This window comes from Hoplias malabaricus, chromosome 9, assembly GCF_029633855.1.
Source record: "Hoplias malabaricus isolate fHopMal1 chromosome 9, fHopMal1.hap1, whole genome shotgun sequence".
NCBI classification, from domain to species: domain Eukaryota; kingdom Metazoa; phylum Chordata; class Actinopteri; order Characiformes; family Erythrinidae; genus Hoplias; species Hoplias malabaricus.
In genome coordinates, this window is record NC_089808.1 from 30,131,366 (window position 1) to 30,275,544 (window position 144,179).

A 144,179-nucleotide genomic window follows, 5' to 3' on the forward strand; every position below is an offset into this window, starting at 1 on the left:
AGGCGTGGCGACTGACAGTGTTTCTGGGCTCTGGACTCTGGTGAAGGTCTAGTCCACATGGCACAAGTAGAACACTCTGTTCCTGTACTGCACCTTCCCCAAGTTCATGCTGGGTAATGTGTTTTTCTAACACTCACACCATCTGCCTACTCCAGAAGCAGAGAGACTCTGAGAGCAGCCAGTAAAGACTGCAGCCCATTCTCTAATACAGTTTGTCCTCAGAGTTCACTTCCCGTCTCCAGATATGGACTTGGAACAAAGTCTCCTGCCTCCTTTTTGGTTTGCATTTTTTAGTGTGAAAACGTTTCAGTATGAGAGGACCAATAATGATGATAATAATAGTACCCCCAAATTACTTCTAATTTCTGACTATCCCTTCACTTTAACTTTCATAATAAGATCTGAAGAGGTACACACACAGCCATAATCAATAAAACATCTGTGAGGTTGATCAGTTCTGCAGTGACACTGATGTGGCGGTAGATCAGTAGATCAGACATCAGTGCTACTGGAGTTTGTAAACCCCTGTGTCACTGCTGGACTGAGAATAGTCCACCAACCAAAAATATCCAGTCAAGAGGGTCCTGTGTCCACTGTCCACTGATAAAGGACTAATATATATATATTATTAGGGGAGGGCAATATAGCCATAAAATTATATCACGATTTCGTGATAATGATATTCTTTTAAAACACTGAAAAAAAACTTTTACTAATTTCAAAAACACACTATTGCAACACAATAAACATTATATTACTATTAATTATATTAAATAAAATGTTTTATACAATACCATAGTTTTATGTACCTCTGTTATTTTGTAACCAAACCACCTCCCTATGATTGAGGTCCTTTTTTCCCTCAGACTCTGGCCAATTTCTACCGTACTTCACTGTGTCTAAATCACTCATGTAAAGAGTGTAGGCCATGTTATGGGTAACTGCATAATTCATTCATTCATTCATTATCTGTAACCGCTTATCCAGTTCAGTGTCGTTCAGGTGGGTCCAGAGCCTACCTGGAATCATTGGGCGCAAGGCGGGAATACACCCTGGAGGGGACGCCAGTCCTTCACAGGGCAACACAGACACATTCACACCTACGGACACTTTTGAGTCGCCAATCCACCTACCAACGTGTGTTTTTGGACTGTGGGAGGAAACCAGAGCACCCAAAGGAAACCCACGCGGACACAGGGAGAACACACCAACTCCTCACGGACAGTCACCCGGAGCGGGAATTGAACCTCCAGGTCCCTGGAGCTGTGTGACTGCGACACCTACCTGCTGCGCCACCGTGCTGCCCCTAACTGCATAATGTCATTACGTAAACAAGTCAGAATATTACTATTATCACGATATAGATTTTTTTTATATCACTTTAAAAATTATGACGATATTATCATGGGTGATACAATATGGCACAGCCCTAATATATATATATATATATATATAATTTTTTTTTTTCAAAGGAAAACATTACCTAGTTGAATACCTAGTTCAACAATGTGAAAACCCTTGCCCCAACAATCCCTTTAAAATCCCTAGAGTTGTTAAATGTCGCTATTCATTTCCCCTGTGAATAAAGTTCATCTCTCACCAGGACTCTCAGCATGATTATGCTGAATATGTTGAAATACAAATGAGTCTAATTCAAGGCAGCTGTCTCTAGAAAACCCTGAATAATTGAAACTGGCTTTGGGATATAACCCCACCCACCTGGGTCCATCCATATATTAGATTTAATGTAGCCCTTACTGAACAAAAGAGAGTGTTTAAGGGAATATAATTGTTTTTATTGGACTATTGCTACAGAAACCACGTATGTTGTTCGTAAACATATGCACAGTGTCTTCAACACAGTGAACATTTATCTCTAATAAAAGGCACAAGCAATAAGGCAAAAATTCAACACATTCAGCATCACATTAGAGATTAATAGGATGATATCATTCATTTTTCAGTGTGATATATTTGCAGTAGTATCATTTATACAAAAAAAAATTATAATAATAATGGCAAGATTGTCATTATGTAAATTTGACAAAGGCATATAACACTGACAGAACTGCGGGCCATTCTCTGCGTAACATGAGGCCTTCTATCGTTTCTTTGGTTGAATACACTCAAGATCAGCATCTTGTCCAGCAGAATGAGACATTTCAAGTATTTTGAAACTCAGACCATAAGGCATTCGGACAGTGACATAAGGAACCCACTGATGTGGTCACATTTAAATCAAACAATATCATATGTTATTATGATTAGCACAATCAACTTTTCCATTCGGTTCTCTGTCTAAGAAGGGAAGGCTTTCCCCCTTTACATCAGTGAGGTCTATATAAAGATCAAAGCCCTTCTTTCCACCTTCCCCCTCTCTTTTTTGGGCCAAAATGTACATACTCCAGGAAATCCATGGAGATTGGGTGGGATTATCCTGGCTCTCCTGACCTTTCCTGTTCAGAGGGACACTGTGTGGTGCTGGCTGTCAGATAAACACACCGCTAAGCACCCGGAGCACGCAAAGGTCAGTTTTACGTAATAGATGCGGCACTGCGGAACCCTGAGATCCGTCTGACCCTTCCAGTGCCCTGGCCATGACTCTTGAGCTTCCATTTGACTCTAGAAAGGAGGGAACACTGCACATAATCTAATTAAGTTAACAGAGCAGGCAGTGTGTTTTATCGTGCTGTTTTACCTTTTTTATTAGGCGCTTTGAGATGATTCTGCCCTTCCACCAGATGCTGGCACATAATTTCCCAATTCTGATGACCGCAGCCACACAGGCACACTTTTCCATGCGCACAGAAAACACTCCTCTATCTCAAACTGTGTATCACACTTTAGAACAAACACAAAAGTGAACCAGTACGCTGCTTGGGTCAAACAAAATCTATGTTAACATTAACTGCCGCAGACTTATGATTGACATGCCACTCAACCAACTACAATCATCCGTTAAACAATACTCTCTACAACAAGCAAAGGAATTAGGTTGAAAATACTCCTCAAAACAGACTTCCAGTGAGGACAGCAGTGGCAGTAAATTAAATAGAAACATTAAGCTGAGGAAATGTGGAAAGGCATTAATGAGAAACATATATAGCATGAGCATTAGGCTCATCTGCAGGGGTAGTTTCAGCCACTAACACATTTTTAATATAGATGAAACCCAACTGCATACTGAGAGACTAAAGCACTTCCCTGGATTAGTTACTGTAAACATGAGTTCAAGAATCCTGTTTCGTTCACTTGAAAACAGCTCATATGAACGTTCTGTCAGGGTATGCTTGCCTCAAAAGCTTTGTAAAACCACATTTAATTTTTATTATCATCAATTTACAGCTGGAGTAGGTGATTTGTATTAAACTGTTATTGTTATATATTTTGAAATACTCTTTACATCCCAATAGCAATCAACTCAAATGCTCTGACTACACCCACCCACAAAAAAGTCATTTTCTATATAGGCCACAGGACTATAAAAACTCCATCCAATCATTCAGTTCAGGCAGCTTCTCAGAGACTCCAGGCCGAACAAAAGAGGAGGACAGAGGAGAAGACTTCCACCAAAAAGAGGCTGGATGAAGCCATGGGGCAAACCAGAGTGAGTATCTGTGTTGTTTTGGGGGGTTTTCTTACATGTGAATGAGACATGAGGTAGGTGGATGGTGTTCAAATGCACCACTCTCTGTGTGACTTATCAGGTTGTGTGCATGTTCATGTTTTAGAGTGTCGTCTTCGGAAAAAAGGGCAGAATGAAAGGGGTGGGACTTACCTGGTTAATGGTTTTTACAAAATCGCCTACTCCAGCTTTAAATGTTTCAGATGTGCTCCTGTGTGTGCTGTTAAATTTTCAACTGTACTGTTTTAGAAAGAGTCAGTATACGCTGACTGTTCTTTTTGAATTAAAGAAAAGATGTGGCATAACTGAATTTGGTTCACATGAGACATGCACACACAACAGTGAGGCAATTGCTGACTCTAGGTTCATTTAGTGAGGATTTGTATGGAGCAAAAAAAAAAAAAGAAAACAGGGCTTTGATAGTTATCAGAGAGATGGGGCTTCTGACGGCAGGAGTTCAGCTAATAGCCCAGCTGCATCAGCCCTTACAAGCATACAGGACAAATCCAGGCTTTAACTAAAGCGCCAGGCCATGTTGAAAGCAAAAGGAGGAGGAGGCAACTCCTCTCTGTGTGAAGGCAGAAGAAAGATGCAGCTAGCTGTGAAAAAGGCCAGAGTTTTACAGACGACACGATAAAGGGTTTTAAAGAGTCAGAGAGTCAAAGGAGTAAAAGGGAATACAGAGAAAGTTCAGCACTGGGTCACGAACAGGGCCAAAGTGTGGGACATCCATGTGTGTCAACATTTACAAATAGTGGTGTTTGACGGGTTGATCGAAAAAGTGTATATTTACAAGACATACAGTCGTCTTAGCAACAACACACAGAGCAATTTACTGAAATGGAAAAGGGTCATTCTCTACATTCTTCTTCAATGAAGAATTGACTGAAGTCCACATGTTTAGTTTATGAGGTGATATGTACCAATCATTTCACTATAAATAACCACTTTTCAACCTCTTTGTTTTGTTAGTATGCCTTTAAGATGGTGATATATTGATTGGCTGTCCTCGAAAAACTCTCTGTCTACAGCTAATTGGGTGTTACTAATTGTTTGTGACATACTGCTTGGTCTACAGCTTCACTTCCATAAATAAAGTCTATGGACAGAGTAGTGAGCATTTTCAAATGTTAATAGCGCTTACGGGGAACATCTAATTCACATATATGGACCCTTAACTCATTCAGGCTTCTCTCAGCCCTCGTGTTACAGCTGATGACGGATATAAATAAGAGCAGAGGGTGGATTTCTGCATATAAATACACTATAGCCCAGGCCGTATGACATGATTAGCCCACAGTGTTCCACTAGGAGTGAGCAGTATAAGGTGCTGTATGTATTTGGTACAGTGCTGGAAGGTGCGAGACTAGGCCCTCGTTCTCCTTTTTGTCTTCTTCATTCCTTTTATTCACTCATTGCTCTTCCTCATTTCACTGAAGGGTCCCACCATCTTCATAGCAGCATAGTTCTGCAACACAAATAAAAACAGCTTATTGATATGACCGACTGAAGAAGTGTACCCTTCTGCCTAGAGAACGAGTGAAAGCAGAGCTTTCTAAACAAATCAGTGTGAGGCTTTAATACACTTCCCATCCCTGAACTTTTCTTTCTGTGTGTGAGAAATAAAAAGAGAAATATTTGACCCAGGTGCAAAACTGAGTAATGCTCACCACATTCCTGAAATAGGATCAGAGAGATACAAGCTATTTGCACTTTACGCCTACCCTTTCATCGCAAAAGCTACCACCCAGAATTTCCCCACATATCAACACTGGTAAGGCTTACAGGGAAGGAGTAGAGGAAGACACCCAGGAAGAGCAGGATGAAGAAAAGGAGGATGAGACCCAGGATAAGCCACTTAAATCTCCTCCACACGATGAATTTCAGCGTTTTGAATGGAGAGGAGAACCACAGGAAAGAGGTTTCAGGACGTCTGCATGGAAAACACGAGAACACCTTTATTATCCGTTCATCATTATACAATTCCTTCCAGATCCACTTCTTTAACCCTGATTCTGCTAGGAGTCATAATACTGGGGACCTGCTGATAGAGTCTAATCCCTTGTTTATGGTTTTATTGATATCAACTCTCTTTCAGTTAAAACATTTTGGAGTCTCCAGGCTCCAAAAACCGAACCAAATGAGTTCTATGTTAAAGTCCCTACATTGTAATAAGGTTTAAACAGCCTTACTACAGCCGATACAGATTCTAGAAACGTGCGGCTTACTATTATAAAAGTTCTGATGCCAATACAAAGTCAAAACAGCACCGAATGTCCGGTTTTGCTTGCCATGCTGTAAATTTCTCAGGCTGATGACCGCAGCATTGGTATGAATGGTAACTGTCTCTGAGCTTTGCATCCAGATGAAAGACGTTATGGGAATGAACTCACTGTGGCTCCTCCAGGTGAGGGTTCATGTTGGGCTCGTCTCTCCCCAGCCCTGCAGGCCTCTCATCCTGCTCCTGCTCCGACAGTATCTCCAGAGACATCTCTATCTTACCCTGAGGGGGAGAGAATAACAGAGACGGAAAGACAGGCAGATATTTTGAAATTAAATCAAAGACAGCACTTATAATTAAGGTCACACTGTTTCAGTTTGGGTACACAGCGTACCAAGTGAAACGGATCACAGTTACTTAGTCCTAGTTATATTAAATTTCATGTAAAGAGCTGAATGTTTTCCTTGTCTCCCTCCTGAAAAGTTCGTCTTCTGAAGATACGATGTTTGTGTCGGACAATGACGACATGTAAGATTAAATGCATGTGGTTACCTGATGTGCAACTAAACACTGAGTTACTGCACAACACGTGTCACTCACAGCTAAAATCTTCTCTCCCTGTTGGTCGCACACACAGGGCCACCAGCCCTTGACCGTCTTCTGCTCAAACAGAGACACTAGTCTGTCCTGAGGCTGAGAGAGAAGCTCCAGACCACATTTCTCTGGAGACTTCGCTGGCCTCAACATGTGGTTCAGATCCATTTCCAAACAACCTAAAAGAGAATGAGAACAAGAGAGAGAGTTTGTTTTCATGCTTATTTTCCCTCTTTCTCATCGCTGGGTTTTGATAAAGTTGTGGCAGGAGTAGGCTGTGCTGTAGGTTCCTCTATTTAAAGGAGGGCAATTTGTCACAGCGTGTGGATTTTTATACAGTGCGGCTGGACGATATTTATTTTAAACATGTACATATTCCATATTTCAGTGTGGAGAATTATCTGAGTGCCTTTAGGGAGCCATGTTCCAAAGGCCATAACTTTTATTTCTCTCCAAAGTGCTGATATGCTGGAAATAAGGGCAATAAGTGCAAAAATAACAGAGGTAGTAAAGCTGAATGTTGGTCTGAATGATCTATCTGCATGTGCACGAGACTACCGTGTGTGGTGTAACCTCATAAATGGACGCTAGAAGTTACATAGATTCAAACTGGGGCCCACACACACACACACCAATAATCAGAACACACACATGCATGCACGGTAAGCTTAAACATCAGGATCCTATCAGTGTGGTTCTATTTCACACACTGTTTTTGCTCCTCTTGCTCCTGTCATGTCAAGGCTGAGAAATGGTGCAGTATAATGTTTCTGTGGTTTTCTGAAGGTTAACACTGGCTGAGGTGGAGGTCTGACAAACTTTTTGTGATTTTCTTAATCATGATGCACTGATATTGCTAGATAAATACATGGTAAATACACGTACACTAACCTCATTATGATGTAACCAGGCATCAGCCATTATTGTGGTATGGTACCGCTCTTACAATCATTTTTTCTTTTTTTCCCTTTCTTTAGTGTTTGGTAATGACTCCTGTATCTTGCATCTACTAAATGCCATGAAGGTAAATGTGACAACCAACTTTCAGTGAGTGAATGAATGAGCCATGAGCCATGAGCCCTTTCAGATCCAAAACGATTCCTCTTTCAGAATGCCAGCAGTTGCTGTGGTCATCATTAATAACATAGTACCTTTATAGGTGGAAGCTCTAAGACTGATATTGGGTGCATGCCCACTTCTTACCGAGGTAATCATCAAAGGAGAACTTGTCATTGTCCCAAATCTGAATAATGAGCTTAGGAGGCAGCTTTCTCTCTGCCTTATCCAAACTCCAGAAGTGCTCCTGCACAGAGAGAGACAATACATAAAGGACAGCGGAGATTGAGAAGCTGAGATAAACCAATAGACCTAGAGAGTTACTGAGAAAGACTAAGTGAGAAAATGATAGAGAGAACGTGAGAGAATTAGAGGGCGGGCGAGAGGCAGAAACAGAGCGCAAGCAAGAGAGAGAGAGCGAAGGACTGACGGTGCCACTCTGAGCCCACTTCCACACCTGGCTGCCAGACAGGATGCCATCACCCTGACAGTATAGTCAGCGTACAGTATGAGTGATAGATGTATGCAACAGCACTGCAGAGATAATGAAGTCACGCCTCACGATAGCTTGCTGTTGATCTATAATGGTAAACAGGTCCCATCTGTTCAGCTTGCCTGCCTGACAACCATTCAACAAGCAAACAAAACAAACACTAACACCTAATCTCTCACACTCTGTTTACGTGAATGACTTCTGCAACACAATGTATTGTAAGACTGGGCTAAGATGTCCTACTGCCACTGCCACACAGTTCCAGGGTCCTGCTTTTGGTCACTTTCTTTGAGAAGTTTGTGTGCTCCCCCTGTGTCTGTGTGGGTTCCCTCCAGGTGCTCGGTTTTCCTCACACAGTCCAAAAACACATGCAGTAGCACATGTTCATAGATGTTTGTGTGAGTGTGTGATGCCGATTGTTGAACTGGCACCTTGTCCAGGGTGTGTTCCTGCCTTATGCCCTATCATTCTAGACAGGCTCCGGACCCACCTCAACCCTGAACTGAGTGGTTCCAGAAAATGTATGAATCATACAAAACTCAGGTTTTAAACTGTCACCATTTAGAGTGTTACTATTAGCTATGGATCACAAATGTTGTTAATTTAGACCCATTTAGAAAGAAGAATATTGTTTGGAAAATTGTAGAAATATGCATCTTTCTCCAGGGGAAGTGAACATCATGCAGCTCTTGTTTAAATTGCATAACTAGACCTAAAGCCCACTGTTGTACATTTTGAGTGTTTTATCATAATGGACAAGAAATAAAAATGACAATTCTGAGTAGTATTTCTTAACTCTTAAACCAATAAAGGAGTAAACCAGGTGTAGATGATTGGAATGTTTGGACTGAAGACAATGGAGGGCATAACATGGAGGCTAGTTTGAGTTGTAACTTAGAATTGAACTTAGAATTGAATTAACTTCATCAAATTTATCTCCAGTGATAAAAACAAAACTATTAACTTATCATCTTCATTGTTTTCTTATACAGGCCTCACATATCACCTCAGCTGCAGTGGGGTCCACTCAAAGCAAATCCTGAACCTGTCTTCTGACATTCAGCATAATGGCCCACTCTAGGTGTAATGAGTAGGACCGCTATCTTAAATCTTACCATAACTGATCTTTTGCCTGCCAAAACCACACTCTAAGTGCCTTTGTCCATCATCGCTGTTCTCTCTGAGCCAGGCTTGGCTGGGTGAGGGCAGTCATTCTTTGACAAGCTCTCTCTTATACCTTGTTTTGGAGGGATTTAGCTAGCCAACGGTTGAAGTCTGAGACAATTTGTTGTACTGTACCTGTCTACTTCAAGGATTTTCATCAGGCATAGTCTGCTTGTGGCTGCTTTAAAAATCAGTAAGGGCTTGCGGATTGGCCCAGAAGGCCTGGCTAAAGCGTACGTAGTCTATTCTCGTTTGTTTTGAACTCAGCGATTAGCTTTCAGCCATACATTAAAACTGACAGTTCACACAAGTTAGGATTGTGTTTCTTTTTTGCACACTATAGCCTCTGAAATAAGACTGCAAAAGGTCAAAAGAATCAATAGCTACAAAAATTTATTAACACAATTGTGTCTTATTGTGAGATTGTAAATGACCAACATCCAGAACTGTGAGGCTATGAAGTGTTGAATGAAGAGGAGTTGAGATACATAAAATACATATCTTCTGTTTCTGTGAAACTGACCTATGGACAGTCAGGAAATCACTGAAGAGACAAATGTGTGATGCTAACTCTTAGACAGACGGCGATGCTTGTGAAACAGTGAAAATTTCATTAACGAGGGGTCCCAAACTTTTGCATACGGCCGCTGCAGGAAATATCACTTGATTTGGCCTTGATCTGAAAATAATGATGTTTTAGCTGTGCATGGCCTACATCTTCATCACCACTGCAGTGTTCTATCTGAATCTCACCTTTTTGTCAATGGTACACAGCTGCTCAGCAGGTAAGTAGTGGAACGGAAAGAGGAACCTCCAGTTGAAGTTGCCTTCACCGCCGAGCGAGCGATAGTGCACGTCTGTCTTCTGCTTGTTCCCCTCATGTCCGTGCATCCAGCTGGGAGCGAAAAGTTAAATCCGCAACAAATAATTACACAACACATAATTTCAACCAAGACAATGTCACTGGGTTTGATGTATGTCTCCCGTTGCCCTGCAACCATGTTTGTTGCTGCTGTTCGATGCCTTTAGCATCCTTCTGTTACTATTAGTCACACTGGCAACAGACAAGCAACAAACCTGTGACATGGGAAACAACATCAGCTTCTGCCAAGTAGAGTCAATCTAAACCAGATTAACAGCCTTAATATGACATTCAGACGTACCCCTTCACATAAATGTCACTCATTTTCTCCCCAGTAAGACTGACATCATCCAGTATCACATCACTGGTATTCCATACAATGCAGCGTAGAAAGAACCTATGCAAAAGGAAAGAGAAAAGCTGATTTTCTTGAGGCAAAAAACTATATCTGTGTAAAATCTGGCTATTGTATATGGCCCCTTTAATCTTACTTCTTCGCTTTGCGTGGAGTGATGTTGAATGGTGGCCCTGGGGGGCCCAAAGACTTAGGGAAAATATCCACCCACATCTGTAACCGGCCCTAAAAAAGTACAAACATGCAATACGAATAATCAGTAAATAACAACATATAATATATATAAACCAACCAGAGTGAGAGTTCAGCATAAAAAGGCTTATAGTAAATACTGTATGTTAATAATGAGCCTGATTGCACTGTATTAAGACTGCAGAAATACAGAATGTCATAACCAAGTGGATTTTTGCACTGTAAAGAAAGAAAAACATAAAAAATAAAAATAAAAGCCTGTGTTAAATATACTAGATGTGATTAACCATAATCAAGCTAAAGATAGAGAGCTTCTAAAGTACAGAACATGTCTCACAGATAGTACCTGATGGGAAAGAAAACAAAAATGTTAGCAGAGCTGATAAATACGTTGTAACTGTTAGGTAACCGTTAGTTGCTCTCAGAAGGGTGTTTAATATTGGGATGTTTAAACCTCTTAAGACTCCAAGAAAGCCTATGGTACCTGTTCTATCTCAGGCTGCAGAGGGCTGTATAGCGGCCTGGTCTCCACGTGTTCAGGCACCAGTCCTTGCTTCCTCAGCACCAAAAGTGCCAGCTGCTCCTCCAGTGGGCCAAGGTGAGGGCTGGGCAGCTTTACTTCATCTAAAAAGGTAATGGAGTGACAGAGAGATCCATCAGCACTATTGCAGTATTGTGGGGTATGTAGGCAATAATTACAATCATACATGCACAACGTTTCCAGAATGTGCAGTATGTGCATTCATTCAGCAGGAAAAGGTTTTAGCCAAATTTTGTGAAGCACGAGCATAACAGATTTTATAAGTAGTATTATTAAAGTGATGTGCAGTAGACACAAAGTTCACCATAATATTATTGTATGTAAAAAACAGGTTTGAGCTAGAGTACTTCAGGGACACTGAAACCCAGCTTTATTAAGTCATCACTGAGACTTTGGGAGAGAACAAAAAAGCATTGCTGTAAAGTAAATCCATGAAGCATTCCATTTCTATGGTCTGAAGTGTTTATCTTTCTCAGTTGTCTTGATGATCCATTTATTTCATCGCTGTTGATCTAGGAGGAGATTTTTCCTCTTTCAAGACAGAAAGAGAGAGACAGAAAAAAAAACCCTTTGCTCTGTTGAGTTTATGGTTTCAAACCCTGTGTCTCATCCCTGAGGGAAACATGGTCAGAGTGTGGAGAGGAGAGGAAGACGAGAGGAGTGAAGGAAGACAGTCTCCCGCCGCGAAGTTGGAATCCCAAAATGGCCACCTGACAATCGCTCTGACGCGTGGGTTGCCGCGGATACGTGGGGGAAACAGAGAGGTAGTTTTCCTTAGTGGTGAGACGTGGGAGTTGGAGGCGGAGAAGCCCACCGCAGTGTTGACCTTGGCTGGGTCAGGCTAATACACTAGTGCACTGTAAATCTGGAGCTGACCTTGGAAAGATGGCTGCCGAAGCACTTAGCCTCCCTCAGGAACTGTGTGCTTTAATGCGCATCAAGAAAAAATGGATTTGGTTCTTTTTAGTTTATTTATTTATTTGGGTTCTTTTTTACATCTCAACTGAGATGACTACATAGTGAAGAAGTGATGCTAATCATAAACTATCAAAGGTTACCCTCTCTCACGCATATTTTAGGAAACATGGATAATTAGGTGCACAGAAAGCATAAAATTATGAGAATTAGCTATACTAAATTACCAAGTTAAACAAAGTAGATTGGAAATCACTAGCAAATGAGAGAGGATTGATGAAAGTAGCAAAATTAATTAAAGTCGCATTAACGCATTTGTAGAATGGTTAGCTCTAGTGGCAAGGTATAATCAACCCTGTTTTAAGAACATTTTAAGGATGTGGGGTCACGATGTCATGGGTTGATATATCTGCCATGAATAAATGGCCATGCCAAAGGCGTTGTACATTTATATCGCCCCTTGGTTTCCTCTATACTGAAATGTTTTTCTTTACGCCAAAGAGCAAGCAATTCTTTCCGCCGATAGCGCCCAAGCAGGAACTGCCCCCTAGCCTCCCAATCTCCCCTGTGATCCCACACACACCGATATGATGTATGGTGCAGGCAGAGATGTGTGCCGTTATTCTTTTTCTGTCAGTGTTTTCACAGCACCGCAGCCGAGCTTGAACACTGTTCACTTTTTTTTTTTTAATGACGGAAGATATGATGAGTCGGCTTGATGCTTTGATTAGCTTTTACTCGTGACTAATGCACTCAGCAGCTCCAAAGAAAAGACTTTCACCTTCATTTCTCATTCTTCTGCCAATGCACCCCCAAACAATGTCTATTTCACAAACACACAGGCATATGCACGTGCAGATTCAACATAGTTGAGCTAAAGGTTTGACTAAAACATAGTAAAGGCTGTGAAAGACTGACCCAGGTCTGCAGCTGTGTACTCGTGGCCTCTAAAGTACACTTTGTCTTGCTTGTAGATGGGCATTCTGTAGTTTCTCCTCTGACACAGCCGTTGGAGCAGCTGGGTGGGTTTTTGCTGGTCTCGCCACTGGTTCACTCCAGATCTGAAAAGAGGGAATGCTACATTACACTGACTCTCTGTTTCATTAAAGTAAACCTCCGTGAACAAAAAGTCCTTTTTTGCTGGATCAGCAAAAGTTTACATACATTTTTATTAAATCTGTAAATGTCAGTGAGCAGAAGTAGGTCTGTGTAATGGTAAAACTGTCACTTTAGTTAAAGTGCTTCGGAAAACATGATTTTTATTATCTTTTGCTCAAGGCACATTTTGAAATGGCTTTAATGCAGGGTGAAACTGGAGTGACCGATTCAGTGTTAGTTTTCATACATTTTCAGGATAAAAATATGTAGGAATATGTATGTTTTGTAGGAAAAATGTTATCCTGACTGTGTGAAGTGCTTTATACAAAAGTATACTCCTAAACACAACTTTCATTTTAACTGTTAATGTTACAATCAATCATTCATTCATTCTTTATCTGTAAGCGCTTATCCAGTTCCTACCTGGAATCATTGGGCGCAAGGCAGGAATACACCCTGGAGGGGGCGCCAGTGGTTGACAGGGCAACACAGACACACACACTCACACCTACGGACACTTTGGAGTCGCCAATCCACCTACCAACGTGTGTTTTTGGACTGTGGGAGGAAACCGGAGCCCCCAGAGGAAACCCACGCGGACACGGGGGAACACACCAAACTCCTCACAGACAGTCACCCAGAGCGGGAATCGAACCCACAACCTCCAGGTCCCTGGAGCTGTGTGACTGAGCTGTGTGTCTCAGGTCTCCTTCAGTGCTCGAAACCAGTGTCAGCAAATGGCTAAAAAACTGAATTGTCTCAGTCGGGTTTGCCAGGCTTTCTTCCTCTCTGCTTATGGAAGTGAAAAGCCACCTGGAGTTTTTAGATAATGGAGAGGACACAAAACGTTGAAAAGCATGAACCGAGATGAGGATATCGTTCTATTCCTGCTCCGTATGGTGGAGAATATTGACGTATATTTTCTGTTTCCAATTACTTGAAGTGGAAATATTTCCATATTCGGGAGATGGCTAACTGCATGAAAGTAAACAGACCAGAAGTAACACAAAACTAAACAACTCAACAAGTGAATAAAACTTTTAAACTTCAGCCATTTTGTTTTTTTCCCACAAACACACTGTTGCATCTTAAAACACACAGAGATTCTGAACGTGAACAAACTGCAGTTCCCCACAATCATAGACGTTCCCTTTAAGTGTTGAGGTAATTGCATACATGTTGCATATGAGACACATTATGTGTATTTGGTAGTTGTAGGCAGAGTGTACAGTGTTCCTACAATATTGGGAAATAAATACACATGCAACATACATACGTATGGACACTTATTCTGACATCAAATATAACCTTGGGTGTGTTGTGTGTGTGTGTGTGGGGGGGGGGGGGGGGGGGGTGGTAGGGGGTGTAAATACTGCACTTACATGCAATAGGACTGGGGCAGGCCACAGCGGGAGCCATAACGAGACAGAAATCGGTTCTCCAGGTCAATGATAGTCTCTCCAATCTTCTCATCTTTGGAGAGCATGTCATAGTCATATAGCATGATTTTCAGATCCTTCTCCAGAGGCAGCGAACACGTCAGTTCAAACATCCTAAACAAAGAGAGATTAGATCACTTATCCATTCTCATAGATGTTTATGCAATTCACCCTCTGCCTGACACTCATCAACTCAATGATTCACTTGTTTACATATCATGTGCAACCGAAGAAATATCATGGGTCCATTCATTCTTTTATGTAACTGTTTTGTTTTCTTACTAATAACATCTCCCTGTTGTGCTGTTATCGATTGTGTATCACCTTCATGTTGAACTTACCACACTATGAAATGACTGATGTAGTACTGTAATTGATGTGGTCATTGCTAGGAGTATAGTGACCCCTGCTGGTTCAGTTTTGAGCCAGATATATAATACTATACAGATATAGAGGGTATCTGAACCAAATATACTGCTCATGAATAAATGGTTTAAAGTAACTTGTACGTATGTGAATGAGATGTGAAACTAGCAAAGGGCAAGTGAGAGAGTCACTTACTTTCCAAAAACAGGGTCCAAGGTACAGGGTATGTAGTTGTCATGGTCGTTTATTGACTTTTTCCCTAATGTGATCTTTACATAAGGGTCGCACTATGTGAAGAATGGAAAAAAATATATATATTTATATATATATTCATATTCTACGACACACAGTAACATATCTATCAGTGTTCAGCATATACAGCAGCAAACACACTTTTTTTTTTAAGTCAAACCGACCCCCCTCTCATTAGTACTGTGGAAAAATCATCAAACACCCTTCGATCAGTGTATGGTTCAGTGTAGGCACTAAGTGTGTGTGTGAAATGTTCCATATCATAACTCCAACAGTTCCAGGCCTGAGAATGTAATGACAGAATGTCATCCGAGCGTGTACACAGTTAATGACAGACACGACAGCCTATCTGTAGCCAGGCCAGTGGGCAGAGACTTGTGTGGGAATGAGGCTTTACAGCCTGTTGGTGCTACAAGGTTTTATCCCATGCAAGTAGCTGGGACTCGCTTCATCTACAATCTGAATTCAAATGGGCCGTCATTTTTTACACTGTTTGTCCATGCCTGGTCATATTAAGCATGATTCATTGTATCCATTTCATTTAAAAGGCATCATTGCTATTCCACAGAGTATCAGCTGTCACCTGTTGAGGTAATATGACAGAAACTGACACAGGTAGCCTTTATTAATAACACTTGGTGCAATCAGAATATATAAGTTTAAAGTAGTTGTTTATGAAAGTGTCGTGTAGATTTATAAAAGCATTAAATGTATCACCAGAAAGTCCTATATCTACGAAACTGGAATTTTACCTTGCCATTGGCGTCTTTGGGCTGTAGGTTGTAGGCCTGAATTATATAAATGCGCACCAGGCATTCCTCTATACCATTCGGTGGCAGCTGACGGAACTGGCGAGGTGGGCAAGGCGCAGACGGATCATCAGGTAATGGGTAGATTTTAAACATGCCCTTTGTGACAAAAGATCAATAAAGTTAGACAAACACTTAACACTTCGCACTATTTTGATAACAGTGAATAAGAAGAACGTGTGAGATTTTTAAAGTTTGAGGAACCCCCACAAAATATCAGTCCTATAGCAATTCCTTTTTTTTCCCCAGGACAATAAGTCCAAGCCAGGAAGCCTTTAAAAACATTTAGGAACCTTTATTTTTACGACTCTACTTAAAACAGTCTTTACACACATGCTTTTTTATTTACAATTTGTTTGGTTATTAGATTTAATGAAAGCCTTAAAACCTAATTCTGGGAAGTACTAACCATCCAAATTTAAAATGAACAAAGCACTTTTTACAGAGAGTGGTGCATTGCTCTAATTCAACATTAAAAGCATTAAATAATTGGTCTAAGGCAAAGTTTGAGAAAGACCAGACTCCAAAAGGCTCCAAGAGGCGTTTGTTTGGCCAGCTGAAAAGGAAAGGCCAGTCTCTAATGACTTTCCTCCTCAGTCACTGCATGGGCCCATTAATAAGCATTAGTTTTCTCATCTGGCTTTCTTATGTCATTCTTTTTTTTTTTTTTTTACCAAAAACATTAGATAAAAGCAAACTGACAGAAAATATTAGCAGGTCTTTGCGTGACTAAGCTTCAGGGTCACATAAAGGATTTTAAAGAGCTTACTTTGAACTCTCCAACTACAGAGGGGTCTTCACTCTCATCCTGAGTTCGTCCACGGTAAAGCTTAAATGTCTGGCAGAAATCAGCCAGCTGCTCAAAACCCACAACTTTCTCCAGTTCTCTGTCATATACCTTTGGAGAGGAAAAGAACCATATCAGGGTGAGTGAGCCTGCATACACAGAAGTTATTAGTCACTGAAAACAGTGAGAATATTCTTACATCATGCTTATGGTTCGATAGACATATAAAATACACAACATGTTATTGTGTCTGTTGCCAAAGCAGATGTCTTTTAAGGTCTTGGAGCTTAATTTCTGTTGAGTAGAGAAATGACCTCTAACACTCTATAAACATAAATGGATCGGGAAATTCTCAATTATGAGAATGGTTAAAAATGGCAATAAATTTGCACAGAAATGATGTGATGTATTGGAGGAAAACCGGCATTGCCACAGCACGACAAAATGCCACTCGTTTAAAGGCCACCCAGAAGATTGCTAACTGAATATGTGAGAGAATAGCCATTCTCTCTCTCTCTCTCTCAGCATTATTAGCTGAAAATAACAGCTGAGCTCAGCAGTTTCGAGTGAGAGATTGTTTGAGCTTTATTCCTCCTAAGCCTGGGTCTTGCATTTTCCACACTAGGGCAAGGTAAGCCCTGAGAAACTAAGTGCTGTTTGGAAAGGTTGGAAATATTGTTTTATGGAAAGAAATAAGGGCAGAGAGAAAAAGACAGAGAGAGAGAGAGAGAACAAAAGTGACAAAATTGAGAAAGAAAGACGAACGTTAGAGGAGAAAAAAGAAGAAGAGAGAAACAGAGCAGAGTGAGCAGAGATCACCAGCAGCAGTGAGGGATGAAAAGGAGGTGGAAAGGGGGGGTGAATGAGATGATGATGACGTCAGTACCAGAGCCCCTGTCTGCTCTTGGTTATACCCCTGCGGCATCCCCGACATGAATTCATCGGAAAAGCTGGCAGCTGCGGCCTGCTCTCCAAACGCTCAAGCTCGTGGGAAGTGGAGTGAAGTGGACTGCAGCATGGCCGAGCTTTCCCTTTAAAGAAGGCACGTGCAATCCCACTGGCACAGTAGGCCCTTTGAAATCAAACAGCAAAGCTGATGTTTCTGTGTGTTTTGAAAAGCTCTCATCATGCTTCTTTGTGTTTTATTTAGTTTTGTTTGGAACTGCAGGCAAATCCACAACTATAATAAACTGAAGAGAATTAAGCTTAGTAACCTAGTGCTGTGTTTTTACATCAGTGCAGCTCCTGTTGGATTATCTTTACTGAAAAAGAAATATTTCAGAACATTTTAGATCTGTTTACACACTACAAGTTTGAAGCAGCACAGAATGCTTTTAGAAAATCAGCTGCTTTTAAATAAATGTGTTTTATTTCAAAGTAGACTTAAGCCACCTAGCATTTAAATCAATGTATTTATTTTTATAAATGACTGTCTTTAGCACCAAGCGATTATCAACAGATGTTGGCGTGCACACATGACTTTGTATTGGTTGCATTTGGCGCTGTATATTGTTGAAACATATATTAGCCGACAGGATTTTTACAATCGGAAGGCCTTGGATGATTTGCTGTATATGTAGCTCTTCCTTTAATTGTTTCCTGCAAATGTGGCTCCTTCGGTTAGATCCACCATACATGTCTCGCCATGTGGACTTTGAATGCCCTATTTATGATTCAGTTCTGGCACTGAGCCTAGTATGAGCACATCACTGTGGTCATTATCCAGTGTCAGCAACATGTCAGCAGTGGCTAACAATGTGAGGTACACTCATGCGAATGATAATATGGGTGGACCGTCTTGTGCTGTGCAAGCTGACTATGTAACCATAGGCAGCATTTGTTTCATGTTTGCTCCATCTATAGCTGAGCCCTTATCTTGGTTATAAACATCTGGAGTCAAAGATTCACTTCCACTGACTATCAGCAGAATCGAGAGTTGGGGGAAAACACAAAATATGATCCTGCTCATCGCGTTAAAACAGTGTGAGAAATTATCAGTCCTGTCCAATTCCATTTGCAGTTATGGGTGGTAAAAACCATTTATAAATAAATAAATATTCATAAAAAAATAAAAGGTTTAAACATTTTATAGATTGCTACCATTCAAATGAACTTGGATTCAATTAGTGCTTAACGCTGCTGTGTGAACAACACACAACGCCCTGTATTTGTGTCATGATCCAACATACACGACAACAGTGTTTCTATCAGTTCAATTCCTTTACCTGAAGGATGTCAAAGCCTTTCTCCACATAGCTCCCACACTTTTTCCTCTCACCCGTTGAGGCATAGAACTTGCTCCACCAATCCATGAAGTCATCATCCTAGTGGAAGAAAGTGAGACATTGAAAGAAAGCATGTAAGACATATGAAACTAATAGTCAGTAACAAAAAAATTTAAATGACCACTCATGAACCCTTATTTGACTTATGGATCACTGCTTGACGTTGTAATGAATACTTTTGGAAGGGCTATTTCAACAACCTTCACTTACCCACTGTGTCATCTATGTCCAGCATGGCAAGTAAGACAATGTTAAATTCAAACAGTGAGGGAAGAGAGAGTGATTAAATTATTGGGTCTAAAAGCACTAAATTGTTCATGCACATGCAAGAGAGACCAAGACAACGTTTACACACCAAAGGAGTGCAGAAATGACCAATGGAAAGAACCAAATCCAAAAACTTGCAGTTCTTTCCACAGTAAACTATTAGAGTGAATGGGAAGTCCCTTGCAGGTGATGAGGCTAGACATTTCAGGATAATCTAAAAGTTGCAGGAAGGAAGGCAGTAAAAAGCATCCAGGAAGATTTGCAGTCAAATGAAGACCACTGACACTAAAATGCCTATGCTAATATCTAGAGACCAATATAGCTGTGGACAGCAGGAATACTTATAAGGTTTTGTGTAATATTAATTAATTATTAATTATCTTTAGTTAAGCAAAACTGGTAAAACACCACCACAGTTTAGAAATATATGAGAAATACATAAATATCTGACCTTTTGATTTAGGGCAATATGCAACGTCACAATAGTCTTTATGTGACATTAACAGTACGGACATCGACATCAGTGTCCTGTAATGTTAAATGAATTAACTCCACTTAGTTATTATGATCAATACTGCAATTTGGTCGCATGACATGAAGACCATGGAAAGTATTTGGTGGGAAACATTGAAAGGTGGCAAGGAACAGGCCCTCCTCGCGCAGGCCAACACCACATTTCCCACCAAACAAAAGACAAAGGAGCGTTTTTAGCAAGAGACAACACCCTCTGCCAGTGACGCTGCCACTAAACCAGAAACAAAAGTGCATTTGAACTTCAAACAGAGCCAGGGGAGCCATCGTCCAGAGCTATAGTTAACTCAACACATTATCCAATTGCCTTTGACCTTCAACAGAGACACTGCTGAAATGAATAATGTGGTGTGTGTGTGAAAGAGTAAGAAAAAGGCAGGATGACTCAACATGGCACAGGATGCATGTGTGTGTGTGTGTGTGTGTGTGTCTATATGAGAGGGAGATATTCAATGTGTGTGAGACTTTGTCTCTCACCATGCTCTCATATACACACACACACACACACACACACACTGTCCACCCCCACACACACTCTCTCCAGCTTCCAGAAGCACGACTCTGGCATGTTCTGCAGGGGGACGCTGAATCCAGCATTCTTTTCACTGTTATTTTTCAACTGCAACGAGGGAGGAAAAAACAGTAGTGGGAGAGGAATGTTGGAATCCATTTCTTTCTCCTTCTCTGCGGTTAAGGCTCATGGCAGTGTGGCACGTGTTATGGTGGCCAGACACGGGGCAGATGGCTGTGTGTTTAAGTGTCCAACGTGCCACTGTGGTGCCACTGAGTGTGTGCGTATGGGTGTGTGTGTAGCGTAAAGTGATACATTGTACTGCTGTGTGTGTGTGTTTGTGTGTGTGTGGGTGTGCATTACACCAGAGCACAGTGTGTCACATTAAGCCTTACCTTCTAGCCTGTGGCCAAGACATATAGGTTTATAAACCAGAGAACCTCAGCATCCAGAGCATTTCAGGCCCATACAACTAATATAGGACACAGACAAGCTATTCCTACTATAACTGCCCAGCACATACCAAATTTAGATGAATAATTTGAACTCTTTAAAGCTGTAGTTTATAACAAAGTACTGTAACTTTCAGAAAGAACTCAGAGATGGTCAGTACAACCATCTGAAGACCACCTTCACTGAAGGACAAGTGTTTTTTCATTTATTTGTTTGTCATATATCATGAGGGAAATAAGCTGCTATTTTAAACTGCAGCGTTCCAAAAACAAGCAGCCAGGGTTTCATGCGTCATAAACCCAAGGGAATAGTCCTGTCAATTTGTGGGGTGTGGCTTTTCGAGCTGCAGTTGATGGACAAAACTAAGTTTTTAGGACCAGAAGAGGACTTTAAATGAATGTAAGTAAAACCAGTGGCTGTGGAAATCACAGTTAATCACTTGCCCACAGTCATATAGCAGTAAAAACAAATTAAAGGCCTGAAGGACCTGTCTTGGTCTGGTCATTGGAATTCACAACACAAGCGATATCCAGTTTGTCCTGAAAAGTCCTGGAAAGCCAAAGTTCAGCAGTTCAGTCCTTGGTTGCACATTACTGATCTGAATCTGACACGTTTGAGCAGTAAAATAGCTGACCTGTGCTGGAATCCAAACCTCCTGGACCGGCAAGGAACAACTCATGAGTAGGTCATTGTGTTTGCATTAAGGCCCTGTATATGTCATGGGCGCAAGTCCATGTCAAAACTAGGCCATCATCTCATTTCCCACACATTCTGTCGTATCTCAATATTCTGATTCTCAGTATTCTGTGTGCTAAAAAAAGGCTCTGGCAGAAATCAGGAGACTCCCATTGTAATTAGGTGAGCAAGAGATACAAATAAAGGGAGAAAAAGGAAAATAAAGACGCTAAATAAAGCACACAAAAGAATGAATAAATGAAGGACAGACAATGCTTCAGTGAACATTGTAGAACATCCAGAGACCGCAATCACACAGAGAACACAAGAGAATAAGCAGGGGTTTTTGGGGCAGAGAGGTTTTCAGTGGGGTTCCCCTACCAGGCGGTAAGTCTACCCAGTGGCGACATGGTGGGTAAATGAGACTGGCTGTATGTTGCGGAACTGAAGTTGCTATCAGAGCCAGTTAGGCTGAGAAGGCCAGGCTGTGGCCAGTGGCTGAATGGTGCTTTTCATTATGCTGCTATGAGTCTTCGCTTTTTACCTAACTGTAGGGTAACAGAAGGCTGGGCAGCCATGTTTCCATCAGTGTGAGTATACACGTATGTTTAGATTAAGTACTTTATTATTTCACGGGTGCAGATGTGTATAATGAGGGGGGATGTGGTGTTATTACAAACGTTACTGCTCCAGAGAGGACAGTGCGTAGGTTTGTGTGCACATTCAATAAAAATCTATCAACGAGTTCTTCCACTGAGGACTTAATATGGCAGCTTGCCATTCACACTCTTTCAGGCAGGCAAATAATACTATACCAGACAGGATGGCAGGTCCAGCCTTTATGTGCCAAGTGCATGCTGGCAAAGACATTTCATACGTGGGCATGAAAGAGGGCATGCTGCCTAATGTCAATACATGGTGGCCGGCACAGTCAGTGGGAAAACAGAGCCCCAGGAATTCATTCATGCAAAACTTGTTAAAAGTGGGTGGTACGATTCTCCTTTACTCAATCAAAGGCTACACTTTTTTTTGAGTCCATTAACTTTCAATGGATTGCCCTTTAAAAGGAACACTCTAGTGTTTCTCATCGTACGTTCAAGGGGTTTGGAGGCAGGGTTTCTCAGACAGGGCGTCTCTTTGATTGGTCCATGGGTTTGTTGGACAATTTGGCCCAGTTTTTTTGGACTATTTGACCCCATTATTGCTGGGGGTTGGTCAGCCTAATATCTACCTGCTGCATTTTTTTGGGATTAAATCGCTATGAAACAATTACGGATCAAAAAAGATTTTTTATACCAACCAAAAACCGACTATGCATAATTTGTTGTATAAGCATCTCTCTGATGTGAAATGCGTATATCTTATGTGTAATTGTGTACAGAAATAGTGATAAGTTTCTTTGAGCCAACATTCCATAAATCATTCAGGAACACAGCCAATAAGCAATCATCAATACCTGAAAAGTACAAGCGATACAAACTTCACATTACATGGTGTGTTATACTTCAAAGGGTTATGTACGACTTCTGCTTTAACAGTATTATATTTCCTGAATATAATAGCTACCATTTTTATTTAATAAAACATATATATATAAGTATGCTGTTTTCTATTGTTATTATTATTTTTTTTACAAATTCTGTTCAGACCTTTAAAAGGAAATTTAAAAGTACTCATTATTTGCAACATTTGATATTTGTTTTATATGTTCTGTTACTATTTTGCACCTCTAGAATCTACTAATAAAAAAAAGTTGTGATGTTTCTGTTGCATTATATATGATCTAAAAAAAATTCGTAATCGAGAATTGTTTATAAGTTTGAACTGTCAGAATCCTACAAGTGTTATAGAAAGTCTGAGGAACTAAGTATGGGTCTTCTTCAACATCACTCAAAAAAACTATTTGACCACTTCATTTTTAAGAATGTACAACAAGACATATAACAAGCAAGACTGTGCCTGAGCCAAGGGAAGAGATTTCATGAACTTCAGGCCTGTTGAGAAAAGAAAAAATAACAAAAGAAAGCTGCAAAGAGTTCAACAGTAAATGGACTGAAGTTAAATCTATAGACCTGTAATGAAAAGAATGTTTTGAATATACTGTACTGACATTCCAGACATTTTGACTGACAAGTCACTCAAGAACATAAACAAACAATTTCCAGAAAGGCCTCAGGAATTTGCGACATAGGTCGGTGAAAAATCATTTGGGGCTCTGGTACAGGTTGGATTCCAGGCACAGAACACTTTCTCCCAGTCTCTTCTAACTTAATCTACAAGTTTTTTCCGAAGTATGTAAGAGACAGGGGTTTGGGCTGGGGTTCTTACATAGCTTTTGCAATGTGTAGCTTGCAATCATATATAACACAAGCTACTTTTTTGTTTTGCTTAAGTTTTTAAGTTATTTTTTGGACAGTAAATAACACAGAACAAAAACTGAAGTAAGTAAGTAAGTAAATGTGTGTGTGTGTGTTGCACAACAACTCAACACTAGAAGGATTTTCACTCTAACCAAGGGGGATCCTTTAAATAACCTTTAGCATACTTGCACAGTCGGAAGAAAATTCAGCCATGGACCAACATTCCATTTTATGAGCAACCACAATTCTGGCCATTTCTTTTTTTTTTTTTTTGCCTTTAAACTTCTGAAGTTGTTTTGGATGTCAGCTATAAAGGCGAAAAATGGAAAAATCATTGAAATACTTTTTGCCCTGAGGAATGTCTAGAGGCTTGGCTTGTAAGGGGTCAGTAGTGTTTTACGTTCCGTAATGACTGCATCATGGTAAGATGGGCTTCTGTTTTTGACAGTCATCATAAAGCAATATTAAGTGACTGTGATGCCTTCTGGCTTTGGACTTAAATAATATGAAGTAAGACTAGCCACATCAGATAAAAAAAAATTGTATGAAAATCACAAAATGGCTGATCAGTAGGTTCTTTCAGTCCAATTCAGTATTCAGTGTATTAGTGGTGTACTGTTGGTCTTCACTGGGCACTGATTTCATGGACTGGGTCAGTCTTGTGTGAATGCAATGCATCTGCAATTCATGACCACACAAGGCCCAAGTCTCAAGGATTACATGCAACAGTACAAATCATGCATAAGAAGGCCTTCGCTGTCATTTGAGAGAGGTATACCACAGCCTGTTACGTCATCTTGACAGATTTGACATTGTGATCAAACTTTCAAAGATTGGTTTTGAAGACTGGTGCATAGTTTAGCGCAGTGTTTATAAGCTCTGGAATAGCATAGGCTTTGGTTCCTTGCCTTATTTAACATAACCATTTAAAATTTTATCAGTAAGTTGACTATGGTTGACAACTCAGGTGTGTTGCAGGTCGTGATGGACAGTAACAAAATAAATTTAATTCCTTACTGTACGTAAGTAGTTTTTTTTTCATGTATCTGTACTTTCCTCAATTATTTCCATTTTGGGCGACTTTTTACTTTTACTCCACCACATTTCAAAGTCAAATACTTATTTTTACTTCATTACATTATGAAATTAATTTTGGTTTATGTGTGAATAAAACCGTAACTTGAAAAAAAAGCTCCCTGCTCCGCAAAGCTCTCCGTCCGACACGTAGCGGCACCGTTGTTAGGAGACGAACGAACACAGTCACCACTCTAAAAGAAATCACACAGTATCTGGCTGTATATGAGTCATTAGTAACTACTATTCATTCGTATACACGGTTTAAGGATCTGTAGATGTCACAAATCACTCACCGAGAGTGAGAGTCAGTTGAGTTTTATTAAACACAATACGTAAAGCGAGGTCAAAACCAGAAGAAATATTCCAAAACCCAAAAATCAGTATAGAGAGATAAACAAGTCCAAAAGACAAGAATGAGTATGAGGCAAAAAGTCAGAAAAACAAAACCGTAGCCTGTTTAAGAAACAGGTGCTTCAGAATTGCAGCAATAGCTCAAAATATAATCTGCAACTATGTAGACAAAACATAGAGTGTAAAGGAATACTAAGTTTTCAGCTACAATGTGTAAAGCATGAATTTTGTTACAAAAATGATAATAGGACATTAGAGCCATAATATGTCATGGTACTTTTATTTTCGATACTTAAGCACATTTGAATGTAAATGCTTTAGTACTTTTACTCAAGTGGAATCTACAAGGAGGACATCTGCTTTTACTGGAGTAATATTTTACCGTGAGTATCTGTTCTTTAACTCAAGTACCAGGTAGGTGTTCTTTGTCCACCACTGGTTGCAGGAGAAGAAAGTGTACCAGACAAAGGGCCTCTAGGATCAAACCACACAGGTTAACTGGAACCTTTATCAATGTTACTTTTAAATAACCATAGTGTTGCTTATGGAATAATGTGTGTGTATTATGTTGTTGACTCAAAGCCTACTGTAAACAAAATAATATTTAGAAACTGACTGTTTACAATATTTTACCCTTTAACTGGGGCAAAATTATAGAAATACATGGATTGAGAGACCATTGTTTTAATACAGAAAAATGAAAGCAATATGTAAAGAAAATCATTAATTCATTCATTCATTCATTCATTGTCCATAACTGCTTATCCATTTCAGGGTCGCAGTTGGTCTGGAGCCTACCTGGAATCACTGGGCGCAAGGCTGGGACACACCCTGGAGGGGATGCCAGTTGGGGATCCCAGATGCCTTTGCAGGGCGACACATTCACACATTGATTCACACACTCACACCTATCCAATCCACCTACCAACATGTCAAATTGGAACACCTGGAGGAAACCCACATGGACACGGGGAGAACACACCAAACTTCTCACAGACAGTGAGAACCCACAACCCCAGGACACTGGAGCTGTGTGACTGCAACACTACCTGCTGCGACACCGTGTCGCCTTAGAAAGTCATTCAAGGTGGCTTGAAGGAAATGGCCCATTCTAGAGTAACTTACTTGGACAGAATAGGTGTAACCAGAAGGGCTGAAAAGCAATCTCTCAGAAATAAGTATGCATGAGGCATAAACTATAAGTAGTGTAGTGTAGCGTGATAAGAAAAACAATACACAAAAATATTTTCCCAGATTCACCACCATTCCACCATTATGAGCCTCAGGAATGAAACAAACTCAGACTGTGTCAGTTCAATTACTAATCCTTGAGAACAAAAAATGATGGCATTAATGCTTTAGACATGAGCCCCCTGATTATCTGTACCACTGTACAAAATCCAGGTTGATACATTTCTCTACAACTAAACAACTCTTGGACTTGATTGATTCATAGATTAAAAACAGCTCTTAAAACGTTGTCTGACTGATTACATGTAAACAACATGATTATGCAGAAATGTTGAGAAAGACGAAGAAAAATAAGTAAATAAAATTTTCAAAAAATAAAAAAACCTCTTCATGGCTATATGGAAAGAGCAGGGATTAGGTTATCACAACACAAACTGTAATGTTATGATCTATCTCCTCCCTCTAAGGGCAATGGTTCTGTACAAGAGTGGTGTTTCTGAGCTAACATTAAGCCTTGAAAATTTCATTAGTGGAAATCTGACTGAATGAACCTATCCCACCCCCTCTTCATCTGTTCCTGAAATTTGGCTGTAGGGGATACACACCGGGAATCTTTTAACAGCCCTATTTACTTTGGCTCTAGTCAGAAAGAAAATTTGGGTTTTTGATCATCTGGTTTGAATATTTTCTAATAAAATAAATATCGTTGTTTGCAAAAAGAGAAACCTCCAATTCTTGGCTTGGAGAGACACTGAGTACTGCACTTGGAGTGTGATATAAACATGCATTCATATCAAAGGAGCCTGCGTAGTGTACAGCTAGCCTGGCTCCGAAACAGTCAAAAGGACTATCAGCAAATCCCTGATACTATGGAAATCAAGTCATGTGGCCATATTGCTTAGCAGATCGAACTTTATATACTCCTCTACTCTGCTGGGACAAAACCTCATGCAAGAACAATATATGTTTCAAGCAATTTGAAAATATTCATCCTTCCATGTATCATTATGAGATATTATTACAATACTGATACTGTCTGTTAATTTTAAAGTATATTAAAAAATTAATATAAAAGGCTTTTTCCCAGCAGTAAATATATTCATGGACAAATATCACATTCTGTTTCTCATTACAGCAAAAATAAACACCTACATTCTGTAGCACATATATTTGGGGAATATTTAAAAGCATTTGCTATTACACTGATGAATGACAAATAAGATATTTTAGCATGATTAATACTGCAGTCTCCAATGCTTTCATTCATTCACTCATTCATTCATGACTGCACAATCACATAGCCCCAAAAAGATCTAATTGGATTTTTTTTCTTTTAAATAAAAAAAAGAGCCCAATATTAAAAGCTAGAGTTGAACTGTAAATGACTGTAAGCTGTATGAGTTAGCAAGTTTGGAAGACTGTTTTATAATGATTCTACACACTAAAAATTGTTCTTTATAGAACCATGAAAATGTAAATATTAGTTTAAGTGCATAAAATTCATGATTAATTAGTTAAATGATTCTTCACTATACTGGAACAATTCTTTAATTAAAATAACTTTTTTATAACAGGACCAAAAGGCTATATTAGTCAAATAATCATATTTGAATATTATGTAGACTCAGGTTGCTCATATATTATTCTGTATTCCCTGCACTCTTTTAATGTTTATGTAATCATGTTTATGTAATCTACTACTACTTGATTTTTCAAATGTAACAGTCAACGAATTTAAGAAATGCTGGAAATCTCCTGGATGTGCTGGATGTGTGTATCACACCTGGAAATGCACGCATGCAGGGCTACACAACAGAACAAGCACAAATACTAAACACATATCATCATTGCCCAAACAAAACCATGTATCTGCATTTTTTCCAATTTTTCACGAGACAATGTCAAGGTAGATTGAACAATAGAATGGCTTTTGAATAATTTGTAATAAAATCTCTTTAAAGTGGCTTGCAGTAAAATGTAAGCACATTTGGAGCTTCCTATAAAGTTACCATTTTGGAGATACATGTGTTTTTAGACAGTGACAATATACATATATAACCACAGCTGTTCAACATCCCCATGATTCCACTCCAGACATGACAGTTCTTGCAAAAACCTTACTTTAAATCTCAAAATCTTATCAAGTAATTCCCATAGCAGATATACCTGGCATTAAACATGATAAAATAGCTTATTTGTAAGAAGAAATGTTGAAGAGCAAACAAGGAAATGGCAGGTGGGGTAGGTTGAAAAGGACAGTAAGAAACAGGTGTAATTAAATTGCATCTATACGTACATGTAGGCTGGAGCGAGAAGTTGAGAGGTTAATAATAGCAGAACTGGTACCATCTGCCAGCTATAAACCAGAGGCATTGTGGTTAGTATCTCATTAGTCAAACCCAGAGACATTCTGAAGAACCCACTGGATCATGGGGGATTTGCACATTTGCAATATGGCAATATTTCAGAATCCTAAACATGTTAAAAAAGTCACTAAATATGTTATAAAGACAAAGAATCTATAAGACATATAGCATACTAAACAGGCCGGGCAAGTAGACTAATTACTTCTGTAGAGCTGCCTTGTGAAAATGCCAGTGTTAAAGCACTACATATGAAAATGACATAATGATGTCACAACGCATGAGCACAGCTGAGCATTGTATGACGTTATCCGACAAGAGAATAGAAGCAGAAAATACCTAAGCAGAGTGTGAATAAGGCACAGATGGCATTCTTAAGCATCCCAATTCCAGTCTTTTTGAGCTCAGACAAGGCTGTACTTTCAGCATATGAATAAATCATTATAAACCCTGGACCCTTACAATGTCATTTCTTGATGAAGAATGTTACATTCGTTTTTCCACAATAGGGCTTAAGAGTGTGCCTTTTCCAACAATAACTTTAACAGATGGAGAAGGAGAAGACACTATGTGTGTAGCCAGTGCCACAATGTAAGCACTAAAGCTAATTAGACACAGACACAACACATACATACATAGAGACACTGCACTAGAGTACCCTTTAACAGTAAATCAAACCATTGTTGTCCTTGGGAGTATGTTCACAAAAAAGTGCCAAACCCATCATAAATTAGTAGCCATGAAATCCATCTTCTGGGATAAACAATGGGAAAATAATGAAAGCCTGAAAAAATGTTCTCTCGGGAGCCATGAGAATCTATAGAAAAAAGTACATCTACAGTGCAAATGACAACAGTAGTGTCTCCATTGTGCACTGAATGCAATAAACCATTCAAACAATAAGATTTAAGGTTCTTCATAATTCAGTTTCAAAAGAATTTAACCACTTCATTTTCAAAGCCTCCTCACCAGAGATGGAGATTCAAGCCAGTCACACAGACTTAAGTCACACTGTAATCGCTTGTGAATTGACCTGGATTTAAGATTTAGAGCTAGTGAAATTTAAGCCTGGGGTGAGGGGATGGATAGACATTGAAACAAACACAAAATGTATTAAATTATTGCTTTTAAATGACTGTTTTATGTTTATGACTAGCCTGTCAGTTTTGCTATTAGCATTATTGCAAAGCTGTTTTCTCAGTTTTCTGCTGTGTCAGTTTACACAGCACTTATAATAAGTGTTTTATTACAGAAAAACCTTAAGCCTGATGGACAAAATGGAACTCTACATACAGAAAATGTAGTGTTTATATGCCAGAAGACCAACACTGGCTAATATATATGTTGGCAAGGTGGCTAGCTAGTACAGCAGCTAATTGACATGAACAACATATAACCATTACAGACTGCACATGGAGCTTTAGTTCTAGTTTTAATTCAATACAAAAATCCTTATTTTAAGCCATGTGAAATCTGACAGGTTTGAGTAGGGGTTATTTGTAGTAAAATACAAATGACTCAATATGTATTCATCACCCAAGTCCTGACACAAAGAAAGTTGTGAATATTTCTTCTCCTAACACAACAAACATAAATTAATGTTGATGAATGTGTGATGGAGACAGTTAGCAGGTTGAAACATCAACCTTTTGGCACTTTAACAGTGATAGGTTAAGACTGGAATTAAGCAGGTTATTTAATAGTACATTACATAGGTCACGATACTGAATAAACCCTCAGAGAGGGGTACGGTTGCCATTAAACACAAACCAAACATGACTACTGCCAGACCAATTAGACTGCACGGTATGCCTAGGAGTTTAATCTCCTTGACAGAAATACTTGCTTATACACCAATCCCAGACAATCATCATAATCACTGCTCAATGACATTCAGATGGTGTGGGCAATAAGACCTTATGGAAGAAACGTGCTACAACAGCATCCCTTTCCTCAAAACTGTGTCACATCATTACATTCTAAAGCCATGTGAAAGTTCGCTTTATACCACAAAAGTTAAAATGAGGTTGTGTGTTAGGTGACAGACATGAAGAACTGTCTAAAGAGGCTAATAAACAAAAACGTCTGAATCCACGTCGACATTTGTTTTATCTTTTCTCTAAATGAGAAATGTCTTTCTAGGTCAATTAGGGATGGTTCAGCTCTTATAAACACTGTATAAAGATTCCCAAGCAACAAAATGACACAAAATAATCAGAGAGTCAAGAAAGCCGCAGTCATCCAAATCCAGTCCTTCATGCTTGTTTTAGCGGAGGTTTTCAGAACAGGACCTGGTTGTAGAGGTCTGTCAGCGAGTGCTCCTTTTTCCCCTAAAGTCGACCCCATGTTGCAGGGGGGGTTGGGAGGGTTCCTGTGGCGCCTGTGGTGAGCAGTCAGGAGTGGGGGGACACAGTTGCCCACAACAGCGACTCACCACATCAGAGAGAGGCCCGAACCCTCGCAGCGCCTTCTGCAGCATAGTGCCAGGGCATTATATATACAACAACAGAGACAGTTTTTACGCAGGCACTCAGAGGAACAGTTAATTAGGACCAGGCCTATTTGTTTGCTGTTGTCCTCTAGCACGGGGCAGCTGCATTACGGTGACTTACAGCACACTTGGAATGTGGCAAAAAAGTCAAGGGATCCGGATCACCTCTTCCATGCATGATAGCAAACATACCCTCACCATCTAAGCCCTCCAGGCAAATCCACCAAGAAGCGGTGTGTGGTGAAACCAAACACCCCTAGAATGTCCGGTAGGTCTCCCTCAAGTCCCCTCTCAGAAACCTCCTCAAAGCCCCTCTACACGGGTACCCGCTTTTAGCACCCTGTTTCTGAAGTATGTTCTTTAACTCAGTCAAGACCACGGCAAATCTATAAAGCCACCAAAGGCGTGTTAACTTTCCCCTCAAGATGTTGTTTTTGGCTTCATCAAAACTGGCACTGAGTGACAAACATGACCCTCTTTACCAGAGTGCCTTTTTTAACAGGAATATGAGCTCCCAGTTTGGGGTTCTTAGCTGGAGCCAAAGCTGGAGTCTTTGGGGAGATGATGGGTCTCAAGTTTCATTTAATGCACTAGGGAGTGCAGCCCAGCTCTCTGTACTGCTCTCTGCCCCTAAAGCATAAAACACAAGGAATTCTTAGATGTGGAAATAATTTCGGGTGCTGAGTTTTTTTGGACCTCTGCACTGGGGTTTGCTTGGTATAACACTCTATATCCAAATGTAAGCCCAACACATGACCCTCAGCATATGCTCTTGTGAACTGTCAGTCAAAAACATTAATGCAAGAAAATAAAGAGCATGTTATGGTGTGTGAACGCAGAATCATGGACCTGCATTAAGGGTTTGCCCTAAAAGCAGTAGCATTATAACAGTAACCAAACAAACCGGAGTCTCAGGACTTTATCTGCAGAGGGGGCTCCAAACAGTAGCTTAGTAGGCCAGGATCAGATTTTGCTTTCTGGCTTTTCTATCGTGCTCTTATTTCCTGACAAAGCTCATGTTTGGTCCCAGGATTGCATCTGAATGCCAAGAGTCATGTGAGAATGCAATCCATGGATTTGCCTCAGTTTACTGGAATCTTGAGATAGACCCTGAAACCACGTTAGACATGGATCTGTCTGACCTGACAAAAGCAATGCTGCTGTTAGCAAGAAGCCCTGCTATTGTATGGCAAGATTTTGGCCTAAATCAGGCAACCTCGGAGAGTGTGGCTTGATGAAATGCGGATAAGCAAACACATCCCTCTTCAAAATGCTAAAATCATCTACTTCCACAATGCATCACAAGTAGGACATTCACATTACTCAATTAATCTTCAATTCAAAGCTCAAATAATATTTAAGCTAATATACCTAAAACTGAACAATCTTGGAATTAGTTTTTCTAAAGACAATGCACATTCCTTTATCTCTTTAATAGCATGAAACAAACAACAAAACCCACATTTTTATTATATTTTTTTAAAGATTTAGTAATAGCTACTTTTTAAAATAATTAAATAAATCGCTTAAAACTATTATTGATACTGGCAGCCATAATAAGGATTTCATACTGTGTTCAAAAGCAAGAACACAAGCATGAAACACAAAAAGTATGTCCGATTGAAATAAATCTGTAGAACATGCTGGAGAGAATACCATCAGCACTACTATCACCACTACTCCACCCCCTTGGTTCTTCCTTACTCCCAGAACATCTCTGATGGACAGAGATGAGAACCATGAGGGGATTTTCACATGGATGGCTGTGGTTGTGGTCCCATTTTATTTATTCAGACCCGAACAAGCCATGTGATGGCAGCCCTTTGACAAGGCCAGCCAGAAAAACGAGAAAAATGTTCTTCATACAGATGCAGAGCTCTAACTAAAGCCCATTGTGCTGTGGTCAGGATATTTAATGTGTATTTAGCTAAATGTTTGCTTAGTCAAATGTGCAGTCGTCCTTCTTAGCATTCAACTGACCCTGGTTCACCACAACTGGTGGATCTAATGATGGTGCTAATATTACCAGAACATAAAGTTATCAGATAATACAAATAATTGTAACCATATTGCCTTGGGTGTTTAGAGACTAATCAAAGAGAGTGGCTTTTTGGGTTCTAGATCACAGACTGTTTTGGTTTTCCATTTTCATTAATACACAACATGTACTACATAAGCCTTTTGGCATGAATCATATCAAGATGATAAGTGATTTGTTCTTTTTGCCTGTGAACACTGAGAGACAGTGTTGTCTGAATAGATTACTAGAGGAGGTGAGACATGGACACCAGAAGAACCCCATTAATGTCTCTTAATGAGCATTGAGCATGGGCTTTTAGAACCGAGTAGACAGTATTCCACTTTCCTCTTCACAGACAACAGAACAGATGACATCTATACAGGGTACAGCCAGCCAGGCTGGAGGGTCAATAATGTAAATAAACTCACTCTTTAACTGTGATATTCTGCCAAGGGAACCGAGTTCAATCCCAAATTCATTATACTGTTCTCATTTGTTTATTTCAGTGACTAAACAAATAAAAGGCTGAAAGGTCAAAGCTAAGACATGGAAACAATTTTCCAATTTTTATAATCTCTCTTGATAATTTTTTTTATGATGTTATTTTTTGGAAAGAGGGTATTTTTAGTCTGTAGTCATGGCAGAGAACCGAACACTATAGGAGGCTTCATTAAAAGCTGGGCTCTTTTCCAGACAAAATTGGTCACTGTCTTTTGCTTGAGTCACAAACTTGGAATTGGAAGCTAAACAACATTTCTTCATAAATAGCCATCATTTCATCATGTGCCCCTGAATAATCCCCTTATAATTACTTCACTATATAGAGTGAAATCCCTAGTATCAATCATATTTTCAAAGAAATAGCTTCCTTTCTAAAATCTAGCCCAATTGTACTTAAACATTTAGACCTGTTAACTGACCTGTTTTCTCTGCACAAATATGTTCTTTTTCTAATTACTCTCCACAAGATGAAAAAAATGCAGAAAGTTTAAAAGCAGATGTTGCTGCTCAGTATGCCTCAAGTAAAACTGACAAAGCAATAAACACACTGTAACTTTGCTTTAGAAATCTAATTGTTGAATAGTGGTGTTCCTTGCTTGTTCATTTATTCATTACTTTTCTGTAACTATTTCACCTGCTCAGGGTCGACGTAGATCCAGGGAATTGCTGGGCAGGAAGACAGCCCAGGCAGGGTGGCAGTTCATTACAGGGCATCACTCATTCACCCAGGCAGTCACACACTCACACCTATGGACATGTTATAATAGCCATGCAGCCTTTCGTTTCTTATTGGAACCATGGAAAAAAGATAACTTCTGCCTCACAGTGTATACTTCCAAATAATTTAAGGCAGTGTTTGGCCACGAAGGCAGTCTGTGGTACCTTTGCTATGGATGTTGTTCTGGCATCCTAACTTTTTCTGAAATCAGCAATGGGGGATGACAAGACTAAATGATGACTGAAGGTCATGACTGGCTTATAAAAACACTGACCAACCTATCTCTACTAATAATGAATGATAAAAATAATCTTTCCTCATGTTCCATTTCACTGCTTGCTCTTTGCTACAGATGCAGTGTCTCCTCTCCCATGTAGCCATACAAGGGCAAAGGACTGGCCAGTGATCAGAACCCATATCTTTTAATAGTCAGGGTGCAGTTACGATGACAATGACAGCAGTGAGGGACTGGTTCCACCAATACGATATCAGAAATTCCCCCAAACTCCCCCAGAAAACCAAGAGTCTGAGTGGGGACTTTAACAGTCATAAATAATCAGTTATAACACGTAGATAGAAAGGGCAACAGTGATTTGTGGTTGCCAAATAGTGAACCCACATCCATCTACAGAGATCTTGCCAGATACTGACTTTGTCTTCTCCATTAACCATTTAATGAATTAACCACCAACTGAATCTGTTTTTATACATTAATGTTAATGTAGTATTTACCTTAACATGTGAAATGACTAAATTCACTTTCTCAGATCTGAGTTTATTCTTAACCTTGATATTTTCAAGGTTATCTGACACTTTCAGTATTAGACAAAAAAGAGGTCACTGTCGCACTTCCTATGTCTATGTTACAAAGGAGTATTAATGACTTTTAAGGTGCTTACAACATTATTAATAACCATAGAATAAATGTAGTCTAGTTTTAAAATGGTATCACTTTTATCTTGAAAAAATGTGAGAACCAGTATATAGACTTTTAATGTACGGTAGTGAGAAGCAAAATAAGCTAAAGAAACATTTTAAAATAAAAATACTGACACAAAGCTGAAGCATCAGGACACAGACTGTTGCTAGTATTTTAGATTAAACTGTACAAAAGTCCAAAACACTCTTCTCCTAAACTTGCATCACTGCTACATAGACTCAATGTTCTCCACCAACTGGTTATCCCTTCTTTGCATTGATATAATAGACTAAGGGTCATTCCCCTTGTTCTTATCACATAGCCCTACCCCTCCATTTTGCTTAGGGATAGGGTGTCCAAATTTTTGTTGGGATAGAGGTGTAAGGCAAAATGTTAAGGCTAGATTTTCCAGAAGGACACTACAAACAGATTGTTATGAATGCCTTATTAATCACTGGTTGATGGCTGTTACAAAAATAGGTACATTCTCCTTTAAAATCTAAGATAACATTTGTATTATCTTAGTTTAATGTACTTTCAATGCATTATGACCCTTTACTTCCTAATAAGCATAAAACATCACTAGTTGTAGGCTGATATCTCTGTAGTTAGCTAATAATTTTCCAGTTTCACCTTAAGTGCTGAAGCAATTACATTCTAGCATGAGTTTACAGTAACATTTAAGAAAAAGATGCAGAATAAGGAGCTGAATTCAGCTTAATATCACAGAAGAGATAGGAGTGGGTGATATATGCTTGTCGAACACTTTTGAAGATACGATACCCTAAATGCAACTGAAGTCCAGCAGCAATGTTGTAGAACTGTATTGCTCATCTGATAACACTGCAGACTTACAAACCTGGCTGTCTGCTGAAGACATATCAGGCTCTTGAAAGGTTGTCCTATTTCATATGGGAAGATTTTAACCACTACACCTTATAAGAAAGGGAAGTCTTGATACAATAAATCTGTGAAATCCTACCTGTCCAGGAATGAGAGGCTCTTTGTCATCTATGTCAATCAGAACATCATCTCTTGGTGTTTGGGCAATCTCTTCTGTGATGGAAGTACATATAAGGTCAGATCACATGTGCTTTATGTCCTTTTAGTATCTCTGTTAATGTGACAATCTTCACTAATCATCTCACCAAACTCCTCATCTGATGGCTCTCCCTCCAGGCTCTCTGGCTGCCAGCGGAAGTCTTCCAGTGAGCGAATAGTGCACTGACCCACCACTGGCTTCCTGCCAAACTGTCGATTATCTATCACCTTGATCACCAATGGAGGCATGTAGAGCTCCTCCTTGGGCAGGCGCTGGGGTCCCAAGGAGAGAAGGGATATGTGAAAAAGTAAAGACAAGTAAAAAAGAAGAGGACGGATGGTTAGAGTAGAGAAGTAAAGCATTGTTTTTTTTCACCATTTCATATGTGATTACAGACAAGCTCATCTCAATGCCACAACACTCAGTACAACTGACCAAACAAATGTTGACATGGTGTGCCACTGGCATATGCTTGGCATTGAGAGTGCTCTAACTAGCCCTGAAATGGCAGGCTTTGTTGCCAACATGTTTTATTTTATTTATCTGGTTTTAAAAGTGTCTGTCACACAAATTTTAATGCAAAACCACACCACACAGAATACATTCCTATTAATGTAGCCTTTTTAAACTGGCAGTTATGTATGTGATCCACAAAAATCATTGCTCTCAGACAAAATCCTTATATCTCCAAAATGGTAGCTTTTCAGGAGAAGGAAAAACTTTATATTTCAAGCTGGTTTAGAGAATTTCAATTACATGTACCATGAATTTACACACTTATTTATTCATTAATTTAAGAAAGTGGCTATATTTTCATATCTCAAAATATAGTCTTTGTTATTAAATAGACAATCAAACCACAATAAATATTCACTCATTTATTGACCTGTTACAGACATGGTCTGTAACTGCTTTATCCAGTTCAGTGTCGCAGTGGCTACACTGACGCACTGACTACACTGGGCACAAGGCAGGAACACACCCTGGACAGGGCGCCAGACACTCAAACGCATGTGTGTTTTTGGACTGTGGGATGAACCCGAAGGAAACCATGCAGGCGTGAGGAGAACACACCAAACTCCTCACTGACAGTCAATCAGGGCTTGAACCCACAACCCCAGATCACAGGAGCTGTGACAACAACACTACCTGATGTGTCACTGCACAATAAATATACCACTTATAAATCTGGCCCCCTGGCATTAAGTTGTCCCCACCAGGTCTGAAACCACTCCTACACCCTTGCTCAACTGTACCACATCAATGAAGAGTGTGTTGATGTCAAAGTTGGGGTTCTTCTTGGTGTTGCGGATGACACACGATTGCACCATGCAGCCACCACACTCCACCTGCAGGCTTGGGGACGTCACACTGGCCAGCTGGTAACTTTTCAGGTTACGCACTCCCCAAGCCAGGATCTGCAAAACAAACAAAAAAAGTCAATAGAGTATTGTGGATTTTATCAGTCATCAGGACTGAAAATTAAAAAAAAAAACTTTCTTCAGTTATTTAATTTCCATTCAAAACACGCAAGTAATTCATTGCCAGGAGATGTTTCTGAGATCATACATAACCGCTTAGGAAAAATAACAAGCGAAATATAAGAGTTCATAAAAACATGAAACGATACAGGAAGTATGGTCCCTCAAACTACTGTGACTACCAAAATGTTACAGTTAAATAAGTCATAACTAAAGCTTTTATGTTTGTGAGGAATGATAAATATCCATTTCTACTCTTGTATAGATCTTAAAAATACACAGAGGTTTCTGCTCATTCTTCCACAGTAAAAAATGAATAAATTATAATTTAAATAAATAAATAGTTAAAATAAAATAAAATAAATCAATAAATAAAAACCCCCTAGTACAAAGTGTCTGAAATGGTGGGTAATCATCAACTGGACATTACTGAGGAAAGAAAACTTCTGTTAAATGTAATATTTCAATTTTATGCTGAAAATGAATAAGTGAAAATGGACAGAAAACTTTATAGGCAATAGATGGTCTCTTATTCAGTTTTTTTTTTAGTATTTCATATAATGTTAACTGCATCATATTTACTTCTAGGTTATTACAGTGATTACTGATCATACAGAACTAACCTCAATGGCAGTTCGCTGTAAGACTGGTTTAATGCCCTGTGGCACCATGTAGATGTTTGGCTCTCTCTGTGGAGGAGGGTATGGCAATTCGGAGTCTTCAGGCTAACAATCAGAACACAGAACATGATCTAATGAGAGGTGAACCATAGATGGACAGATGCATGACATTAAATAAAAATTGTATAACTAAAAATAACAAAGCTAATCGTGTAAGAAATAGATCATATAAATAAATAATGTATTTTTTCAGATATTAAAACTTATTAAAAAGTAAATACTCGTATGTTACTATGACACAGTTGTAGCTGAGTGATTCATTAACACAGCTTTCAACAGCAAGAGTCAGCCACATTTGGAAATGATTGTTAAAAAGGCATGCACTTTTCAGTTCCAAATATCAAGAAAGGTCAGTCAAACAGTTTTATTTCAAATATATGTTGTGGTTAAAAAAGATGCCACAAAATAAGTGTATGATTATTAGCAGGTCTGCATTGTTCCCTTTGGTGAAAATGCACTGCTGTTAAACACAAAAGCACATTGTGTGGAGGCACGTTTTGCCATTTGCCTCAGATTTAAAGGAGTGTCTTTAAAGCAAACATATATTTAAGGAACATTTCCACTTGCTTTATTAAAAAGGACATTTCCCCACATTATTATACAAAGCCTAGTCAGGTCAGTATGTGCTCTATGTAAGTTTAACTTACAAACATGATGTAAGCAGTCTGCGAGACGATTAATCACAACCTAAGGCTCCACAATACTGTGGGAATGAATCACATCATTGCTAATATCTCACAATCGGTTCTAATTGCCAACACACTGTTTTTTCCAAATCAAGGTCAAAGAGCAAGACACAAGAACATTAAGGTTTAAGTGAAGCAGAAAGCGGAAACCTAGTAATTGATTGCAATACAGTGACCCAAGCACACTGTTTCATTTAACATATGCCATATATACCAAATTAAAGTATTTGTCATGAGAATGTACAGTGAACTGCATGTCCTCATTTCTAAGGAGGATCAGTTGTTCCATAGCTTAACGGCTGCTCATTTTCTTTCCACCATTCACCCTCTGAGAACTGCTTTTTGGGACAAGGCAAATTTACATGTCTGTAAAGGTGATTCTTAAGAAAGGGAAATCTGGGTGGAAAACCATGGAAGGTCAAAAAACTGGATTTTCTGAGAAAATCTCCCACATGTTGCTTATTTGGCATGCCCTAAAGGTTTTTCCTTATATTTTACATCAACACATTAGAGAGCACCAAAACTCGAGGGGCTCAGCCCACTCAAGATCAGATTTAGCCTCCATAATTCACAGTTTTCTGGACCAGCCTACTCTACAGCCTACTGTAAACCACTAATATTGTTAACTATGTTTTGAATAACAGACACATTTCTGAGCTGACAATCAACTCCCAGCTGAGTGTTACACCCTTGTTATGGAAGTGCGTCATCCTTGTGGTCTAAAGAGGAATTCCATAAAAATGTTGCATATTTATACGTTCATAATCATGACAATAAAAAGACTTCCATTAATATAACAATGGCGTAAGCCGGGATAAGCGTTCTGACATATTGCAGCCCTTGCAACTATAAAATATCTCTGGATGTATACCAACAGGCTGTGCCTTCATGTAAGATGCACACTGCTATAGTCAAGTGCTGTAGTCATGATTCACAGCTAGCTTAACTTCATTTCAAATTACTGTGTTGTACAACCAGATCTGTTTTTAGTGCAGAACATCAACCTTGTTTGCAATGGCTAACCACTGTAAAAAAAAAAAAAAGATGCTTACAAAGCAAACCCAACTACAGTGAACAAATATGAGCGGTCAAACTTGATATTTTAACCATAAGATTTTCCCTAGACAACAACTGAGCAGTGATTCCGCCTGACATAACAGAGTTGAGGTTCAACAGTAATACGACAAAAGTATTGCTACCAGCAGTAAATATGTCACAAATAATTTGCATGGTCCAAAGCATGGTCAAAAATTAAGTTGGAATTCAAATGTAAACATGGAAGTAAGTCCACTTAGTAATGTGTAACCACAAGCAACAGCATTGCATGTCTTTCATCGAGCCAGTCAAATAAATCTGGTATACATCTGAATGAGCAACTTCAGACTAATTTTATCCAATAGGGTTTGTTTGAGGGACATTCTCTCTAGCCAACAGCACAGACAAGACATTCATCAGTCCCAATCGGATCCCAAATTATTTTTAGTATACACACTACTACTAGAACCAAGACTACTCTATGTAGAACTGTCAGGGGTTCATGTAGGTTAGATTAGGCTTATTCAGGCTTCTGTTTCCATCCTGCCTAAGTGTAATGTGGGCATGTGAGTGCAACAACTGTACCCATTGCTGGAAACCCTCAGACAGGACCCCTGGAATTACAAGCTTAAATAGGGGGGAAAAAAAAGATACTGTCATTTAACACTAATACAGAGAAAATATATTTTGGTTACCACAATTAAGTAACTATGCCATTAATGAGGTATTTTACATTAACAGACTATTACTTACCTCATCCATTATATGGGAATGCCAGAGAATATCTCCCTGGAAATAAGAAAAAGTAAACGTGTCATATATAAGTACTGAATATTATACAATATTACATGCAATATCAAAAAGCATTATTTTTATAAGTAATTCCAAATAATAGTGTAGGAAAAAAGTACAATGTGTACGCATGAACGGGTGTGGGTGGGCTGGCCCTCACTCTAAGCGTGCACTCTGATTTAATTTCCCTCTGATTATTCTGCTGTAACTGATGCCAGGTGGGCAGTCTGGACTAGGTGGGGCTTCTGGAACTCTAACAACAGACTGGCATCTCCAATCAGCCTGCAGACAGCCTGCATTGTACACACACTCACTGCAGGGAGACAATTCCAGCCTCAGACACACTGTTAAGCTGGTCCAGCACTGATACAGGGCCAGTTACTCTGATCCAAGCTTGATGCAGGGCCAGTCAGACTGATCCAGGTACAGTGAGGTTTTTACCACTTACAGCAGCTCTATCCAATTTCTCTGTCACGCTTGACTTGGAAAACAGTGAGGGCCTGTGTTTCAGTGCAGAGTAGAACAGAAGTGTGTGTATGGATATGTGTGTGTGTGTGTGTGTGTGTGTGTATGGATATATATATATGTGTGTGTGTGTGTGTGTGTGTGTGTGTGTGTGTGTGTGTGAGAAGGGCAGAAGCATCACTAACCTCTTGACCAGGGATATGATGGATTGCAGGCTATACAGACAGTGAGAAAAACAGAGACAAATAGGCATGCAGACAGACACACAGACAGACAGATTAAAAATCAACAGACAGAGAGGCAAATGAATATTCAGGCAGATTGACAAATAAATAATCATATATAAACACAGACCAACAGACAAGATGGTTAGACAGATAAACAGATGCATGGACAGACAAATATATACACAGGAATATTGATGAACAGATGGCCATACAGATAAACAGACGAATAGACAGTTAGGCAGACAGACAGTTAAGACAGATAGACACATAGACAAGCAAAGGGGGAGAAAAAAAAAAACAGAGGAGAGACCACAAAGTTAATAAGTCTCAACTGAAGGCGGTGACTTCATGGGATGTTATTAAATTAGCCTGTAGCTGCTGGGAATGCAGCCTGTTCACATGTGAACAAGCACTCATCAAAAAGCACACAGTGATCTCCTGAGACCCAGACGCCCTCAACAAACACACACACACACAAATGTGAATTCAGACAATAAATTCCATTCAATGCACAACACAGTCTTCTTAACTGAGACCTCTTAATAATAACTATTATGTCTACACATTCTACATATAAACTATTAGTTTGTGCATTGTTTGCAGAGCTGAAGTGTTTAATATGTAAAGGCCCCATGAATCTGAATCCTACATTTTGTCATTTGTGGAATTTATCTTGGAAACACCTTTTATAACTAAAAGTTTTCAGTGCAAAGCTGGATCACACATGCAGGGTCATAGTGCAGTATCTCTTAAAATCGAATAAATCCACCAGACTAGTCCTTTACACTATATCTAGTAAGAATTCATACTTCGATAATGGTCATTTTCCAGTTCTCAACACCTCACTTTACACTTCCAAATCAGAAATCAAATATCTAATTAATAAAATTGTCAAATGAGTCAAAGTTCAAAAGTATCAAATGTTATCAGCTTCTTATCACATTTGTTTTAAATATAAAACTTTAACCAAGGTCCGTGTGTGTATATACAATACCCATCAAAAGTTTGGACACGCCCACTCAGGAAGGGTTTCCTTTGTTTTGGGTGATTTTCCACATATTGTGAATGTGCAGAACCAGTCAAAAGATTGAATATCTTCTCATTCAATGGTTTTTCTTTGTTTTTTATAATTTTCTACATTGTAAATAAATATGGAAGACATTGAAGAAACACATGGAATTATTTAGTAAAAAAAAAAGTGTTAAACAAACCAGAATATGTTTTATATTTTAGATTCTTCAAAGTAGCCACCTTTTGCTTTGATGAGAGCTTTGCACACTCTTGGCGTTCTCTCAATCAGCTTCATGGGGTCGTCACCTGGATTGGTTTTCAGTGAACAGCTGTGGCCTCGTCGAGAGTTAATTTGTAGAACTGCTCCCTACTTAATGTGTTTGAGGCCATAACTTGGGTTGAGCAGAGGCAGGGCTGGTACACAAGTTCTATACAGTGAACAGCCCTATTCACCCAATGACTGATGAGATGATGTGTCCAAATTATTGATGGGTAACATCATATCATAATGATGATGAGGAATGATAACGATAATGATGGCTCTTACCTTATCTCTGCGGATCAGCTCAAAAGCAGCAAGCAGTTCTCCAGCTGCTTTGCCATTTTTCAGGATGGGGTACCAGGCCAGGCGAGGAGAAGTGACCATGGAGGGCTGACACATACAGCGTCCCATAAACTCATCTGCCCCCTACAGCATTGGAGTACTTATTAATACTTATTTACAATGCAAAACAAGACAGCAGACAAGAAGAAAAAATGTCATTTACATTTCAGTCTTTCAAACCTTCAAAAATTAACACCACCAGGCAGTCAACAGAGATCAGTTAAAAAGTACAAACAGATAGACAGGTAAACAGATAAATAGAGACACACATTAATTTGCACACTTATAATCACAAAGACTCACATATGTGTCTTGATCATAGAATTCCACCACAACGTTAGGGGGGTTCTTCTCTGTCACTTTAGGATCTCCAAATACCTCCACCTCATAGAAAATGAGTGTCTGGTCCCAGGTGGGGTTGAGCGTATTTCTTATGGTTACTGTCTTCTGGCTCTGGTGCAGGAAAGACACAATGGCGTAGGGATCTACAGAGAAAAGTCAAGTTCTGCATCATGTGGAACAACATTCTCAACAGAAGATTGGATGCATGTGTGATAAACAGTATGTGTTCTGAAATCCTGAGTAAAACAGCATTAGCAAATAAGACTTACATATTTAAAAATCGTACTTTTATAAGAGCTACTATAATGTACATTATAATATTTGGATATTAATGTAAGACCAGACATTTTACAGTTAAAACAAACAAAAATAACACTGTTGGAATTTTTCTGAACATGAATTAAAATAAATGAAATAAAAATCGAATAAAATCTAATAAAAATCTAAAAAATTGTACACAGAATTTCTGTTATTTTCTTGCAGATGTTACAAAAACGTGAAAACACATACATATACATACATACATATAGCGCAATGCACTCACCAAAGATAGAAGGGGAAAAACAACCATACAAACTTACACAAGTAATGGACTAAGACATCAAACTGCTTATTAAAATTACACTGGAAAATTTGATGCACTGTATTCCAATGAAAAGTATCTGGACATGAATAAAGTATATTACACACATTATTAAAGCTTTCAGTTTATTTACATTTTGGCTATAATTGTGCTGTAATATATTTTATTTATGTGGAATTTAAGTACACATTTGAATCAAGTAAATTGAATACATCACATTTCAGCGCAATATACTGTAAATACGGCAATGCAATATTCTCCAACAGCTGGATTATTATTTCCATCTTATATTTGATGCTATAATAAGGATGAAAGAGTCAGGAATATAGAGCCAAGTGCAGTGGTGAAAATAACTAGATATATACTGAGTTAACATCTTAACATGTAAGTGCCTATATGTAAATGAGAGCATCTGCATGTGCGTCAGTCTGTGTACATGCATGTGTACATGCACTGGTTCACATTTCCCCTTGGGAAAACCAAAGAGTTAAACTCATATTCTAAAGGGAGCTGAAATGAAACAAAATGACATCAACTGCAAAGGAATGTTCGAAATTGGAGGGATATTTTATGTTTAAGGGAGTCTCAAAAGTTTATTATTTTAGTCCACGTAAAACAGCCTCAATGGGATATTTTCACTTGGGAGGGGAAGACGGACCTGCTTTTTCCCAGCTCTGATTAACACACACACACACACCCCTTCCCACAAAACGCACTGGCTCAAATAAACACACGGATAAATAAGCCAAGTGGAGTGTGCGCCTTTACCCAGGAGTCAATGGGAAATAAATACAGGCAGGGGCTAATCGGGTTGCCCCAAGTAAATAAACACTCTGCCCAAGGGGATTGTGGGACTGGACAATGCTGTGGCGGCGGCCGCCCACGTGTAAAACTTAAACACGCGAGACTCTGGAGAGGGTTGCTGTCCACTCAGACAGCAGAAAAGAGAATGGAGGCGCCGTTAATATGTTTTGTATGCCATCTGTCAACATTGTAGTGTTTGGCTGTCCAAGCACAGTATATAATTCTTATACTCTCAAAAATGTAGCCGGATTCCTGGGAAAAAAGTAGTAAAGGCTATTCTCATATAAACAGATATTGGCGTTGATCATATGCAAGACTATCTGTTACTAACTTATTCTTTTTATAGTTACTAACTAATTTAAAGACCATTTCTTGCCATTAGACATCTGAGCGACTGCAGGGCAGTAAAATATATTTAAAATTAATATTCAGAAATGTTTAATGCGCATTTGTGAAAAGTTATTTTTAGCCAGACTAGCAAGAAACAAAGTGTTTCAAGAGAATGGAAGAGGCTAGCATGTGGCTAAAACAATGGTTTGCAGGTGCTCACTTCTGAACATGGCCGCACTGAGTGATGAATTCACACTTTGACGACAGGCAAAATGTAACTTTAAAGATTTATCAAGCATCCATTAGAGGACTTCTGCAACAATCTGTGTTATACCTCTACTAAAGACATATGCTTCCTAACGTTCTACATAGCTAGATTTCTAGCATGCTCTAAGCTGTGAGAATAAATGAGCCAATGAAAATATCTTGCCTTAAATAGTACTGCTTTTCATGTTGCTCACTGTTTAATTTTGGATTTCTTGTGGAATACTGATTATTGATTAATTGAATATGCTGCAGGAAAGGTATTGTGAGCCAGGTTGTATTTCTGTATGTATTGATACTTTATACTGAGCCCCTGAGCCATTCTCAACAACTCAACCACTGAATTGAGCTGTTAAGCTTCAGTGATTTATTCTGGATGTCTGATCCATCTTGCAACCTAATCTGACTGAAATGTTAAGTGCTGTCAACAGAAAGAATTGTAACATGCAAACAGCTGAATTTCCAGTGCCATGTTGCCTAGGACACAGCCTCTGGCCCGATGTGCCCAGTTGCTGAAATTATTCTCCAGTGGCTAAACTGTGGATGGAGGTTTGAATTCTGGCTCCTTATGAAATGGTGTTCTCTATCCATCATCTTCTGTTATCCAGCTCCATCTCATCTGCTCAGGACAAGTGATTCCAGCCTGGCCCTGATTTATGTCTTTTCCCTGCACCCCCAAAAAAGAGCTACAGCAGCTCTTACTAATCGGGAACGTGACCTCAAAACTGTACTGAGATTTGTAATCAGAGAGCAAGACCTGCTGATTTATATTGGGCTTGAATTTTTGAAAGGATCTGTCATGTTTTTTCATCTGGGACTGTGGGCTTGAAATTAAGCCTCAAAGTCTAAGTTTGTTTCCACAATTTCATCAAAAATTTTGAAAAAAAAGGCCTATATACTTCTCCACTTAAAACTAATTTTCACCCAGTTTTCTATCCATAATAACTACTGTGGTTTTTCCAGTTAGATTATATTTATGCTGGACATCTGTAATAGGCTGTAACCACTGACCATGTGTAGAAATGTCAGTGCTTTAATTAGGCAGCTTACTCAGTTTCAGTGTTGAGTTTCAAACTCTTATATATATTTAACCATTATAAGTGTAGTGCTGTTTTTGTTATTTTGCTATGCTTATTAATCACAGTGAATGCTTTGTACAGACAGGTTTGATTTTGTATATGTGTATATGAATACACGTGAAGGCAGAGTTTGAGTTTGAGTTCTTGGACGACACATATGCATGTATATTATATAAAAACACCAGCAAAAGGGTCAGAATATGAACCCAGTTAAAGTGAAGTAAATTGTAACACTTTCTGTTTTTGAACATGACAAGATATGCTTGATATGACTGTAAATCTATTAGACCTGATGTACCGTATGTACACGGTGCCTCGTAAATCTTTCATGCACAGTAATAATCAGCACGTCAGCTATCCAAGCATTTATTAATGACAAATGAGAAATATGACTTTTTTTAGTGCCTTAAGCGATAGTTCTTCTCTGAGGAGCCACAAAAACAAAATACAAAAGTGTTCTTAGAAGCAAAAAGTCATCCTTCAGCAGGCAGACTAAATGATTACAGTGAAACAGTAGCCCCTACGCTTACCCACAACATCTGGAGACACATTCGCGCACAGCAGACTAGAACTTTCCACCTGATAAGCGCAGTTAGAGTGTTTATATCAACGCCTGTATCTAGCGAGCTAACCACATTGCCAGTGCCAAATCCCTCTTCACCAAGGCAGAAATATATGTCATAGCATGTGGGTAATTCTGGTGTCTGCAAACATATACTGGCACAAGAGTGAAGGCACACTTTAGCTGCACTTGTTTGGTTTTTGTTTCCACGACTACAAAGTATGACATGCCAAACCGCAACACTACTCCATCAAAACGTTTGCATAGCAACCTTGCCACTAGCTATTTTCATTAAAACCATGATAATATGACTTCCACACAGATGTTTGATTTTGGAATTATGGGCCAATATCAATATCTGATGGTTTTCACATACATGTATGGTGTACAAGTAAAAAAGAATGCATATTTCCCTGCATTAGTATTGTTAAAAATTTTAACATTTACCTGAAAATTGTTCATGCTGAATTCCACTATACATTTGTTATAAGTTCTATACAGCCATTTCTTACCCCACAATGGGAGAACTAAATGAAATATATCCACAAAGGTATAGCAACATTTAAATTCCAACTCTGTGTCACAGTTTTAATAAAAAAAAAAAAACACTTTATAATAGTCAACAAACCTATTTACAAACTACTGGAGAACAGAGAGGGGTAAGGCATTTTATATTACAAAAATATTGTAAAACTCAATAAATGGGTAAAAAAACAAAGTGTCTCAGTCAAGAATGTTAGGCCTCCTCTCTCTCTGCCCATAGCAGTGCAAAGCATTAGGATTTTTTGGAAAATGGAGAGCCCTCCAAACGTTGAAAAGCATGAACTGAGATGAGGATATTACTCTATTCCTGCTCCAATGGTGGGTAATAATTACTTTTTTTTTGCTGTTTCAGATTACTTAAGGTGGAATGCCTCCAAATTCTGGGGAGGGCTAACTGCAAAACTAAGCAACTCAAGTTACAAATGATTTTCAGTGGTAATACAAACAGTGAATAAAATCTTATAGACAAGTTAAACTTCAGCCATATCCAAAACACAGTCGGTTTTTACCCCTCAAACTCACTGTTCAAACTTAAAAGACGCGGCACTTCTGAACATAAACAAACCAGAGAGACCAGTGTTTCTCCACATTCGTAGTCGTCCCCTTTAAATGAGTTTTTAAAATAGCCTAGAGCGAAGGCAAAGATCATATTATTTTGTGGGTCTGGAGCTCCTACCCATGGAATGAATTTGTGTTATTCTTAGAATCAAGAGAATGCAAAACAGAAAGCAATATATCAAATAACTACAAAGAGTAATAAAGTTAGCAAATATCCTTTAAAAATATATATTTGTATATTATTTTGGTTTGCATTTTTCCAGTATATTCTGTCACTGATTTTGGATTGACAGTTGCTCTGAAACCTCCTCTGGGACCAAGCCATGCTCACTTTGCCAGCTTTCAAGCGTTTTCAAATATGGCAAAACAAGTATTTTCATTACACAGCAGCAGGAAAACTGAATTTTATCATTAAATAGTTGATACAAACATTAAAATGTATTGCTAAATGATTTATAGATATCACATTTGCTCATACTAGTAATACATATAGAAACAAATGAATATCTATTTATTTGTTCATTTCTATACATAAACACCTGGCTTGGTATTACTATATACATTGTGTATTAAAAAATGTGCCCTTGTATGGACTTGACAGATCAAGAAATTGTGTAACCCTTTTCTAGATGGTATAATATCTACATAAAGCTTGACCATCAAAATTTAGCAAACGTCATTAATGTGAGCTTTTTAAACTTCTAGCTAACTGGATGAAAAGAAAACACTGACATAGAGAAGAAATATATGCATCTGCAATATCTACAAATTATTTAGTAATTAATTATATTTGATGTTTTAATGCTAAAATTCAGTTTATCAAAACAGCCATCAGGTTGTAAAAATTTTTTATCCAAATTTTATTTAAATATGTATGTACCAATAGTGCTAGAATTTTTTCTATTGTAGGACTTTATTTGATTTTAATTATGTTTTTAATCTATAAAATGAAAGTGGTTTGACAAACATTGTGCATAAATTTTCAGTGCATGTTTTTATTTTATTATATTATAAAAACCAACAAAAATAAATCTGTCGTAAAGTTCAAATATCTCACATGTTCTAATCCTCTGTAAGACACTCCAATTCGATTTTAAATACACCACAACACAACAGAAACTCATCAACCGTCAACGGCTGTGAAGGAAATCTGTCAAAGAGACTGAGAACTTCAATCCCTGTGAGAAAAAAGCTTGTTCCGCCCTGTTAGAAAACACTCAAAAACTGGTGGCCTACCAATCCTCAGAATGTGAAAAATAAAACAACACAGTCATTTTTTGTGGGTTGCAAAATCAGAAGGCATGGGATAGAATGAGCCATTCTTAAGGCCTATTTTTTCCGCACAAAAAATAAAAGGAAGCAATTTTTTTTGTAGTGGAAACTTCACACCAAAGTCTGACAACTTTCTGTCTGAAATTATGGTAAGACGCTGGAAGAGGAAGAAGAAATTAATTAATTGAGTAGGAGTGATGATGTATCATTTTAGTTTAAGCGCTGCAAATAAAAAACACACACTGAATTCACCCCAGTCTACAGAACAACAAAACAGCAGTTTTTCTGTAGGTTACTGGGGGAGTGTAATGCTCTACTCCTGGGTTTTGCTCCTCTCATTAAAAGAGGTTATATTTTCTTTAACCACCACATTTAGTAATCAGTGTGCTGCATGTTACATAAGCTTTTGTGTCTCGCTACAAACAAGATGAGCTGTTTAGCCACCATCTTCCTGCTCATTTGTTTGGTCTGCCTGATATCCGTAAAACACAGAAAATAGAACAGGTTCCAATTCAAGTTTTGGACTTGGTGTGAAAGACACAGTTATATAAGTGTGTTTGTTTTCAAAACTTGATGGCAATTTTTTATGTCTGCACAAATCAGACTCTGTGGCCTTTATTCTGTTCTGTATCTTACATAGAGTGGTCTTACTTTGGAATTGCTCCCCTCGCCTCCTCTGAGAATCTACAATCACAATTCTGAACCAGAGTTTACAAAACAACAAGGTTTTTCTTAGCAAAATCAGCAATATGTTTTTAACATAACTGTAAACATGTGGAATAGGGGAGTAATACATCACCTTTTAAAGGTTATAAAGTCCAACATAAAGACAAGGCTTCTGGAGTCAGTGCTACGTAAGAAAAGTAACTGTAATAATTCGTACTCTGAACTGTGTGTTCAGGGTGCTACAGAATCAAAACTAATATTTAGATCAATTTCACTTTAAACCATCATAAAGAAACAAAAGAACAGATTCTCAAATACGCCTATACTTTCAAGTGTACAGAGGCACTTAATATTGGTCCCTGTACTATGATATTTTGTGTTTTGTTCACAAATTAAATTATAAGATTTCCTCACACACTGGGCTATGTTCAGCAAAAACTGATCTTTCCCAAGCGTCGAATGTCCCCCTCTCTGATGTAAACTCAGGCATGGTTATGCTACCATTAAGTCTCAAAGATTTCATTTTGATCATTTGGTGATTTATGAAAATTCCCCTGCTACACTGGGCAAAGCAGATTCATAAAATGTAATTCTGCCTCTATTACATACCACTGTCAATCTGTGTCATATTAGGTTTACCAATAACTCCAATCTACCATGCCCACATTAGTGTGTATGTTGAGGAAATCTGGATCCTTGCATGCATTAGCTTGGCAAAACGGCATCAGAACGTAGCATGAGGCTCTTCATGCGGTATGGTACAGCAACAGAAGTCTTAGGTCAGATTTAGCTGATGTCTGGATGTCGGTATCATGTGCCATACTTACGCAAATATGGAAAACGTTAAGAAAATAGTAATAAGCCACATTGGAGACCACAGAAATAACAGAGGACTCCAGGGTTGATAGGTCAGTGCCAGGGCGTGGCACAGCTGGCACACGTGCTGTATAACAAATAAAGACTACTGCTTCTAATGAACGGCAGATTTGCACAAGAACAACTCTGTAGTGGAAGACATGACTCCAACAAAAGACATCTACTTTAAAACTACTGGAGATCAGAGAGGGGTAAGGCAATTTATATTACAAAATTTTATAGTCTCATTCGCTGAGCACATTCAAATACATTCATCTGATGGTTTACTTTATAATGTGAGAATGTTTGTGAAATATACTAGTGATTTATCAAATGTCATACTCATGTTATGTACATTGTATATGTGCAGGAGCAAGATTACTTCTTTTAGAAAAAAAAGCACAGATTTACCTTGCCTTAAATTTTAAAATTGTATAGCATTAAAAATAATTGGGCAATAATTGGTATTACCAAATAAAATTGTTGGTGTAAAACTATTCATAGAAGGTATTATAAATAATTCATTCATTGTCTGTAACCGCTTTACCCGGAATCATTGGGCATAAGGAAGGAACACATCCTGAAGGGGGCACCAGTCCTTCACAGGGCGACACACACACATTCACTCACACCTACAGACACTTTTGAGTCGCCAATCCACCTACCAATGTGTGTTTTTGGACTGTGGGAGGAAACCGGAGCACCCGGAGGAAACCCACGCAGACACAGGGAGAACACACCAAACTCTTCACAGACAGTCACCTGGGACTTGAACCCACAACCTCCAGGTCCCTGGAGCTGTGTGACTGTGACACTACCTGCTGCACCACTGTGCCGCCCCATTATAAATAACAGTTTATATTATTTTATTTAAATATTGGTTAAGATTTGCATGGACCATGGCACAAAAACAAAACAGTAACATCATTCATAGTCAATAGGAGTCTGACTTACCTGAGAAACTGTCCTTATCCATGGCTAGGAGGTCTCTGGCTTGATACAGATAGCAACGCAAATGGTAGCGTGTACCACCTGAAACACAGTGCAGTCCCAGTCAGTGCTGTAGATGTTATGTTTGAATGTCAAAAGAAGAAGAAAAAAAACAACAATTACAGATGCTTACTATCAAAGAAGCAGGAGATAGTGGGCCGGTTGACACCAAAGGTTGTTGTAACTGACTTGTCATCATTTCTGTCATCAGTCAAAGTTCCCTGTGGGTAGGCAGAAAACAATATTCCATTGAAACACAGGGCCAATAAGCTGTTACTGCCTTCTCTCAATGTACATAAGACTTGAGTATCTTGGCCATTAAACAAGAAATAATGTTACGATGCTGGATCAGGTGTCTAAAAATTCCAACCCAGAGTGTAAATGGAGAATGTGTTAATGATGTAAGCACAGCAGGCAACTCCACTTCACCGCAAACCACTGGCACTCAACAACTGTGCATCACCGGCATACGATGTTCCAACTGATGTGCACAAAAAAAAAAGAACTCAGATTGCACTTGTTACTTCAATGAGAAATGCTATGTCATCTACACCTCCTGCATTACCTGAGGAAAAAACATTTATTCTTTCAACTTACCATCCCACTTAAAAATAAATACAGGCCTATTGTGTGTTGGTGAATCTACTTGTTCTCCCTCCATCTGTTTTTCACACTACTAGCCTGATAAATGTGCACATCAGGTTTACTGTATCATCTTGATCACAATGGAAAACCGTCAAAGAACATTGTTTCCATTCAAACATTTTTCATTTTTTTCAGCACTGGGGAAACATTGAGAGAACATAAAGCTGTAACTTGTTGTTGTATGGATTTCAAGGATGGAGGAGTTAAAGTGGCAGCAGGTTTCACAAAATAAAGACTGCAGACATTAATACTGAGACTGGATATTACTGTTCCCTGAGCTATAAAAGTTCTGACTAATTGAATACAGGAAAGAAAAGTCTCTGACATCTGCACAGTAGGGCTGTGCCATATCGTATTGTTCGCAATAATATTGTCATAATTTTTAAAACAATAAAAAAGTGGCCCTGAGGTGGAGGAAATAAGAGTGGCTTGGGGAGGTGGTTTGGTTATAAAATATCAGACGTACGATAAACCATGGTATTATGATGGAAATGAAAGAAGCCTTTCATGTTATTAATATATATTAAATATATTTAATTTAATATAATTTATATTAAAATAACATTGACTTTGTCACAATGGTTTGTTTTTGAAATTAATACAAATTTTCAGTGATTTGTTCATATCGCCAAGAATATCGTTATATCGTTATTGCCAAAATACCCTGGAATATCGTGATACTATTTCAGTTCCATATCGCCCACCCCTACTGCACAGTACTGATATCTTCACATTCAAATACTGAAAACCAGCATATTAGTTTGTATCTTGTATTAACACAGATAATCTTTGCATGCATTAGTAGATGGCTCTGAATTGTAGTGGTTATTCGCAGTCTTTGGAGATCACTAACTTTTAATATCTTATTATCTTACAACGCTCAGAAAATCTCCTAGAAAGCAGGTGTCTGTTTGAGGAACCAGGGAGTGGGCAAAAGCTAAACCTTGGGTAAAAGAAGGTTCTGAGTTAACAGTTCTCAAGCCTCAGAAAAGCATGTGCAGCCTTTGTTTCACAGCTGCAGTGGTAGTACTGAGACACACCGAGAGCTGCTTGATCTGGGTGAAAAACAACACATTATAAAGGAAACAAATTAGTACCACAGCAAGGAACCAGCTCACTCTGCTCTAAACCACTACCTAACCACTAGACCGTGCCTTACATCAGCTGGTGCCAACCCTGCAGTGTGTGCCTGTGGGCTGGGGAGAGTGAAGGTTTCAGGAGCCAGCAGCCTACAGGAGCTTAAGAGCCCAGCCAAGTTAATCATAATCAAGAAAATCCATCCTAAAATCATGCAAAAAAAATCCCAGCAGAGCAAGACCTCAAAACCTCTAACGGCATGAGGGATTGGCTAGTTATATGAAAGGATCAGTGAGGGCTTTTAATACTTTTTAATTGTTTTGAATGAATATCACAATTGCCAAACTTGTTATTGACATGGCTCTGGAGCAGTATTTTACTTTGGCAGTTTTCAAACTCTTTCATTGTGAGCTACTCTTTTTTTATTTTTGGAATTATAATTTCTAAAACTGGGTGCCACAGGTAGAGTCACAGTCACACAGCTCCAGGATCCCGGAGGTTGTGAGTTCAAATCTGTCTCTGGGTGACTGTCTGTGAGGAGTTTGGTGGGTTCTCCCCGTGTCCGCATGGCCTCCAGTGCTCCTGTTTCCTCCCACGGTCCAAAAAGACATGTTAGTAGGTGGATTGGTGACTCAAAAAAAAAGTGTCCATAGGTGTGTGTGAGTGTCGCCCTGTGAAGGACTCCTGCCCCCTCCAAGGTGTGTTGCTGCCTTGCGCCCAGTGATACCAGGTAGGCTCTGGACCTTCTGTGACCCTGAACTGGATAAGCAGTTACAGGCAACAAATGAATGAATGACTTTAAAAACTTTCACTGTAAGCCCATAGCATCTCCAGTTTGAGAGCCAAAGCTCTACTAAACAGTCAATAGACTAAAGGGGTCTGTCCATGCACAAACTCAAAACGTAGCCAGATAAATGCTTAAGCCCACAGCTGATAGTACTAACAGGACCTTTCACTCAGCAGACCAGGTCCTGTCCAGAACCTCATCAAGCCCTGGTCCAGCTAATCCAACCTCAAAACAATGCCAGAGCGGCAAGAGATGGATCTGAGACAGTGCACCCAGTGGACCTGAGCAAAAGTGAACGCACTGTACTTGCACACTGTGAACATATTTTCAGTCATGCACACAGATCTGTCTTTATTCTTGTGGTAATTGGTCTCCCAAAGAGCACTTATTTCAACAGAGTATTCCGCTCTGGTTGCCCAGTCACTCTCAGCGCCTTGGGCCCATCCAAGCCCAAGGCCCTTCACGCCCATTTTCACCTTTTCCCTCTCCAAACCGGACTTCATCCACAATCCTCCAGCTTTCAGGGCTTCAGAATAAGAGTATCCACCATGCTGCCATCACTCAAGTCCCATATCTTTATTCTTTCTATGCTACACTTCAGAAGAAATACTTTCCAAGGATTGGTTTGGCCAAAATCAGATGTACACACCCAAAATGTAGTTGGTTTTTAGGAAACATGACAAAAAGATGATAGTAAATTTGCTTGCAAACATTAGAGGTCAAGAACCACATAGACTTGTCAGTACGGCTTAAAACACAGATTGGCTTGCTGTGAATCATAAAAATGAACAAAACATAGTTCCATTCATTTTGTAGTTGAACGCTTCTGATGGCCACTTTAGACAACACATAATCCATGAGATCTGAAATACACCGGTGTGATTTGAGAGGCATTTGGGGATTTACTTACATATTAAAATTGAGTAACTCTTGCCTCTTTTTTTTTTTTCTTGGAACTGTGCATCCAAGCTGGGAACCATTTAGGAACCTCTATTTGTGTATAGTGCTTGACCTCATCAAAACATATCACCCTGCCAACGAGACAGTACGCTTCTCACTGTCTCTCCATTAAAGCCCCAGTTCTGCTCTTTCAGTCTTTCGACTTGCTTCATTCCCTTTCCAGCCTTGTAAATCTCATCCTGTTAACCCTCATTACCAGTGAACATTCCAGGGCAAAGATGGCCGCTGGGCCAGTCTTCTCCAGAGGCTCCATGCGGCAGCGCCAGCGGCGGCGGCGGAATGAGTCCGACTTCCTCTGCTTAAGGTGGAACTTCCAGCCAAACAAAGAGGCATACTCCCAGCCTTCACGCTCAGAATCATCTGGACGTTGCTGTAGGAGAACGAGAACAAATACACACACACACACACACACACATACAGTAATGAGTGTTAAAGTAGCATCACTGTGGCTAAAGACATTTTTAAATGTGTGTTCTTACAGCACCACCATGAGGAAAGAGTAGATAATGTAAGAAATACAGTGTACTTTTTCTTTCACTCTCTTTTCTTCCCCCACTCTCTCAATTAAGTTTTCCAGTACGTTTCATTACAAAGGATTCAAATAAAACGTTGAACATTAAAATATACTTGAATACAATTCATTGACTATACAAAGCAAAGAGTATAATAAAGAGAACAATACATTGCTATAAAACCAAATAAAATTGAAGTGAATAAACTTATTCATGTAAATTATGCCTCAGTCTCTTTATCTCCATCCCTCACTTTCTTGGTTTCCCCCTTTCTTTCTTTTTCTTCTGATTTTTTGGTCTCATTCTCCTGTCTCTTTCTCTTATGTCCTTCTCTCTGCCTGACTACAGTTTTCTACAGTGTACTTCTTTATCCCTCAGCCTTGCTGCCTCATCTATCATTGAAAACAGTGACTTAATCTTAATAATACATCATTATTTATACAAGTGTGTTTAAGCCATTACATTTAGATGTTTTTAAGCACATTAACACGCACACACAGACATAGACAGACAGACAAAAAGACACACACACACATTCAAAAACAGAAAGGCTTTCTCCCTCCCTCATATGCACGAAACACACAGATGATGAACATTAGACATATTTGCGGTGAGACCCTAAATGTGGATGAGCTCTGGATTTCTTGCCAAGGCAGAATAAGGCTCATGGATTAGAGACATGGGATTGATTTCAGATTAGTGTCAGATGGTGTGATTGATTAGGTGTCCTCTCAGCCTCCATCTACCCCCTACCAGAACCCCCCTCCCCCCCTCTCTATTTGCCAGATACTCTGCAGAGCTCCTCTCTCTCTGTCCCGCCACACTGACATTTCCCAGAATCCCCCTCAGCACCGACAGCAACAAGGAGAAGCAAACAGACAGCAAAAAATTTGCTGTCTTTTTTTATTTTTTTTAACTTTTATTTTTATCTGGTTCCCAAAGCAAGTGTGTCCCAAAACAAATGTTGAACTTTATTGCACTGATGGAAACCATATGACCCAGATTTGGTGAAAAACAGAGCAGTAGCAGTGTGGTACCTTCTTGAGTGCTTCCATCTTTTGCAGATCTCTGCGGCGCAGACGGATCCAACGGCGTCTGCGATTGGTGTGGTACATTTTCTCAGCGGGCACCCAGGATTTAGGCCGACGATCAGGAGGAATTGTAATGCCATACTCCCACCCTGAGGGTTACACAAAAACGGATTAAAGAAAACCTGCTGTTCCTTCAAAAGCAAAATGTAACTAGGCAAAAAAATGAATAAACAAAAAAACATTATTACTGTCTTACACCCTTAAAAATAAATAAATAGTAAAGTTCACCAGAAAACTCCAAAAGCTGTGCACATCAATCTACACCTCAATAAATCTGGAAATCCACAGACAATGCTACAACCACAAACACATATTCATATTACATTCAACCACAGCTTCTGAAAAGTTCCCATACCCTGATCATCCACTGCCCGCTTCAGATCTTCACTCCATTCCGGATCTTCCCATACCCAGCCAGGAGGACACTCAATGTCATCTTTGGGAACTGCTTTTTCTCCGTTCTGCTCCCCGGTGGACAAAAGGAAAACAACAAGAAGATCCCCACTCATGATTTATGCTGTGCTTAAAGGAGATTATCCTGGCTCTTTAATTTAATAGTTTTTTCCTAATCGTACACTGAAGCACATCCAGGCTGTACTTTCATTTGTACGGCAGCATTCTATCACATATTAAGATTGTATGATAGAATTGAGCATTAAGATGATGATGGTTATTTTTATTTGAAGTAATTAATATACAAACCACATCTGTGTATCCCTCAGACATGCCAATCCACTGTCCTCCCGGAAGCCGCATCTGATTTTCAAACACTTCTTCTACAAAGGTCATGTGGCCAGCATCCACATCATACAGCAAGCTGGGTAATATGACAACAAGAAACAAACAAAAATGGTCAGTAAAGCTTAGTTCTGATGCAGAGTATGCAGTTCAGGAAGATATTACGCTTGCCATTAAAACATATGAGGTAGCACGGTGGCGCAGCATGTAGTGTCGCAGTTAGCAGCTCCAGGGATCTGGAGGTTGTGGGGTTAAGTCCCGCTCTGGGTGCTCCAGTTTCCTCCCACAGTTCAGAAACACACGTTGGTAGGTGGATTGACGACTCAAAAGTATCAGTAGGTGTGAGAGTGTGAGTGAATGTGTGAGTGTATGTGTCGCCCTGTGAAGGACTGCCGCCCCCTGCAAGGTGTGATCCCGCATTGAGCCCAATAATTCCGGGTAGGTTCCGGACCCACCACGTCGTTACAGATAACAAAAGAATGGAAACATAACCATTCCTGTATTCAATAGTATACAGGCAAAATCAATGAACAAATATACAGTAAACTAGCTAGTTGGGGGTTTATATTAAATTTAACTAAATGTAAAAGCTATGAATGCTGATCACCAGCATATTAGCGAGGACTTGGGGTGAGACTCACGTTTTCTCTGGGCTGATGTACCACTCTCCAGCCCAATTCCAGCCTGGAGAAGGTTTGAAGCTTTCTTTAGACAGCTTCACCCGGCCAGTCACGTCACTGAATTTGGGGTAGGTCAGTCCTGTGGTGCCCCAGCTCCCCACCAGAGCCAGCTTAGTCTGGTTCTCATACTGCAGGAAGAAAACTGGCAGATCACAATGGAGCCAGTGACAGAACAACAGAGCTCGGCCATTTATCACACACCACAAGCCTGTGTGATATCATAAGAAAAACTGTACATTACGTACTATCAGCTAAAATGGTTGTAGCTATTAACCCCTTACGTTCTAGATTTGTTGTTCCATTGCTTATCGTAAGATTTATTATTCATTACTTTCAATATTTAATTTGGCATATACTGTGAAATTACTACGTCAGTAAAATGTATAACAGTGAAGAACTGAAATATGCACCCACTTTAACAAAACAGTACAATTTGGAATGATGTATAAAGTATACATAAAATTGCTCACCGTCTCAGCGAACACAGACAGCTTGCCCTCTGAGAACTGGTTGAAGTGCTTGACATCAGCAGCCAGACCAAACCAAACCTTTAAGCGAATCTGTGCTGGGATCCGAGCATCATCGACGCCGCCCTGAGGACACTGAACAAACACAGCCACTAAGAGACATTAAGTTAGCTCTAAGTAACTCTAAATGTTAAATTTGAGTTAAAACTATGCTAAATTCTAAATGCTGCATCATTTTTGCAAAAAATCTCGCTATCATCCTGTGAATATGAAATATTTTCACAACCCAAGCAGACATACCTTCATGAAGACAGTCTGGAGCTGGCCACAGTGCTTGCCACAGTATCCCTGAGAGAACAGCACCTCGTGGGATGGGATTCTATAATATGCCACACGTCTGTCCCCCTGAAGCATCCAGATCACGATGTCTGGCAGACTGTTCTGGGGCTGAAAGAGGAACAGAAATATACAATCAGGACTAAAAGAGGAACAGAAGGCAGTCAGAAGCACAGAGAAAGACAAAGCTGGTTTGCTATATTCTAACACCAAGTTATAATTGTGCAGGTTTATTGATATCAAAATGAAAATTCTAGTATTGTGACAATCTTGGTTCACTCTATAAGCTGCAGCAGGACATAAAATGTTTATAATATCCAGATGGAAAAGTGGAATTGCTGAAAAATTAAGCACAGAGCCCTCTGCAGTTTCAGTGCTTCCATAAAAAGAGGCAGAAGATATGAATTCAACAGTTGCTTCAGTCTGATGTAATTGCAGTCCAATTATTAAGAGCTAATGCCAAACACACTCCCATCAATAATGCAGTTACACTTGTCTTTTGGAGGCATATGCAGATAACTTCCAGATACAGGAAGCGTTTTAAAGCCAAGTGAATGAGGGCCATAGATGTATATCATGCCCAAGTGCTTGTGCTTCGCTGACCTCTTCTGCAAGTGATCTCAGTCTCTGGGCCCAGTCTTCCGCCTGCTCCAGCACTGAGCTCAGCTCTGTCTCCGGCCCGTGCTTCAGTGCCTGAGCCGCCTGCTCAATCTGCTTCAAGTTTATCATCCGCAGACGACGCAGAGATTTATCCAGAGGAGTCACACATGACCAGCTGCCCAGTTCAGGCAGCTCCTCACTTCAACACACAAATCAACACACACTCAAACTTACTCACCATTATATATCATTTGTTTCTTTCTGCATGCTGTGAGTTTCCTGTTATTGCTGATTATTTAACTGCAAATCAAGCATTTTTCAGCTTAAATGTTACTCTTATTTTCCATGCTCTTCTACAGGACTAGAAATTGATTAGTCATATTGACATACACTAAAATCAAAACACTGAATGGCAAACTGTCTGTGAAATATACATTTTCTCATTTTACGACTAGACTTTTAAAGATGCTGTTTAATTGGGATTATTTTTTTTTTTTATTAAAAGCCCGGGTTCCCATTCATTAAATAAATTTTGATAAATAAATATTAATGGAAAAAAAATGCTAAATAAATCGTGTTTCCATCCACTAAACGTTTGCTAATAAAGTTCAGATGTTGTAGGCTCCTGTGATAAGGGCAGCATCACAACAGTTGTACAGTTGTTTATATCAAAAACATGCTTTATATCAAAAAGCTTGATTTAATATTTACTTGTAGGAGCTTGTATGACGTTTCTGTTGAACAGAACTTGTTATTAATATTTTGATAGAAAAGTAAATAAATGCTATGTGGTCTCTGAATATTGAACCGTGCTAAATATGTGCAAAATCATCTACACATGCACTCCTAAAGCGTTGATAGGAGAGATGGAGAAAAAGCCTGAAGAATCTTGCAGTCCATGGCTTTTCGATATATTAACTTTTCCACCTCGTCAGAGCATAAAATTCTTTTTGCGATGTTTGGGTGTTTTTGCAAAATTTGGGCCTTTTCCAATCATTGGAATTTTTTTTTTTTTTTTTAATGCACATATTCATAATTCACAAAAGCTCAGTGGATGGAAAAAAGGTGTAACTAATTGATTTGTCCAAATTTAATAGCTGAGAATACCTGCAGTCAGCGATAACATCATCAAGCATTTGCACTACTTTCTGCTCCAGGTCATCTTGGTCACCTCCAGATTGGAGCTCTAACTGCACCAGCTTCAGGTTAGACTCCTAACAGAGACAAGACAAGTCCCAATATATAAACAAGTATTTAAGCTCCAGAAAAGTCAACAATGAGGTAATGTAGTAATCAGTTCTCCATATAATGTTACAGTACTTGGCTTGTCTCTCACCAGGTGGTCCACGATGCTGAGCAGCATGTTGAGGGCTTCTATACGTGGGCTAATATCCTCCCACTCTGACGACAAAACCACCACAGGCTTCACATTGCCCCAGGGCAGGTAGTAGTAGTGACAACCTATAGTCATGAGAGACATTAGTAATGGTCAGCATGAACAACTGTTGTTGAGACTGACACTATAACCAAATCAGATCCCTACTCCCTCATAAATGTTGTACTAGTTTTGTGCCACACCCTTCTGCTACAAATAAATGCGCGACTGAACATGAGGGAATGAACAGGGATTGAGAAAACTGTCATCATGCATTTTAAATGACTGTAAAATAATAGGATTTTTTATTTTAACCTATTGTTTACCCAACATCTGAGAGAGATGGCTGTTGTTATTATTACTTTGTCTTTAAACAGTCCCCTATTTTTTGTTTATACTGTGTTCAGCCACAACCAGTAACTCTCAGTCTCTGTATAGCTACATAACCAGTGTTTTAAGGAAACCCGAGAGTGTAAAAATGTTCTTAGTTTTTACTACAAATCATCAACAGTTGTTTTTCTCTCTTATGACCACAGTGATGTTTACTTATATTCTAAGACTGGACATTATTGTCATTCACATGAGCTTCAAGTGAAACATCCCCCTTTCCTCACACAAACTCTTCTCTCTGCTAAGGTCTGGCAGAAGGAACTGCAGCATCTGGACTATCAAAGCCAGACTCTGCAACAGCTTTTTCCCCTGGGCCATCAGACTCTCAGACGCTCAGAACTGACACTCACACAAAGCTTTAATTAACACATCCTCACCCTACCCTACATTTTCTACTGTTTCTGCTCTTTTGTCTGCCTCAGTAACTGCTGACTTTGTGCATATTACAAGATGACTTGCATAATTTGCTTTAATATATTAGATATCTTTACACGTTTATCTAGAACATAGATTCAGAACTGGACAATGTGTCAGTGCTGCTCTGTCCTGTTTTTCTTTTGTGCCTTGTCCTTTACTATTTATCCTTTATCATACGTACTGTATGGTTTTCTGCTCTTTCACAAGCACGTTTGCTTCACCACTGTCTCGCTCACTGTGAATACTATACAGCTGCAATGTCATCAACTAAGCCTCTTGACTTGATTTGCTTTTTATATTTGCCATCCTCTCCTGCAGCTTCCTCAATTCAAAGTTGCAGTAAAAGATAAAGAACACAGGGTGGTGCTGTTTCTCACCGTCAAACACAGCTCTGCTGTACTGAGTGGTAGAGGCCAGGGGCAGGCAGGTGCAATCAAACTTGTTGCCATAGTTACCGATGCTGACCTCAAACTGAATAGCGTCATCCACGTCTTGAAGGAGAGTAGCAGAGTAGAAAGCAGCAAACAAACAGAACTTCCTCTTCCGCATGAACTTCTGCAAGAAAATGTGAGAAAATAGTATTTTGACACATGACCATTTTTAACAAGCTCCCAAATCTGAGAGAAATATCTTTAGACAATTACATGTTCTCACCTCCACCACCAACAGGTCGTCAGTCTGAATATCTTCCACCTTCTGTTCCAACCGGTCACACAGCTTAGTGTTCAACTCCAACAGCACACGGCCGCGATATGCTACACCTTCTCCCTAAACCAACAGAACACACACAAAAACTCATGTTTCAGAAGTAACAAAGACTCCATGATAGGGTTAAAGCCAAAAGAATTTACATATTAAACTTATCTGCATATCCTGACATGATTACACAGATCTCATATCACTGTATGATTCTAAAATCTATCTACACACTTTTATTTTAACTGCCTTTGTTATTGTTTTTAATTATTTTATTATATTATTAAGCATTATTTTTTAGAAAACCCTGCTCAACTAAATTGTAATTCCTGAATGTTTCAGTTTTACACAATCGCTTACCTTGCCGAGGTTGAGAGCTTCGTATGGGTCAGAGAAGGCGCTGAATTCTCTAAGACTTCCATACATGTTAACATAACAGGGGCCAAAGGTTGGGAGGAATCCCAGGCTGTCATCAACTGAGGGAGAAATTGTAATACGAAATGACCATAAATATTGAAAATGACCTCAGATTTCTTGGGCTTGCATTACGCTGTCATTAATGAAACATTTTCTTGAAGTGTTAAATTGTATGGAGCTAAATTAATGACATAAGTATTTGAATCTGATTTTTCAATATTTGAATTATATTTGTCTGAAGTTTTTATATTATTTCAGTTATATTTGTCTGAATAGTTTATATCTGAATTATTTTTGAATGGAATTTGATACCATAGGGTGGCACAGCAGGTAGTGTCACAGTCACACAGACACACCGCGACCATGAACTGGATAAGCGGTTACAGATAATGAATAAATGAGTATGAATGAATTTGATACCATAATACCTAGGGCTCAGGGCAGGATTTGGGATGGTGAAAGACTGCTCTGTGATTGGTGGCCTTGAGAAGAGGGCACTGTTAATGCTGCGATCAATCTCTCTGTGGGAGTTTAATTTTCCTTGACCTCTGGCCTAGATTTGTATTTTTGCAATCTGAATTTTTTATCGCGCAGCAGGTAGTGTTGCAGTCACACAGCTCCAGATGACCTGGAGGTTGTGGGCTCGATTCCCGCTCCGGGTGACTGTCTGTGAGGAGTTTGGTGTGTTCTCCCTGTGTCGGCGTGGGTTTCCTCCGGGTGCTCCGGTTTCCTCCCACAGTCCAAAAACACACGTTGGTAGGTGGATTTGCGACTGAAAAGTGTCCATAGGTGTGAGTGTGTGAGTGAATGTGTGTGTGTCTGTGTTGCCGTGTGAAGGACTGGCGCCCCCTCCAGGGTGTATTCCTGCCTTGCGCCCAATGATTCCAGGTAGGCTCTGGACCCACCGCAACCCTGAACTGGATAAGCGCTTACAGATAATGAATGAATGAATTTATGGGTCTGTATTTTTTTAAATCAGATTTTTTTTTACTCTGAATTTTATGTTTTAATCTGAATAATTCACCTCCTTTGATAAATAAAGTTTATCAAATGCAAACAAAAATCATTCAAATATAAATTATTCAGACAAATATAATTTAAATATTGAAAATTCAGATTCAGATACCCATGTCATTGATTTAGCTCCATACAATTGGCTACAACAACAGAGACACCATTTATCTTAGAATATCTAGGACTGCGCTATAGTATCTAAGTGGATTTCAAAGAGAGATTCAGTATATGTCTATGCCTATTTAAAGTGACTTGTCAGACAGATACAGTATGAGAGAGAGACATACGGGTGCTTTGGGTGGTCCTGGAGGGCAACTCATCTGAATGCGTAGAGAAATAAAGGGTAGTTTTAAGAATCAACAACTAACGCGTATGACAGCATGCTCACTCTTGCTCCAGAGCTGGACCTCCACACAGTTAGTCAGTCCATGCAGCACAGCAAGGGTGAGCGCAATCAGTAACACAGCTGTATGTAAAAAAAAACACTACTGACACAATGAAAGTGCCGAGGTATAAAGCACAGCTGGAGTAAGCATAATGTATCTACTACTATTGGAAAACCTATACCGGACTAAGCATTAACTGGTAATAACGGGAGAGAGAAGTTTGCAGATAAGTGTTAGTTCCAGCCCATGCCAAAAACCACATAACACAGGTTAAATGATCCTCGTACAGCATATCCATTACAGAGTCTGCTGTTATGCTAGGCACGTTCTTATACTAGGAAAGACAAAGCTGAACGTACTACTAACCTACCTGCCATTAAACAAAGTGCTAGTGCAGCAGATTCAGAGTCACTCTCAATAAGGTCTCATACTACCCACCACAACAGTACAACAGAGCCATGAGTACACAGATATTACTAGTGCAACCAACATAATAAGAATACTGATTAATAAGAGTAAACATGCAATAATCCTAATACTCATGGACCACAATCTATACAGAAATTATAGGGAACAATTTCATGAAGTAAATGCAATACAAAAACAAATAATAATAAAAAGACTGTTGTGATGTGTATGGGGTAGTGCTGCATGGAAGACTGATGCCTCCAAGCAGCAGACTGGGGTTTGATTCCCCTGCCAGGGAACAAACTGTGTAACATCTTTAAGAGTCTTCATGTCAGACCCTCGAGACTTCATTCTCCTCTGTAACATGATTAAATACATCCTGGATAAGTGTATCTCCCAAAATGGCATACATGAAAATCATGTTCAAATTTCAGTCAGGGGCGGCACGGTGGCGCAGCAGGTAGTGTCGCAGTCACACAGCTCTAGGGACCTGGAGGTTGTGGGTTTGATTCCCGCTCCGGGTGACTGTCTGTGAGGAGTTGGTGTGTTCTCCCTGTGTCCGTGTGGGTTTCCTCCGGGTGCTCCGGTTTGCTCCCACAGTCCAAAAACACACGTTGGTAGGTGGATTGGTGACTCAAAAGTATCCGTAGGTGTGAGTGAATGTGTGTGTGTTGCCCTGTAAAGGACAGGTGCCCCCTCCAGGGTGTATTCCCGCCTTGCGCCCAATGATTCCAGGTAGGCTCTGGACCCACCGTGACCCTGAACTGGATAAGCGCTTACATATAATGGATGGAAATTTCAGTCAGTTAATTCTATTCCGGGTAACAGGGCTGAACACTGTGTAGATAATATCAACTGCAATTTTTCTCAAAATACTGCGACTGGGAACGGATTTGTACTAAGGTCTATGCTTGCATTTTATTTGTTCATCTTATATATCTTTCTGGTTTAAAGCTTAAACACTAAAGAGGGTGTACCCTGGTCATACCCTGTTTCTGTATATATGATTAACATTGAAGTTTGTGGAAGGACCAATATTTGTTACTTTTGTAGGTGTGTAAAATGTTCTGATACTCCTCATGTTCTGTCATCATGGCTGTTGCTATGAACAGCCCTGCTGCTGCTGACAGTCAAAAATGAAGAACACAAACCACATACATGCAGCATCTCTACAAAATAAACAGATGCAAAAACACTAATTGGATTGAAGCATAAGTGATTTGTTGCACTCCATGAGATGCATATCACAGCTCACCATCAATCTCCCCTCCTGGAGCTGAGATCTTTGACATACACAAGTGTGAGGTGCCAATAACATCATTGTGACTGGCTCGATCCCTAAAAGGGATTAAAACAGCATGAAATGTATGATAATATAGATAATACAATACCACAGCACATAAACAGTGAGAGTATGAGAATACATGTGATATATTTATCTATATTTTTGGTTGAGTCTTAGACTGACCAATCTAAGATGCGTATCCTCATCTTCTCACACATAGATGGAAACTGCAGAGAGAAAAAATAACAATTAAAGCACTGGCAATATAAGTAATACACCAAAATAAAAGGCAGTTTTGTAGGTAGTCCTACCCTGATAGGAAGTGTCAGACTTTGGTTCCACTGTGGATTGGCATTCTTCTCCAGTATCTTACTGCACATCTTTGGAAATGCACACAATAGTCAACATCATCAGACTCATTCAAGATGATTCATATAAAGTCCTTAATGTTCAGGTCGTCTCTACTATTGGAAGTGATGTTCGTTATTTTACAATGCTGCAGTACTTTTCCACTGTAGAAACTTGACCTACAGGGGTTGGACAATGAAACTGAAACACCTGGTTTTAGACCACAATTATTGATTAGTATGGTGTAGGGCCTCCTTTTGCGGCCAATACAATTCATCTTGGGAATGACATATACAAGTCCTGCACAGAGGTGAGAGGGATTTTAAGCCATTCTTCTTGCAGGATAGTGGGCAGGTCACTACGTGATGCTGGTGGAGGAAAACGTTTCCTGACTCGCTCCTCCAAAACACCCCAAAGTGCCTCAATAATATTTAGATCTGGTGACTGTGCAGGCCATGGGAGATGTTCAACTTCACTTTCACATTCATCAAACCAATCTTTCACCAGTCTTGCTGTGTGTATTGGTGCATTGTCGTCCTGATACACGGCACCGCCTTCAGGATACAATGTTTGAACCATTGGATGCACATGTGCAATGTGCAATTAATGAAGATTGGCCACCAGGCTGCTCCAATTTAGCCATGAAACCTCCCACACTAAAATGACAGGTGTTTCAGTTTCATTTTCTAACCCCTGTATTTCATAATAATGTCCAACACTTCCACTTCCTCAGAACCAAAAAATATTATGCATTTTGCCTCCCAAAATCTCAAAATGTAATTTTGTGCAATATTTCTTATTCATTTATAAAATAAACAATTCATACAGACCTCTAAATAAAGTAGTAGGAGTGTTAAGGAAAATATTTAATTTTTTATTTTCTTTTTATTTTTTTTATTATGTACATTTTGTTCAAGGGATAAAAGTGAGAATCAGGTGGGCTAACAGAAGACGCTACTGTAATTCTTTGTGAACTATGGGCTTCCTGAACATGGAAAATGGAGGTCTAATATATCCTGGCAACATAAGTATACTTGCTATTGTACCGTTTTGCCTGCAAAGTTGACTTCGACTAATGGGTCCACCAAGTTTTTTCTGTTAGAGTCAAATCCCAGAAACTGCTTCATTCCATCCATAAAGGCATCATCCACTAATGGAAAAAAGGAGGAGAAAATGTCACGAACTACAGACTCTAACACAAACACAAAGGAAAACATGCATGCTGATGAAGGTACTCACTCTGAGGTAGGTCCTCTGCTCTGTAGACTTTCAGTGTGAATGTAGCTCCTCTGAGAGTAAGTCCTGCCGGCCTCAACAGATTGGCCTCTATGTCTTCCTTCTCCTGCACACCCTCCTTCTTGTCCATCTAACGCACAAACAGATTCAAATCAGAACTCTGATTTCTACAGCCGTAGCTATATGTCATAGTTTCTCAAAAGTATCTCAGAGACATAACATTTAGACACTTTATGGTGAGATATAGGAAAAGACATCAAAGCAAATTTTGATAAGCAAATACTCCTACTCACTGGTGGTTCATCACCTGCAGCCAGGACAAAAAGGCTGACTTTCAGGTAACCTCTGGCTCCAGCAGATAGGTCATCGGGGTCTGCTAACAACAGCCATTTCCTGAGAATGGCATGTCCTGTCACGTAAATCAAAATATGAATCAGCTCATAATTCACTGATAGTCACCGAGATTAGGGGAAACAGCCCTAAGCTACGCATAGACATATATAATTTTACAATTTAGGCTTATTATTCTGTTTTTAATAAACCTACTTATCACAAGATGTAATATACAGTAACGTTAATGAACTGTTATTTAATTAATTCTAAATCATTAGTAGCAACACGATTAAAAGATGTTTTTTTGTGTAGTATAACTCCATGAGGGACATCCAGTTGATAACATGGGCAGGCATCCTGTGCAGGAATTTGAGTATGTGTCTGCCAACATGCTCATGGATTTCAAGGAACTACAGATACGAAACCTGTGCTAGCATTTCTCCTGCGGTGTTGCTATCAGTGTGTGAAGAGTGGGAGAAGAGGGTTGCATTGACAATCCAACACAATGGGCAGCACTTTGAAAACATTTTACAAGTGGTCAGAAACTTGTAAATAACTCATTTACTTCCCAATAAGTTTGATGTGTCACATGACCGTCTTCCCATTGAAAAAACAAAAGTTGGATCCAAAATGGCGACTTCAAAATGGCCACCATGGTCACCACCATCTTGAAAAGTTTCCCCCCTCCCATATACTAATGTGCCACAAACAGGAAGTTAATATCACCAACCATTCCCATTTTATTAAGGTGTATCCATATAAATGGCCCACCCTGTACATCGTCTGGGTCTCGGCCCAGTTTTACGTTAATGCACAGCTCTGTGGACTCGCATGATTCATACATATTCTGATGGCTTTTCTAAACCTTTGTGAGTTCCACTTAACCATTGAACCTCATCTATGCATTTTAGTCCAGATACATTTATATGCATATTTGCAAAAATATAAATCAGCCTTAATATTTATATCATGCATATATAATGCCAGGCACCTCGCACTATAAGAGATTAGAACTCAAAACCTCATCATCAAATCATACAGTAATACTACTTTTGTTCTACTGTAGTAAATAACAAACTAAGAGAATCTGGGGTCTGCAGATTCAAACAAAAGCCTACATCCTGGGGTGGAAAGCAGGCCCAATCACAGCAGGTGTCTGCAGTACTCACTGTGTTCATTATACACCATGCCAACATCCAGCTGAGAACAGACAAGAAAAAAAAACAGTAAGCACTATTATTAGCACTGCATGAAACAGCGGGTATGTGTGTCCTACAAACCAAAGATTATTAGAGTCACAGACAGCAGTGAAAAGAAATATAGCAAAGACTTTTACAAGAAAATGAAAAGAGCTTAAACAAGTGAGTAAGAAAACAAACACATTACCTTAAACTCCCCAATGACAGAGTCTGTGCGTAGAGACTTGGAGTCAAATACCTTGGGAAAGATGCAATAATATGTTTTATCATGGTTTTACATGTATTTAATTTAAAGATTAAAAGGTGTCTATAGACCACTTACGGTTATAAATATTGGCTCATCAAAGAGATCAGATGGGGTCTCAAAGAAATTCAGAAAGAAAGTCTAGGGCAAAAAGAGAAGAAGAAAGTTAAAGTTCTATAATCTATATAACCAGGTTCAGAGCGGGGGAAAGTATAAATATCAGTTCTTTACCTCATCAAAGAATGGGTTATTGCCTTTTTTAATACGTGTTCTCTTTGTCTGGCCCCCTACAGTCACCTTGACGACAGGTTTTATGTTGACGCCAGGTAGCTGTCTTCCTTCAATGATTCGCACCCGTACCTGAAATTCCACAATGTTTCATGAGTCCTCAAGCAGTTCGAGCAAGTGGTCTCAAGTAACGCAAACTGTTGAAGAAATCAGGCCTTGTGATTACAGTTTGAGTTTAATATAAAAATGTCAGCCAGTTTCGCATAAAATAGTACTACTTCTTATGGCAGGAGCACTTTTATTCATATGTAAGTTATAACTGTATAAATGTATGATCATATTTTTGTTTTACATTTTTTGTGTGTGATAAATCTTTCCACTCTGGGTCTAAAAGGCCCATGTTTAAAGTAAGCATATATGAGCTGCTGAGTGTGTTATACTTCCATAACACACTCGGCTCAACCTCAGAATCTTCAGCTAAAGCTCTGTAAACCAAAGCTGGGCAAAGATTCAGAACTGAACGAGATAGAATTAAACCAACTACTAACACATTTAATTGTAAATGTAAGTGTTGGGGAGGTATAACACATTCATGTTCCATAGGAGTTATGTTATGATAGTGGCACTCTACAGTTTAAGAGAAGGCTAGTAACAGTTTTCCTGTGCTTTAACCTTATTAACTCAGTTCCTTACCTAACTGTAAGCCTTTTATACAATGTGATAGACATGTATACAATACCTAATATGGCTGAGGTAGTACAAAATCTGAAGAAGCATTTTACATTTGTTAAATTTAGCTAGGGAACATCTTATCACAACCTAAACTGTTTTAATCTAACTATAATGTGAATGTGAGCCCAACCATACTTTAGCTAGAGTGCAGGTGTCTAACATTTCTAGGGTCTTTTCTTTAGGACTGCAGTTTGACACTACCTCCAGATCCAGGAGAATTCATAATTATTGTGGCCACAAGAGGGCACTCATTCTGCCTTGTGTTAAACACTGAACAACATGCAGACTAGTCACTAAACCAAAACTGATATATTTACTTTACAGACACAGCACACATTCTACACTAGAACACATTTGCTATGGCCTCAGGATGGTGAAACTGCTGGAGAGCAGCACATGCTTAAAGAAACCTACACAAAGAGTTTTCAGGTATCTGCAGGCACAGGCGCACACACACACACACAAACACAAACACTTATACCTGGAGATCTTGGGGTTTGTTAGGAAGAGGAGCTTTGTTATGAAACTGTTTCTTCTTCTTTAGACCCTGGTTAAAGACTGGAGGGGCTTTTTTAGGTGGAGCAGTAGGGACCCCAGTCTCAGGGCCTTGAGGTCCTGGATCAGGCTCAGGCTCCTCTGCAACCTCCACCATCATCATGCTCTCAGTGTCCTCCTCACCCATAGTGTCCAAAGAGAAGACTGCACACAAGAAAAACACTCTGAATTATGGAAGTGGTCAACGTGTTTTTTGGACTATGGGAAGAAACGGAACCACTAGGGGGAAACCCATGCAGACACAGGGAGAACACACAAAACTCCTCATAGTGCTCATCATGTGCTCAAACCCACAGCCCTAGGACCCTAGGAGTTGTGTGACAGTGACACCACCTCTTTAGGCAAACTGAAATAGCTATAGGTATCTTACAGTTAGAAGTGTCAGAGAGGGAGCACGTATAAGCACATGCACTCAAATGTTTATATGTTCACCCTGTCGCAGTGAAGCAAGCAACAGTGTTTTTCTGTATTTTAGGGGACATAAACATTGTAATGCACTACTTGGTCTCAAACAGCCATCCTGAAATCTGTAAACCTTAAAGATGGGAGCCCCACCAGTTATACACTTGTCAGAGCTGGCTGTGCCTACTTGCAATAGTTAAGTTAAAAATGGACAATTGGAAGAGCCTTGTTTTCAGTTAATCAGCTTTTTATTAATCATTCAGTATTAATTTATACATGTATTAATATTGATTATGAATGTCTGCATGTGTGAATGTCATGCCAGTGGACTGCATGTTGATGTCTGCAACCTTCCAAGTAACATGAACTAACACTAATATTATATTCCTGCATGTGCATTCATACATGGACAGATACTGATTTCGAAAAGCCTCTCCACAATGTCTCCTTCATAAATATATCATCTAATGGATTTAATTGTTTCTTATCAATTGTTACGACATCAATCACTACACAATCCTCTTCCTACTTCTCTGATAATCCTTTCTTTGTTGACACAATATAGGTCTTCCTAAATACCCAAAAATCCTCACAAAGATGGAAGCTATTAGTCTGTAGCTTGCAATGGTTTGGAGATTTTAACTCTATGCTGCCCAGTAGCTGTGAAATTCTCTTGCTGAGTCATTACCGGTGACCGTGTCCAGTTCTACAGGAGTGCTGCTGTGCTGGGGCTCAGGCAGTGATGGAGGCTGAACGACTGGAACCATGCCCGGAGGAGGGATGTATGAAACTTGCAGAGTCACTGTGGCCTGAAAGAACACAGATAATAACACATCCTATTAGATTAAGCTACTAAATTAAGCTTTTGTGTATAATCGATCAGTTTCATTTATGTTTCCCCCTGCAACCTTAAAGCAATTATGAAGGGGCAATAAGAATCTGACCCCTTCATTAAGACTTAACCTGCTTATAGCAATATAAGACCATAGGTATCAAAAGTAAAAGGTAAAAGTGAGAATCCTTACTTGAGGAGAGGGAGAACTGAAAAAAGAAACAGTGACTTTTGTGTTTTGTTCACGTTGAACGACCTGAAAGCTCATGTTTATTTCAGTGTAAAATAAATGGCCTGAGAACTAAACTGCTCCTGTCTCCAGCAGCTTCCTTCCCAGTGTGGTATGGTCACAGCCAAAAACACACTTTCGAACACACATACGGGGACGTTTACCATTTTGAAAACGAAAGCCATATCTCAGGATTATCTTCCTCTTTACGTTATTACTTCACTGTGAAAAAGAAAATATAAAGCATACGGGACAATACTGTAGCAGTACGGATATCTATATTGACAATCTTATTTATATCAGACTTGAGTTCATGGAAGCGTGCAACCGCATTTTATTATGGGTCCTATTTTATTACGGAGTCCCTTTTCTACGTGGATATTATGTTTGAACATACATCAGTGTCTACTGTCTGTTTGCTCTTTGGATTCCAGACAATGAACAAGTATTGAGAGTTAAGAAGAATAAATATTGACAAACTCGTTTTCATTTTGATTTGTCTTTTTATAATAAATACATTTCTAAAATAGAATTGTATCTTAAATGTGCCCTCAAAAAGCAGCCAAATAAAGCTTTCTGGAAACTATGCTCATATACCAGCATCTCCAAGTAACATTTGTGAGGAAATTCCAGGAAGTTCCAGATGATTTTTCACAGCCTCAGTCTCTTTACGGGAGCTGTACTATATTATCTGAGAAGAAAATGTTTTTATTTATGTATTATTATTTATTTTATTTATTTTGTTGGGAAATTATAAGTTATATTTCCAGTTCACAAAGAAACGCACATGTAAATTAGCTCTGATTCACGTGCATCTTAAAATACATATTTAAAAATATGTACATGTCATTTTTTGGATTATTTTTTGATTGGTAGCAATGATGTTTTATTCCGTAGTTTATGTAAATGTTAGTACTCAACCCTAATACTCATGCCTATTTATCCCCAGAATTACATTATTGTGACATGTACGTTTGGGGTTGTCACTGTGGAATGGATGGGAAAAAATGGCCTCTGAGGTTGTTTTTGAACGGAGTGTCCCAGTGTGTCTGTAGTACCTGGCCACACACCACACTTTCCTGTAGTTATTTCCTTTGGTCAAACTATTCCAGAGAACACGGATGAAAAACAGCTAAGAGGGACAGCTCCACCTTCTCCTCTCTATCCTTCATCATGCAGTGGCAAGACAAAGACACACACGCACACACACTCACACAATGCCAGGAAGCGGCAGAGTCGCAGTCTTGGACTTTAGCTCAGTGTAAAATGGGGTAAGGGGAGGGAGAAGGCGGGCATCATTGGTCAAGTTTAGGTTTTACCAGTGTAACAGGAAGCTGGTGACATCTAATGAGATTCCATTAAAAAAAAACATAATATGCTAAAAAATAAATTAGATATATCATATATACCAAAATACAACTTATATTATTATATGCCTTAGGGCCTTGTGCACTACACTGCCCCGGCACTGGCTCAAAGAAAAATGTCAGTGGCCAGGCAGAAGGAGAGCCTGCTTCTACAGGCTTGAATTCTGGCAAGGCCTTATCCGTTAGGTCTAGAGAGTTTTGGGAAAGGAACACCCCTCTTAATAATTATAACGTAACCCAAGTGCATGAGTTTTATCATGATATAAAACTCAGGGATTTAAAGTTGAAGGCAGTGTCTTTATCAAGGTGAGTGAGGTAAACATATCGCAAAGTCTTATTTGTGGTAACGTGACATAAGCCAAATTTAGTCCCATACAAATGAAATCCAACAGTAGAAAACTGCACCAAAAATAAATGTAAAAATCTCTCAGAATAATGAAGGTCTTTTGGTCATTCTCTCTATAGCACTTCAGAGCATAGTCATTGTTAAATATACAGGTAATCATTAAGAACATAGTATGAAAATAACTGGACTGTGGCTTTAAAATATGACATTGTCTGCATATATTTGGTGTTTATGCAAATTGTAGTGCACAATTACATTTTATTGGTGGAGTTCTGTATAATGGAAAAAGACATAACACATGAAATATGGCATTAATATTTTCTTATTAAAAAATGAGTTCAACCTTCTGTGTATGTTAAACAAAATTAGTTTTGGAAGTAATAAAATACAAAATTTGGTCTGTGAGGATTCCATGTTTTGATTATGGATCCATTCCACCAAATATAACCTCAGTTCTTAAACAGAAATTATCCACTAAACTTATCAGACGTCTATACTATTAAATATTTTTAAAAATAGATAGAGGACGTGTCTCTTTCAATCTTTAAATATCACATGATAAGGTATGCCCAGGCTTTTATTTATATGACTTTGTTTTTGACTGTTCTCCTCAATGCCATAATAATTAGACTCTAGAGTTTCACCTGAAGGGGTATAAATACTCACTGATTAAGGAGATGGCACTTGTATCCGGCTTTGGGCGTTTCTCATCTCTTACATAAGCAATGATTAAGAGGGAAAAACCACACACACTGCTATTTTGGCATCACTCAGAGGAAACGAAGTGAGATTTATCACAGAGTGAGATACACATAATGAGAATAGACAGTGAAGTATTAAGTTGATCTTAAACAGATCTTTGTGTGTAACAGAGTGTGGTCTGTTTCTCCTTTTTTCTTTAAATGTTAACGTTTAGAAGACCAGTTACTACCTTCATTTTGTTACATTCCAGCTGCACTTAAAAGATTAATCCATGTGTAATTCATATGAAATTAATATGAATAAAAACATCACAAACGCAAACTCTGTTCTATTAAAAAAATTGTGTATTACACCATTAAGTCATTTTTAGATTGAATTAACAAATGTTTTTACAGTGAGGAAGAGTTGGAGGAAGAGAGAGAGACAGAGAGAGATTTACCCCAGTGTTATTCTTCTTGGTGTCAACTAAGGACACAGTGAAAGTAGCTGCAAGGTTCGGTGAATTGAGCACATCCCTTAATGAAACACGGCATTCTCCCAGGAACCTAAACAACACACACACACACACACACACACACACACACACACACACACACACACAAAAGATGAAACATTTTGAAGAACTGCAAAGTAAGGCATGGATCATACCCACACTCACACACATCATAAGCTCAGACATAGTGTATAAAACAGCAATAATAACAATAATAATAATGACTTCTGAATAATAATAATGACTAAGAAAATTGGTTATTTAACATAGAGTCAGCTAAAACTGTGTTTTCCACAGATTCATTTGCATTTGCTGTGAAAAACATGAGCCAGAATGCGCACACACACATACACACACTGTCTCAACATTCCTTCAGTCACTCTTTCCCCACTGAAACACTTCTGGAAATAACTCACTGACAAATGCTGCTCAGCTTTTAATGGTTACAGTGAGCCATGCATGGAGACAAGCTGGGTTTGTCTTCTTATATCCTTGTTTTGTGTGTGTGTGTGTGTGTGTGTGTCCCTTGTCTAAGTTCTTATGAGATATGCGTGTCAGTGGTCATAAGACACTGCAGCACTTTAATTTTAAAACAATCTTTTACACTAATTAGTTAAACACTAAAGTGAAGGTAAGAGAGACATGACAAACTCCAGTAAGTCACATCCTATGGGCATTCCCTTCCATTTATGTCAGTTTTCCTTCCCAATGCACTTCTCCACTCTCAAAACACAACAACAGATCCAAGACATCCTGAGTGACAATAAACATTCCACACAGATTCACACTGTTTACAACAGGGGCTTATTAATAATTATGGCTTTAAAAAACTCTCACAACAAGCGATGAACAGTTCAAATGTTGTTTATTTACTGTTTGATAATTCTCTCACAAAGTTGGGCACGTAATGTTGATCCGCAACCCATCTTTCTTTGCAAAGAGTGAGCCTTCGATGGAAGCTCCTTTTATACCCAATCATAAAAATATTCTTTGTTACAGTTTCACCTGTTTATTATGGAATATTTTAATATTTACATACATCTTAAATATTAAAAATATAACTTTCACTGTTATTTTGCCTCTGTCTTAACTTTTTTGGGCTGTGTTGCAGGCATAGAATTCAGAAATTCAGAATTTACTGAAAGTTTTTCAGTAAAAGACTGGACATCTTTTCTTTTTGCTTTTTCAGTTATAGAAAAAAAATGTAAAGGAAAACATCACACTGACTGGCTCTTTTGGCTCGGCTCTTCATAAAGAGCTGGCTCTTTCGGCTCCTAAATGGCTCTTTGTTTTACCACTTATTTCCACTGGTACAGAACAACATTACCTACATTTTACATGAATATATGGACAAACTATTATTGTTCAATTTTAAAAATAATAATAAATAGTGTTGCAATGGCCAATTGTTTTTATGGCTGTCTTGTAATAACTCACTGATTGTAATACTCACTCACACAGTAATACTCACTCACACATTCAATTGTATAAATAAGTGGATTTTTATGTAAATACCTTAATAAAAAAGCACTTGTAAACTCTGAAATATAGACAATGGAACCCAAAAGGTAGGTATTACAATAGCTTATTAAATTAAATAATCATCCATTTCTGGGTAATAAAATAAACAAATACAATGCAAAGTGCATTGCAGCATTAAATGGTAGTGATTAAAACAACCACAACTGTCAACAAACGTTTAACTGATTTAACATTTTCTTCTACTATTTTTTGGAAGGCAGTAGGGCTGCAACTAATGATTATTTTAGAGAACTAATGTTGTAATTGTATAAGGAACACACAACCTACCATTATTAAAAATTAGCGTTTACATGAAGAATTAACCCAACCGTTACATTAATTTTATGTTTATCAATATTTAACAGTGTATGTAATGTAATACACACTTGGCTGTGATACTCAAACACTAACACGCAGTGCCAGTCAGAAAAGACATTGAAAAAGGCTTTAAATATATTATTTTAAAAAATGTTTGGATTGATTTTTTTTAACTCTGAATGTAACTCCCGCCACATTTAAGGTGGAACGGAAAACTCGCTAAATACAGGAGTGATATAAATTTACTAAAATGAGACATCTTGTTTAACTACTCTAGCGGGCTCTAGTGACACTGAGTGAGAGAAAAACTAACGTCGCTAACGTTACCTTTGACTAAAACTACGGCCTGTTTTGGATCTGCTGGTCGAGCTGACACATTTAAGGTGGAACGGAAAACTCGGGGGGAGGCTAAGGCTTGTTCGCTAAACGCGAGTGTATTATCAATGTACTAAGAAAAACAAATGTTGTTTAACTACTCTAGCAGGCTCTAGTAACATTGAGTGAGAGAAAAAGTAGAATTAACTTACTACACTTAATCTCTTTCACACATAGCTCCAACAGGAGCCATGCGAGATCAGCTGTGCACATGTTGCACCTAACGCTATTCCTTAAAGGCGTTAATGTAAAGTGTTCCCATACTTTTGATGACTTGGGGTCGTACATTTTTCTCTCTGCTTGTGCTAACATTATCCTCTGCTGTGACCGCCTCCGCCATTTTTTAAACCCTTCTTTCAGAGTTCGTCACGTGTAGCAACTGTACCTGTGTGTATAATAACTTAGACCCAACTAATCGATTATTAAATTAGTTGCAAACTATTTTAACACTCGATTTGAATTGATTTAATCGATTAGTTGTTGCAGCCCTAGAAGGCAGATTGGCATTCAGGAAAACCAAGTGTCTCGGGTTTGATTGTTGTTCTCTGATTGGTTGAATGACAAGCCTTAGAAAAAAATGGCTCGGTCTTAGACGGGAACCGGCTCTCATCGTTCACTTACAAGAGCCGGCTCTTTGAACCGGTTCGTTCGCGACCGACACATCACTAACTCAAAGCCACCAAGTCGAAACAAGGCTTTATACAGTAAATGGGAGATGTGTCGTAACCAGGAAACATCGTAACTCGGGACTGACCTAACCCGAGGACCTCCTGTAATTGTAATTAAAATATCAAGCATTCTCCAGCTTTTCTGCCATTTTATGGCTGTGTAGACAACTGTCATTTTATTAAAATAAAAACAAAAAACAAGAAGGCCTAAAAAATGAGTATTAATGTACTATGTTTTTAATTTTTAAATTGCCTAAACCAAAACTCACACACTTATGGATACAATATGAACTCAGAACAGAACAAATAGATGCACATGCTTTCAAAACCTTTTCCTTGATGAACTCTTACTAAAAGCAGTGACAAATAAATTCGACTCACTTGCCCTTTTCAAAGTATTTAACTATTTAAACTAAATCATAAATAACTGTTGCTTATGGCTGCATGTTCTGCAGTTTTTAATAACCATCATAGGGGATTATATTGCTCACAGCAAAACAGTGGAAGCTAGAGAGAAACATGGCTGTGATTTCAGATTTAATACCGCTCATAAACCTTGGATCAACAGAACATACAAGAGTTTAATATTTGGGTTTCTGAGTGGTGAACTCAGAAATTCAAGTTTAGTTTCATGTGGACTCTGGACCATTAGTGTGAATATATAATATCAATTAGAAAACAAAATACGGTACTCTAAACGAACACTATAAACATTTCAGGTTTCCATCCAGGCTCCAGACATAACAATGCAGTCTAATTGGTGTACACTTGGGGATTCTACATGAAACAATGCCTGATGGAACTAATTATTAGTGGAACTGCAGGCTTATAATGGAACTTCCCATTTTAAAACAAATAATGCATCTGTGCAGTTATTCCAATCTGTGCTAAGGTTAGGTAGTATAACGATAATACCGAAATACCGCGATATTTAAAAACGTGGAAGGTATCTCAAAATGAGGGCGGTGTTTATGACGTGTGTTTGCTGTGTCAAATTTCTCTTCTGTGCTTTTAAGAAAATGGCCAAACGTTTTTGTGCATTTAAGTGAGCCACAGGGAGGGGGCGCTCTGGGAACTCACTGACTGAGATGTGACAGTCAGAAAACAGGTGGAGAAAAACAAGCCCAGTATCCCACCGCAGTGGTGAGTTTAGCGCTTAGCTTGGGTTAAGAGCGGAAGAAGGATGAAAACAGACAAAATACTCAGAAGACACGTCACTCGACGTTGTGCTCACAGCTATGAGGCTTTATCCTCTAATTATGTGTTTTGAACCTCAGTTCACTGGAAAATTATCTGTGATGTGCTAAACCAAGTGCCTGTTAGCTGGCCAGTTCTGCTTCTAAACAGTGTAGAACCGTCTTATTCTTAGTCGCGGTAGGTCCAGAGCCCACCCGGAATAACTGGGCGTAAGGCAGAAACACACCCTGGTGGGGACACCAGTCCTTCACTGGGTGACACAGACTCACACATTCAGACACTTTTGAGTCGCCAATCCACCTACCAACTTGTGTTTTTGGACCGTGGGAGGAAACCGGAGCACCCAAAGGAAACCCACGCAGACCCAGGGAGAACACACCAAACTCCTCACTGACACTCACCTGTAGGGAGACTCGAACCCACAACCTCCAAGTCCCTGGAGCTGTGCGATTGTGACACTACCTGTTGCGCCACCGTGCCACCCAGAACCCAGTCTTAGTTCACTTATTTTCGAACTTTTCTCCTGCTCAAAAATTGAAATTTGCTCTCTAAGAAATGGGTCAACTCGTGTGTTGGTGTGCACTATTGGGCTGTGCCGAGTTAAACAGCACAAGCATTCAGGAAACCCTTCACTCACAGACATAAGGCTCAGTGCAGCTCAACAGTGCACACCCCACACACCCACACCCTCAGTACACCCACAGTAATACCCTCAGTACACCAACACACCCACAGTAATACCCTCAGTACACCCACACACTCACAGTAATACCCTGAGTTCATCCACAGTAATACCCTCAGTACACCCACAGTAATACCCTCAGTACACCAACACACCCACAGCAATACCCTCAGTACACCCACACACTCACAGTAATACCCTCAGTACACCCACACACTCACAGTAATACCCTCAGTACACCCACAGTAATACTCTCAGTACACCCACAGTAATACCCTCAGTACACCAACACACCCACACACTCACAGTAATACCCTCAGTACACCAACACACCCACACACTCACAGTAATACCCTGAGTACACTCACAGTAATAGTCTCGGTACACCCACAGTAATACCCTCAGTACACCCACACACTCACAGTAATACCCTCAGTACACCCACAGTAATACCCTCAGTACACCCACAGTAATACCCTCAGTACACCCACAGTAATACCCTCAGTACACCCACAGTAATACTCTCAGTACACCCACAGTAATACCCTCAGTACACCCACAGTAATACCCACAGTAATACTCTCAGTACACCCACAGTGATAATCTCAGTACACCCACAGTGATAATCTCAGTACACCCACAGTAATACCCTCAGTACACCCACAGTAATAATCTCAGTACACCCACAGTAATACCCTCAGAACACCCACAGTAATACCCTCAGTACACCCACAGTAATACCCTCAGTACACCCACAGTAATACCCTCAGTACACCCACAGTAATACCCTCAGTACACCCATAGTAATACCCTCAGTACCCCCACAGTAATACCCTCAGTACACCCACAGTAATACTCTCAGTACCCCCACAGTAATACCCTCAGTACCCACACAGTAATACCCTCAGTACCCCCACAGTAATACCGTATACTGCGATAGAATTTAAAATTTATATGTCAGTATGAAGGGCGGCACGGTGGCGCAGCAGGTAGTGTCGCAGTCACACAGCTCCAGGGGCCTGGAGGTTGGGGGTTCGATTCCCGCTCCGGGTGACTGTCTGTGAGGAGTTGGTGTGTTCTCCCCGTGTCCGCGTGGGTTTCCTCCGGGTGCTCCGGTTTCCTCCCACAGTCCAAAAACACACGTTGCAGGTGGATTGGCGACTCGAAAGTGTCCGTAGGTGTGAGTGAATGTGTGTGTGTCTGTGTTGCCCTGTGAAGGACTGGCGCCCCCTCCAGGGTGTATTCCCGCCTTGCGCCCAATGATTCCAGGTAGGCTCTGGACCCCCCGCGACCCTAAATTGGATAAGCGGTACAGATAATGGATGGATGGATGTCAGTATGAAAAATGTGGATACTGCCCATCTCTAATCAGTACTATATCTGTTATATTGTAATCTTCTTGAGGAAAATATACATAATTTCTGGGCTGCCACATGGCAAGGAAGCCATCTAAATCAATGCACAAGTCAGGAGAATGACAGAGTGGTCCAGAACAACCTTTGGAAATATTCAGAAAGTTTAAAGTGTAGCCAACTCAGATGTTGTTTTTCACCATTTGCCACACTTCCTACCAGCGCCACTGCTCATTCCACACATTCCCCTGTGCTCCAGTTTTGCAATGTGCTGAAGTGAATGCTTTTCCTTAAGGAGTCAGACAGAAGAAGGACCAAGGGAATGTTCCAAAGGTCAGAAAAACCAATGAATGCTCATCTTTACATCAAACAGACCTAAGTTATAAGTCCATCTGACTGACTGACCAATCTCTGACCAAGCCATAAAGAAACAGAAAAGCATATCCATAAAGGACCCTTCAGTAGAAGCTTTTTTTAGAAATGCCTTCAATGGCATTTCCTAGCACCAGAAATAAGGTGCTCAGTGCAAAAATGTTATTTAGTTATTCCCAACTGTAATTTCTAAAACAAGTTAATGTTCTCCACGCATGCCAGCCAACCCTTTAGCACCTAACATTAAATGACATGTTTACATTCAATTATATATGCTTTACAATTTAAAATCATTCATTCATTCATTGTCTGTTTCCACTTATCCAGTTCACCCACACCCACTTTTGAGTCGCCAATCCACCTACCAACGTGTGTTTTTGGACTGTGGGAGGAAACCGGAGCACCCAGAAGAAACCCAGGCGGATACAGGAGAACACACCAAACTCCTCACAGACAGTCACCCGGAGCGGGAATTGAACCCACAACCTCCAGGTCCCTGGAGCTGTGTGACGCTACCTGCTGTGCCATCGTGCCGCCCCAATTTAAAATAACTTCAAAGTAATTGTTTGATCATGTTGCAGATTGGGAAGAGTAAGTTTGAAATTGTTATCATGGATGAGGTGCATTTTGAAAAAAATGTAGATAAAGAAACGAGTGCAAGGCTGATGGAAGCTAACTGCTGAAGTATGTTAAGAAACTGATTCTTTCTGTGAGTGATGGGTATACAATTATGTCAGTATCTATATGAGGAGTTCCCCTGCACAATGAGACCCCCCCCACACACACACACACACGCACCTGTTCCTTCCCATTTTTTCATGGTCCTTAACGACCACATGCAGCTCTGATGAAGAGTCTAAAGGCACTCCTTTCAAGTCCCATTCAAAGCCCTGTGAAAAGATAAGAGAAAATAACACAAGAGGGTGGTGAATGAGATGGCTGTTCCATGTGTGGTATGATATTTCAAAAACATCTCTTCAACACCATTAAGATAACAGTTACAACTAAGCCAAATGATATCTAACAACTGATTACAAATATCTCTAATTACAGTTCTCTATCTGAAGACCAAGATTAGCTGAAGATTAGCTAAATCCTTCTTACAGTGAAGTCCCAAATACAAAAGATTCAACAGTGTGAAAGTACCAACCTCATTCCAGACTGGGTTGACATTATTTTTGATGACTTTGGTTTTCTTCTTCGACCCTGAAAAAAACAATAGACAGAGCATTGTGTCACTGCAGATATCAGTAACAATGACATGGTAAAAGTCTTAGAAACAAATCTGAAAGGGGTCATTTAGGCCAGCATTTTTAAATGAAAGACCACAAAGGGTAGGTGCAAGATCCTGTTACAGCATCACAACAAAATATTTAAAAAGCACTGCAGCTGTTTATGGCATCATTACTACAACATGGAATAAAGCATGATGGGTCAGATTGTTCCACATATAATAGAAGGAAACAGATTTCTTTAAAAGGGAGGAGAAGGAAAGCTGTGTATTGACTTCCTGTCCACACAGGAAGTGGTGTTTCTGGTAACTCTATAAACAGATCTAAGATTGGTGCTATGCTGAAGTGCCCTCTGACAAAATGAAATACATGGCATGTTTGGAAATCCAAATCAACATTACAATATTCAACTGGACTGTATGCAGAAATGTGGGTACAAACTACCCGATGCACTTTTAGAGGTGATTTCTTTCGAGCTGACCGCAAAATAAACAATAGATGCTCTGTCCATTGAAGATCTGTAAAAAAAGCCTGCCACACAGCCCAGCCCACATGGTTAACTGCTGAAAATGTAACATTGATTAAATCTGTTTTTCATTCTGATTACAATAACCACAGTAGTTACATAACCCATAACACCGCCCATGGCAGAGCTAACATCTTTGTAAACTTGCCAAACTCAGATGTGTTTTGAACACACTCTCATGTCACTCAGTCTCCAACAGTATGTCAAACTATAAAATGCTCCAGGAAAGAGCTGTATGCTTCCTGCTTGGACCATTAATGGCAAGGGGTATTAAAATAACTTATCCGGCAGACATTCATTACCGGGCATTTCTGGAAGCTAATCAACACTAGCCAGTTGATGTCTAATATTATACCACAGTCCCAAGCTATTTCCTTAATAAGTAGTCAACAACAGGCAGTGTAACACAAAAAGGGCAAAAGAAATGCTTGAAAATGTGCATGAGACATAGAAAAAGTTGAGCTCAGTTGTGTCAGATAGTGACAATTAAAGGAGGCATATTCAGTTTTTTATTTTATTTATTTTTCATTGACTAATACTACAGTCCACATGTGACGTTTGGGAAATTGTATCTACAAAAACTAATTCTCTTTTCCAACCTCTCTTGATCCATTATAGTTTAACAGACTGTTTTTAGCTATTATGCCCATAAAACATATTTAGATTGATCTCTTTTCTGACTGCACTTCATTTATACAGCACTCAACATTGACAGCAGGCTGAAACATTCCATATAGTTCTATGACACTCTGTATCAAAATGAATGCCATTTACAAAAGCATTGCGTTCCTTGACAGCACATGAAAAAAAAGTCTAATATTGACCATGAACACTATTATGCAACAACACCAGCTACTAAAGTGTAGACTACGACAGCCAATGCAACTTAACTACCAGCCTGAACTGAACATTTATCTTTTAAAAACACAAAAAGATTAATAAATGCACATTAGCAATATTTTATGTTAAAAAATTCATAGAAAAATCTGCTTGACACAAATGTTTGGATACAGGCATTACATGACGTCTCAGGATCTAATTTCACCATTAATAATTGATGGTAAATAACACATAATAGGCAAATATATGTAATTGAGTTATTTATATAATGTCACAACCAAAGTAAATTGAGAATGGGGTGATTTGCAGCTTAACTTACATAAAGAACATATATTCTTGGAGGTAAATGTTATGTTTTGAAACTGAATATTTGATATAGCCTCATTTAGTTTAAAGCAAGGAAAACTGACCTTTGTACAGGTGCATCACAATAAATTAGAATATCATCAAAAAGTTAATTTATTTCAGTAATTCAATTCAAAAAGAGAAACTCATTATACATATGCAATAAAAACTGAGTGATCTATTTCAAGCGTTTATTTTTATTCATGTCGATGATTGCGGTTTACAGCCAATGACAACCCAAATCATTATCTCCGAAAATTAGAACAATCAACACAAAACACCTGCAAAGGTTTCCTAAGCCTTTAAAATGGTCCCTTAGTCTGGTTCAGTAGGCTACACAATCACAGGGAAGACAGATGTGCAGAAGGCAGTCATTGACACACTCCTGCTGTATCTAAGCATATTAATGGAAAGTTGAGAGGAAGGAAAAATGTGGTAGAAATGGTGCAAAAGCAACAATGACAACTGCAGCCTTGAACGGATTATCAAGAAAAGGATATTCAAAAATTTGCTGCTGGAGTGTTTCAAGAGCCACCACACACAGACATATCCAGGACATGGGCTACTGTCCTTTCGCATTCCTTGTATCAAGCCACTCATGACCCACAGATAACGGCAGAAGCGTCTCACCTGGGTCAAGGAGAAAAAGGACTGGACTGTTGCTCAGTCATGTTTTCAGATGTAGGTAAAATTTGCATTTCATTTGGAAATCAAGGTCCCAGAGACTGGAGGAAGAGTGGAGAGGCACATAATCCAAGCTGCTTGAGTCTAGTGTGAAGTTTCCAAAATCATATCAGAGCCGTGTCATCTGCTGGTGTCTGCTATCAAGTCCAAAGTCAGCGCAGCCGTGAAATTTTACCAGGAAATTTTAGAGCACTTCATGCTTCCCACAAGCTTTATGGAGATATGGATTTCACTTTCCACCAGGACTTGGCACCTGTACACACTGCCAAAAGTACCAATACCTGGTTAAATAACCACAGTATCACTGCTTGATTGGCCAGTAAACTCGCCTGACCTGTATTGTCAAGAGGAGGATGAGAGACACCAGACCGAACAATGCAGATGAGCTATCAAAGCAGCCTGGGCTTCCACAAAACCTCAGCAATGACACTTGCTGATCATTTCCACGTCACGCCGCACTGATGCAGTAATTCATGCAAAGGAGCCCTGACCAAGTACTGAGTGCATATACTGAACATACATTTCAGTAGGCCAACGTTTCTCTATTAAAATCATTTTTTAACTTGGTCTTATATAATATTCTAATTTTCTGAGATAAAGACATTTGGGTTTTCATTGGCTGTAAGCCTTAATCATCAACATTAAAAGAAATAAACACTTGGAATAGTTCACTCTGTTTGTAATTAATCTGCATAATATATGAGTTTCACTTTTTGAATTGAATTACTGAAATAAATTAATCTTTTGTTGATATTCTAATTCATTGAGATGTACCTTTATTTCAAATCCTTTTAAAGTTTAGTTTAATGAATTTGTTTGTTTTGGGAATTGGTTCAAATTAAAGCACATTTACCACACTTGTCAATCAAAGCTTAGCACAGTAAGAAAATGAAAAACTTGCAACAAACAGCTGAATCAAAACATATCATGTATGTTTCAACACTGTTAGCATTTTCAGCATAGTTCAGAAACCTTTTTCTTTCCCCTCCTCTCCCTCTCAGAGCTTACTCACAGCTCCCTCAGTGCAGGACAATTTGCCTCTCTGATGTCTATAAATGGAGAAGGTATTCAGTTCCATGAGGGAGGAAATGCTTGCCTACTTTAACATTAATATCGCTCTGTTACAACCTCACAGACACAACTTGGAATTCCTTTTGTTTGCATTGATGTTTACAACATGAGTGAGTTGAGGTAAGATCTATTGGTGTAAAAACCCAATTAGGATACTGTGCAAAATGTAAATAAAAACAGAAGGGGGCACCTACAGCCCACGGGTTAAAGACCTGGGTCTGGGATTGGAAGGTCGCTTGGTCGATCCCCATGACCGGGGAAGTGAAAGAACAGCACTGTCCTCGTCCCTCAGTCCATGGCTGAGATCCCCTTAAACATGGCACCAAACCCTCAACTACTCCCAAGATGCTAAGTGAATATGACTTTCCTGCTTCCATTTCATGTATACTTTGCTCCTTGTCTTGCAATTCTACTGTTATTAGTATCATAATTAGATCTCCTACTGATTAGGTATATTTATATATATTTAATCTGATTACATTAAGTAATCATATTTGCACCATTTTAACTTCACTCTGTGAAACTGAATCTTGCACATCTTATTTTGCACTTTCTAGCTGATACACACCTTTTTTGTTGCCCTCTTTCACTGATACTATCTATAGTTTGATCAGAGGAGGATGGGTCCCCTTTGTGAGTCTTGGTTCCTCCCAAGGTTTCTTCCTCCAGCCTCGAGGGAGTTTTTCCTTGCCACTGTCGCCTTCAGCTTGCTCGCATTGGGCTTTGATTTTAATGTTCTGAAACTGTGAAGCTGCTTTGTGACAACATCAGTTGTAAAAGGCGCTATACAAATAAAGTTGATTTGATTTGATTTGATTTGATACTGTGTCCAATTCACTGATTCCCTGTTCAATGACAAAGTTGCATATCAAGCTAAATATCTACATAAACATTTACATCACACATTAATCATAGATCCTGCTTGGCATGCCTTTTACAGCTACAAATGATGGCCTGATGTTTCAAAGCTTGATTCAAGAATTGAGAGTCTGTCTTTATAAAGTGAATTGGCTGATCTTTACCCCATGAAATGAACTGGTAAACACTAACTAACTGAAATACTTAAAATTTCTTCACAAAAAATGATATCTTGAAAAGTGCCACAAAACTGACTACACTCCTGTTCAACATGTAAGCACCATTCCCAAAACTGACCTAAAATCTGTAGGACATCTTAGTAGAATGCTAAAGCGGAAAGTACTACTCTTCCAGAAAAAAAAAATCTAAATAGATTCATTTGTGAAGAATGGTACATTCATTCATTATCTGTAAGCGCTTATCCAGTTCAGGGTTGCAGTGGGTCCAGAGCCTACCTGGAATCAGAGGGCACAAGGCGGGAATACACCCTGGAGGGGGCGCCAGTCCTTCACAGGGCAACACACACACACACACATTCACTCACACAGTCACACCTATGGACACTTTGGGTCGCCAATCCCCCTAGCAACGTGTGTTTTTGGACAGTGGGAGGAAACTGGAGCACCCGGAGGAAACCCACGCGGACACTGGGAGAACACACCAAACTCCTCAGAGACTCACCTGGAGCAAGACTTGAACCCACAACCTCCAGGTCCCTGGAGCTGTGTGACTGCGACACTACCTGCTGCACCACCATCACAAAAATGTGCACCAGGAGCTTGGTTTCCTTGGCCAAACAAGGAATCTCATCACCACTGGACACACCGGAGTGTGTTCTGTGGAGTGACAAATCACACTTCTCTATCTGTCAGTCTGATGGAGGAGTTTTGGTGAATACAAGGAGAACTTTACTTGCCTGACAGCTCTCTGCCAGCTGTAGTGTGGTGAGGAGAATTATTGCTATGGGGATGTTCCTCAGGGGTTGGCCTAAGCCCCTTTGTTCCAGTGGAAAAAAAAACTTAATTCTTCAACATACCAAGACATTTTGGACAATTTTATGTTTTCAGCATTGTGGGAACAGTTTGGGAAGTGGCCTTTTCTGTTCAGGCAATAAATTACCCCAGTGCAAAAATGCAGGGACCATAAAGGCATGGCTGAGTGAAGCTGGTGTGGAACAACTTGACTGGCATGCACTGATTAGGTTCCCAAAAGGCAGGGTGCTGTCTTTTTTTCCCCCTATTATGAAAATTGTGTTAGTGTGGACAAACACGTGAATCACAGAAGGAATGCAATGAGAATTGAATATCTATGGTCTATATTTCAGATAAATGCATAAGTCTCTTTCACTTTTGAAACATTTGTAGTTTAAACCACGTGAAGAGCTTACTTTTAGCACGATCTGTCCTCATCGGACATGTGTGATTTTTGCCCATTGTGTCACCAATGTGCCATTTTCTAGGTATTGTCACAGTGAAAGTGGTGAACAAAATACTTTTTCTGGTACTCAGGAGGAAGTGACCGCAAAAAACTGGAAAAGAATAAGCAAGGTGAGTGAGTTTCATACCACAGCAAACTGGGCAAGGATACCAGGGACTGTTCTTTGGATAAACAGTCATCTTTTAACATTGCTGAACCTGCAATGCTGCCTCCAACTTCATAATTGCAGATTACAAACAATCATATTGGTATAAGAGCCTAAATACATAAACAGTTCACAAACTATTAACATAAATATAAAACATGCATTCTCACCTCATGTCATATACATAAATACCCTGAAGTACATGGCTGGGTGCAGGATTTGTTTATATTCCACCCAAAATTCTACAATAACAGTCTTAACAACACAGGTACACTGTCTGTAAAGACCCTTGTGCTTAGTACAGCATCCTTCACTTACATTCATTCATTGTCTGTAACCCCTCAGCTTATCCAAGTCAGGGTTGTGGTGTGTTTGGAGCCTATCAGGAATTGGGCACAAGGCAGGGACACACGCTGAACTGGACGTCAGGTCACCACAGGGCAACACACACTTACACATATGAACATTGTAGTTTGGACAATCCACCTACCAACATGTGTTTTAGGACACAGAGTAAACCCAAACAGACACGGGGAGAACACACCACATAGTCCTTGACATTGCCCTAAACCAGAACAATTATTCAGCACAAATATATAATTGAGGGGGAAAAGTCTCAGCGTGTCTTCTTCATGAAACCACAGATTTGTAACAACACTAAAGTCAAATTCTTTTTTATGGTATAATTTTGTATAATAATTTCATATCTTATCATCTTATAACTTTATGGATGAAGCAGTGTTTAGGAAAGGATTTATCATGTCTTGCCCATGGTTAACTTTTTACCTTCTCCATCATGGGACTTATTACTGCAGTCTTTTGTAGCTACAGTTTCATGAGTAAAATTAAGCAAACTAAAACAAAAAAAAACCCTCCAAACCAACTGGCTACAGAAAACAGCAGCAAAAATACTTACATTTTTGTCATCTGGTAACAGTCTAAGTCTCAGCTGTAACATTTCTAACAGGCTACAGCTGAGGCTTCACCTGGATTTTTAAGCTAGGCTTCATCTGAGCATCTGTAAACACTGGTTTAAATGTGATATAGGTAAACACATTACATATAACAATTATAAAATCATTCTGGCACCCCAGGTTAGCTTTTGTAACTGATGCCCAGGGATTAAATTTAGTGTTTTATATATATCCAATAATTTCGCTAGTTAACAGCTTCCAAACACTAGCTGCTACATTTCAAACTCAGTGAGTTTCTTTTTTGTAAGATTCAGTTCCACTTTGAATAGTGCACTAATTACATAAGTTCAGGTGGAATTAATTTGGCAAAAAACCCTCTGCCAGAGTTAGCCAGGTAGTTTAAGTTGTGCTCTGTTCTTTTCCTTTGACTTGAGGCCTAGCTTATCTGGCTAAACTAGAAATCCTGCTTTAGAAAACAGGATTTCCACAACTCAGAGTGCACCAAGCCGTGGTTGAGTCCAGCACAGGTTTAACTCAGTCCAGCACTGTTTTAACAGTTTTAAGACTACGGATTTAAGGTCGGGCGGCACGGTGGTGCAGCAGGTAGTGTCGCAGTCACACAGCTCCAGGGGCCTGGAGGTTGTGGGTTCGATTCCAGCTCCGGGTGACTGTCTGTGAGGAGTTGGTGTGTTGTCCGCGTGGGTTTCCTCCCACAGTCCAAAAACACACGTTGCAGGTGGATTGGCGACTCGAAAGTGTCCGTAGGTGTGAGTGAATGTGTGTGTGTGTGTGTCTGTGAAGGACTGGCGTCCCCTGCAGGGTGTATTCCCGCCTTGCGCCCAATGATTCCAGGTAGGCTCTGGACCCCCCGCAACCCTAAATTGGATAAGCGGTTACAGATAATGGATGGATGGTTTTAAGGTCGTTACCCACGACACACACTGAACCGCTCACACAGAGCCCCACACAGGTTGTTCTCTGTTAAAAAAAAAAGCTCTCTGTTAGCAAGAGCCATAAATCCTTTGCATAGCCGAATGTAACTGAAGAATGCGGGGCATATTTTTTTAAATAAGGAACCTACCCTTGACAAGGCACCAGCCCATAGCAGGGCATCAAATACTCAAGCAGTCACTCACACAAGACCTGTGGACAGTTTCACACAATTAGCCACAGAGACCCAGGAATTACAAGTGGGGGTTGAACCACAAGTGATGGACATTTAGAGTGTCAGCACTACCTGTTATTAAAGTTGAAAGCTGAGATATTATGACAATAATACAGCTTAATATTAATTTGCCGAATGACGTTCTGCCTATTCAATGCCAAAATAAAATTATCCCACAGGAGCTTTCAAAAATGATGCAATTCAGAGTCAAGTGTCCTAGGGATACAGATCGGGCTGTCCTTCGGTGGCTCATAATAGAAATTAAATATATATAACAAAACAAACTACAGGGTCTGAGCTGTTCGTTAGAGAGGTACCGTGTAAGAAAAGAAAATGGATGTCCATAATTCCACCATGTAAACAACCAAAAATGTGAAATGCGTGGACGTTGCCATGGTAGCTCCCTGTCCCACACTCAAACACACATGTTCTTATGCGTCAATTTGTAGGAACAGGAAAAAGAAGACAATGAAAGGAACTGCCAGTCATCGTGTAGAGCAGTCTAAAAGTGGATATCTAAAGTCTGCCTTATTCATTCATTCCACAAAGAGACGTTCCAGTCTTTGGCTGGATAATCTTAGAATATCTTGTCATATTTCTCTTCGTGTTCACCAACTCTCCTCAAGGAGATCAGCTTTTCTGCAGAGCACAGTTCCAATCTGCTTCTGGTTCAGGCTCTCAAGAACCATGAGAATTATTATTAGTTGGAGGAGCTGTAGCATAAAATGGGTGGAATTAGAGTCTACAGGAAGGTACGGATGTTTCTCAATATGCGTTCTCGTGTTTCCTTTCGTTCTTGTGTTCTTGCTTGACGTCATCTTCCAATTCCAAAATTGCATTCCAATATTCAACAAAACAAACCCAAGGAACGGTCAAAGTACCCGGGTGTTTTTATAGATCTGCTCCAATATAACAAGCATACATTAGTTCATGACTTGCCAACAAGAACCCACTGAATGTCCCATTACTCAATGCAAGCTTTGTGAATTTGCTTTTGCAAGATTAATTCTCATTAACTTTCTTCTTATGAGCATTCTTCCATAGACCACGAGCCCATTCTTCAAGTTCTTGTTATTGAGAACCAGCCTAGATCCCACAACCAGAGCTCATAATGACTGCTCTCTTACTGGTTCACAAACAGGCAAATGACCAGTTTTACTTACAACAAAAGTCAAATCTCATATTTTCTCATGTACTGCTCCACGTTTATTAATGACAACACACACTTTAAAGTTTCCCAATTTTTTTTATCTTGAAGTGAAACTTTATGTGTATTTTCTATAGACACCATTCCTCAGGGACAGGCACATAGTCCACTTTTTTTTTTAATACACGTCGAGGACAGTGCAAAAATGTAGGCCACAGAGGCCCTGAGGACCAGACTGAGAACCACTGCTTAAAACTTTAAAGTAGATTCTTCAAACTCACACAGGAACCCAGGCCTATTTTTAAATTTTGCTTGTTTTCCATTCTATTTTATCTTCTTAACTTATCTTTGCCCCCAAGATATGTTCTCAGCATTCGTCTAGGATTCATTAACAATAATAAAAAGTTCTTGAAGCACAGACTGTAACATCTGAAGCATATAGACTGCAGTTCATATGTCAAGTTGAAAATCTGCATGAATCTTTGCCCATCACTCCCACTGATTAAACATGAATATTCACATATCCAGTGTTATCTCTCCATCCAGCTTTCATTTATAAGGTTTATCATTGATTGATATGGAACTTGATTGATCTGTAGTTGGACAAGTTCCAACTCTGCTCTTGACACTTGAAAAGATTGGTGTCAGAAATTCAGATCGTAACATGTTTAATTACTATTCACAGTGCACACAGCACTCATTCTGACCTCAGCAAAATGACCATCACTTAAAATAAACACTAGGCTTTCGAAACGCAGCACCAAAGACTTTCATTATGTGATGCTAGACTCTCAGAAATAAAGGTTCTGAACTGTTATGTTTGTACCGCTCATGGAAATGTGATCAAACAAATTCAGAACCTTTAATGAAGTTACATGTGTAGCATATTCCGGTACAATTATACTTCGTAATGTCATAAATAATAGTAATAATACATTTCATTTATATAATGCCTTTCTAATACACACTAAGTGGCTTTATTTAGAGAGAAATATCTTCCCCTTCCCCCTGGGTACATGAGGACAGTGTATCATTTAAACAAATTTAAGGCACACAGCTGGAATTTAAAAAAAACACAGCTGAATGATTTAAGGGGGGAAATCTGACGGATATTGTGATTGCAATTTTAATTTGATGTTTAACAAGAAAATAAGACCCTCCACCTTTTTCAGTCGTCCAGACTTCCAAATTATCATTTGTGAGTTGTTGTATTTTATATTCTTTATTTTAATAAATCATTATGAATAAAGAAAATCCTCATTAGAAAACCGTTCTCCTTCAAACTGCAATTCTGATCATGATTAATCATTCAGCCGCACGGTTAAGCTTTTATTCTGGCAGTGTGCATTGTAGTATGCCCATGGTAACATTCATGGTAACATTAACATCAGCTGAATGTTCTCCTACAAGTGTGTTACCTCTGAACGTGATGCTGGCCAACGGGTCACTCTGGCGCTCTCCTTTCTCCACATTCTTCACATGAGTGGCTCTCTGGAGCATACACCTCAACATGCTGCCACTATAACCACACTTTTCAACTCTCCAAAACAAAAACAAGACTTCCACACATCACAAGCGAGCAGAGCGTCCAGCCACAGTGAGGTGTGGGAGTAGGCTTGCAGTGCGTTCCTCTCAGTAAATGTAAATCCTTTGAAAACTCCAGAAACAAGACAGTATCCAGTGCCTCTCACACAAACAGAGATGTCTCATGAGAGAAGTTACAGAGACAAATGCTTTGTTACCAAGACTAACACATTCTGGACCAACCCCCCCACAAGTCCACTAACCCAGCCCAGAGGAAGTCTAAACATTTCCTGCTGCCTTGTCCACTATTGCCTTCCCTCTCTCTTATTTTCTTATAGAGTGTACAGTGTTTAATTCAATTACAAACACCCCAAAACTTAGGACATATTTTAAAATGCTGTAAAAACATGTGTCTGTGATTTGTTCATTTTCTTGAAACATTATTTATCTGATATTTAATATTTTGGCTGAACAAAGTCAAAGCAAGAGTGAACAATTACAGAATATTCAAGTTACCATCTTTTAAGCCGTAACAGATAGGGGTCTCATCATTAGTTACAAAAGGAGCATCCACCCAATGCTCAGTCACTACAAGCAAAGATGATGGGTAATAATTGAAAGGAAAAGTGATGTATCACAGTTAACATGCCTCTCTGGGTTTGTAAAAATGAACCAATCAGAGATGCTATAGTACAAAATGTCATGGAAATGCTGCTGATTCTACGTATTTCCCTTCAGTTAAATTGAGTCAGCCTATAAGGCAATTGATGTTAAAAGAGTACTGTTTTGTAACTCTTAACCTTTAGAGTATACAGTCCTAAGTAATTCATTCATTAATTCATTGTCTGTAACCACTTATCCAGTTCAGGGTTGCAGTGGGTCTGGTGCCTACCCAGAATCACTGAATGCAAGGCAGGAACACACACTGAAGGGGGCTACAGTAAAAATGTAGTTGAAAACTGGCTCAAATAAATATGGAGAATGTGCAAAATAAAAAAGTTGTTTCAATGATCCTTTTACACAACTACAACATGAAATGAGAAAACATTAATCTTATTCACAGCATGTTTAACTGAATGAGGTTAATGGAGGTTGTGTGTTATGTGCCAGAGCCGACCATTAACAAACCTGTCATTAAAGAGCCTGAGTCTTCTTTAGAATATGGCTTTATTCAGACAAGGAGCACCACCTGCTGCTACAAAAGAACAGCACCGTCACATCTGAAATTAGACTGAGTCTATTATGAAGTCTTAGACCCATAAATGCAATCTATAAAATACTATTTATATTTTTTACATTTATTTAATAATAATAAATAATAAAGCTTTATAAACCAAAAACACTGATCTCTCTTTTGAATTAACTGTCAAAAAAGTCATCATTTGAACCAGAGAAATCTATTGTGCATAATAATTGTAAAATCTTTTGTTAGCTATGTCCATGAAACTACTAAAATGACAAAAGAATATCCCTAAAATTGAAACCTGCTTGCAGATTAAACCTGAAATGGCTACAAAATCACAAATAATCTCCCAAACATTCTGCCTTCCTGTTATAGATTCCAAATAAACTGAACAGCAGTTGCTTTCTAGTTTCTTATTTGAATTTCCTGTTCCACCTTAAATGGTGTAGGAGATCCATTCTGGCATCTTTACCATTCATTCATTCATTATCTGTAAGCGCTTATCCAGTTCAGGGTCACGGTGGGTCCAGAGCCTACCTGGAATCATTGGGCGCAAGGCAGGAATACACCCTGGGGGGGTGCCACTCCACAGGGCAAAACACACACACACACTCACACATTCACTCACACCTACAGACACTTTTTTTGAGTTGCCAATGCACCTACCAACATGTGTTTTTTGGACTGTGGGAGGAAACCGGAGCACCTGGAGGAAACCCACGCAGACACGGGGAGAACACACCACACTCCTCACAGACAGTCACCCGGAGCGGGTATCGAACCCACAACCTGGAGTTGTGTGACTGCGACACATCATAGGCGGCACGGTGGCACAGCAGGTAGTGTCGCAGTCACATAACTCCAGGGACCTGGAACTTGTGGGTTCAAGTCCTGCTCCGGGTGACTGTCTGTGAGGAGTTGGTGTGTTCTCCCCGTGTCTGCGTGGGTTTCCTTTGGGTTTCCTCCCACGGTCCAAAAACACACGTTAGTAGGTGTATTGGTGACTCTAAAGTGTCTGTAGGTGTGTGAGAATGTGGGTGTTGCCCTGATAATGAATGAATGTGTATATCATCACTGTCCATTTTTGTCAATTTTTAGATAATTCTATCATTTGAACACAGCAACTGTCCTTCACTGCATGTGAAAATGTCATGATGAATCAATAGAAATGCTCCAGAATTACTTTCCAGGAATTTAATCGTTTATACATTCACTTCAGTTGAAAGTTTCCTTCTCCTGTAAAGTTACACGTTTTTAATTGGACAGCGCCACCGTGCCACCCTACAGCGATGATATCTAACACAACTGTTAATCTAAATTACATCTTATATCTACCTTATAAGCAAACAAAATGCTTTAAAAAATCCCTTAAAAGATTAAAGACACCCTCTCACACGTGCAGACAATGGATTTTACTCACAGGCTTTGATTGTGCAAAGACTGGAGACCTTACAGCGTCACTATTTGCATATGTCAATACTACAAACTTAGAACAATATTAAAAACAATTTATTTAACTATAACATAATGCAGTGGCTCTGGAGGTGTTTCTGTTGTAAATCAAATATTGAATAAAAACTTACAGACAAGTTCAACTTCTTCCATGTATGGACAATTGTTGTTTTTTCTCCTCAAACACACCATTCCACCTTAAAATTGAGAGCATAGAACTGCATTTCCCCCACAATCATAGACGTTCCCTTTAACCTCTGTTCTGATATACTTATAGATGAGCTACAAATATGTGATGGAAAATATAAGCTCTGGGCTATAGAAATACATTTGCCATCAACGTTCCATCTTTATAATCATAATAATCCATCTACCACACATTTCTAAATGCAAGGAGTGTTTTCTCTGACAGCATGAATCTGCATTTCCCAAGCTTCACTTAAACTTCTTAACCCAATGCTAGCCAACAGGAGGCCCACCCTAGTCATTTGTTTTCTGAGGCTGAAGTTTAGGGGACAGTCTGAATTGAAGAAAGGTCAGTATTCAGGCACTGTGTGCTGAACTATTATCTGAGCTCTTAGAAAGGATTGTTTTCTTTAGCAGAAACAGGCAGAGGTTTTATTGCTTGAGGATAAGTGTAGAAGAGGGCAAAGCGTTCATCAATATATTATGTGTTTGCTCTTTTTTCAGAGGAAGCCATGGCCCAGTTAGCTCACAGGGATGAAAAGAAATGTTTTCTAACTGTGAGTGGAAGTCTAAATTACACTGAGCTCAGTGTAATGTCATAAAATGTCTTTACTTAACTGGATACACATAAAATGAGTATTTTTTTATGTGTATACATTTACTGTATATCCTATATTCATCTGCGTTGTTTGGCTAATCTACTTTGGCTGTATAAAACATATCAGAAATATTCTACAGATATTTGTTTTGGTTTGTGTTGATAGTATTATTCATTCATTCATTATCTGTAACCGCTTATCCAATTCAGGGTCGCGGTGGGTCCAGAGCCTACCTGGAATCATTGGGCACAAGGCGGGAATACACCCTGGAGGGGGCGCCAGTCCTTCACGGGGCAACACACACACACATTCACTCACACACTTGGACACTTTGGAGTCGCCAATGCACCTACCAACGTGTGTTTTTGGACTGTGGGAGGAAACCGGAGCACCCGGAGGAAACCCACACGGACACGGGGAGAACACATCAACTCCTCACAGACAGTCACCCAGAGTGGGAATCGAACCCACAACCTCCAGGCCCCTGGAGCTGTGTGACTGTGACACTACCTGCTGCGCCACCGTACCGCCTTGATAGTATTAGTCACTGTTAAATTTAAATTTTATATATATATATTAAATTATATATATAATATATATTATATATTATATATATAATTTAAATTTAACAGTCTTAAATTTAACAATCTTCTAATATTAAAGGAAGATATTGCTGTGAGCTTGGTGTGTTCTCCCTGTGTCCATGTGGGTTTCCTCCAGGTGCTCCAGTTTCCTCCCACAGTCCAAAAACACATGTTGGTAGGTGGATTGGTGACTCAAAAGTGTCCATAGGTGTGAGTGTGTGAGTGAATGTGTGAGTGTACGAAGCCCTGCGAAGGACTGGCGCCCCCTCCAGGGTGTGTTCCCGCCTTGCGCCCAATGATCCCGGGTAGGCTCTGAACCCACTGCAGCCCTGGATAAGGGTTACAGACAATAAATGAATGAATGAATGATATTGCTCTGAAAATTTGACTATATTCAGCCACAAAAATATTAGTAAGTTCGATTCTGATGTTGGATGATAAGACCTGGATCCCCCATAACTCCATAGGCTTGGTCCTCCATAACTCCAGACACAGTTCCAATCCTCCAGCCCAACACCAAAAGGATTTATACTCCTGTAACTATTAACTAACGTTTGGCATTGGGCATGGTAAAGTTCCAGAACATCTCATTTCATATAATATACATTTATGGAGGTTATGCAAGCTGTGTGTACACACCTCAACACTGGTTTTCACAGTGCAAACACCTTAAAATATCTGAATCCGCTAATTACAAAATGTGTCTACCAATCTATGGACACACAGTTAAGTCAATTTTGGGGGAACACTTTAAATCACAGCCCGCTATTTACTGGGTAAGTACAGAGTAAGTACCTGTTAAGTAAACCTTAAGATAAATAAGTACTGAGTAAATAAATGGTAACATACATGTGGTATGACAGTTTATGCAAGTGATTATTACTGTCAGTTTTTATAAATAAGGAATGCAGCTTTTCACTGTAGTTCTGAATGTAATTATTTACAGTGCACATACAGAGAAGGACATGAACAGCTACTTTCTTTACAGGCACTAGCAGAGTTTCATGGTGCTTTGTACACATTAGGTTCAGGACATGTGATTTACCATAATAATCATCTTTACATACTTGTTTTGCCTATATGTGTTAAGACATTAACCAGTGAAGCAGCTTTGCTTAAAGTATGTGGTATCAGGGTAAAATACTCATTCTTGCATGTTTTAAATGGTCAGGGGTTTTATAATTTTTATTCATTTTTTTTATTTAATCTTTAATTTTAATTAAGTTTTATTTACAATGGCAGCCTAGCAAGCAGCAGGAGCTACTCCAATACACATACATACATGTGCATATATACATAAACACACATGAATACATATACATACATACACATACATACATATAGACAATAAAAAAACGATGAAACAAACTTTCAAGTTAGTGTTAAACCAGGTCCAAGAATGAATATAAATCTCCTTAATGTGATTCTTGAAATTAGCAATTGAGATAAAAGATTCCAGTTTGAGAGTTTTTTTTTTTGGAGTGTGTTCCAGGTGCAGTGTATTGTACAGACATCTCACATAGCCTGACATCATCAGCATCAGTTCTCTTGCCTTTGGTTAAGTGAACAAAGAAACGAAACTTAGTGCCTTCTATGAAAAACACAGCACCGATTCCAACCACAAGCTACTGAAGTTAGCCACATTATTCTAAAGAACTGAAAGGATTTGCCTTATAACTTCAATGTAATTTCAACCTGTACCTGCCTGACGTTTATAGACTTAATAAGTGTATGGGTGAATAGAACATAATACTGCTCTATTATTACCCAATAATTTACCACATTCTAGTTGTAATTGTATACCATTAAGTCTGACATATGACCTCGTGTTGTGTGTATTCTATCTTGTAAAGTCCAGTCTAAAAAATTCTTAAACCTGAATGTGTGGTGCTAAACAACTATAGGCTGCATATAACATGTTAAAATGCACTTATATTTGCTAAATTACAAAGTTAAAGCAACATCAGGTAGTATTTTATTTCCCCTTTAAACTTACAGCTTCATAATAATTGTCATACTTCACTGACCTGTGACAGAGAGAATACAACCACTGTTGTTGCTACTCCTGGATCAGCACTATAGAAACTGCACTATGTAATTTTAGCAGGCACCCTCTGCCTTGATTTCAGGACAGTGCTGTAAAACCTTTATTTGTTAGTAAACACTGTATGGACTGGGGAGAGAATGGTAAGCTTTAATGTTAAGGAGGTTTAAATATTATAAAGAGCTTTGAAAAACAGAAAACTATAGGTATTTTCTGTGATATGGCTCTTTAAAAACCGCAGTGCCACGGCTTATAAAAGTGAAAGTGAGCTGGGCTGAGGCTGAATAAACAGAAATATAGTGGCCTCAGCAGATTGTGTCAGGTTCAGTAGACCTGCTCTGGTAAATCTTCCCGGCTGTCATTCAGGAGCAAAGAGCAATAAACTTGAAAACTGGGCAGAGCAACGGTGCCCCAGTTTAAAACTCTGATGACACAGCACTCCATACAAACACACAGCCATGCGGTAGCTCACTCACACATACACACAAACGCACACACGCACAAACACACACAAACACTGCCACAATGTAACCGGAACCCCTACATATCCCAGCCCACCTCAGAGAGTCAGTAAATGAGAGACTGAAAGCGAGAGAGAGATGGGTAGAGAGAGAGAGAGAGAGAGAGAGAGAGAGAGAGGGAAGGAAACTGCTTTTCCAATAATAACCTCAGCTGTTGAAGTGTGGAGAAGCAAAGGCCAGGGGCAGAGGGTAGGGCAGAATGAATGGTGGCAACTTCACCAACATTACTAAAATAAAACCTTCACCCACAGGCTTGGATGTACTTTCATATCATAATGGACATTTACATTATGCAGCTTCTGTAAGCTTCAATAATCCCAACTATAAACCTGTGAAGAAACAACCAGTGCAAGTGGTTATTCCAAGCACTGCTCCAAAATAAGCCATCTCTTATTAAACATGTACTCTTTTAAAAAAGTCTTTTTCTGGAACCTAATCTGGTTCCCTGAAAAAAACCTGCAGAGGATGCTTCATGCCTTGAGTGTATAGTACAGTCAGGTCCTCTTGAACATTTGCAATGGCTCTTCGCACTCACACCCCATCTATAAGAATCTGTATTTAAAGTACCATCAGAGAAACAGAAGAAGTAGTTCCTTCATGGCTGCATAGAATGTTTCAAGAATCTTTATGTACACTTTTTGAAAGGGAACAGTTCACAGAATTTGCATGTCTGTGCATCACGTCCAAGTAATCACTGCCCACCCCAAAATCCCAGAGCTTACCTTCATGTGTGACGCAGCAGTAGGCATCTGTGATGTCTTCATCATGCGTCAGCACATTCTGAGCACAGAGGATAAATACACGCAGCATGAGGAGAGTCCTGACCTGTCCACCACGCTAGCCGAACACAGGCAAAACCTCAGACAACCAGACACAGACTAGCGTCGCTGAAAGACTGTCAGGAGACAGTGGACAGATAGAAGAGATAGAATGAAGGACCTAGAGAAAAGAGGAGCAGTCCCGCAATGGACTGGCTCTGGGACAGCAGTCTGCCAGCGCTGGCACCGCTGCTCTTACTGTCCCACACACACACACTCAGAAACACACACTCTCACACACAGAGCCTGAGAGCATGAGTCATGCAGCCTCTCTCTCCTCTCTCTCTCTCTTTCTCTCTCTCTGTGCGTGTGTGTGTGTGTGTGTGTGTCAGACACGCACACACACTGACCCTTCAATCAGAGAAAAAGTTCTCTTAAAGGCACAGGACACGTACTCCGCAGCTGATTTATAAATAACTTTGCTACATCCCCATTACACCTCAAAGGAAATGCTCAACAAATGTGACCCAGAAACCTGCTTTTGAAACCGCTGTGTCCCAAAGACTTCTAACATGCAAATTCAAATAGCCATGGTTTCTTACACCATAAATCTAAGGAACCAATCAGCTGCAGCTGATCAGCAGAAGTGTTGGAGGAGATCAAAGCAGGCACATATTGCATAATCATAGATCTGTGAAGGTGTAGAGTTACATCTAACCCACTTTTAAGGCATTATGAGATTTTATTTGGAAATAATTTTGAAAATAGTTTATATGGAAATAACTGTCTTTGGGATTTGTGCTTTATAAATAAAATGTATTATTATTATTATTATTATTATTATTATCATTAAATCTGTCATTCTGATTTAAGAGATTAGTTTAAGGAGTTTAATCAATGACTGGAGGAAGAGTAAAAAAAAAAAAGAGAACACAATAACATTTCCATTAGAGACACACAGAGTGGACTTGACAGCCCTAGTTCAGGTTACTCTGCTGTAACATGATCAGGATAATGCAGTAGTCATGTTACTGGAGTTTCCCCTTGACTGGAACATTATCATGGGTCAGGCATGCTAACATTCTTAGCCTGATGGGAATACTCACAGTTGCCCTCACAGTGACACACGGGTTCAACAAAAACAACATTGTCTGTCTGAGCTAGAAACTCTGTGTAGGTGAAAAGTGGGAGTTAGACAAAGAGAGACAAGAAGGAGAATATTCATAAATAACAATCATTTTTCATAGATATGTCCCATTTTTATTAGCTGTTAGGATTTTTGGGTTAGTTTAATACATTGGGTGCATTTAGCTAAAATTGATATTGTTCCTCTCTCAACAAACCTTGAATCTTTCATTTTTTTTTTGACATTGTAATGACAAACTCATTTATGATTGATACTGAGCAAAATGTACCTTGGCGTTTGACGTGAAGAAGTGACCAGCATGTGCTCACATTCATCAGATTAAACAGACAGTTGCACCTTGCAACACGAACATCGCATACTCACAACCAAGCTTACAAGGTTGCTAAAGCTGATAAGACAGGAGAACAAGGCTACAGAACATGGAGCAAGCTCTGTTTCACTTCCTCACGTCAGCGTCAGGAAAAGATAAAACTGTGTGTAACCTTCTCTCAGGGAGTGTGCCCGCTGGTTTCATCCAACAACGCACGCTCTCTCTTACTCTTAATAAATCTTTTTGTTACTTGACACAAGAACTGCCTGTCTGATATTTTCAGGGTAAAAACTTCCACCACAAACTTGGCGTCACGAACAGGATGACCACGTCGCCTCAGTGAGCGGAGGGAGAGGCTCTGAGGACGCTCTTCGCCTGGAGCAGGTGAACCACTACGGGACCTTGCAAAACCAAGGGAAGACCCTGTGGAGAGACCCGACCGCCGACCACTGAGCGCGTGCGTGATCTGAAGAACTAGAAGTGGTGAGTGACCCTACGCTGTTCTCACAGAGAAGTCACAAGACAGATTAGAGAATATCTAACAAAAGTGTATGCTCTGCTAAAGCCCCCTGTAGAAGGGGAAGGAAAATGGCAATCATACTGAGTTAGATCAGAGAATCTCGCTATTTTACGACGGTAAAATAGTTCATCCGCTCTAAGAGGGAGTGGAAAACAGTAAGCAGGTCCGGACCTCCTTGTGATTTTCTCTTGGTTGAGGGAGCCGTGAAAGGGACCAATAAACAGGCTAGTAGAACTGTGTCAAGAGAACAAAATGGGTGGCCACCAGAGTAAGTATATTTATAGGGAGGGGGACTGGACATCAGCTTTGTGCCACGATATGAGAAAACATTACGGCAATGATGTGACCAAGTATATGCCCTACTGGACGCAGGTTTTCGGGTTTCCCCCTCATGGTTCAATGAGTATTAAATTACTGAGTACGTTAAGAAGTAGAATAAAAACAGGCCCAACGGGAAACTTAAAGAGTGATAAGAAATACTGTGAGGAACATAGAGAGGGAATGCTAACTACACTAACCTTTTGGGAAGAGGAAGCAGAGAAGCGGGAGAAAGACCGCACTCGAAATGTACGTAATGATGTCCCTACTAATCAATTGCCTCAGTGTGTATCCAGGAAGGTGGACCCTGACCTCGACTCTGCCCCACCGCGACTTCCCGACCAGAACCCCCCGCCAGCCCCAGCACCGACACCAGCGCCAGCCCCAGCACCGACACCAGTGCCAGCGCCAGCATCGACACCAGCACCAGCACCAGCCCCGACACCCCCTGTCCAAGCACCTGACCGACCAGAGGGGCTGTATTCGGAAGCCAGAGCACTGATGGAGCATCCCCCTGACAACCAGACGAAGCAGCCGCCTCCCTACGCGTCCGCGGATTCAAGCACGGATACAGGAATGTACTCTCCGCCCCATACTAGGTCTGGATCACGCGTCCGCACAGATGGAGATTTTTCACCAATAGGAAGAAAGACAGCGGAACCAGTGCTACATTGCCCAATGGTTGAAGTGGCTGGAGCAAGTGGACCCACTACTGGACAGAAACGGACATAAAAGATATCGCGCAAAGTCTGCTCAACCCCCTGAATGTGGGAGGGTCGCGCGCAGCGGACGAACTGATACCCTTTGTGAATTCGTTTAAACCAACCCAAACGGAATTACGCCGCCTGTACCTCCTTGTTCTCGGATCACAGTTCTCAAAGATCGACCGAGAGTGGGCAAACGGGGACCCAAAAATGGTCAACCCGAGCCTGGACCATGCGGACAATAATGACTATAGAAAGGTCATAACGGATTTACAAGGGAGACTCAAACAAGCTTTTCCTGCAATGGTCAATTCCTCCCGCATCGCCTCGTGTGTCCAGAAGGACGACGAAACAGTGTCAGACTACGTTGCTCGGCTCACCATGGTCCACACTGAAAGCTGTGGATTAGATAAACCAGTGACATTGGCGATCGGAACCACGGACCGCTCCACATGGGAGTCTTACCTGGTCCAAAGCCTCCTGCTGGGTCTGAAGCCTCAGATTCTCGCAGGCGTAAAGACCAAAAAGCAAAGCAGCCCCTGACGATCATCGAGGAGCATGCCAGACACCACGAAACACTACTCCGCGAGCAAGAAAACAAGAGGAACAAGAAAAAGGCGGACGTCCAAGAACAAGCCATGTTAACCATGGTGCAGCAGTTCCAAGCCCAGACCACACGCAGAGGACGTGGGAGAGGCAGAGGAAGAGATCAGAAAAAGAAAGAACGCGACGCGCCTGGAGGACCTGACATGGAGCGACACAATCGATGCTACAACTGCGATAAGCCAGGACATTTAGCGCGCAATTGCCCACAACCACCAAAGAATCCAAAATACCCAACCAGCTGGACACCAGCGGATGGCGAGGAGGAATGACGGGCGGAGGAGGGGAACGAGAACACCAGGGAACACACCGACGCATCAGACAGGGAAGTACAATCACCTTATTTACTTTATCAAACGCAATTGACTAAGAACGCTTTAGATTTGCCTATGGTAACCCTCATTGTAAAAAACAAGCCATTGAAATTTTTAGTAGATAGTGGGGCAGCTCACTCAGTTATTAAAGGGAATGAAATAAATGTGCCACTCACAAACAAATCAATAACGACCATTGGAGCTGGAGGGAGAATGACCAAAGAGCCAGTCTCTGGCCCGCTCCAATGTAGATTGGGAGATAGAAATTTTCAGCACAGTTTCCTGATTTCCATGTGTTGCCCAGTAAACTTACTAGCCAGAGATCTCATGTGTAAACTAAAGTGTAAGCTGGAAAGTACCCCGACGGGATTGTCGGTGGACTTTGCAGAAGAACACCCTGATTTTCAGGGCGTGAGGTACGGATTGGGAGAGCCTCTGTATGTATATGAATGGGAGTTGAAGAGCGGGCATGGAAATCTAGGAGCGATGCTATTAAACGAAGCTAAAGACTTAAATATGGAGACAGCAATGCAGTGGATGCAGCCTGATCAGCTGCATGTCACAGCCACAATAAGTGAAGGGCCAGATAAAGAATTCGAACTAAAGTTCTTTAAGGAAGTGCAGAACGAAGTTATTAGGACTAACACAGTGTACGTGGGCGAAACCCTCGCAGGCGCAACAGTCACCCTAAACAGGGACCAAATTGAGCTGTTTTAAAGTGTACGACTCCATTCCTCATGTGTCGCTGGGAAAGGCTCCGCATAAGGAATGGAAGGACGTGGGTACATGGTTAAACACAGTAGTGTTGAAGGTTACAGACTGGCGTCCTGTGGAGGGACCACTGCCCATCATGCACAGCCGTTGCACAAATATATATAAAATAGTCACACCTTACCTGTTCCATGCGCACAGAGTGGTCACATTGGCAGCAAATGATACACTGTCCATGGTAACAGAGGTAGTTTTGCCAACAGACCTAGCAGATATCCCAGATACCCTCTGGGCAAAAGGTAAAAATGATGTGGGCCTCATTAGGAATTGTGAACCCGTTGTGATAACCCCAAAGAGCACATACAGACCCAAACAGAACCAGTATCCCTTACGGAAGGAGGCACTGGAAGGTATTAGGCCAGTACTCGAGGCACTAAAAGAGGCAGGAGTAATTATCCCATGCCCATCTTCCCCAGTCAGAACACCTATCTTCCCAGTTAAGAAACCAGGGGGAGATAACTGGCGTTTTGTTCAAGATTTGCAGGCTGTAAATGCTGCAGTTCACGCTAGAGCCCCAGAGGTACCCAACCCACACACCATCTTATCATCCATCCCGCCTGACACACAGTGGTACACAGTTGTGGACTTAGCAAACGCTTTTTTTAGCGTTCCAGTGCATCCTGATAGCCAATTCTGGTTTGCTTTCCAATTTGAGGGTAAACCCTACACCTTCACCAGGCTATGTCAGGGATATTGTGTGTCCCCTACCATTTACAACGGAGCGTTGAAACAAAGCTTAGATGGTTTAGTTCTTCCTGAGGGCGTTTCCCTCCTACAGTACGTGGATGACCTGCTTATAGCTGCCCCCACGAGAGAACTTTGTGTTGTAGCATCTCATGACCTCCTGCTGCACTTTTAAGCATCTCTTAAAAAACTGCAATATTGCAAACAGGAAGTGACTTTTCTGGGCCACATCCTGACAGGTACCACCCATACACTGTCAGCAGAACGCTTAAACAACAGAAAACAACAGAACCCATAAACCGCAAACCAAAAAACAAATGCTTTCATTTTTAGGAACTACATCTTACTGTAGAGCGTTTATACCATCTTATGCTCAGGCTGAGGGCCCCTTGCGAAACTTAATACCCACTAAGGGAACTAGCTCTTCCAGACTGGTCTGGACTGCAGAGGCAGAAAAGGCATTCACTAACCTTAAACAAACACTGCAAACTTTTCCAGTTCTAGGAGTCCCCGACCCAGACAAACCCTACCACCAGATGGTGGATGAAAAAGAGGGCTATATGACTTCTGTCCTGTGCCAACAGCACGGACCACACAAACGCCCGATTGCCTATTTTTCTGCAAAATTGGATGCAGTTGCACAGGGACTGCCAGCTTGCCTCCGAGCAGTGGCAGCTGCGGAAAAAGCAGTCTTAGCATAACGGGACATTGTTGCTTACTCTCCACTTACACTCCTAGTACCACATGCAGTTCACAGAATATTGCAGGACCAGAAGGTCTCACACTTGTCGGCGCAGCGATGGCTGAGGTATCACACTACATTGCTAGACATGCCAAACATCACAGTAAAACGCTGCACCTCCCTAAATCCAGCAACCCTGCTCCCTGCGGCCGAGGACGGGGAACCACATGACTGTGTGGCAGTACTGACTGAAACATGCACACCCAGACTAGACCTGAAAGACGAACCTCTCACTAACCCTGATCTTGTTTTGTTTGTAGATGGATCAGCTTCCAGAGACCGACACGGTGTGAATAAGGTTGGATGTGCGGTTGTGACTGCTTCAGAGGTCTTAGTGGCTAAACCCTTGCCATCCACATATTCGGCCCAAGCCGCCGAACTGGTAGCCCTAATCGAGGCATGTAAACTCGCAGAAGGTAAGTCAGCGACAGTTTTCACGGATTCCAGATATGCTTGGGGCGTGGCCTCAGATTTTGCTGCAATCTGGAAACACCGTAAATTCCTGACTAGCAATGGTACACACATTAAACATCACCAGTTAGTGGCCGAACTCCTGGAATCTATCCTACTACCCAAAGAATTAGCTATAGTTAAGTGTGCGGCTCACCAAAAGGGAACTGATTACATCACCAAGGGTAATGCAAAGGCAGACCTTGCTGCGAAAGCAGCAGCACTCAAACCCCACATCCAAGCCTCCGCTATTCCTGTGACTAACCTTACCGTATCTCTTGCAGATATCCAGTCTTCAGCCACGGCAGCTGAAATAAGGAGGTGGAAACAAGACAAGTGTTCACTGACCCCACAAGGTTGGATGCATGCGCCAACAAACAAACCCTGCCTACCCAAAGCATACGCGAGAGGCCTGATTAAGATTGTACATGGGCGTAGCCACATGTCCAAAGGGGGGATAGTGGACACTTTGAGAAAGCAGTGGTACGCTCCAGGCCTCACGAACTTAACCCAAAAATTTTGTTCTCAGTGTCTGATATGCGCACAACACTCTGCGAAAGCAGCACATGCGCAAACTTCTACAGCGGGCCACCCGCCCGCAACAGAACCATTCCAGCACTGGCAAATTGATTTTGTAGAACTGACTCAGGCAGAGGGAAAGAAATACATGTTGGTTTGCATATGTATGTTCAGCAAGTGGACGGAAGCTTTTCCCACAGGGAGACACCCGACAAGCATGTTACACAGTAGGACCAAGAGGGACCTACCTGACACAAACACACATAAGTGGGTAAGTAAGACCTGGATTACAGCTGACACCAAAGTCCCATGGGACCATCGCATCTGGGGAGGGGGAGCGAAGGTTTGGCAACAAGTTTTTCCGTGGGTAGGCCTAGGCGAGGTGCGAGATCATGTAGAAAGAAATCGATACGCCCTTCTTCGACTTATCAATGCTACTGCGACAATGGGAGAAGGGACAAAGACAGAACTGGCCGCTCTGTGTGATATGGTTCTCCAGCATCGCCTGACGTTAGACTTACTCAATGCAGCCCAAGGGGGCGTGTGCAAAATAATCGGTACTACTTGCTGCACATACATCCCGGATGAAGGACAAGACCATGGCAAGATTGCGGAAGCCCTAAGAAACCTAACTGCACTACAGAGATACGTAGAAGACGCCACTCGGGGCGCCAAACCAACTGGGTGGCTCGAATAGTTGACTGCCCTGTGGGGGCTGCTGACCGTGGTCCTGCCCATGCTGATAGGGCTTTTCTTCATCATACTGTTAATCCCATGTATGCTTTCCCATTGTTCCTCTCTCCTCCTCCACTCTTTCTCTCTCCAGCAGAATCAGCTGACTTACATCGCAACACTGCCCCTCCCGGACGAGGATGCCTTGGAGTTGGGAGACCTGTTCGATGGACCACCTGTTTCTGTTTAATAAAACACTCGCTTATGTTCACATGTGCATAGTGAATTTGTAGAAATACGCTTACTCATATACAATGCAGCGCACGCGATTGCCTAGTAAAATTCAGCGACAAGCTGACTTAGGACGCTTACACCATATTATCATAGCCATGTCTAGTGGGACTGTTTTAAGGTAAATTTTGATAGTATCATAGGGGGGATTGTAATGACAAACTCATTTATGATTGATACTGAGCAAAATGTACCTTGGCGTTTGACGTGAAGAAGTGACCAGCATGTGCTCACATTCATCAGATTAAACAGACAGTTGCACCTTGCAACACGAACATCGCGTACTCACAACCAAGCTTACAAGGTTGCTAAAGCTGATAAGACAGGAGAACAAGGCTACAGAACATGGAGCAAGCTCTGTTTCACTTCCTCACATCAGCGTCAGGAAAAGATAAAACTGTGTGTAACCTTCTCTCAGGGAGTGTGCCCGCTGGTTTCATCCAACAACGCACGCTCTCTCTTACTCTTAATAAATCTTTTTGCTACTTGACACAAGAACTGCCTGTCTGATATTTTCAGGGTAAAAACTTCCACCACAACATATTGTAAAAAGGCCATCTGATACATTTGCTATGCATGTCCTGATGAATGGACCAATAGAAATAACCCAAATTTCCTTTTTAAATGTCTTCTCACAGTAGGAATGTTTTTGCCTTCTCTTAGACAGTTACCATTTGGGAGGCATTAGGATTTATTCCAACAGTGATGAGGTAAAGTATTTCCAGTTCAGCATCACGGTGGGTCCAGAGCCTACCTGGAATCATTGGGCGCAAGGCAGGAATACACCCTGGAGGGGGCGCCAGTCCTTCACAGGGCAAAACACACACACACGGACAATTTTGAATCACCAATCCACCTACCAACGTGTGTTTTTGGACTGTGGGAGGAAACCTACTCGAACACAGGAAGAACACACCAACTACCTGCTGCGCCACCGTGCCGCATTTATTTTCAATTCAAAATGACTTTACAAAGTGACTAGTACAAAGTTGCCAAAGCCCAAACATTAAATGGTGTCAATAAACATTGTGTTTTAACACTGAAATGAGAAAATAAAGAGCTGAATAAACACCCTGAATGGAAAAGAAACAAAATCGCCGACAGTAACTTTAGAAGTTTTATTTATAAAAGCTTTTAAGATGGAATGAGAAATCTTAAAGGTAAGATGCTAATTTCAGGCGTGCAGCAGTATTTAAGGTGGAACATATAAATCCAATCACCCAATCCCCCAGACGTCACACAGCAATGAGTGAATCAGACATTTACTTTATATATATATACATATATATATATATATATATATATATATATATATATATATATACAGCGTCAATTCATCTTGGGAATGACATATACAAGTCCTGCACAGTGGTCAGAGGGATTTTAAGCCATTCTTCTTGCAGGATAGTGGTCAGGTCACTACGTGATGCTGGTGGAGGAAAACGTTTCCTGACTCGCTCCTGAAAAAAACACCCCAAAGTGGCTCAATAATATTTAGATCTGGTGACTGTGCAGGCCATGGGAGATGTTCAACTTCACTTTCATGTTCATCAAACCAGTCTTTCACCAGTCTTGCTGTGTGTATTGGTGCATTGTCGTCCTGATACACGGCACCACCTTCAGGATACAATGTTTGAACCATTGGATGCACATGGTCCTCCAGAATGATTTGGTAATCCTTGGCAGTGACGCGCCCATCTAGCACAAGTATTGGGCCAAGGGAATGCCATGATATGGCCCCCCAAACCATCACTGATCCACCCCCATGCTTCACTCTGGGCATGCAACAGTCTGGGTGGTAGGCTTCTTTGGGGCTTCTCCACACCGTAACTCTCCCAGATGTGGGGAAAACAGTAAAGGTGGACTCATCAGAGAACAATACATGTTTCACATTGTCCATAGCCCATTGCGCTCCTTGCACCATTGAAACCGACGTTTGGCATTGGCATGAGTGACCAAAGGTTTTGCTATAGCAGCCCAGCCGTGTATATTGACCCTGTGGAGCTCCCGACGGACAGTTCTAGTGGAAACAGGAGAGTTGAAGTGCACATTTAATTCTGCCGTGGTTTTATGTTTTTTGGATACAATCCGGGTTAGCACCCGAACATCCCTTTCAGACAGCTTCCTCTTGCATCCACAGTTAATCCTGTTGGATGTGTTTCATCTTTCTTGGTGGTATGCTGACATTACCCTGGATACCGTGGCTCTTGATACATCACAAAGACTTGCTGTCTTGGTCACAGATTTGCCAGCAAGACGTGCACCAACAATTTGTCCTCTTTTGAACTCTGGTATGTCACCCATAATGTTGTGTACATTGCAATATTTTGAGCAAAACTCTTACCCTCTGCTAACTGAACCTTCACACTCTGCTCTTACTGTTGCAATGTGCAATTAATGAAAATTGGCCACCAGGCTAGTCCAATTTAGCCACGAAACGTCCCACACTAAAATGACAGGTGTTTCTGTTTCATTGTCAACCCTGTATATATATATATATATATATATATATATATATATATATATATATATATATATATATATATATATATATATATATATATATAAATTTGTATTGAATGTTATATGAGCTTGGATTGATGGAGTCGAACAGTAAATCGCAGATCGCACAGTAAATCTTTTAAAGAAGTTTTTCCTTCTGTAACGTTGCTATTGTGGGAGATACAAGATTTCCATTGGACAGTGACAACAGACTGATCATAATAATGATTCACTATGCCATAAATATTGACTACTATCTCATAATTATGACAAATTGTCTCATATTTACATGTACTATGTGTTTTGTTTTGTTTTACCAAAGACAGTAATAGGCTTCTATAACATTTAACAATGTATTTAACATTGTGTTCATTCATTCATTCATTTTCTGTAATCCAGTTCAGGGTCACGGTGTGTCTGGAGCCTACACAGGATCACTGGGTACAATGCAGGAATACACCCTGTAGGGGCGCCAGTCCTTCACAGGGCGACACACACACACACACACACACACACACACACACACACACACACAGATTAATTTACACCTACGGACACTTTTGAGTCGCCAATCCACCTACCAACGTGTGTTTTTGAACTGTGGGAGGAAACCGGAGCACCCGGAGGAAACCCACATGGACACAGGGAGAACACACCAAACTCCTCACAGACAGCCTGAGAGGACCTTTAACCTGCAACCTCCAGGTCCCTGGAGCTGTGTGACTGCTACACTAGCTGCTGCACCTCCATGCCGCCTACACTGAGGGTTTGAAGTATTAAACTGTAGTGAAACTATAGTTAAGACAAATCAATTATTTATTTATTTGAGAAATCTTTTAAGCCTTTTTCATTCAACCCTGGCATGGTTCTTCAGCACAAAGAGTCATTTTTACCAATATCCAGTAGTAGTTCAAAATAAGCCCTGCTAGAACTTGAATATGGGCCATGTGATGTCTGCTTTGATCCCAAAGGGAATGCCTTCAAATCCGAAAATCCTGCCTGGACTATGGAATGTTTTTCTGTGATATGGAGCAACTGGAGCATCGTAAATTGGCAGCTAAATTTAAGAAACACAAACTAAAACACAAAATGGGAGAGCCATGGAACTGTTCTATAGAGATGACCAACAGTGTGTTTGGGCGGTTCTGCATGGAGAATGACCACAGGAATCACCACACTGTGCACATTGAATAGGAGAGTGAATAGAGGAAGGTGATAAATATGCCCTCTGTTACTACATTATACAGAATTAAAGGAGAAATATTATACCCTATGACTGGGTAGCACAGTTCCTTTGTTTGTTTGTTTGTTTCCAAAATAAACATGAAAAGATGAGAAGCATATCAGATGGCTCCTCATTAAGACAAAAGGGGTATTACTTTATTAGGGGTAGTAGGGGTACCTTTTTTAAGAACAGCGGCACAACAAGTAGTGTAACACAGCTCCAAGGTCTTGGAGTTGTGGGTTCAATAGCTGCCTCAAGTCACTGTCTGTTTAGTGCGTTCTCTCTGTGTCTGTATGGGTTTCCTTCAGGTCCATATACTGTTAGGTGAACGACAATTCAAACATGTCCATGGGTGAGAGTGTGTGCTCGGCTGACACCTCGTCCATGTGTGTTCTGAGTATGCACCTGAAACTACAGATACTGGAAGCCTGTGCTAGCATTTCTCCTGCGGTGTTGCTATCAGTGTGTGAAGAGTGGGAGAAGAGGGTTGCATTGACAATCCAACACAATGGGCAGGACTTTGATCACGTTTTATAAGTGGTCAGAAACTTGTAAACAACTCATGAAAGAATAAAGTTACGTTAAAACCAAGCACACCATTGTTTTTCTTGTGAAATTCCCAATAATTGTCATGTGTCACATGACCCTCCTCCCATTGAAAACCCTGTATACTCTATATATATTTAAAGGCTAAGCACCACTTAATAGAATAGCTTTTTTTATTATTGTCGCTGAGAAAACAATGTTCAGAACAGTGTTAAATCAGTGAAATACAGTTTTAGCATCCTCTCTCAGGCAGCAGTTAAAATATAAGATGTATACATGTGCAAAAATAGCAGATTGTTCAGAGCTTTAACACATTAATGGACCTCCATGAATATTTTTCACATGAATATATTTCACATTATTTTAGTTACTGACATATATAAGTATGAATTAAAATGAAAATAGCATGCTTAAAATATAGTTTGCTTTAAAACTGACAATTTTATTAAATTGACGGAAAAACCTGAGCTCGCTACGGAAATTCTTGAACGCAACAGTGACGTCACTGCTGGACAAGAGCTGAACATCGCCGCGGTAAAACACCGTTATGACTGACTGTTATGACAGTATCTAGCTAAATAACCAACATTATTCATGACAATAGCCTAGCAATAAGCTAAACTCAAATGTAGAGGTACCGTTATTCTTGTAAATGTGATCGAAGTCGAACTCGAATTCCTCCGACACTATAAACCTCCGTAATGCAGCTACGTAGCCGAGTATAATCTGAGACACCGAGTTTAGCGAGTCAAGCTAACGTTAACTAACACCAACTAAAACAGGCGAAGTGAGTGTCCTTACCCTGTTTACCTCCATGTTACAGAGGCTCTTGAACACCTTTCGTTGGTGTCCTTATATGTCCATATTGTTGGAAAAGCGCCAGTGAAATGAGCTACAGATAACGGAGTGAGCGGATGGTCCTTTCCAAAGTGCCCGTTTAAAGTTGACAAATTTAGTCCATTTTCTGGATATTTTGGGATCTTTGGGCCATTTGTTCACAGATGTCCCACTGTACATTGAATGATTGCAGCCAAAACAACACACCTTTTCGTCATTTTGCATTAAATTAAGTGCAACTTCTAGAGTCGTTGTCCACCATCTACGTCACAGGCAAGACGCCTATTAGAGTTTCCGAACACCGTTGGGGGGGTGGGGGGGGGACCAACGGTCTTTTAAACCTTATTCTTTCCATTAGTAAGAAATAACATGTTTTCTGACTATCAATAAACACAAGTTAGGAACTCAAATTCCACTGTATTTATTTGTTTGACACTTTCATATCACTGGTGCTTGGACTTTAATATATGTTTGAAAAATGCAGAAAAAGAAAAGGTGGACAACATGAAGCCAGCTGCTGGAAGTGCTGGAGCAGAGTCAGAAAACAGCAGAGATGCAGGCTGAAGGGCTCATTAAAAGTTGAGCTGAGGAAGAGGAACGCTGAGCTAAAGCAGTTCTCAGACACTGAAGAATGGGACATGTTTGAATGGTAACACATGGGCGTTACATTTATGTGCGTGCGTTTGTGTGTGTGTGTGTTTTCCGACACTGACAGGGTTCGACACTTTAAATTATGTCACAGATTTAGAGGAACCCAGCTGAAGGTAAAACTGGGAATTATTGGTTAGCCTAGCAGGCCTTAACTAAAGCTGACAGCAGACTCTCTTTACAAAAAACATATTACAAAGACATTATAATAAGAAGGTCAAAGCATGCTGGGTCTTTAAACACCCTTAACACAAATACAGCCGAACACGTTTTCAAGAATGCTAGAAGAACATGAGACGTTGGTAGCCGTTCTTGTAGAGCCGTGCTAATAGTTCTGCAGGATCTCACTTCATAATGTGAGAACGTAATGTGACAACTACGATAGACCTAGATAAACATTTAGAAAAACTCAGTCCAGTGAATGTCAGTTGATTTTATATGCTATATCGGTTATTTAGGGGCAGCACTGTGGTGCAGCAGGTGGTGTCGCAGTCACACAGCTCTAGGGACCTGGAGGTTGTGGGTTCGATTCCCGCTCCAGGTGACTGTCTGTGAAGAGTTGGTGTGTTCTCCCTGTGTCCGCATGGGTTTCCTCCGGGTGCTCCGGTTTCCTCCCACAGTCCAAAAACACACGTTGGTAGGTGACTCAAAAGTGTCCGTGAGTGTGTCTGTGTTGCCCTGTGAAGGACTGGTGCCCCCTCCAGGGTGTATTCCCGCCTTGCGCCCAATGATTCCAGGCAGGCTCTGGACCCACCGCGACCCTGAACTGGATAAGTGCTCACAGATAATGAATGGATGAATGAATATCGGTTATTTATATGCTATGTCCTTTTACCCAAAAGAAGAGTGTGCTAACGGTATGTGATGATGTCTGGTGTCATTATATCTGGTTATTATATATGACATCACTAAATCAATTTGTCATATGTCATATACAGAAATAAAGTGTCATGTCCACTTGATATCAGTGTTGGTTTATGACAAACACCTACTAGAAACATAGTTTATGCAAGTTTATATCAGATTATGCACTGAGTTCATGTTGTTATCATTTAGCCGTCATATAGACACTGTCCAGTAACCGTCTTCTCCACTGTCCCTAGAAAAACATATCTCCTTTTTTCCATATTCGCCCTTTGCCATTGATGGTATTGCACAATGTGATTGTCATAACATTTGCACATCAGTTCTTCAGTGGGTCAAAATCATTTGTGTATGTGTACACACTACTGTGCAATCTTATTTATTATGAGCTACAACGTGAACTATTAACCCACCAGAGCCTAAATGGACACCCTATTTTAAAAGCTATTAGTATCTGGTTCACACAAGAAATGTCTACAGCTATATTTTACAGTACGTCATTTGACCAATGAGCTCTTATGTTTAAACTGAGAAACTGATTGTACTGCATAGTTCAACCACAGAGTCAGATGTGTACTGTCGGAATTAAGTCCTGCCCCAGGCCTTAAACTCTACATGCCCTATTTAGTTTCCCTGCTCTTAAAGGATCATGTAAATATATGACAACATGATTTAGTGATGTCATATATAATAACCAGATATAATGACACCAGACAGCATCACATAGCGTTAGCACACTAAACACAGTGTAGCCTACATTAGAGGATCTTCACCGTACAGCAACATTCAATCTGCACGGAGGGACTTTTATCCTGGAAGGTAAAAACCTAAAGTAAGCCATGAGCACTGGTGACCACTAGGTGATGCACTAACACTAAACAAACACGTGGATCTCAATCTTTTTCAATTGAAGCTTGTAGATATGCTCGGGTACACAAATGGCCGTTTGAGAAAAGTGGATTGTTAAAGTGATTCAGTTTACAATGTCTGTAAATAAAACACAAGCACAGACCAAAACGTTCCCTCACCCTGATTTCTTTCTGCTTTACTGCTACTTTATTTAATGGGTGAGTGATTGAGTGAGTCAAACAAAAAAAGTGCTAAGCTATAGCAAATCTTTTTTTTTTTTTTTTTTTTTTTTTTTTGTGCAGTGGTGGTGCAAATCTAGGGTTTGAGAAAAAATGAAATGTGTCTAGGAACCTGGTCAGCGTCCAGCTCTAAATATATATATAATGTTAGACAATTATGTTAGACACATACTTTAAGAGGCACCCTTTACTAACACCAGTGTTCAGCTGCACTGACAACACAATGGGACACACTAGAGCAGTCTGAGATAAACATGCTCCATCCCAAGTGTGACCTAGAAGGGTATGAAGCTCCACATCTATGAACTATGGAGAAGTGAAACTGAAAAGTAGATCAAACTGACAACTTGATCGTGTGGTCATTTACAAGCTGCTGATGTCCAACAGCAAACACTAACACTAACATCTTTCCAAAAAGACACTTGTAGCAGTGCAGCCTTAAGTCAGGTACAATAATGTGGAGCTGTTTTTTTTGTTTTTTTAATAAGCTAATTATCTACAGTGGCTCAGTATAGCTTACAACCACGATGCGGCTCAGTGACTAGGCAAATTAATAAACAAATGCAGAATGCCTTTCTCTCCACTGGTCACACAGCTGTAAACAAACTCGTCCATACTGATTGGTCCTTGCCTGTGTTGTTGGAGGCCACTCCTGAGTCCGCACTTGCCAAAGGCCATGTTAAAGGTGTATAGAGGGCGCTAATGGGTGTTGTTTATAAGTCGATTCTGACATGATCACTGGTTAAATTATGTAGATTGCCATTTACACTGCAACACAAATCATTGTACTTTTTATCCTGGCTTAGGCAAGATAGCAAACTGCAAATGGTGAATTAGTGGTGCCTCTATGGCACAGGACGGTACTGTCAAAGAAAATAAGATACTCAGCTCCACATGAGGCTAAGGTCACCATGCCTAAGCCAAACAATGACTAAAAACGTTTAAATCATCCCACATTTAGAGCGTGGAACAGTAGAAATGTGTTCTCTGGAGTAATGGAGCTCTATGGAGCACTGTTTTAAATCCAGAGGTAATCATAAGGCATCACTAACTGATCTCATTAAGGTTTCTGTGGCTAAATGCAACCCACTCTTCACCGCAAGGCAAATATTAATTCACATATTATTTCTGCTACATTTGTACATTACAAACATTCGAAAAATACATAAAATCCGTAGGTGGCATCTGATAGCCAGCTAATAAAGCACTAACTCTTACAACCTCCATGTGTTACAGCATGAGTGCTTACAACTGGATTTATCTACCTAGAAAACTACCTTGATTTGCACTCGAAAGCAGGGTTACAGTTTGGAGACATGCCCGTAATCAGATGCTCAGTTAATGAGAGGATTAGAGACAGTGCAGCAGATTTAACCAACTGCTATTATGCATTCACACATTCCTAAACTTGTAGTATCTTGTATTTCTACAAGATCTTCACACTTTCCACCCCCCCCCCCCCCCCCCCCAACCCTCCAGTCGGTTCTCTCGTTGCTTTCCTTCCCCTTTCCTGAGCTGAATGAATGGAGGGTCCCCTGCAGCACAATGGAAGCAGCTCTCTCAGGAATGCCAGAAATGTCTGGAGTCAGCAGGAGACTGGCGGCCATGGGCAATGCACCACACGCCCCCCTTCCATTACATCACGAGAGCTGCTACATTCTTCTCTCACACTGTCTCTCACAAACACACACTCATCCCTGCATCGCACCATTCCTGTCCTGACACCCCCACCCATACACACACACACACACACACAGAGACACACACACTTTTTCCAAAGAAATGCAGAACCTTGGCCAAGTTCCTAACCAAAGGTGCGAGAAAGAATGCTGACTTGGTGGCTGTCTTGTTAGCTCAGTTTCAAATCTGTGTGCTAGGTTAGAATCTGTGCACTGAGTTAAAACCTGCATTGTGTTTTACACCTTGATATTAAGAATTAAGTCAGTATTCATTTTCTTAATATAAACACTAGTTGGTTGTCATAGGTCTTTAACCAATCAACGCCACAGATTCAAAGTGGGTTCTCTTTTAAATATATGTAGATCTTTACCCTCTAGTCAATTGCAAACATTACAATATAAACACTGAGCTACAAAATGCATTAAACTGACTCAAACACAAAGAACATGCACATATTACGATAAACATTGTGCTGTAGCAGTGGACTTCTTTTATGTTTACTTAATATTCTAAATATACAGAATATTTAAACATATTTATCACAAAAATATTCAGACAGACTACGAATTGTTTGTAACTACATTCATGCCCTTGTTTTCTTTCTTTCTTAATTTTAGGGTGTGGAAGGTCGCAAATAATTCTAATAAAATGGATCTCATTTTCATCCACACAAATCTAACTGGAGCTCTAAAGGCTCCCTCTACTGGACCAATACTTCAACAGCTTCTTTTGGGCTTTTCCCAAACACCATGGTATCACGGGTGTACCAAGAGTGGAGGAAACATCAGCAAACATCCAGCCAAAGGTCACTCAGCGGCCGTCTTCATGTGGTTGATCCGAGAGTAACCACAGCAACAACGTACCATGATGGAGCAGCTCACACACCAGTACAACAGTGGGTCAGCGCAACCAATTTTGGCTGTGACCATGCGACGTACCCTGCGTCAATTAGAGTACAAAAGCCATAGACCGACACCTGTGTCACCTCTGAAAACCCGTCATTGCAATCAATGCCTCACATGAGCCAAAGAACGGTGTCAATGAACCCTGGACACATGGAAGACGTTCGTCTGGAGTAAGTCCCATTTCCAGTGGACATCTGGCGGAACCCGCATGAAGCCAAATCTGCTACAGGCTTGGTATGTCCTAGGAGCAACATCCTGCCACAATCCTTGAACGGTGAACGCTACAGTGCTGTGATTTAGCGATGGTGTGTTTGCATAATTCATTTTTATATTAGCTATGACCTACCACGAAGCCTTGTAGTTTCACTGCAAATCATAGCTACACCTCAGGCCAAAACCAAGCCAGCTGACGGTGGTGCCATCTTCATAATATGAATAGAACAGAGGCTAAAGGTGGTAGAGGTCAGACACTGCTGCATGTAACACAGCCTTCTGACTCTTAACTGTGTTGACCAATGTCTCCTGGAGAAATGATGGTGGAGGCCACCAGTGAGAGTGGGCGCTGAAGAAAGGAGATCAATACAATTCCAGAAGCTCTCAGTGTGCTCTCAATGTGCCCCAAATCACATCTCCTTAAATGGAATAGCACAGCAACAATCCACGCTGTTTGATATATGTGATATTGGATTCCTCTGTTAGTTTTGTGTGGAGAGAGACTCATTTTTTTCACTCTACCTTTTCTCTTATGGTCTCTCTCTCCTTCTCTCTCTCATCTCTCTCTCTCTCTCTCACTCTCTCTCTCTTTTTTTTTCTCTCTTGCTCCTTTCTGGCCGACGTTCAATTTCACACTTGGGGGAGCGGAATGAGGGGAAGGTCAGGGCTGTGTCAACAGCGGCAAGCATTTTTTTTCTCTCTCCTTTTTTTCTGCTGATTCCAGGAGGATGGAGAGAGTGAGAGAGAAAGAAAAACCTCTGTTCTTTGCCCTCCTCCACATATGCACTTTTTCTTTTTCATCCTTCACTCTGTTCCATTTCCTACCTCATGTTACCAGTCAGTGATGGGATTCACTCCTTTAGGTTTCTTTATTCTAGCTGAATATGCAGCAATTGACTGTATGTATATGAAGAAGTGCGTGTGTGTGTGTGTGTGTGTGTGTGTGTGTGTGTGTGAGTGTGGTGGTGGGTGGTGGGTGGTATTACCCAATAAGAAAAATGACATGACGACTGGACCAATAGGAAGGGCCTGTACTTGCTGAGAATAAAGCATTACATTTAAGGTACCATTTACTTGCGTTAATGTGACAGTTTAGGAGATGCATGTTTTTTTAATAACAATGATGTTATGTATTTGTGTGAAGGTCTTGTTGTGGTGCGTAACTCTTGTACACACCCTGCAGTCTGACTCACGTTGGTTTGTGGTGTGAAACACAAACAAGGTGAGGTTTACAGCCACTTTTAGATACAAGTTTCATCTCCTTCATCACCCCACTCCCCACCCCCCACCATCTCACACACACACACACACACACACACACACACACACACTGGTGCAACGTCAAGTGGAAATTTAAAATATTTTAATCCAACCTTTCTACTAAAATCAAAAAGGTCAGAGAGTTGGTTTCCTCTTTCCTGCTGGAACAGGCTCTGCTCCTCTGGGAAAATACTTTGTGAGGATTTAATGGATGTAGTTTAAGTACTTCTGTGGGGTGATCAATTCTGCATTGCAAATGCCACTTCAACTCATTCCATGCGTTGAAGGGTTTTCCCTCACTCCGGACAACAAAGTTTCACTGCTTCACAGCCCCGTGGTGGGGGGCTTTCTCTTCCTCTAGCTGATGGTTCCGCCTGCGCTTGGTGACTCCTGTAAGACACGAGTTTCACTTCGTATGTTTGTGGAGATAACATACACCGATACTGTGGACAGATAAGCGCCCGAGTCCATACAGAGTTGGCATGTTGAACTTTCCTATTATGTGCAGGATCTACCCGTAGGGGGTTTATAAGTAAAGCTGCACAATCATTGCATGCATAATCACTAGCACAATATTGGCTTTGGTAATACTGATAATGCAGAAGGCTGCAATATGCAAATGAGCCTCACAATCACATTTTATTGCACTCGGAGAGCATCCTGACAAGCCACAGGTCCCTATGTGAGTTTTGATTAATTGATGTGTTAACCTAATAATTCAGGCCACTGAACATTAAAACTATAACTGCACTATAATGTGGCATTTAGACACACATATGGCAACTGTAATAAATAGCAATATAAAATGCGTCCATAATATGCAGCTTGTCGTTTATTTATTTTGTTTTTTTTATATTTCAATATCTGAACACATAGATGGGACTCCTAATATCCAAGACCTGGTGGAGCACCAAAACTGTCCCTGTCAGATAAACAATACTAATAATAAAAAATCAGATTTATTATTTTTATTTATGTATTCGTTCATTTGCCTTTTTCTCTGCACATTACATGTTACATGTGTTTTATTGTCCTTTTAAATATATTTGTCTTTTATAGCACTTTGGGTTAAAATGTGCTTTATAAATGAATGCTTACTAGATCTGAAAACATCCACGTGTTTATGTCCTTTCTTCCTCTGTGAGTAGACCTCAGCGCTATGGGTCAGAATAGGAATTAGATACAGTTTGCAACGCTAGTGTTCTCAGATCAGTTGACAGGCCACTTCAGCTCCCCACTCTTAGATTACCTGAATTCTGAAAACTGGCAGGAATCTGAAATGAATGTAAGCTGTTTTAGTTGCAAACACTGAATAAACAAAAACACTGAAATGAAATCCGTTATATTAAGTAGGGTGACCAGTAAGGGTGGGGCGCTATGTGTGCTCTTAGGTCTTTCCCAGGAAACATTTAGCCAACGTTGAAATAACGTAATGGCTGCCGTCTAATCAACGTTCTCTTAAGGTTGAAAATGAAAGTTGAAAAGATGACTATTAGACGTATTTTGGACGTCCGTTAACGTTATTAATTGGTCCTGAAATAAATTACTTGTATAAAACGTATTTTGGACGTCCACTGACGTTATCGATTGGTCACCACTTAACTAACTTATTAAGATGGATTTTGGACGTCCATTGACATTTAAAATATGTCCTTGACGGACAGACTACTTTTGGACCTATTTTGAACATCCAGGGACGTTCCTTGTTTACTGGGTTTACATATTTATTTGCTACACATGGGAAAACATGGGAATTTCTTTTTTAATTCATCTGAGAACTTACATTTATGTTTCGGCATAGCTGCTCGAGATGAGGGTAGGTACATGAGCTTTGCCTGACGTAAACAAGGACTACTGACATGCAAACTGACCAATTAAATGTTTACAGAGAAGGTTATTGACCAATAAAGGTAGCTCTACAGTCAGACTGTCCAATCCGAAGATTTTAGGCTACTTCACCACGCCTCCTTCTCACTCAAGCGAACCAATCGGAGTAAGGGAGGGCGGGACTAGTTTGTGAACGAAACGCTTCTCGAAGTTCTATGTAAACTCTAGAAAAACAAAATCCTGGACGTTTGTGAAATTCCGCCCGGATATTTTTTTAAGTCTAAAAAAGAGGACATGCCCGGGTAAAAGAGGACGTCTGGTCACCCTATGTTAAGTTGTTGAGGCCTGTGTGTACCTGATGTTAAACTGTAATCTGGACTCTGAGTATGAATCAAGAGACAATACAAGTTCACAGCTGGACTCTGTATGAAACTGACGAAACACAACTGGACTGAACTGGGAAAGAAGTGTAAATCCACAGCTGGACTCTGTATATGTATCAGGGCAGGAGTCCACAGCTGAGCTGAGTATGAGTTGTCATTCTTTCTCTTGCAGGTCATTGCATCATATGGAAACGGTCCTGAAATCTTGTATGTGCCTCACTGCGCAGTAAATATAATAATTAAAGATTTATATAGATTTAGATTTATGTGCATCCTCTCCCACTATTTCTCTTATATCTTAACAGACACAGAGAGAGTGAAAGATCATTACTATAAAATCCAAACCCTCAGAATGTGTGAATGTTTTCTGTCCTTTGCGTGAGAACAGTAACGATGCCTGGATCAAGAGAATGGATTGAAGGTTGTTGCACACGTCCGGTTCCATAGGTGCCCTAAAGAGCACTGTTTCCTTCTCATCCTCGAGTTCTGATGAGCTGTTCTGAGAGTCAGACTGCAAGCTGCAGTAACAGAGAGAGCAAAGGACAGAAGATAAACGGCATCTGAAGGAAGAGATGTGTGTGAAAAAGAGTGTGCGCTTAGTTCGCAAAATGCCCCCCATTCATTTCTCTTCTTGTTCCATTTAGCACACACTCTCTTTTCACACACTGCATTTATTTCACTTTGAGAGGTGCCTCCTGGCAGGGGGTCTTTATATTCACTAATCTCTCCATGGTTAAAGAGAGGGACTTCTAGTGTGTGTGTGTGTGTGTGTGTGTGTGTGTGTGTGTGTGTGTGTGGTGTGAATGCAGTGCTCGGCTGGTGCTTTGGAAAGTTGTGTTCTTGTTCTTTTTTCAGTTCTTTCGGGTGCTGTACTAATGATGGTTTTTGAGGGGCGCTCTGGCCCCCTTGTTGGCCGAACAAAAACGTCCGCCAGAGAAAGAGAACGCTGACCTTGGTCGGGTGGAGGAGAGGAGAGGTGGGCAAATAGATTGCACAGGGGTTACCTTGACAACTGTCCATGCTGATTTTGGCTGTCTTTTGGCCTGAGGGAGAAGGGGGAGAGAGAGAGAGAGAGAGAGAGAGAGAGAGAGAGAGAGAGTTAAAGTTGATATGAGGAAGGAACGGTAAGAATGAGAAGAGACTTGTCAAGCATTTGCTGTGTGTGTGTGCGTGTATGTGTATGTGTGTGTGTGTTTGTGTGTGTGCCTAGCAAGAGATGGGTGAAGATGAGGGGGTTGGGGGCGGTGGTGGGGGTGGGGGGGCAACTGTTGGGGGGAGCGAGTGTGTTGGGAGGGGCGGGGGTTACTGAGAAGCTGCCAGGCATGGAATTCCTCTGACTTTATTAATCATTAACACAATGTTCCAGAAAGCTCCTGCCAAACAACTTCGGAAGAAACTCATGATGCATTTTTCCCTCATGTCTATATCTCTCTCTTTCTCTCTCTCTCTCTCTCTCTCTCTCTCTCTCTCTCTCTCTCTCTCTCTCTTTGTCTTTTTATTTCTCTCATGTTGCCTTGTTTTCTTCCTATTCTCTTCGTTTTCAAGTTTCACTTCTTCTCTTATTCTCGTTTCTCCTCTACATCTCTATTTCACCTCTGTTCTTTATTTTCTCTGCCACTTTTCTCTCTCGTTTTCTTTCTTCTTTCTCTTTCTTCTTTTTTCACGTTTCTCTGTTTCTTTAATTGGCCTTTCTTTTTTGTTTTCTCCATCCTTTGCCTCTCCCTCCCTCTCTCTCTCTCTCTCTCTCTCTCTCTCTCTCTCTCTCTCTCTCTCCCTCACTCTGTTCTTGTTGCTACAGGAGCTTTGTTTATGGGGGTAGGGGGTGTATTTTGCCACTCCATTTCTCTGCCATAACCAGAGGGAAGTAGAAGGCCAAACTGTGGCCAAGACATTAATTATTTACCCCCTGACACACATAAACAAACACACACTAAAACACATATACCATCTCAGACTCATGAATAAGAGTAAGCACACACACACACACACACACACACACACACACACACACACACACACTAGAAGACAGCATAATTGCAGTTTTTGGAAAGTGCAAGTTTTCTCTCATTGGTTTAGTTAGTACACGTAATGCATGCACATAGGGAATGTATTCATATCTTTATGAGGACTAAATATAAATAAGTGCCTCCATTTAATCCCATCTGTAACAATTGTGACCATATTTTTTTTTTGTTTTTGTAGCTCTAAATATGTTCCTGTATCAGTGCATTTTCAGCAAATATATAAATAAGAAAGTGTCTCAGTGAAATACCTGCAGTGTCGATGTTTAGAGTAAACAGTCACGTGACCAGAACTGCTTATGTCCTGGTTGCACAAAGAGAAGAGGATGGCTGCATCAAAGCTCTCAAAGAAAAGGTTTATAAAGTATGTTAATGTAAAGAGGGGACTATTATTTTTAAAGTGTCTACTGTAGATATATGCATTTTCATTCTCTCAGCTTTGTTTAGTGTGGTCATGGTTTGAGGAAACATGTTGATGGCAACAATAGTTACCAGTGGGATAACACAATGCATCTAAATACACATATATAGCCCTGCTTCTTTCAAACTTTCTACACTGTCTTGTCTTTTAGCTTTGTTTTGAGTCAAATTATAGACATACTGGATCCAGGTCACCATCTAGACAAGGCTTACATAATTGCAATTATCTCTCAAAATGAGTAAGGTGCTGTCCTCAGTGATCGTGATTGCGATGGATCAGACATGGAGTAAGAGTGGGACACAGGTCATTTGCCAGCCAACTTATGTATCACGGTTTCCTCCCACAGTCCAAAAACACACGTTGGTAGGTGGACTGGTGACTCCAAAGTGTCCGTAGGCGTGAGTGTGTGTCGCCCTGTGAAGGACTGGCGCCTACTTCAGGGTGTGTTCCCTCCTTGCGCCCAGTGATTCCAGGTAGGCTCCGGACCCCACTGTGACCCTTAACAGGATAAGGATTACAGACAGTGACTGAATGGTTGAGTACATTTTGCACAAAGGAAACAATGTTGATGTTTGATGTTCTATTATCTTTGCTTTCAGTATTCATACGGGTTTATCAATGTGTAAAATAGTCACACTAGAACATTAGAGAGCATTCTTGTGGAATGCTGGGGTCTGCTAATGAGAAAGTTTTAAATGTGATATGAATGCTAGGATATACAAGAATGACTGCATAGGGCAAATATGTTAAATGCATATGCACCGTATCGCCCACTGGCCACAATAATTGTGTCCAATCATAAAACAAACATTTTTACCCAATTTTCCTTGAAAATGTAAAATAATAGTGATGGGTGATTTTCAAAGGGTTAATAATGATATATAAATTGAATATATATATATATATATATATATGCCTTGAAAAAATTTGGGATTAAAAAAAATAATGATTTATTGTATCTTTGTAACTGGGCTCAAGGTTGGAATACACCCTGGAGGGGGCGCCAGTCCTTCACAGGGCGACACACAAATTCACTCACACACTCACACCTACAGACACTTTTGAGTCGCCAATCCACCTACCAACGTGTGTTTTTGGATCGCAGGTGGAAACCGGAGCACCCGGAGGAAACCCACGCGGACACAGGGAGAACACACCACACTCCTCACAGACAGTCACCCGGAGCAGGACTTGAACCCACAACCTTCAGGTCCCTGGAGCTGATGTATCTCCAAAAAATCGGTCACTGAAACAGCATTTATAATGAAAAGTATATAAATAAGTATATAAATAAAGAAAAAAATCTTTATGGAATACAAAAGGTTTTAAAGGTATAAAAGACAAAATCAGAATTATAGGGTTTTTTTGTTGACAGCAGTGATATGAACACAACCCAGAGCACATAACTAATCATTTAAGATCAGAGAGGCAGGCTTTGCTAAAGATTTAAAGAGTCCAGCAGTCTCAATTTTCCTCATTCATTCATTCATTTATTCATTATCTATAACCGCTTATCCAGTTCAGGGTCGCGGTGGGTCCAGAGCCTACCTGGAATCAATGGGGGCAAGGCAGGAATACACCCTGGAGGGGGCGCCAGTCGTTCAAAGGGCAACACAGACACACACACACATTCACTCACACCTACGGACACTTTTGAGTCACACACCAGACAGTCACCCGGAGCGGGAATCGAACCCACAACCTCCAGGCCCCTGGAGCTGTGTGACACTTCCTGCTGCGCCACCCCAATTTTCCTCATTATACAGTAATACTGACGTCAGTGTGAGCAAGACCCCAGTGATCATTAAACCCCTCCCTCATCCTCTTGTTTTCTTTTCTTCCTCTATCCTTATCTCTAAAGGTTAAGAAAGCAATGAGTGACAACTAGTGGCCGGGATGTGTCAGAGATTCTGTATAAACCTGTGTTAAATATGGTCAGTCCCATGGAGGGGACACGCTCTGTGGAGCATAAACAGGTTCACTCAGGGACTACATGGACGTTTGATTTTTTTTAACTCGTGAGAAGTGCAATTTACAATAACCAATTTATATTTAAGAAATCACTTTTATTACAATGATTTCCTGTGGTTTGATGGTAAAAACCACTGCTGTGATTGTTTAATGAAATCTTTTTTTCATTTTAAAGTGTGTGGGTTTGTGTGATGGAAAGTATAATGTTAGGTAGTCTTAGGGTAGTCTCACATTGCCAGACTCTCTACGGAGAATCTGTTATCTTCTGTCACTTTAGTGGCCAAGAACCGCCTACTACTGCAAAGAAATTTGACTGACACACAAAAGTGCAGTACAAAACAAACCACAGACATGTGAATACGGGGATGTACAGGCAGCCAGTCAGAATGCATCTGGCAGAATACTGACAATGTGGCCAGATTAGTGCACTGAAGTTATCAGACTTTCCATCAACTTGTGGGTGGAGCATGTGCGGCTGAGACTAGGCTTAGGGTAAGGGTTAAGGAAGCTATACAGTAGTAGTAGTAGTTATTAAGGTAAGCGTACGTCTTCACAAACTGAATGGAAATTATATAATGGCCCTACGATGCATTAACTAACTGTGTGTGTGTTTCTGTGTGTCATTTCAGCCTCTCCAAAGCTCTGCTCAGCAGTCATCAGCTTAATCGAATGAATTGGGCATCGAATGAAGCAATATGTAACCAGCAATTTGGCTTTGTCAGCCATCTGGATGATGGCTCTGAAATGTGTGTGTGTGTGCGCATGTGTGTGTGTGTGTGTTTGATTGTATATGCATATATTTGTGCACATTAAATCCTCTGCGCTCAGAGGAGCATACAGCTCACTTAGTGCTACTAATACAGCATGAGCACAAGACTCATAAACCCATAAGCACAGTGAGTAATGCAGACGCAGTGAGTCGGAGGGAGACTGCTGGCTTAGAGGGAGGGACAGCAGAGGTGATAGTGAGGCAAAGATGAGGAAAACAACTGAGAAAGGACTGCAGCATATAACTGTCTTAAGTGCTAACCCCTGTGGTATGAGTGACATCACTGAATAAACACACAGAGTGAAGGAAGAGCTCTCTCTCTCTCTCTCTCTCTCTCTCTTTCCCTGACCCACTATCTCACTTTGTCTCTCTCTTATTTAGCCATTTATGATTGTGTCTCTCTTCAACTTTTTATCCAATCACTGTCTCTTTTTCTCCCTCTTAGTTTTGTTTTCTCAGAGAGAGAGATAGATAGATAAGGGCTTCAGCTGTAAATGGTTTTACATTTGTAACCTGATGCATGTGAAGGAGTAGCAGGGAGTGTCTGAATGCTTGAGATTGCTATCACAGTCAGTGCGTGTGTGTGTGTGTGTGTGTGTGAGTAGCTCAGCATAAATGTTTGTGTTGTTATATGTGGTATACATAAACACATTGCATACAGCATATGGTGCATTCTTGCCCTACACGAGTTCATATACAGTACATTACTGTATACAGTACAGTAACTTACAAAACTGTATCTATGAACTTCTGTTACGCTTGTTCACTAATATATAATCACTCTCAGCACAAAAGCTTGTATATCCAAAAAATGTAAATTTATACAAGAAGAAAATAAATCTATTTAAATAATTAAATTAAATAAGAATTAATTTAGTGTAAGTTAGGCTTAGCGGTCATTTTGTGTGAGATTTAGCTGACCAGTACTGATCAGAGAGTATTGATATACTCTTATTATATTGTGTGTGTGTGTGTGTGTGTGTGTGTGTGTGTGTGTGTGTGTGTGTGCGGGCAGAGCATTGTATTCGGTAACCTAAACTCTTCTGACTCCAGGTGCAGTAGGAGGATCATCTCTCTCTTTCTCTCTCTCTCTCTTTTAGACACATGCACACACACACACACACACCCTCACACACACACACCCACACACCCACACTTCCTTTTGTATTTGTGCCAGAGCTGCAGCACTGCCTCCACTGGGGTTTCACTGTTCCTCGCTCATTCTCGTTTTCTCCTTGTGCCAAACAAGGTATGTGTGTGTGTGTGTGTGTGTGTGTGTGTGTGTGTGTGTGTGTGTGTGTGTGAACCAGAGAGGGTGGGGGGGACTGGAGGACCCCATTATACTGTAAGTAGGTCTCTCAGTCTGAAGAGTGATTATATACAGAACTCATATCTGTGTAAATACTGGTGTATAAACTACATTATATATCACAAGGTCTGCTGGTCTGGAGATGCTCTGATCAAAACAATACGGCCATCAATATTTAGCACTTGTGAACATTGTTTTGGTCCTTACACTTGCACATTTTTCATGTGTCCTACATCACCTTTTAGAACTTACTCTTCAGCTTCCCCCTAATATACACCATCCTTGGACAGATGGCACTGAAATGTGATAAAGCTTTTCCTGGCATCTGTCACGTGTTTTAATCATGGTGTATATGTGTTTTATTAATAATGATTTTTTATTGGTGTATATGTTATAAACTCTATATATATTGGTGGTCCCAACTCCTCTGTGACTGTAGCCTGCTCACTCATGTTCAGTCTTTCAGCCTGTGGAATCATGCAACAGTGGATACTGTAAAAGAATATTTTATATTTTGATTATTTTCAATGGCTTTGTTTATTTTGCTTCTTCTTAATTTGTACTCAATTCACATTTAAGCACTGTCCAGATTATGTGTTCTGATCTGCACTGATATTAATGATAATGCCAGCACTGCCTGCTGTTTAGCTTATTTATAGTGTTCTTCAGTGACACACAGATTAACATCTGGTTGTAAATGGAAAATTGTATGAGTGGCCATCAATGTAAGTTTCCATTTAAAGGTGTAGCCTGTTTAATACATGTGTTATGAGCAGAGTTTTCATACAGCAACATACAACGTGCAAGCAGTTGGGCTATGGATGGTCTGAAGAGTAGATGATCACTTGGGAAATGATTAACATGTGATTAATATTGCAGTAATGTGCCTTTATCAGGTTCTCTTTAACACCACTAATTCAGAACATAAAGTATTCATTCTAAATACATGTGATTCATTATTGTTAGCAACATGTAACAACGACTTAATTATAAAGATATTACATTATTCTTATATTTTTGTTAAAGATTAAAAGAAAAACGATTTCCTACATGTCACACAAGGGCCCTGTGTTACATAGAAAACCTTCATTTTAACAAAGCAAGCTTTGTGCATTACTAACAATAATATTAATAATAATGTGAATAAGTTGTTGATGCATTAATTAGACCTAGTCCCAAACATGAGTAGGCCTTAGAAGGTATTAGGCTTTAACACACTAAAGCCTGACTGCTATTCATTCAGGCTGTACTGTGTCTTTTGTGTTTTCTTTCATTAGCACAGAACCCACTGCTAATCTCTTTTGAGCTCTCGTGAGTATCCCTTTAAGAGTTTTCCGCACCCGTTTTTAATGAAAAAAAAAATACACCTGTTTTGGGGAAACCCCCGCCTTCCTGCGCTGCGATTGGCTACCTCTTTCCTTGTGGTCGTGGGCGGCTGCTTGGGAGTATCAGAGTTGTGAACCAATCACAGCGCTGGAAGGCAGGCCGCGCTAGCCAATCCGACCGCCGAGTGGGCGGGACGTATTAGAAAACGGGTGGGAAAACTCTTAAAGGGACCGTCGCTCTTAGCTCGCGGAAGCGGAACACGGGTGGGAAGAAAAATAACATCGCCTTCTCCACCTCCTCCTCCCCCGTCTTCTCCTCCTCTCGCGCCGGCGTTACTCCGCCCTCAGTCCGGAAGGCAGTGAGCAGTCTCTCGCTAGTGGCCGCAGATCTGAGCGGAGTTTGGAGTCGCTAGCTGCTTCTCCAGCGTCTCAACTTTACCTCCATTCACTTCTACAGTAATGTCAGATTAGCTCGCTCTTTACCACCGACTCCTCTGTTATTTTTCTAACAGTGTTCGTGGTCGACCAGCAGCCGCTAAGAGACAGATCAGCGCCCCGATTCGCAGCTCTCTTATTAACCACTTGCTTTTTAAATAGTTAGTTTAAACCCTCCTTAATGCTTATATGGTTGACAAATTGAAACAAAAGTGGATTTAACAGTGGCTCCGCCGTGTAGCAGCGCTCCAAGATGCTCCTGGTCTCCCAGCGGCTAGACTCACCTCGCATGGACCCATTAGTGAGTTAATGAGCTTTTAATGGGTGCTTTGCACCAGCTTTGCATGTCTCTGTGTGCGTTTAAATGTGAGTCTGTGTGATGTGTGTGATGTGGGGGGGTCAAGTTATAAGAAAACTTCATATCCAACTTGGTGTTTGATGGTGTCTAACAGTCTGTGGTATCTGGGTTTCACGGTAGAAAATGATCCCCAGGGTTTAACAGGTGACCTACCTAGTGATTCTAGATGCGTTTGATGCGTTCAGCTGAGATCTGAAGGTGTCCCGCGAGAAACGCCTGGTCTCTGATGGTGAGCTTTAAACCCATTCCCATTAGGATTTAACACAGTTATTAATTCTAATGATTCTAATGGTCTTTTGGGGCTGTTTCACTTTGTCTGCTCCACACTGGGGAGATTTAAACTTCTGCAGTGGAGAAATTCTCGCTCAGAGCTACAGTGTCTGGGAACTGAAAGAATCCACCGACACCCCTGGGCTGCACCTGAGCAGCGCGTCTGCGCTCGGCGACGGCTGAAGTGCACGAGCTCCTACGGTAGTGGCGATTACCGTTGCCGCTGTGATATCGACGGTATCGTGAAGCACGCAATGCAAGGCGATAAACCGCTACATGTTTTCCCTCCAAAAAGCTGCGGATGCCTTTCTAACCGTTTTAGATAGAAGCAGCTGCGAAAAGAGGAACAAATGGAATTAAGATGGAAAACGTGTGGTTAATCCTCTATTAATACAGCACTGATATCTCCTCGTGTTGTCACTGTGGTAGTGGTCTTACAATGGCTTGTCACACTGCAGTGTGTTAAAGACAAGCTCCACTCACAGTCCACTGTGTGGTCATGAATCGTGATGTCCCAGCGTGTCTGTATGAGCTGTATCTTCAAGCACGAGGGAGACGACCTCTTTGTTTTCCCACGGCTGAGGAATCGCTGAGGCAAAAGAAAGAGCCGTAGCTTCAGCAGCATGTGGCTCCACCGGTTGAGAGAGAGAGAGAGAGAGAGAGAGAGAGAGAGAGAGATTGGAGACTGGCGCTAGAGACAAAAGGCAGAAAGGCAGAAAGACAGCGGCTCTGCAGAAGGACAGCGTGGGTTCAGCAAGTACACGAGTTTAACAGAGCCCTGGCCGGTGTGTGTGTGTGAGGGGGGGGGGGGGGGTGATCATACTGACACACTAAGGCTGTGTGTGTGTGTGTGTAGGATTAAGCTAGTGGAATATGTAATGGGATTAAAGGAAGTGGCAGAAGACGTCCAACCCTCTGCCTGCAAAGAGCAAAGCAAGAGTCTCTATTGCAGTCAGTCTGCTTTAGGAACCTGCTGCTAATATATGGGTTACAGTTCACATCTGCAAACAGTGCTTTTATTCGGCTGCTGGTGTGTCTCTCACTCTCACTGTGTGTGTGTGGTACCCCATCGTTCAATAATCTCAGCCAATTAACTAAAGAGCTCTGCACAGTGTCACTCTGTTGGGAACGCCCCCCGCGCTTTGTTAGGATTTTGCTTAACACCCCCCCCCCCTTACACTGCTGTGACAGTGGAGCTAATTCAACCTGGCAACCACTTTCATAAAATACATATTCCCCCTTCCCTTTAGGTAGTCAATATACCATCTCAGGGATGTTAATATCAGCAATGGCTGAGGGAGGGTGGGGGGGTATTGAGAATATTGATAAATATATAGATAGACAATATTGTAGTTATCGATTTTAACATTTAATTAACTCGTGATGTCACAGAGGTAGGTGTTAGCCCATAGATTCCCATTGGTGGGATGGAACCCTGGTCTGCTGGAGTGAAGTCAGCGGTGTTACCCACTACGCAAACCAATAACATGTGGGCCACTTCATTTAAACTGGGGATATTTAACAGGAGCTCAGTGCTAGACCGAAAGATACATTCTCCGACAAAACTGCTACTGTGGTGTCACCCAGTGGCTCACAGAAGGGGTGTCTACAAACTTTTAGGCATATGATGTGTACATATACACAAGGGATACGTGTTTTGTTGACATCAGCACTAGGAAATGGCATGAGGAAGTTCTGTAATTGTCAGGACATGAAAGTGAAAGCGTAAACACAACAGAAAACAATGACACTGTGTATTTTACAGTACAGATAAGTGCTGTCCCCCCAGTGTAGAGTCTCATTCAGTGTGGTGGGACAGAACGGCTCTGAATGTGGGTGGAAAGGTGGAAAGCGTCCAGCTTCTATTTAAGCAGATTGATTTCCTGATGAAGTGTGTGAAGTCTGTCTGTAAGCTGCTGATCCTTCAGTCCTGAACCAACACAGCGTGATGAAAGCACCGCTGTTAATTAGCCTTCATGAATATTCAAACGTGCAGTGACCCTGCCCCCCATCCTTATGCTGTTTAGTGACCATTAACCTCTGTGGACACTCCTGGGACTGGCTGCGGCAGGCCATCCTCTAAACCAACATCCAGGGGTGCTTTACTGACTGGGAAATTGTAATTGAATGTCAGTGTGTGTGTGTGTGAATGTGTGGATGTTGGTTGGTGGGTGGGGAGGTGTATATTAAATCTCTCCAAGCGTGTTAAATGCAGGAAAGCTGTGAGCAGGGGGTCTATGGGGCTGAAAGTTGCTTTTTAATGGATGGGCTTTTTGGGAAACTGGACTAGTCCCTCTAGGTCTGAGCTGGGAACTGGTGGCTGCTTCTGTAAAATCGCTCACTGGCATTAGAACTACAACACTGAAGGTATACTCAGGTGTGATTTAGTCTCTGACTATTGCATCTGCACCACAATGATTATGATGTGTACGTAATGTACATAGTGTCTCCTTTGTAACACAAAGAGTGGGCTTCTGTTGTAAGTGTGTGGGTTCAACTCGGTGGGTTCATTCTGTCCACCGTTAAGTACAAGGCAATTTCCATTGACTATTGTTGTGAACCATATGCTAATGCTGCGAGACTTCGGTTCTAGTCCCAGTCGAGGCATCTTCACCACACAATCTATAGCAGGATTACACGTGTACGTCACTGTGGGAAATCGAATGGAAAGGTGTCTGCCAAATGCCATTGATGTAAATGTGAAGAGTGTAAATACAATAGAACAATAGATTTTATTGTTCCACCAATGCTAGGATTGTTTTATATTTTTGTTGGTCTTACTAAGTCACAGAATGTAGCACTGAAGTTAATGGAAATAAAAATACTCTAGAAGTTGATGAGTATTATTAGTAGTAGTAATAATAGCAGTATTAAGACTAATATTACTATAAGCATTAGTCTTATTGAAAGCCTTGATTTCATAGTCCACTTTATAAACTCCTTGTGGTTTCTGTGACCTACACCCACGGCGGGATTCCCACACCGGATCCTTTTTTTTTCTGGGTTTTTGAACTGATCTACGGCCAAATTAGTCAGAGCTCTTTGAAGTCGCTGGTGAAGAAAGAAGAAAAAGCAGAGAGGGCGAGCTGGAATGCGCAGCGCTGCTCAGATCTGAGCCGCTGAAAGTGGCAGAGTAGCCGTCACCCGGCTCTGCGCGGACTTGGACCCACCTCAAAGTGGAACTGAAACGGAAAACAACAACAATGTGTGTGTGTGTGTGTGAACTTTCATCTCACCGACCGCCTTTAAGGCTGAGATCACTGAATAAAGTGTGAGTCGAGAGGTAACCCAGAGGTCGCTTTTGTTCCGGGAGGCGTCTACTGCACATGGCTTTCCGTGTCGCAGAGTTACTGATTGCTTGTGTCACCTTCCAAGCTGCCGGCTTTTTCCTCCCAAAGAGAGAAGGAGATTGCTGTATCTGTGATACAGAGCCATATGGTGTATCCCAGAGAGAGAGAGAGAGAGAGAGAGAGAAAGAGAGAGAGAGAGAGAGAGAGAGAGAGAGAGAGAAGAAGGGGTAGCAGGGGGTAGTAGGGCCATGCTGGTGGAGAGGCAGAATGAAAGTTAGGGAGAGAGAGAGAGAGAGAGAGAGAGAGAGAGAGAGAGAAGAAGGGGTAGCAGGGGGTAGTAGGGCCATGCTGGTGGAGAGGCAGAATGAAAGTTAGGGAGAGAGAGAGAGAGAGAGAGAGAGAGAGAGAGAGAGAGAGAGTATTTGGCTTTGAATGAGTTAGCCAAGGCCAGCTGTTGGGTGAAAAGAGGTAAGCGTCTCCCGGTGGTCAGCGGTCATGGCTGGATCTTGAGTTAGCTGTAGAACCTCTCAAACAGCAAGGACACACTCATGATAGCCATATAATCATGTCAAGCCATTAACAGCAAAGTGCATATTGTTCACTCTGAGAGTGTGGGAAGTGCCATTTGACTTATTATACTCATTATATGAAGTAATTGCCACCTTTATCCCAGTTGCTTTCAACACACACACACACACACACACACACACACACACAGATATAGAGAGACAGACAGAGAGAGATATGGTTTTAAGAATGAACAGTCCTGTAGACCAGAAGGGTACTCTTTAATATCAAGGTTTCTTAAGAATGCTAGGTGTAGACTCCAGACGTTAGTGTGGATTCATAAACCAACGTTAGTCTACTTATTTTTAAAGGACCATTTGTAACTTCTCTACAGAGGCTACCTCAAGAATAAAAAAGGTGTTTCTGTTACTGGGCCTTTAAGAATAATATATGTAAATGATCTCTTTCGTCTCTGAATTACTGTTTTGTATTATTTCTCATTTAAAGGGGAAGTTCACTTTTATCGCATTTTCAATGTGTTTATAGGAACCGCTCATTAACAAAGTGAATGATGAATACCTTTGTATAATGCCAGCACACACAGCAGATAAAGCATATACATGCTTTAGCCTCCTACACTGCCTTTTCATGAACAAGAAGGGAGGCCAAGTCATTGCGAGGGACATTGGTTTTGATTGGTGTATCAATAGAGGGCTGTGTTTATAATGTGTCTAAAATAAATTCTCCAATTGAATGGAGTCAAGAGGGTGTGAAGGGTGCGGCTTATTTGAGTCACATTTAACAAATGATTTAAGCATTAAATATAAGACAGGGATGCCTTTAAATCATCTCATGCGTGTTTATAAAGGCTCAAGTGTGGAAAAAAAGGTGAACCTCCTATTTAAAAACAAACTTGTTTGAAACACACTTTAAAACTTCAAAAAGAAACTAGCTCATGGAAAAAAAGCAGAGGTCCAGTTTTTCCTTTGTGCAGTGGAAAATGGCCATAGTTCGAATTAAATACGAACTGTAGGTTTAATGCTTTATGGACTGGAATGTCATGTTTTCAATGTATACATACCACATTAAACTCTTGTTAAACGATAAGCGCTCTTCAGCCTCGTTCTCATGTGTAAACTCTCAATGCTGAATGGCTCTTGTGTGGTGTCTGAAACACTTTTTTTTCCCTGAGCAGAAAGGAAAGAAAAGGAAAGTTAGATGGAGAAAAGAAAAGAGAATTACAGTTATTAACCCATGGAGTGAGCTGATCATGTTTTCCTGCCATCATTCAGGATCTCCTGCCCAAATTTCTGTCTGAGGAAAAGCAAGTTAGGGGCGGAAGAACCCAGTGTAGGAGAACCCAGAGTAAGAGAGAGGGAGAAAGAACGAGGGAGAGTGCGTCAGTACGACTATCAGGCGAACCCTCACCAGGAAATCACAGTTGCCTAGGGATAGAAAACAAACAGGAGCTGCATACCAAATATCAGGTTTTGTGTGTGTGTGTGTGTGTGTGTGTGTTTCCCCTGTTTTTAGACTTTAGAACCCACATTTTCTAAGTAAACCCACCCTCAGTACACACTCTTGCTGTTAGCTGCTGCTGGAGCTTATCAGCACTTAACTTTTGCCTCAGATAAGTGGAGGGAAAGGGGAAAATATGAGAGACAGGGCAGAGAACAACACAGTGTGTGTCCTTCATCAGTGTGCTCTCAGATGATGTACTTTGTTCTAGAAGAATCTGCCCCAAATTTAAAAAATAAACAAGAAACACTGTTTACATTTACACTCTTGCCTTACATTCATTACCAATTTATTTATAGCATGTTTCAGACTTAGGAGTCCTGCCCAAGATCTCTTATCAGTGTACCATTGTATGCTTCCCCATTCTGCTGTACTGAGGGCAGCAGTACTGTCTGCTGTACTCACCAACCTGCTTAATGCACCCAACACCTTTATAATGTCCAGTTGTTGAATCACAGGGCTTTTAGCTATTATAAGACTGAAGGCACTATTACATTTTTCTATATCTTTAGCCCACATCATTTAAAGGTTTCTTTGTAATAATGTAATTACCCAATATATACATGCTTTATGACATAAGATATTTCATTAAAGGCTAAGCACCACTTAATGGACCTCCATGAATATTTCACATTATTTTAGTTACTGACCTATATAAATATGAATTAAAATGAAAATAATATGCTTAATTTGCTTTAAAACTGACAATTTTATTAAATTGACGGAAAAACCCGAGCTCGCTACGGAAATTCTTGAATGCAACCGTGACGTCACTGGTGGACAACAGCTGAACAACGCCGCGGTAAAACACCGTTATGACTGACTGTTATGACAGTATCTATCTAGCTAAATAACCAACATTATTCATGACAGTAGCCTAGCAATAAGCTAAACTCAAATGTAGAGGTACCGTTATTCTTGTAAATGTGATCGAAGTCAAACTCGAATTCATCCGACACTATAAACCTCCGTAATGCAGCTACGTAGCCGAGTATAATCTGAGCCACCGAGTTTAGCAAGTCAAGCTAACGTTAACTAACACCAACTAAAACAGGCGAAGTGAGTGTCCTTACCCTGTTTACCTCCATGTTACAGAGGCTCTTGAACACCTTTCGTTGGTGTCCTTACATGTCCATATTGTTGGAAAAGCGCCAGTGAAATGAGCTACAGATAACGGAGTGAGCGGATGGTCCTTTCCAAAGTGCCCGTATAAAGTTGACAAATTTAGTCAATTTTCTGGATATTTTGGATTTTTTCTGGATATTTTTGCCTTAAACTAAGTGCAACTTCTAGAGTTGTTGTCCAACATCTACGTCACAGGCAAGACGCCTATTAGAGTTGGGGGGGGGGGGGGGGGGACCAACGGTCTTTTAAACCTTATTCCTTGAATTAGTAAGAAATAACATGTTTTCTGACTATCAATAAACACAAGTTAGGAACTCAAATTCCACTGTATTTATTTGTTTGACACTTTCATATCGCTGGTGCTTAGCCTTTAACATTCCACTGACGTTCGGTAGCCTATCCTAAGTTTCACATTTCCTTGATGTCAAAAAACTAAAGTGAAGGACATTATCTATGTTATTGTAAACAAATAATAAAATAAGACTTTGTTATCATTAGAACCTGCACTTTCTTCTGAATATCTCTTCATTTCATTGAGACTCTTCTGTTTAAAAAAAAAAACCAAAAGAAAAACTTGAAAAAGCATGTTCACAAAGCAGGGCCTTAATGGGTTACACCTCATACCATAAAAGTCTAGATTATATGTGTTTAGATTATATAGTGGATAGAGTGCTACGGAGAGGACTCATATCAGCGATGATTCCTTTTGCTGATCTGTTGCCTCTGACCATCCATCTATTGTAAAGTGCCATATGAGCCAACATCTGTTGTGCCTGGATTGCCCAGAGGAAGGCTCCCCATTCTCAAGCTGAAGACCCACACAGTTCCTCTGGTGATTTGCTTTATTCTTCACTCTTAAAATAAAGGTGCTACAAAAGGTTCTATGAGCACTGCCACAGAAGTACCATTTTTGCTAATCACATTTAAATGGGTCAAGAACCTTAAGATGGAGTGATGGATTTTTAAACCTTATTTTAAACCTCACACTCACATCTCTTAAACAAACAGTGGCTTCGCTCAAAGAACACTTTGTAGCGCCTGTATTTTTCAGAATGTTTGTAAACTGCTCTGAAATTGGCATTTGTAGAACTTTAAAATATATACTTTAAGATGGTGTCCAAAAACACAAAATGATTTCATTTGATGTCATTTTGGAACAGTTCTGCTGATGTGGTAAAAATAAAAATTAGAACAGTTGGAGACACGTTGTTTTCTATAGACAGTGACAAAATCAAGATTGAGTTTGGATCACAGAGCCATACTGTGTGTGCTCTACAGCACTGTTGCACTGTTTTCCTTTGAGGAATAGGAATACAAATGGACAGATGTGGAAAGAGCAGGCAAACAAAGAGAAATGGAAATCTCTGCTCACCCAAAGCATGATGTCATGGCCACAGAGTAGGTTGGATTCTTTTTTTTCTTTGGATTGTTTTTATTGCTTTATGGGCTTACATAGATGGTTGTGGTGGAGTAACAAGGTTTTCCTTTGTGTGTGTGTATGTGTGTGTGGGTGGGTGAGTGTGAGACGCTTGAGTCATGTGTAGTAAGTGGCTAATTTATAAGTATTTGACTATTCCACTCTCCACACGCAGATATCCCAGTAAGGTGTAGGTAGTTAGGAGCTGTGACCTGCTTTCATTGATGGCACTGTAAAGGAGGCTGTAGTGTATGGCGTTAAAATAGGTTCTAAACTTCTGTGAACCAAAAAACAGAATCCATAATCAATAAATTACGTTCTGTAATTGAGAAAACTGTCATTATATTGAGAGTTATAAGAACAGGTTTGTAAATAGAATATTTCTGTATATAATTGTCTATTTTGAATTTTAATATCCTTAAAGAATCCGTTTTCGCTTTCATTCTGCCGTTTCTCAGTCTCGCTGTCGCCTCCAGAAGCTTCTCGCTTTTGACTTTTAATGGGGACGGGACCTAGAAAGTCATTGGCTGCTGAAGTTAAGCACCGCCTACCCAGCCCGCTAAATCAGCGAGAGCGCGCCAATCTTAAGTTGATTGGAAAATGGCCGAACACAGTTAAGCCATATCAACTATATTTAACGATTATGTCTTTTAGTAATGCACAGTTCGTCATAGAGGCTTAGAGTCAGAGTACTAACTGGTTAATCTAGGGTGTGCACAATGGGTGGGCGGGGCTCACCTTTAGCAGCCAATGACTGTCTAGATCCCGCCCCCATCAAAAACAAGAAGCTTCTGGAGGTGACAACGAGACTGAGAGAAGCACAGTTGAGAAAAGGTGGAATGAAAGTGAAAATAGATTCTTCAAGAATATTAAATTAAAAATAGACAATTATATACAGAAATATTCTGTTTACAAACCTGTTTTTATAACTCTCTGTATTAAGAACAGTTTTCTCAATTACAACATGTCATTTATTGGTTATTAATTCTGTTTTTTGGTTCTCAGAACTTTAGAACCAATTTTGACGACATAATAGTGGATTGTTTTTCTTTTGTGTACGTGATTTAATAGAGTCGCGTGTAGGAAGTAGCTAACACAAATATCTGAATATTCCACCACTTTCCCAACCACACACACACGCACACACACGCTGCTCAGATATCCCAAACAAGTACCCTGATGTCATAGCACAAGGATTGCAGGAATGTCCTTCTCTTAAAAACCCGGCGCTGTACTCTCCTGTTGCTCAGCTCCTGAACCTTGGCCCTCATTAATCAAAGAGAACATGAATCCTGTTGTTCTGACACTCTTTTCCAGCTTTTCAGTGCTCCGCCCACAAACACATTCTTTCATAGCCACTGCTGCCAGGCAGGTCAAGTTTTGCGGAACATTATAAAAACACAATTTAAGCTTTAAGCTTTAAAGGTTTAAGCTTAAGTTCTCAGTTTAAAAGATCATAATAATGACATTGCTATTATGCTAATGTTAGCTTGACACACACAAAAAAAACATAAACAAATGCTTAACCATGGGTAAACGTAAAGGAACACTAGGTAAGGTTTTATACATTCTATGGTGCCCCTCAGGGTTGCAGAATGTAATTCACATTTATAGCACTGTCCTGTTATCAGTGGGGAGGGGTTTCCTGCCCTCCCCCAAAAGTTACATAGCGCAGTTTCTGTATTGCTGAGCATGGGGGTAGCAACAACATTATCATTAATAAAAATACCACCTAGTGTATTTAAATGATGTTCTGTAGGTTGCTGATAAAAATGAAATATAACATAACATTTGTTTCAAAGAGAAATACATTTGGCCCCACATCAGCCCGATGCATGCGTGGAGACTCTTTGTGTGGAGAAAGCCTGGAGGAGAATTCCAAACAGACTGCACCAAGGCTACTGTGAAGAACAGTGGTGGAGCCTAAAAGTCAGGGGCTGTTTTCCTTTCAGTGATGTTCATGAGCCTTTGTGTACTGACAGACCCTAACCTCAGAACCATTTGGAAGTAACCCTTCTCTAACAGAATGATCTGGAATGGACTTGCCTCCTTTTGTAAGACACACTAAACATAACACAAGAGGCACAAATACTCCAATAATGTGTGGGCCGCTGTGCTGAGATGCCACAGAGCAAAGTTTGATTAAGCTTTGAACGGATTTTGTAGCATTCTCCAAAGGGTGAATGTGCCTTTGTGGGCGGAGCTTGGACAGATTCTTAAACTGTAGAGCTGCCTTAAGCACGTCTGTTCTACATGGTTCACTTTAACAGTACTCTCCTGTTCACTGTGAGAATGGGTTGCATCACCGGTAAACAGCATGCAATGCACACCTTGTGATTTCCTCATTGCACACACCGCGCATATTCACAGACCCCCACACGCAGTCATGAGTGTGTCAGGCTAGTTTGTAGGAGAATATGGGTGGCTATTGGCTGTGTATGTGTGTGTGTATGTGTGTGGGTAATGTAAGTGTGATATTGCACTGGCTGAGCGAGAGAGATATTGTGATGAAATTGACTGCAACCGAGGGGAGGAGGGAGGGGAAAGCCCTGCTATAAGAGAGAGAGAGAGAGAGAGAGAGAGAGAGAGAGAGAGGATGGCAATGAGTGAATGAATGACAAAGATAGGCTGCAAGAGTGCTGGCAGGGCTCAGACACATGTATGACATATTTGAGAAAGTGTGTGTGTGTGTGTGCACGTGTGTTGTATAAATGGCCTCTTTATAGTTTAAAACACTGATCTAAGCTCTTTAATAAAAAGAAGTCAAACCATCGTTATAACCATGCTATAGATGGTTCTATGTAGCACCTTTTATAAAAGGGTTCTATATGGCACCAAAAACGGTTCCTCTTTTGTAACAAGCTTGACATCGTACCAGCAGAGGAACCATTTTTGGAGCCATATAGAACCCTTTTATAAAAGGTGCTATATAGAACCATCTCCATTCTCCAGTCTGAAGAACCCATTCACGATGCACTCTTCAAATGTTCAGGGTTCTATATAGAACCATTACCTTCAGTAAAGAACCCTTGTAGAACCATCATTTTTAAGTGTGTATTAGGGCTGGGCAATTAATCGAAAACGACATTCAGAACGATTCGGTTATATCGATTATTTCTATTCGGTTATGTCCCCACTGTGTGTTCATGTACCGTCCCTTTAAAACAATGCTACCAAGCTGTAGTCACGTGATTCTGCCCCTTATCCGCCACATGGAAGCAACCTAAACGCCGAGGCTGATCCAGCGACTCGAGCAGCTCTTACCAAAGACAACCCTAGCGTCTGTGGTTTGGACGTGCTGTGTTTTGACTATAATTAAGACAACACTGAACAAAAAGAAGTCAAATGTAAACACTGAGAAAAAACGGTTTCAATGACCAAAGCGCAATCACACACCAAATACAAACAGTGCTTAGAAAACAAGAGAGGAAAAAGCTCACAGCAACATTAGAAAAAATGTCCCAGCTTTAACACTGGAGCATATTTAAGGTACAAGCCTCGTCACTGAACTCTGAGAGTCAAAAATGCAAAAATAAAATAATCGTTCATTAACTCTAATCCTGGTAGAAGGTACAATTAATCGTGATATTGATTTTGCGCTCACATCGCCCAGCACTAGTGTGTCGTTTTTCTGACCTGAATCTGCGCTGTGTGCAATAATTTCACTACTCTGAAAGGAACAGAAAACACACTCATAATAGAGAGCAACAGCAAGGTATTTGAGCATCTGCCCATTGACTTCTGTTGTAATTGTGTTTGGAGTCAATGGGTTTTCTCTGGTGATTTGCCAAGTACAGAAATATGTGTCAAAATTATTGCCCTCGGTAATCGACCGCACAC

General features: G+C 40.3%; 3 protein-coding genes across 5 annotated transcripts in view; 2 read left to right on the plus strand and 1 right to left on the minus strand.

Moving 5' to 3' along the window:
- Window positions 1–1,784: 1,784 nt before the first annotated feature.
- Window positions 1,785–94,363, minus strand: dysf (dysferlin, limb girdle muscular dystrophy 2B (autosomal recessive)). 2 transcript variants are annotated; one of them, XM_066680370.1, is made up of 57 exons: window positions 94,148–94,363; window positions 83,516–83,571; window positions 83,164–83,255; window positions 75,827–75,932; window positions 72,600–72,720; window positions 71,436–71,653; window positions 70,226–70,354; window positions 70,073–70,135; window positions 69,938–69,988; window positions 69,721–69,751; window positions 68,512–68,627; window positions 68,222–68,348; window positions 68,029–68,132; window positions 66,946–67,014; window positions 66,818–66,861; window positions 66,605–66,687; window positions 64,843–64,875; window positions 63,485–63,600; window positions 63,083–63,196; window positions 62,806–62,983; window positions 61,583–61,707; window positions 61,354–61,460; window positions 60,250–60,445; window positions 59,611–59,757; window positions 59,314–59,445; window positions 58,805–58,971; window positions 58,128–58,242; window positions 57,781–57,886; window positions 57,372–57,514; window positions 56,019–56,192; window positions 52,487–52,574; window positions 52,318–52,395; window positions 43,809–43,990; window positions 43,449–43,589; window positions 41,849–41,878; window positions 41,160–41,195; window positions 40,992–41,033; window positions 38,629–38,730; window positions 37,781–37,942; window positions 36,631–36,796; window positions 36,465–36,538; window positions 28,767–28,826; window positions 18,995–19,093; window positions 16,752–16,880; window positions 15,926–16,081; window positions 15,117–15,208; window positions 14,499–14,669; window positions 12,937–13,079; window positions 11,047–11,186; window positions 10,507–10,595; window positions 10,317–10,412; window positions 9,907–10,048; window positions 7,644–7,743; window positions 6,447–6,619; window positions 6,019–6,128; window positions 5,411–5,558; window positions 1,785–5,093 (listed from the first exon to the last, which is right to left on the minus strand). In XM_066680370.1, the coding sequence occupies exons 1-57, from the start codon at window positions 94,239–94,241 to the stop codon at window positions 5,034–5,036; spliced, it is 6,366 nt and encodes a 2,121-aa protein (XP_066536467.1). In that variant the 5' UTR covers window positions 94,242–94,363; the 3' UTR covers window positions 1,785–5,033. The 2 variants fall into 2 exon arrangements, with proteins under 2 accessions (XP_066536467.1, XP_066536466.1); XM_066680369.1 differs by lacking the exons at window positions 28,767–28,826; window positions 64,843–64,875.
- An 8,873-nt stretch (window positions 94,364–103,236) lies between these two features.
- LOC136707668 (uncharacterized) lies at window positions 103,237–110,109 on the plus strand. Of its 2 annotated transcripts, XM_066681873.1 has the most exons (3): window positions 103,237–103,520; window positions 104,161–108,109; window positions 108,428–110,109. In XM_066681873.1, exons 2-3 carry the CDS (start codon window positions 107,782–107,784, stop codon window positions 109,357–109,359), a joined length of 1,260 nt encoding a protein of 419 aa, XP_066537970.1. In that variant the 5' UTR covers window positions 103,237–103,520; window positions 104,161–107,781; the 3' UTR covers window positions 109,360–110,109. The 2 variants fall into 2 exon arrangements, with proteins under 2 accessions (XP_066537970.1, XP_066537969.1); XM_066681872.1 differs by having other exon boundaries at window positions 103,237–108,109.
- Window positions 110,110–131,772: 21,663 nt separating this feature from the next.
- The window catches only part of si:ch73-211e3.1 (mastermind-like domain-containing protein 1), a 96,154-nt gene continuing 83,747 nt past the window's right edge, over window positions 131,773–144,179 (plus strand). The window contains exon 1 of the mRNA XM_066681421.1: window positions 131,773–132,155. Within this exon, the coding sequence (XP_066537518.1) occupies window positions 132,108–132,155 (48 nt within the window). The 5' untranslated portion in view covers window positions 131,773–132,107. The remainder of the gene's footprint in view (window positions 132,156–144,179) is intronic.

What these genes read in the sequence shown, in the direction of transcription:
- dysf (XM_066680370.1), bottom strand. Translation starts at nt 94,241, where the DNA reads ATGTTGAGGTGTATGCTCCAGAGAGCCACTCATGTGAAGAATGTGGAG. An exon ending in CCAAAGACGCCAATGGCAAG is followed by an intron (nt 15,209 to 15,925) that starts GTAAAATTCCAG and finishes TTCTTCACATAG; the next exon opens with TGCGACCCTTATGTAAAGAT. An exon ending in CCTCACCTGGAGGAGCCACA is followed by an intron (nt 5,559 to 6,018) that starts GTGAGTTCATTC and finishes TTTTCCATGCAG; the next exon opens with ACGTCCTGAAACCTCTTTCC.
- LOC136707668 (XM_066681872.1), top strand. Translation starts at nt 107,782, where the DNA reads ATGCCAAACATCACAGTAAAACGCTGCACCTCCCTAAATCCAGCAACC. An exon ending in GGCATGTAAACTCGCAGAAG is followed by an intron (nt 108,110 to 108,427) that starts GTAAGTCAGCGA and finishes TATCTCTTGCAG; the next exon opens with ATATCCAGTCTTCAGCCACG.